This window comes from Rousettus aegyptiacus, unplaced genomic scaffold (assembly GCF_014176215.1).
Source record: "Rousettus aegyptiacus isolate mRouAeg1 unplaced genomic scaffold, mRouAeg1.p scaffold_m13_p_15, whole genome shotgun sequence".
NCBI lineage: Eukaryota > Metazoa > Chordata > Mammalia > Chiroptera > Pteropodidae > Rousettus > Rousettus aegyptiacus.
Window position 1 is genome coordinate 219,368 of NW_023416290.1, and position 119,619 is coordinate 338,986.

The window sequence follows — 119,619 nt, forward strand, 5'->3', positions numbered from 1 at the left end:
ACTCAGGGGGGTAGGCCGTGGTGTCTATGGTCACTACCTTCTCTAACATTTTAAGATTTTTATCATTTAATTCTATCACTTTCCAATTAAAACTCTACTTCAAGCAGAAAAAAAGTGCCACAGAATCCTGCTTTCTCAGGTCGGCACGGTTCGTTCACATAAAACATCTTAAGAAACACCTGTATGACAGCCCGCGGGCACAAAGCAAAGCGCTCACTGATGTCAACGAGCCCCTTCTGCACACTGGTCGCATCACTCCGATGCCCGCCGAGTTTTCACCTGACGTTCTTCAAACTCTCGATAGTCGTGGAGAGCGCGCGCGCACACGCTCACTCTGCGCATCCTTTAAACGGCTCTCCCCTTCGTCACCGTCCCCTCTCCCCCCCCATCCAAACCTCTGCACGTGCTATTTTGCTGTGATACTCGGGAATGAGCCGCTTTCTGGGCGAGGCGACTGTGGAGGGACCGAGGTCCGAGCGGGGCCCCGCCGGGCCTCCTCCCGGCGCCCTTCGGGGGGCGGGGAGCCGCGGGGCGGGGAGCCGGGGGGCGGGGCGGGCGGGCGCGCCCGGGATAAAGGCGGCGCCGCGCGCAGGGGGAGCCGCCGAGCCGAGCCGAGCCGAGCCGAGCAGCACCGCGGACAGCGCCCCGGCCCGGCCGAGCAGCACCGCGGACAGCGCCCCGGCCCCGGCCCGCCCTCGCGCGCACCTGCGCTCGCCCTCGCCGGCACCATGGCCGAGTCCCACCTGCAGTCGCCCCTCATCACAGCGTCGCAGTTTTTCGAGATCTGGCTTCACTTCGACGCCGATGGTGACTATCTTCTCGCTCGCCTGTCGGGGCCCCGTCTGCGCCCTTCCCCCTCCCCGCCCCTGAGCCTCCGGTCCCGCTTCCCTCGGTTCTTTACTTCTTCCTCGGCTCCCCGATCTCACCTCCAGGCTGGCTGCAGAACCATCGACTTGAAAGTTTAGATATTGCTTTTGTTGCCCCCACGCCTTAAACTTCTCTCCAAGAATGGCAACAGTAGAAAGTGGGGGGAAGCATGCATGGGGGACGCTGCTCCCCAACGTTCCTATGGCCGTGATCGGCATCCCTCGCCCCCGTCCCCAAGTGAAGGGGCGCGGACTTGTCGTCTGCGGGCTAATCCTGGTCTGGGCAGGAGAGCCTCTGGGGTGGCCATAAAGACAGCACTCCTGGGGGCTGGGGACAGGGAAGGGACTCGGAGCAGCTGTCTGACACCTGGCGCCTGCTTATCTTTGCAGGAAGTGGGTACCTGGAGGGGAAGGAGCTGCAGAACTTGATCCACGAGCTCCAGCAGGCGCGAAAGAAGGCCGGACTGGTAGGTTCAAGGTGCAAAGGAGGAAAGGGACCTGCGGGCTTGAAATATAGACGTTCTAGTGTTTTCATAAGGGGCCAGCAGGGTCAAGTGGCTTTCAGGGAATGTAAACGCTTATTGACTGAGAAAGAGGAGAAAGAGCCCCTTTCCAGATTGTGTAAGGGGAGAGAGAAGGAGGGAGAGAGAGAGATGGGGGAGCTGGTGGGGAGGGGTGGATGTTCCCTGAAGGGAAGAGCTGCACAGCCTGGAGCCGCAGCTCGGAGGGCAGCTTTAACAGCGCTTCAGAGTGTGGGTGTGCGAGATCTTCAGTAGGTCAGCATCTCTGAGACTCCGTTCTGTTAGGTAATTCTTAACTTATTAACTGCGTGAGAAGTGAGGGGGCAGAAATACATTTCTGCCCCTTGGTGGTCAGAAAGCAGATGTGCAGATTATGGATCTTTTTCTGTTGCTAGTTGTCGTGGTGATGATGTGGTTGGAGAGATGAGAAAATAAAGCATCTCGTCCACCCTCACAGGGCTGGGGGGGGGGTGAGGGGGTGGGGGGTTGGACAACTTGCAACATGATTTGAGGAGCAGCAAAGGTGTTTATTTCTGTTGAGAGGGAGAAATCCAAAAGTTAGAAATGTAAAAAAGTAGAGCAATTTTAAGAATCTATTTTAAAAAAGTAAAGTGACGCTTTGATGGTAAGCAATTAATGGTATTTTGAAAATAAGACATAATTGTAATTTGAGCCACTAGTTAATTAAGCAAATGACGATTCTCACTAATTCTGAATGACTTCCTTTAGTCACTAATTGGCCCATTAAAAGACGTTTTCAGCATAAAATAAAATATACCCAGCTTTGAAACATACACAAGATGATTGCATAAAGTAGAATAGGCTGAGAGTCTTACTGATATGAGATTACATGAGTCTGCATTCAGAAGGCAGTGTTGGACTTGGGCTAGTGAGATGTCAGTGACCTTTACCATTAGAAAGAGAATTTAAGTTACGGACTATACACACATTTTCAGAGGAAAATGTAGGTGTGTCTGAACATCGGCAGGTCACCACCCCAGCATCGAGCATCGAGTTATACACGATTATAACATTACCACATATTCCATATGTATAACTTACTAAGAGAGCTTCGTTTTTGTTCTATCAAAATTGAAAACTGTCTGGTGCACATCTTTGTGCAACGTATTCAAAAGAACCTCAGAGGACTCTAAGATGTGCTGTAACGCACCACAGGACTATCAGTTGCTAAAATCATTGACCAGATTAATTTAAAACGGGATAATGCTCTGGATAGTGTTTCACCCAGTTGTACCATTATATAAACCTGAAGGTATAATTAACTGGGATCAAATGAAATGGTCCACACTCTCCTCCGCTTACATAATATCATGTAAATAATCATGTAATACTATTATTATTACAGTTTTGTGTATCTTTGACTCATAAAACAAAAACAAGTCTCTTCCTTGTTTAAAAATATACATTTAAAATATCTGGTTGGGAAAATCTTGCTTGCTGAAAACATTCAAGTTAAAACCTTGTGGGAGCTTCCAGTAGCTAAATGGTTATATTTTAATTTTTCTAGAAGTGATTTTAATATTGAGATTTATTTTCATCCTTAGAAATTCAAATATTTAAAAATTATACATGTTTTCAGATTTTTGTTTTCTTCCTCTCACTTTAATATTTGTATTTTCATAAATAATGACTTCACATTAGAATTTTAAATATTTTAGAGCTTAATTATTTTTTCCTACTGCCTAGACTCCAATTTCAGAATACTGGAAACTTAAATTATTAGATTATAATCCAATTATACCAAATCTGAGCACAGGCAAAGGATTATATCAAGGTGCTTCATACCTTGATTATTGAGTATTTTTATGTATTATGCATACTGTCTTTGGATAGTTAAAATCTAAATTAAGATCTGCACTCAGAGGTTCATGTACTAGAAAAAGAGCTCTCTTCTGCTACTGGCCCCACTGCAATAAACCTACTTTTACAAATTTCTTCTCTTTTTTTAGAGCATAAATGTTGACCTTATCAACTAGGTTTCCTGGAGTTTCCAGCCTCAGATACCAGAGTTCGTGGCACTAATGGAAACGTTGTTGGGCTTATCATATGAATAATGTGAAATTTCAAAATTTTCACTAAGATTAGCTATAAATGAATAAAACATGAATGGAACGTAACACCCCAACATATAATAGAAAGCTTTAATTTATTATTATTATCATTGTCATTATGTTTTACACTATTTAAAACATAGATTTTGGCAATGTTATCACCCAGAAAGCTCACAAACTACATGTCAGATCTGCTAGTTAAGCCAGTGGTATTATATGGTTTTGAGATTTAACAACGAATGCTTTGTTTTTTTTCTTTAAGTTATGTGTGAAAAAACATAACAACTTATAGTCCCACTATTGCCACTTTCATTTTAAAATCGTTGTTGTAGTAAAATTTAATAAATGCAAGTTGAAATCAATCCATACTAAAAGATTTTTAAAGACTACGTTATAATTAAATGTGATTTAATAATTAAATCTGTTATCTCAGTTCTACCAAGCATATTTACTTTGATTCATAAAAGATGTTATAACACTAGTAGTAATGATATTCACCATCAATATAGCCCTTAAATTATATTAACACTTCTATCCCTAGAGCCAACGTGTGGTAGGTAATACCAATATCTTTTTAGTTATGGCAAAACTTGAAACCTTAATTTACTTTCCCAAGGACATAGAGCAGGCTGTTGGTAAAGACTGACCTGTTTTAAACGGGCTCTGGTTAGTGCCCCAGGACTGTTTTAGATGGGCCGTGCTGGAGACCCAAGAGCACATACTGAGCCTCTGGGATACTAGGTCCACGTTCGGACCACTGGTCTGCAGTTCACAGCTCTCGAGTCTGTCACTATGGGAGGAGATTATATAAGCAGTAGAATAGGTTTGTGGGGGGGGGGGGACCCAAATGAGATGAACGCTTTCACTTTGTCACTCTCGAACATGTCTTACTGTCCTAAAATTCACGGGAGAAAGAACGTTATCTCAGAACAAATGGAAACTGGGAAACGCCGGAAAACTGCTCTGTGTCACTCTCCGAGACAAAGATCATAAGCACATGTAACCAGTGGTCACCAATATTGTCTCTAATGAAAGTACAAATTGGTCAAGTTGTTTTTTTATGTGACAGGCATTTTCTGATATTTCACTTTTTTACTTAGGATACCACTGTTGTGCTAGAAACATTCTTTGCTTACTGAGTGACAACTCATTTTTTTGTTGTTGTTCAGATGAAAAACATATATTTTTACCTTCCATGGTAAGATATATTAGAATAAGGACAATGTTATAAGACAATTAGTGCAGCAATATGAAAGAATTTTTCTTGAAGCAAGCAATATTTAAAGTACCTAAACGGTGATCATTATATTTAAATTCACTAAAGGTTAGGAATCGAATAGTTCCGACTACATTGTAAAGGATAGCATATTCTCAAAAGTAGTAATAGAAGATAAATCATAGTGATTGATTCAGAAATAATCATAACTTTCATTTGAAATCAGGAAACACTGTACATTGGCTATGTCTTTAATTTTCATGAGAATAGTTCATCGGTATGCATAATTCTGAATGGTTCCAATTCCAGTTTTCCTTTGCAAAAAAAACCATCACAAGCATAGCTGGGTTTGGGGTGGGTGTGTGTGTGTGTGTGTGTGTGTGTGTGTGTTACAAAATTTTTACTTGCTTTTACATTATTTTAGGAGTTATCACCTGAGATGAAGACGTTTGTGGACCAGTATGGGCAGAGAGATGATGGAAAAATAGGAATTGTAGAGGTAAGAAACATTTTTCTGACACGGTCTTAATAAGTGCGCTTCACTTTGTGGCTGTGGCCTGCTCGGACGCGGCAAGCGGGGCCCATTCAGAGAGGCTTGCTTTGCTTCAGTAACAGGCTACCTTCTGTTCAGCAATGTCTGAGTCCAACGCTCCTGAGAGGTGAAGGAGATCTAAGAGTCTGCCAAGCCCGGAGGCCAGCCCCAGCCCCTCGGAGCTCACGCCGGTCACTGCCCTCCCCCCACGTCGCCAAACACTGCATGTGCACGGTTCGCAGGCATTTCTCCTCGTTTAGCGCTGTAGACTTTTCTGTTAAAATGTAAAATGAAACTTTAGCAATCCCTGTGACCATGTTATGGCAAAAAGCTGCATCCTGGTGTCCGAATTTGTTGTAAATTGGCAGTGAACCTTCCTTAGTACAAACAGACCTTTCAAAGGTGAGCACATGTGTTGTGATCTGTTACAGGCACAGATTTCCTAACTCTCTAAAAGTTCACAAATGGGTGTTAAATCTTGTTATTATTATTATTTCTTGACTTTTCCTATTGAGGATAGCTCCTGTTGGTCTGTAAATCAAGGAAGCAAAACTTTGATTATATATCAATTCCTCTGCATTCTTGGTTTTCTGAAAAGGCTGTTGCGTACCTTCTAGTTTTCCAAATGCTGGTGTCTTGGCAACTTTTTAAAATCTCTGCCACCTATTTTTATCTTAATTTCTGTTAGAGAAATCGAGTGGATAGCATTCATAAAAATTAATAAGGTCATACTTTAAAATATGCCAAATTGCAAGCATAATTATGTTCTTTATACACAGTGTCCTTAGTGTGCTAGATCGTAAAGCATCCTGGCTGGCGACAACGTTTAGTCGTAATTTACCTTTGATTCCGAGGGCTACCCTGGTTGTCAAATAACTGGTCTTATAGGGTACCTGTGATGTCAATGCGAAATATGCTTATTTTTAAATGGCTACTACAAATAGAGTTAAGGAAGGACAGACTATTATTGTCTTTGCAATTAAGATGTTTCCCTGGAGCACACCCTTTCCTCTATGCCCGTGTGTAACTCGTTACTATATAAAGAGATAAATTTATAGTGATGGGACTTGCAGATTGACAAAGAGGCCAGCTAATCAAGATATGGAATCGTGAAGGATAAGAAGATAACTTTAAAATGAACATAAATGAGACAAGTCCATCTACTCAAAACTAGTTGGAAATTCTGAAATCACTATGATTATAGCTGTGGTTATTTCAGAGTCTGGCATACTATAACTGAGTAGAAAAAAGGCTGTCGTCTTGTAGTTAACATATCGCACCTGAAGGGCTGAGGACGTATTGTGCTTGTCTCAGTGACACTCGGTGTCACAGCAGTGTGACAGGCACGGGTCTGACCTTCGTGGGTTCTGCATGCCTCAAAGGACACGAGGAATGAGGCTGCTTTGAACCGGGGCGTTACTTCATATGACGGTGCCTAATCCGTTATGAAGTATCGTTCGTGGCTGTACTTGAACAAGAGGCTGGGGTCGCCGGTAGACGCCCTGCCCCAGAGCTTTGATGCAAGGAGTTTGCGACAAGGAGCTGCGGTAGGAAGGAAGGCCGTCCGTGTGCGAGAGGCAGGCGTGCAGCTGAGGCGGGGAGACCCGGCGCGGCGGTGGCCGGGGGCACAGCCCGCGTTCGTGTGGCCCTGTGCTTTCCGGCACGGCCTCGCATTGCACCTCGCAGCAACGAAATGAGTCTAGAGACAAAACGAGTCCCTACTTTCGAGTTGGGGAAACCAAGACGTCAACAGAATTTGCCTAAAGTCGTCGAAAAAAAAAAATAAGAAACAAATGGCAGAACGGCCAGAAGCCAGCCAAGTTCCTCTACACCATTCTACCTTTTTCATCATTATAAGTAATTAGTACATTTTCTGCGTTACAAGAAAATATGTTCATGCTTCAGTTGGCTGATTGCTCGTGGCGGGGGTTCAGGGAGCACAGAGTGCAGACAAGTCACGTGGGCAAAGCACTTGCAACGTGGTTCGCGTGGCACTTCCAGATCGGCCGGGGCAGGAAGTCACAGGGAGGGAGCGTGACACCTAGGACCTGATTAGAAGGGTCAGGTATCCGAGGACATGGAACTTTTGCTAGACGGGCCTTGGAAAAGAGTAGCCGAACTTCCTGTTTTGAGAATGAAGAAACCGAAGCCCAGAAAGATTGAATGAAATGTCCTGTTCCCACTAGGAGTGGGGAGAATCCCCGGACCTGACTCCAGCTCTGGCTCCGGCTCCGGCTCCGGCTCGGGAGGGGGGTGGAGGAGCAGCCGGGGAGAAGGAGTCAGTGACCAGAGGACAGGGGGAGAGGCCGCAGGGGGTCCCTCTGAACGTGGACTCTGTCCGGTCCAGGGCAGGCAAGTAGGGTGAAGAGAGAAAGGAGAGGTTCCGGAACTCACGGGCAAAGAAACCAAGGACCCCAGGTGACAGGCAGCGCACGGAGGGAGCGTGGGGCCGGCCTGATCTCAGCACGCCCTCGAGGAGGAGTGGGGTTCATCCTTTCTCTCTCCCAACTTGGCAGATGATGCCGCTTGCTAAGAAATCCTATAAGGAACATGGGACACAAACGCACAAGTCCCGGCCAGCGATGAAGGAACAGGAAGCCCACGTCCTCCAAAATTACTGGTTATCTGGCCCCTGGCATCCGGCAGACAGAGCCCCGGGGTGCACAGGGAGACGGGCTGGATCTGCCTAAATGTTATGCCTCCTTGGCAGGTGACTCAGGGCTCATCCGAATCGAATCCGGGGAAACCAGGCGACGCTCACGCAGCTGTCTGCCCCCCGGTGGGAACGGGCCAAGCTTATTTGACCTTAACTGAAATATGCTGTTCAAAAGGTCAGAAAATATAGTGGTCATTTTCCAAAGTTCTCTCCTGGCATTGCCTGACACTCTCCAACGACCTGCTTTGGCCACCTGGGAACGTGTGAAAAGGGTGCCTTCTTCTGAAATTTTTAATTTCATGTCTTTAAATAGCTTTTAAAATTCACGCAAACATAGTTCAGTAATAAAGAGATTGTTAATATGAAGCCAAAACAGGAGTATTGAAATTCAAAGATAAATTAACAAATACCATGACAGTCAAAATGTTCTAAATTTATTCAGACTAATGGCTCCACTGCAGAGAAGGATGATTAAAAATAATTAAAGAGGAAGATGAATGGCTGAGTAGATAATTGAACTTTCTTCTCTGGTGCTCGCATTAAGCAGAGTCGCTTCCCTGAGCGGATATCAGGCCTGCCAGCCTCCCCCCCCCCACCCCCCGACCTCTGGGGCAGGTGTGGGACCCACACGCCTTCCCATGCACACTCTCTGTCCAGGTCAGTGCATCCAAGGAAAAGATAGATCTCAATGCCGTTTTAACCCCCAAACCGCCACGACCCTCTCGGGAGGCAGGCGTTTCTCTAGCCGTGCCCCATCTCTGTCCACAGTGGGGTTTGAGCACGTGAGTTCAGACACAGTGCATGTAATTTTCCTGGCAGTCGGCTTTTTCACCTCAGAAGTGGGGGAAACGATGGACGGCGGAACCTGATCAGAAACTTTGCTCTGCGCAGATATTTTAAATGGTCGATTAGGAAAGCCATAAGCGACGCAGGGGTTTGGTGGAGGGCGATGGAGGGACAGGGTGTGCGAGCCGGGGGAGCCGGGCCTTCCCCTTTCAGGCGCGCCTCACTGTGAGCTGCGCGAGGCAGCCCGTCCGTCCTCCTGCGAACAGGGGGCACCTGAGCCTCAGCGTCAACGCGATTGTGCCTGCCGAGCAAATAGATAAGCCCTGGGCACATGTGAAATTCGATAATTGGATTCGCTAATATTTTTTTAAGTAAAAATAATTCATTGGAAAATCTACTCCATTCTCCTAGATGCCAAGCCCTTTTCCCAGCTCTCATATATAACTCGTCAAATTCAGGTGATTAAACTCAGCTAGTTTTACACGTGTATGAGAAGACTGTTTGCTTTCCAAATTCCCCACTTGTCAGCGGTGAGAAAAAAAAACATTTCTCCAATCCCCAAAAGAGCAGCTAGTGCTTTGCCAAGACTGGGAAGGGGTCACCTGCACCAGGACTGCCTCGGAGAGTCGGGGAGAGTCAGGGTCAGGTCTCTGTGTCCTCAGGTACCTCGCTCGGTCACTGTTTCTGGTGAAGTAAGAAACACCTTGCACCTTGGGCTTGGCCTCGCCGCTCTATCTCCTGCTTTGAAACTATCTGATAAAAAGAGATCATTTGCAGAGAAGGCCGATGAGAAATAATTAAAGAGGAAGACGAATGGCTGAGCAGATAATAGGACTTTCTTCTCTGGTGCTCGCATTAAGCAGACACTTCCCCGAGCGGACCTCAGGCCTGCCAGCCTCCCTGCAAGGTTCACAGCAGCAGTGACCGAACCCCTAGCGCCCACAGGCATGGTGCGGGGGCGGGGGGGTGGTCTGAGCCACAGCCCGGCGAGCCACAGCAGGGCTGTGGACCTCCTGCAGGCTGCCGCGGAGCGCTGCGCTGTACCAGCCCCAGGAGGCACAGGGGCCCGCCCTGAGCCCCGGGCGGCAGGCTGCCCTGAAGATGAGCCGCAAGGCCTTGCTCACGCATGCTCTGGGGACCGGCACCGGTCCGAGGGCAGTGGGGGGGGGGGCGCTGAGTTGTGGTACGGTCCCCCACGGGGGCTTCGGCTGGACCTACAGTGTGCTCTGACGCTGGGACGACCCTCCAGAGATGTCCTAAGTTTTGATTGAGGGTCTCGGCCTTTATATGTTCCTGTGCGTTAGTCATGGGATGCAGCCTCCTTAGGGATACAGCTCTCTTCAACCCAGGTAACGTCTCAAAGAGACCTGACAGCTGAGGCTACAGCACCACTGCCAACACCTGAAGGGAGCTCGGGGTGGCATGTCACAGTGTCCACCTACGGCTCGGCAAGATTGCCAAAGGAACTGTGTCTCTGCCTGTGCCAACCCTAGATCGAGTCAACGGCCTGCGTTCGCTGGTTCAGTAAAGTTCCGACTGGCGTTCTTGCAGGTCCTGGGCAGAGAGACAGTAACCGAGGCACGGACCTCACTCTCGAGACCGGCACAGACTTGCAGGGCGGTCGGGCAAGCAGGGTTGGGGTTTGCCTCCCCACACTCCGGGGCAGGCCACCATCTCACACACGAGTCCCCGAGGGCTCCTCCCCTGCCCACAGCAAGCTGCCTACCGCCCATTCCCCCGATGTCGCCTGCCCGCCCTCCAGAACGTGTGGGAATTCATAAAACAGCAGGCGGGCAGCCCACAGACTCAGACATCACCAGCGATCTTGGGACAGGCAACGAACTGCATGCTTCTATGGACGGCAGTGACCTAGCAGATCTGGGAGAAAAGCCGCCCTACCTAACACCTGCCAGAAAAGGCCCCTGGACTTCACAGACGTGGTCTGATATGCCACAACTGCAGGGTGGCTGTGCCCAGCTCCGAGATTTGGACGTGGCGTCTCGGAGCACAGGGGGCAGGCCAGCAGGGCTCAGGGCCATCGTGCCGTGAAGCGCAGCAGTGGAAGGCGGCCCCTTCGTGGCCACCGCAGCCACTCCCAGCCCCGGTGGCTGGTGTGTCTCACTGTGACCTTCTGTGTGTCTGTAAGACTCACTTCTAACGCCTACAAAATAGGATGGTGCTGTGTTCAATTTAACACATTTCTCCAACTTTACACTTGGCTGTCGCTACTAGCTTATTGTTTTACTTTTTCTCTTTTTATGTATTCAGTGGATTTTGACAAGTAAAATTTTTTTAAGGAAAAACGTTTTTTTTTGTTCAAAACCACAAACATATTAACATCCAAGTAATATAGAAAACTGCAATGAAGATAGTAAAATCGGTTACTATAATCATGCTAAGTAGGTATTTTTATGAAGTAAAATTACTAACCGATCCATAAGCATTTATGTCAGGCCTGGAACGGACTCTCGGGGACAGACACAGGACAGCCTCTGCCCTCCTGACGTGGGCGGCCCCTGGGGAGGTCCAGCAGATACTTGCGAAGTGTACCTGACCAGTCAAATGCCAGCGTATAAACAAAGAGTTGGTCTGGCTATCTCCTGTTTCCCACATGAATGCTTCTGTTAATACACAACCAATCACTGACTTTTGTCCAAAATAAATAAAATACTTTCTGACTGAGCCATAGTAAACATCCTAATAAGATGTTGGCCCCATCCTCTCATTTCACCCCTACGTGAGGTGCCTCGAAACTAAATGGTTCTAATTTGAGATATTATTCAAAGATCTAAAAACAAGATAAGTTAAAGGACATTTCATACAGGCATAAAGAAGCTGAAATTACTTGCATGTAAGGTAGAACAACCCATTTTATAGTGAATTTTAAATTTTTTAGTGGACTTAAAAGGGTGAAATTCAAAACAAAGTGAGAGGGTGAGTGTGTTGTCTACAGTTTGGTAGAACTGTTGAACTTCTGCCCACCTCAGGGCTGATCCAGACCCTAGGTTCCTGGCCACAGTCCGGTGAGAACGGTCCAGCCGCCCGCGGTTCGGTGCTCACGGGCTTCTAGGGATTGGAGGAGACAGGGTGTGGGGCGCATTCTCCAAGGGCACCACACGGCCATGCCGGCCATCGTCACGCGGCCTGAGCCGGGGCTTGGCGAGGCTCGGGACTGTCTCAGCTCCTCATTCCGGTGATGAGGGCGGAAGGGCCGGGGCAGTCGCCAGGGCCGCAGCTGGTTAGCAGCTGAGCCAGGAATAGAACCGCGCGGCGCCGCGCCGTCGGTCCAGCTCCGGGTCCCCGCGCAGCGGGTAGAGCGTGTCCATCGCAAAGCGGAGCCCGAGCCCTTTTTTCTTAAAAAAAAAAATAAAAAGGAGGGGGAAGTGAGGAGCACTTAAGTTGTGCAGTGAGGTCCGCGCAGTGTCGCCGGGTCACGCGCTGGAGACCGCAGCACAGACTGCGGCTCGGGCTGCAGCGGCGGGGTCCCCCGGCAGACGCGCGGCCTCGGGGGCCCGGCTCCCCGCCACCCCGCAGTGTCCCCCGCCCCGTGGTCTGTCTCCACCTGCCGCCACTGGCCCGAGATTGCTCCTGGTGGCCTTCTGCTGTGCGCTAGGGGCCTCCCTGGGTCCGGGAGACGCGCTGGCCCTTCCCACAGCGTGGGCCGCCTGGGTTCTTCCCCCCACAGGGACGCGTGGCCGCCCGTCCGTTGTGGGCTCCGAGAGGGGCCCCGGGGCGCGGAGCAGCGGCCGGGGTCAGGCCTCGTGCGCAGCGGCCTGCCGCCCAGCAGACAGGTCTCCGGGGACCCGGGTCCCCGGCCGGGCAGGCCGCGCCCGACACCTGCTCTGCGCATTCCCAGGGCGCGGCCAGAACCCGGGCGCGGGGCGGGGCGGGGGCGGGGGACGCCCAGGGCCCGCGCCCCTGACAGCCGCCGCCTCTTTGCAGCTGGCGCACGTGCTGCCCACGGAGGAGAACTTCGTGCTGCTCTTCCGCTGCCAGCAGCTCCGGTCCTGCGAGGAGTTCATGAAGGTACCGGGCCCGCGGGCGCAGGCGACCGGCGGCCGCGGCGTCCCTAACGCGCGCTTTCCCCGCGGGCGCCGGCGGCGCGGCCCGGCGCGTCCCTAACGCGTGCCTTTTCCTCCCACAACCACCGCAGACCTGGCGGAAGTACGACACCGACCACAGCGGCTTCATAGAAACCGAGGAGCTCAAGGTAAGCACAGAACCCGCCCACACGCGTTGATGAGCTTCGCAGCTTTTTAAAACGTCCCGCGAAAGAAACCACCGCCCACCCCGGCCCGAGGCCCCAGACCAAAAGGGACTTTCCTGCCGCTCGACGTTCTGTCCAGCAACGCAAGAAACGAGCATTTTCTGCGGTGCACACGAACGCGGGTGCGCGAGGTGACAGCTACACAGCGGTGGGCGCCGAGCAGGCCGCTGCGTTTCCCCGAAATGGGAGGCTTCATGCCACACAGTAAATGCCTGTAGAAGTAGGTTTCTCTCTCAAGAGACAGGAAGAGAAGCACTTGCAGGACACCGACCGCAAGCCAGCTTCTGACACACAGCACCCTGTCTAATCTCCACGCGGGTTCTGTGAGGCCACTGTCGCCAGTGGGGAGAGGGTGGCGAGCACCCTGACAGCCGCACAGAAGTGCGACGCAGGCCACGCGGTGTAAGCCGACCCCTGGCTGACGGTCCCCGCGAGCCACAGGCGTGACGCGCCCAGCGTGGTCAGACCCCGGAGGAGCTGCAGCCGGGGACGGATCTGGCCCCGCGCGCCTCGCAGGCACCAGGGGGCCGGCGAGGGCGGAGGGCCCGGCAGCGGCCCGCGGGCTGAAGCCCCCCTTCCCCCGGACGACCTTCCTGGCGTTCTTACCTTCACACCTTTGCTCTGGGGGTGACGACCCCTTCCTCTCAGATCTGTTGGGAAGCTTAAGTTAGATGTGGCACATGGAAGATTTTGTGAAATATGAGGCATAATAAAGGATATTATTCATGAACCCAACAACTTCCTAGCCTCTCAGAAACATGGAAGCCTCTTTCTCTCATTTCCTTAAATCAACCCTAAGGCTTCTCAGTCCAGAAGGCCCTATTTTCTTTATCTTCAGGACGTGATGACTAAAAGGGAAATAAATTAATATTTATTGAGCAGCTACTATGTGGCAGGCACAATACTAGCTCTTAACCTGTATTTTAACATCTAGTCCTTAGAGAAATTTGCAGGGCAGGTGTTATTATTCCCATTTATACAGAGAAACCGAATTCCGAGAGACCCGACTGTCCTGCAGGATGACGCGGCTGCCTGGGAGCAGAGCCTGGATGTGGCCGTGGGCGCAGCACGCTATGATGCTGACGCCCCGAGTCGCGCCCCAGGCTCGGAGGCTGCAGCCGGGGGGCGGGGCTGCCTCGCCGGCTCCCAGTGTGAGCTGTGTGTGTGCCACGTTTGGCACACACAGTTTTAGAGATGGGGTCAGGATGAAATTGCTGAAACGTATTCAAGAGCAGCTTCTTGGAAATGTAAACATTTTAAATTTGAACTCACCAGAAACAATGCCTTTAGCAAGCGAGCAGCTCAGCACGGTGGAGCCCACAGGGCGACCGTGAAGCCTGTGAGTTTTTATCCTATCGAATCAAAAATTTCTTTTGAAAATTATATCCAGTTCACAATGAAACCCTTAGCTCATTTCCAATATTGACCTCAAAATACTCTGAAGTCTCCTTCTTTGCTCTAAATTTTATTCTCAGAAAGAGATTCTAAATAGAAGTCCTCCTCTCTGGGGAATTTTGCAGGTAAGTTGGCGTTCCTTTTTAATGGATCTTTCAAGAAAGCTAATTTTAAGATCTATAATAGAGTAAAATATCGCTGGCTCTCAGACACGACTTTGAACCTCGCATCCCAAGGTTTCTCCCGGGCTATTTTTGTGACCACCATTTTTGTCTCTGATGAGGATTTTTAACCCAATTAATCTCTGACAAAAGCCTCCTAAGACTCAAAAATAAAATTCACGCCGGATAGATAACTTTGAATTTTCCATTCTTCAGTTTGGATTGGAAGGGGAATGTTTGAAGTGAAAATAAATTTATCAGACCAAAAATAAATAAATAAATAGGTCTCTTCCTGTGCAAAGCGGGGCGTCACGCCCCAGCAGAGCGGGCACAGGGTGCGGGGGGCGGGTGCACGCCGAGAACCGGACACGCAGTTCCTCCGCGGCGGGCGCACAGGGCGTGCCCCGTTCCTTCGGCCTTGCGAACGCTGTCAGCCAACCGATTTCTGTTCAGAGATTGAAACCCGTTCCTAAACTCCGGCTGTCAGATGACGAATCTCCGTTCCTCGCGCCTCCCACGCTCGCCTCCGTGTCCGCACGACCGCGCGTGTCAGAGCGGGGCCCCCGCGGCGCGGCCGGCGGGCCAGGCGGTCCCTGAGGCGCTGGGACGGCGCCTCGCCGGCTGCCAGCGGACGCGGGCGCGCAGCCTGGGGGGGCCCTGAGCGCCCTGCAGTCCCGAGAGTGTTGGTGACGCTGTCGCCGTCTGGAAACGCACCCACTGGGCTGGCTCGTGGCACAAGCCCTCGCTGAGCGTCCCATGCCCACTGCGCAGCCCAGGGCGCTCGGCGAGGCGCAGCGTCGCACGGAGAGGGCGGAGCGGGCGCGGGGCAAGGCGGCGTCTCCGCTGGAGGATGGAGCGCTCCGGGGGAGCCAAAGCAGTGTTACCGGTGACGTTGATCAGAGTGTTCTCTGTTTTCGCAGAACTTTCTGAAGGACCTGCTGGAAAAAGCGAACAAGGCTGTCGATGACACGAAGCTGGCCGAATACACAGACCTAATGGTAAGGCCGAGCCTGAAAGGGCGGTGGCCCGGCGCGGGGACACGCGCCATGCTCTTGCGGATTCCCGGGCCGCACGGCGCGCGCCCAGGGTCCCCGCCTCTGACCCGTGGCGTGCGCAAGGGTGCCGACGTCCCGGGAGGCTGAGGCCTGCAGGCGTGGGCTTCACGGCTCCGCGCCGGAGCTCTTCTCTTCTGGGGAGCTGTAATTTTTATCTGTCGAAAGATCACTTGTTTTTCTCACAAAGCCAGCGTGATTATATCACTAAATCATATAACTTACGTACGTTATGTTATACATATGTAAATCACGTCACCAAAAACTCATTAATTGTAGAAGCTCTGAATCGATTTTCATCATGACTGAGGAAATCGCAGATTCTGTTAGAATGAAAACTTCTGGTTATCTTACTCATGGAGTGACTGAAAATGGCTATTTCCTCCTTCTTCCTTTTGACCCTGCTGTTTTGGAATATTGGATATTGTCCTGGTGGTTTGCGTGAGGAAACCCAGTGTGCCCTATCTTGCTGGGTGACACTATCAGCGAGGTCTGGCCTAGGATGCTGACGACAGGGCCGGGAAAACGGCTGTGCATGCAGCACTTCACGCTTTAGGAACGACCGTCAAAGCAGTGTACGAAGGCCCAGATACAACAATCTCATGCCCACAAAGTTCATTAATTCCAAGTGGGTCAAGTTTGCTTGTTTTGACTCATTATGGCATTAGGACTATGAAGAAAAAGTCCTTGCCAGATGGATTAAGCCATGAGCCAATACTGTGGAAATATGGTTTTAATTGTTTTTTTCCCTAAATTCAGAAAATGTTTAATTATTCAATCACAACACATATTTATACATACATGCTTTATGGATGGTAAAGTTACAGTGAATTTTTACCTCATGGATTTAAATAAACAACCTCTAAATGTAAGTGGATATTATAAAAATCGTTCTAGAAGACTGATAAAGAGTTAAACGTCTTAATTACCCTGAGAAATGACTCTCTAAAGGATTTGATTATACTTGATGTAACCCGGGCTTACTTTCAGTCTGTCAGCCTACTTAAGTGCGGGAAAGAGAACACTAGAACTTAACTGTTGCCTTATTCGATGTACAGTGACCTTTATTATAAAGTGGGACTAATCTTTGGTTTCAGAACAATTTAAAAAGTTTGTACTGTAAGGAAGTGTCCTCAATACATCCCACTTCTCATGGCACCGGCTCATAATTGTGTCACGGTGGGGAGATTGAAAGGCCGAATAACTTTTGGGAAATGGGCAATAACCTACATTTATCAATTTTCTGTTTTGTGCCAATCTTAAGGGATATCTATTTAAAGTAAAGTTTCTTTCCCAGGTAGCAATGTGAAGCAGCCTTTTTAAAACCACTCAGATGAGAGTTTTCCCCTGTTGGCCTGGCATTTCTGATTAAATGTCATAAACCAGTTCAAAACTAAGAAGCAAATTAATCAAGAACTAATTAAAACTTAAATATACATGTGGGGAAGCATTTCCCTATGGGCACTAAACTGTGAGATCTGGTGTCCGGCATCTTAGTAGACAGGGGTGCAGTATTGGAACTATGGTCAATGAATTATAACACATGCCAGTACCAGACGCGGAACAAATGTGCCTCCCGCGAAAGGCTCTGGGGACAGCGCAAACACGGGGTGCCCTTCTGCCCTGAGACTTCGTTGAGCCGGTGTCCGTCCTGACCTGAGCAACCCCTTGTGTGTGGATACACGTTCGGCTGCTTGTCCACGTATTTGCTGTACACGTGTGATGCATTTAATATGCTTCCCCCGTAACTCATACAGCGGAGCAGCAGTTGCCGCCTTCCGGAAGTGTGAGCGCCTCTCATCGCAGTCCGGGGATGTGAGTGTTGGAGCGTGTACGCCGTGTCTGGGCGTGTGACGTGGATGTGTGTGCAATGGGCAGGGGGGAGCTTTACAGAGTATCTGCACCTGAGGGAAACTAAAACAATTCCAAATTCCTCCAAAATGCTATTCTCCAAGGATTTAGTCACAGTATCTGCCTGTTGCTTCTGTGTGCACCCTCTTATGCTCTAAAAGAGGAAAACAAACTAAATATTTATTTTCATACCATTGTTTGGAGACTCTGGATGTGCTATGTACTGTCGACACCATCTCTCCCACATCCTGATACATATCTACACATATTTGCAAGAAAAATAAATGACAATATTCTAGAAACCGAGCTAATATAACTACTACTCTCTTGGACCATTCTAAACTGTTCTGAGAAACTACGGCAATTACATACACTATAGAATTGAAAATCTGCACTGAAAGTTTAAAAAATGCTAGTTTCTAGAATTTTTCTGTAATCGATAAACTACTTTATTCTAAATTTTCTTCTTTGTGCGATACATCATTCTTCAATGGCTACAATGATGACATTCTGTCTTTCAGCTGAAATTATTTGATTCGAATAATGATGGGAAGCTGGAATTAACTGAGATGGCCAGGTGAGTTTAGGGACTGTGCAAATCTTATAATAAGCTGATTCTTGTAAAAAAAAAATCTAATCTATTAATATAATCTTTTTCTCTCAAAGGTTACTACCAGTGCAGGAGAATTTTCTTCTGAAATTTCAGGTATTTCTCTTTTTCTCTACCATAAATAATATTTTCCTTGAAAAGTTAGAATGTGAGAGAGTTGCTGAGAAAAACACTTGGACGCAGAATAGCAGTGTTTTAACCTTTGCTTCCTTCTCTATTTATTATCTAGGGGGTCAAAATGTGTGGGAAAGAGTTCAATAAAGCTTTCGAGTTATACGATCAGGTAAAAGTTTATTCTTACCTGTAAGTCTTTAGAGGAATTTGGAAAATGCTGACTAGGGAGAAAATCCTCAAATTCAAGGTTCATATTAAAAGAAATATGAGCTATTAAAATTACCCAGCTGATTCATTCATGTCATAAGAAAAGTTATATCCCAAATCGGGCAAATCTGGATTCAAATCCCATGCTCCAACTTACCTGCTGTGAGGCTGTGAACAAGATCTCACACTCCTCTGATCCTCAGTTTCCTCACCTGTAAACAAGAGACAATAACTCTCACTCTGCAGGTGGGGTAAGGATTAACCTGAAAATACCTAGCAGACACCAACCCCCCCACCCCTGCCCGCAGCAGATGGTAACATCCAGTGTGAGTAAAGGCTGTTTGCCAGGTCACTATACCCTCCTTTATTTGTTCTAATTTCTCTACTCCCGGACCAAACCAGACCAGGCCTCTGTAGGCTCTGCCAGCACCCAATGTGACATCGGGTCTGTCATACGGCCTCCCTGAGCCTCCACGTCCTCAGGATAGGAACGCAGTGGTGACCCTTTACTTTGACAGGAGGTGAAGTGAGCATGCAATGAAGTAGTAAATGTGGAAGTACTTCGAAGAGTTCAGAGTACTTAGTAAATGCGAGGAGCTGAATGACAGCCATTCAGATCTACTCTGGAGCTTTGGGGCAGTCAGAAAAGTTGAGGGTCTGACATGAGGGGTTGGAGTACCTGCCCTGGACTCAGGAGGGACATTTTCCGAGGACCTCAGTTACTTGCACGTCATGTCACTGCCCCCCATGCTGGGATGGTGTTGGCTGTACCTGCTTCGCTTCTCCACTCTCAGGACGGCAATGGGTACATAGACGAAAACGAGCTCGATGCTTTGCTGAAGGACCTGTGTGAGAAGAATAAACAGGTAATTAATTAGTCACCACTTCACTGACTCCCTAAGCCGACTTTACAGACCCACCCAGAAGCAACCACACGCCCACTTTTGGAAATCTGCTTTAAATGTTTATTGAGGGACAAAAGCAAATTTCAGTTTTTAACCTGATTTGGCATGGCCTAAATCGGTGAAACTGGGATCAATTGTGATTAGTCATGTTTGTGTAAGAATGTCACCTACCTCTTCTCTTAATGGACTGCCATAATGAGCAGTATCTGTATCACGTTCTGTCACTGGGCAGTGCTTACCTACCCTCCATGCCTAACGGGCCCACAATGCCGTCTGTGTTCTGCACAGGATCTGGACACCAACAATATCCCCACCTACAAGAAGAGCATCATGGCCTTGTCGGATGGCGGGAAGCTGTACCGGACGGATCTGGCTCTCATTCTCTGTGCTGAGGACAACTAGGGCTGGTGGCCACGGCCACACGCTAGCGACACACTGCATCTAAAAAGTAACTGTGTGCTGTAAGGGAGTAGGCTGCATTTCCTTTTACATCTGTACATTTAACTGTGTGTAGATAACTGTCCAGGGCGTGTGGCAGAATCTTTTTGGCTTGTTTCTATACTGTTAGTAATGTACAGTTTTTGTAACCACACGATCAAACAGGAGATTGTCTATCCGTAGACCAATCAACACACCTAATTAAAAACATAACATGACATGACATGACATAACATTAGTCTTGCTTTCACAAACGTAGCTGGACAAGATTTCCCTAAAAATTTCACCAGGATTAATCTAAAATTCCAGTCTCTGATGTGTAAATGTACCTTTTTCACCGGTTCGAACTGACCTGACCCCAAGGAGAGACAGGGCCAGGTGACATGTAAAGCCACCCACGTCTGCAGTGCCATCATGCCAATGGTCAGAGCACGACCCCAACCCACTTTCTAAACTGTTCCCACATGTTGTAGGTTATAATTATTCTAGCAACCTGCTGTTTTATGTTTTATTCTGTGTAATCTCTGATTAAATTATACAGATCAAGTATTGTGGCGTCTGGTTTGCACACTTCCTGGATTTCTTTCTATGTGGAACTGTTCATTCCCACCATGTGTATCTGCTGCCTCCAAAAATATTTTTTTCTAGCTATAACAACTCTATTTTTTACTACATAAGTGAATTTTAATGTAAAATTCATAGCACCCTGATCATCAAATGTTTTATCATCAATAATTTGTGTATGTATTCTGTCAATTCTACATTTCATATTGAGATCAGTACTTAAACTAGTTATTTCTATCAGCAAATAGTTTCAAATGAGTTAAAAATAACATTTGTGAAATGCTAATGTAATCATTTATCCTATTTATCAAGGGAAATTCTCATTCTTTTGACTCCCATCCAAGTCACAGTTCATCTATTTGTAGCTAGACTAGCCCATTAAGGTTACAGCGGTCATGTGACGGTTGGTGATTTCTTGTTTTCTGATCATGAAGCAGAAAGCTATGGGAGATGTATCTGTGTGGGATTTATCAAGTTACCGCCAAAGAGCTAATGGTTCTGAGCCAGTTTGAATGTCTCTATTCTATAAATTCAGCGCCTTCTCAATTCATAGAAATAACAATAAGGAAGTGAGGTAGCTCTTCCCTACAAGAATGATCAGACAAGAGGTACGCCACCGTAAGATCTGTGAAATGCGAGTGCAGACTGGCTTTGCTTCCAGTGTGGGAATGGGAGCGCCGGCCTCAGGCGGACCTCACCTCTGAGAGTAAATAAAGAGGAAAATAACCCTAATCTCTCGTCTTTTTGTTTCCTTCTGGAAAAGTCCGTGGACGGGTAAACCGTGATCAGTCACGTGGAAATGGAGGACACTCGAATTATTCCCGCCTAAGAAACCTGAATAAACGCAACCCTGCTTGCCTCCGTAGTTATCTGTCTCAGCCAGTGAACAGGTGCCTCTAACACTGAAAATGCAAACAAATCTCCAAATATCCAGATGTTTGGAGTGTTTGCCCTAGCGACATTCAAATATTCCTTTATGGAAGGTCTTCTCCAAAGGGACAGGCAGGACGCAGGCTTCACACACCTCCCTGCAGGAGCAGCTGTTGGCTGCCAGGCTGCAGCAGAACCTGCTGCTCGCCCTCTGCCCCCGAGCGAGCGCCGGGCAGGGCACACGCGTGACTCCCCAGGGGCTGGCGGTCGCGGAGCCGGCGGAGTCCCCACGCCTGCTGCGTGACAGGCCAGCCTCCTGGGGCGGAGCGGAGCGTGCGGCCGGAGCCGGGCAGGTGCGCGGACGACCGCGCGGGCAGCGGGGTGCGGGGGTGGGAGGAGTGGGGGGCCGCTAACGCGCCGGCCACAGTGGGACACCGGACGCCCCAGGGAGGAGCCGCGTCCCCTAGGGCGGGCGGTCCTGAGTGCGACGCGAAGGTCGCGAGTTGACAGTCACGGGCTCGCGACCTCCGACCTCCGGGGTCCCGAGGGCGGGTACGGGGACGCTCGCGGACGCGGGACTGTCTGCGGGCCGCCCGGCTGTGTCCGGGAAGCGGCCCCGCTGCGGGGACGGCCCGCGCGCGCGAGGCCGGAGGGACTCCCGCTGCCCGTCCCCGCTCCGGGCCACCTACCCCCGCGACCTGCTGCAACAGCGCGCGGCGCGCGGGGCTCACGAACCGGGGACCCAGACGGCGCGCAGCGCTCCCGGACGCGAGTCGACCAAGGCGGCCCAGCCGAAAGGTGTGGGAGGAGGTGGGACAAGCCCTTCCAGCCGAAAGCGACCTAGGTAGCCACAAGCGACGAAAGCGGCCCGCGGGAACGCCAACCGCGGCGGCGCATCAGAAGGGCCAGGGCCGAAGCGGGGTTGAGCGCCGCGCGCTGGCGAGGACGAGGCACCCTGGGACTCTCGAACCTCGCTCCGCGGCAGCTGAAACAGACTGTTGGGCCAAGTGGCAGTGTCTGCCAAACTTGAAAATGTGTGCCTCGTCACCCGCAACCTCACTTAACGTGGGAAGGTGTATACATCTTCTTCACCCAGAGGAGATAGTGTTCACAGCAGCGGTGTTGGGCATGGCCCCAAACGAGAACCAACCCGAAGTCCACCAATAGCAGAGCTAGACTGTGGTGTAGTCACCGTGGGGTGTTATGTAATGAGGATGCATAAGCAATTGCTATACACTTAGAAAAGCCAGGCGCAGAACAAAGTGTGTTCCACCCAGAGAAACCAAAAGCAGCTTAGTTATAAGTGAAGACACAGGCTTGTTTTAAAGAAAGGGACACAGGGGAGGCTTCTGGATTCCTGGTAGTGCTTCTCAGCAGGGGGGCGGTTCCACAAGTGCATTCATTTTGTGACAGTTGGTCATTTGTATACTTCTACATCAACTCAAAGGTTAAAACGATGATGTGTGAGCAAGGACTTGGGGAACACCGTCTGGAGGAACGAGCCTTAGGGCTCATTCCTACACAAACAGCGAGCGAGTCAAGGCCGGAGGTGGGGCCACCTAGAAGAGCAGAGCCAGCCTCTGCCAGAGCCTGGGCCGGCACGGGCAGGGCCTGGGGCGGAGGAGGCCGGGTGGCCCAGGCGACGCATGTTATGCATTCTGTCCTCAGCCAGAAGACTAGTTTACCTCACGGTGAGAACGTAAGATCTTAGAGGAGAATTAAAGGGACTGAGGTTGAGAATGAATTTATGAAAGTCTAATCAATATTGTTGTCCAAGGGACAAAATAAAGTTGATCAAGAACAACAACAAAAAAATGGGTTTTCTCCCATTGAAGGGCTTTTGCAATAGAACTGTATCTCATAAAGGCCGTATTGTCTCTATGTTTAAATTAGGATCCCAAGAAACTGGTCCAATTGGGCAGGAGACAGGAGCTTGACTGTGTGACGTCGGGCAAGTCTTAGCCTCAACTGCCTCGACTGTACAACAAGGGGCTGAGAACAGTGTCTCCTAAGGCTGTTCCACCTCTAAAATTCTGGCATTTAGTCCCTTAAATTCTGATGCTTTAGTTTCCCACCAGAACAATAAAGGAACAACTGTTACTCCATTCCTGAAACACTTCTGGGAGGTGTTTTCACACGTTGTCAAATGAGTAATATTGTTACAAATAACCCTCATTTTCATTTTCTGAGTGTTAACTCTCCCATTAATGCAGGACTCTTAGCCAAAGTAATGATGCTTAAGGTGAAAGACTGATATAGTTGCAGCCCAAAGGTGGTAGGTACATCATAACACACAGTGACTATCTATCAATAACGTGTTTCTCTTTCAGACAGCCTGAGAAATTTCTTTCTTCAGGAGGAATCTCGATGAACTGATAGCCATGGTCTCTCTTCTCTGGTCCCCTCTCCCACGCCTGCAAGCTCTGCTTATTCACTGTTTGTAATAACATGTAAGAATGAAGCAAATTCTAAGAGATAATTAACAGAACAAAAATGTATGCGAACTCAGACGAATAAAAAAGTTCACACCACCCATTAAAACACCAATAGGTAAAAAGGCAAACAGGACGTTCTCAAGCATAGAAAAGTATTCAGTATCACTAATAATTATGTAAACATGCTTTTGAAGGGGCTATTGTTTTTGCTTAGGAATTTGGTAGTTTGAAAGTGACAATACTGCGTGTGGGTGGGTCTTTGTTGAAATGGCACTATTGCACACAGCCCGGGGTGTTTTAAACCCATGTGGACCTTAGAAATAACAATTTGGAAATGTACATCGAGAGTCTTTAAAAGCTTCATAACCTTTGATTAATAATCTTACCTCCAGGAATATAACATGAGGGAAAAAATTCCAATTTCTAAAAATGGTTTATGTGAAGACATTCTTCATAGGTTTATATGTTATACTGAAAAAAAAAAAATAGCCTAATTCCAAAAATAAAGAATTAAAGTCTGATATATAAACAATGAAATAAATCACATTTATGGGGAAAAAAAGGATCTGACTTATTATGTAATCTCAATTGTTAAAAAAGGTTACAAAAACATTAGGGGAAAAAACGATATTTATAGTTATAAAAATGTGAACACTAAATATTAACTAAAAATAGAGATATAGTTATAGTGGTAAAATTAGTGGAGGGGAAGAATGCACATTAAAAAAAAATAAAAACCAGAAGTGCTGAAGAGGGCAGAGGTGGCCACATGGGAAGAGGCCCTCTGGGCGCGCGCTGCCGTGGTGCTTGGAAAAATCAAAGGCCGAGGACAAATACACCGAAGCGTTCACGGACGCTTTCTTGAGGCAGCTCGCTTTCTGCTTTTGTGTTCTCACGTTGCTTACCGTAACCGTGTCTTAGGGAGACCGGGGAGCCCACCTTTCCTTTATGTATTCTACATTCTACAGTGTCTTTCCTCGCTGCAGCCCCCCGTGAAGCAGATATTATAAAACTGACCTTGATAATGAAGAGAATAAGAAGAGATGAAAAGATCATTTATAGACTATTGGCACTCCCCGCCCCCACACCCCATACCACGAGAGATACTGAGATTTCCAGAAAGATGAGCACAGCCGAGCGGGACGACAGGGTTGGTGTTGAAGGAAGAGACTGGGCACCTGGGCTGTGAGTTGGCGGAAAAGACCGGGTCGGAGGCAGGAGCCGGGACCATGAGGGCCGCCAGTCCAGGCCCAGGGCGTTGCCCGTCGGCGGGCACACCCGGCAGTGGTAAGGTTTCCGCGTGGGGCACACAGTACGTCCACCCAAACAGAACCAGATGCCCTGGCAGACCCGTTCGGAGGCTGTGGGATGGAAGCTGGTCCCCTCTCGGGAGGCTGGACAGTGGGCATGATCAACTTGGTGATTATGAGTGATTCCTATGAAAGTAAAATAGATCTTGAAAATATTCAAAAGAGATCATTTATGTCATTTCCACGGCAACCAAGATGAAGGCCAGAGTGTCTCAGGAGCCTTTTGTCTTCCTGATCAGTCCTTCTATGCTGTCCCACTGCTCCTTGTTGACCTGACGCAAAAAGGAAACATCCATTTAATGCGGTTCTCGTATGCTTTTAAAGATTAGCATCCCAGCTGCTAAGACCACGTCACAGTCACGAAGCGGCATTACCTTCCTCAGAAAGTTGAATTCGCCGGAAATAAACGGCTGCTCTCCACCATCGAATCTGATGACCTGAAACGTGGTAATAAACATTCTGAAACCAATTCCTTCTCAAAAGTTTCTGAACCATCAGCCACTTTTCCATCCTCATTGGATGGAGTAAATATATCCTTGGCACTTTCAACTGAATCCCAAATTTTAAAGACAAAACTGATGATTAAACCTAAACTGATTTCTCTTTAGAATATTCTTTCTACCGTCTCCACAATGACAAATTCTACTCAACCTTAAAGATCATCTTCGGGCATGTCTACCAGAATAACTTTCATTTAATAAAATTAGTTTATCAATGAATCAACTCCATAGGCTAAATATTGTGACATTATTCACAGCTAAATAAGTATTTTAAATCATATTTACATTCAACATTGTCAGGACTGGTTCCCTAGTATGCCGCACTGCACCCTAAATCTACCTCCCCAAAAAGCTCAGCGAAATCCCAGTGCTTACTGCGCCATTGATCCAAGAAGCATAATCGCTACACAGGAAAGCAGCGAGGTTTGCAAGCTCCTCCACAGTGCCCAGCCTCCCGCAGGGGATTCTCTCGATAACTTCTTTCCCAAACATTCCACCCGGGTCAAGACGGCTATTGGCACCCTTAAGAATTAAGAAAATGGTTAGGTTGCATTTTCACATTTTCTTTAATGTAACCCCTTTCCTATTCAAGAAACAAATGTGCATAAAAGGAATGTTACTATGGTGGCCTATTTACACCTTAGGCTTCCTATGCAATGGAGAATTTTGCCAAATTCTTCCACATTAACTTTAGCTCAAAACAAGTCATTTCACCTAATACTGACCTTAAAAAAATTGCTAGAAAGTGTAAGCTTTTAAATGTTAGTTTCATCTATAAAATTGGGATACCCATCTTAGCTACCTCACACAATTGCTGCTGGATGCATCAAATGAGAAAATGGATATGAAAGCATTCTGAAATACGCACAAGCTCAGTGTGTGGGGTGAGGGTACCACTGTCATTTGACTTAGCAGACACAGAAAAATGACTAGAGTAGGAAATATTTAAGAGGAAATTTCTTTTCTTCTCCTTTCTTCTCGAATAAAAAGCAAGGACAAAAACAAGCATGTAGGAATACACATTCAGGTAGATCCCAGAAAGAGGAACACCATAACTGAATCTGACATGGAGGTCTGCCTTCTGCTGAGGGCGAGAGGGAGCAGGTGACGGTGGCTTTGGGCACGCACTGCTCGACACAATGCCTGGACCTTCTGCACCAGGGCCTGCAAATCGCAGGGTGTGGGATGGTCAGCACCCAGGCAGGTGTGAAGCTGTGGGGACAAAAGGTGGCAGCTGGTCTCAATCCAGCCTCTATCAGTGCTCCAATCTCTTTAAAATGGCATGCTTCTTGGGTGTGCGTAATTCATGCCTCTACTGCTAGACTGCAAAGTCCCTGATGGCAGGCACTCTGCCATAAACGCACCTTTCTCAGCACCTCTGCACGCAGTAGGCACTCAATAAATATTTTAAATAAACAGTAAAATGCAGCTGATCTTTCCTAGATGTTGAAGTCCTAGAAAGACGCTTCGGGGACCACACGATTTTTTTCAGAGTCCTTAGCAAAGCGCCACCAGCACTGCCTATCTGTACATATGCCTTTGAGTTATTTTTTCATTCATTTTAGTGACTCTTTATCACTGCGGTGTTAATCATGCAAGGTATTCAACGACGTTTCACTCAGGTGGTTTGTTCTTCCAATTTTCTACCCTTTAAACTCCTAAATAAGTTAATATAGCCGTTTTCAAGTTAGTATTTAATACCCGGCACTACTTACAACCCGAATGCGTCTTTGCATTACTTTCCAGTGTGTTTCTACAACTGGACCAGGCTATCACACTGCAGGGAGGCTTCCAAAGCTACACACCAGTGGGGAGTATGAATTCCTGCTTCCGTGAAAACAAGAAGAAGTGTGAGGCTGAAGTTGTCTGGGGTACTGGGAGGGAGCAGGGAGCCTGTGGACCGTCTGTGCCCCATCTGTAACCATGTTAGTGACAATGACGAGCTGCAGAGGGCATCTGTGAGGATTACTGGTTAGAAGCGAAGTGCGCGCCTCAGGACCGTTAATGAGATGACGTATGCACCGAGTGTTGAAAGTGGAAAGGCAGACGCACATGTCAGAGAAAATGCTGCCTTGAGCAAGGCCAACCTGTATGATAAATTTCTTCGGCATCTCTTAAATTAAATATACATATTTACTTAAAAAGCATGCCGATTAAAGTAAGAATCACTAAAATATAGTAAAAATTAAAAACTCTAAGACAAAAACGGATCCCTAAAGCAAACTAGACAAAATACCAAAATTGATGGCATAAAAGATCCCGAAAGAGGAAGTCGCTGCAGGAGACCAGGGCGGGGGAGGGAGGTGATGGGGGGGGTGGGGTGGGGTGGGGTGCGCAGGGCTGCCATGCTGCCCGCACAGTGGCAAAACCATCCTGCTGTCCCCACGGCTCCAAACGCAGGCACATGACCATCAGAATACACCCACCCCAGGCGGCACTCCTCAGTCACCCAGCGAGGACTAGCGCCCTGAGCCTTACTTTGGTTTTTATGGGCCCTGGTTGAATCACGTTGAATCGCATTCCGTATCTACTCCATTCAGCTGCGAGAGACCTAGAAATTAAAACGAACATCACAGATTCTAAAGTTTAGACTGTATGTTAAAAATGACAGTGACCATGTTTACTATATGCACAGTTACTACACGCCAGAGACCGCGACCCCAGCCGGCAGGTACCATTGTTCCAGACAAGGAAACTGAGCACAGAGGTTAAAGCATCAATCGCTACGGCTAGTGAGTGGCAGAGCTCCAGAACTTGTGTCCTTAGTCACTCGGCTGCACTGTCATTGCCATTTTAGTGTTCTTAATCACTACACTATTTACATTTTAGAATCAAGTCCAATATCAATGCACATCCTCAGAGTGGGCATCACTGCTAGGTATAAAAACACGAGAAGTGTGGCCCCCCCCCCCAAGTGCTCCACGGTCAGTCCTCCCTTTCCAAAGTCCAGGGTGGCTTCGTCCAGCACACTGGGTCACGATGTCTGCGACACCACACACCACACACGCTTCCATTTAGTAGAGGGGGAGGGCACAGATGTAAAATGTTGACCGCACCTATGCTTCGCTAGGCTTTAACACAAGTGTTGACCTGCACTTGAAAGGAAACAGGAATTTGACGAAATCTTGCTAAGCGCCCTGAGACGAACAGCAAACATGGGACCTTGAAGCAACCTGTGTGAAGAGCCTACGTGACAGACAGGCCTAACTTTATTGTCTAAACTTATTTTAGGACTTTACAGTCATACGTATATTTGCGTATGTATATATTTAATTTAACATCAAAAAATAACTTCAGGTAACTTATGCAAATGCAGAAGGTAAGATCATCTGAAAGTAAGAGGAAAAGAACCGAGGATGAGGCAATATAAAGATGCCGGGAACGGAACTGACCCCTGCGTGTACTGCGACATCCCACATAAGTACCGCGACCAAGCCACACCTGAGTCGTTCTTCCCATAAACAAAAATGAGAGAGGGAAGAGGCTGGGTGCAGAGAACCGCAGGGCTGCAGCGGGCCACACGCGCAGCGGCGGGCCCTGCCCCCACCAGAGCCTGGCGAAGGCCGGCGACAAGCAGATTCGGGGAGCGCCGTGCGCTGCAGGGCCCCCGGCCCGTCTGTCCCGTCAGTCCTGTGCGCAGGCGCGACGGAGCACAGAGGTGTGTGCAGAGGGCAGTCGCCCTGCGCTGGCGGGCCCCCCGGGGCTGCGCGATCTTAAGGTAATTAAAGTGAAACGGCGTGGACTTGCTCAGGCACAGGAGCCAGTGGCAGGGGCTGAGGGCCCACGGGGCTCCTGGCCTGTCAGACAGGCAGAGCGTCCGTCTCCCGGGGGACGCAAACTGATCTTTGTGTCCTTCTCCCCCAGACGCGCTGTGGGCCCGCACTCACTTGCTCAGGGCTTCCACGCCCGCTTTGGCAGAGGCGCTGGGCACCACGAAGCCTGACCCGGACTCAGCATAGATGGTGGTGATGGCAAGAAACGCTGCTCCTGGAAGTGGAAACACACAGCGGGTAGCGGCTCCGCGCAGTCCGGTGCGGCTCCTCCCCCGGCCTCAGTGGACTCGACGCCCGGAGCACGCGCGGCGCGAGCACACGGATGCGACCGGCGCCACCAAAAGCGTTTTGCACAGCACAGAAAACCGTCAGCAGAACGAAGTCACCCCACTCCACGGAGCAAGGTATTCACAAAGGGTACATCCAATAAGGGGTTAGTGTCCAGAACACACGAGGAACTGATACAGCTTCGCACCAAAAAAACAAGCAATCCAATTAAAAAATGGGCAGAAGGCCTGCATAGATATTTCTCCAACAAGGACATACGGATGGCCAACAGACATAGGAAAAGATGCTCAACGTCATTAGGGGAGTGCAAATTAAAACCACAGCGAGACGGCGCCTCACACGTCAGAATGGCGCCCATCGATGAGTCAGCGACGACAAGCACTGGCGAGGACATGGAGAGCGATCCCTCGCGCACTGTTGGTGGGGCCGAAGTCGGTGCACCCACTATGGAAAACAGTTTGGAGGTTCCTCGAAAACTAAACACTACCTAGGAACTGCCTAGGACCCAGCAATTCCGCTTCTAGGTATTTATCCAAAGAAAACAAAGACACTTATTGAAAAAGGTATACACACGCTGATGATCACTGCGGCATTGGTTACACCAGCGGAGACGTGGAAGCACCTGCGTGTCCACTGAGGGACGTGAGCGGACGAAGAGGTGGCCCGTACACGATGGAGGGTCACTCAGCCATGAAAAGAAATGAAATCTTGCCTCTGGCAACAGCATAGATGGACCCAGGGGTGTTACGCTAAGGGAAAGAACTCAAACAGAGAGCAACAAACACCGTATGATTTCACTTATATGTGGAATCTTGGAATCTAAGAAACAAAATAAACGAACAAACAGAACAGAAACAGACTCATAGAAAACTGACGGTCGCCAGAGGGAAGGGGGGTCGGGGGAGTCGGGTGAAGCCAGGACGAGATTAAGAAGTTCACATTGGTAGTTACAAAACAGTCACAGGGATGTAGAGGGCACCGGGAACGCAGTCGGTAATGCTGAATAACTACGTACGGTGTTAGGTAGGGACTGGACCAATCGGGGTGATCACCTTGTAAGGTGTATCTCTCGTTTCTAGTGATCTAGGGGTGGATGGAAAAATTCAGTCTGTATCCTATCCACGTCCTTTGTGACCAGACTCTTAAATAAAACTCCATATTAGTCCTTTAGTCTTTCCTCATTGCACGTTCTCTCAGTTCTTTACTAAAAGTAGGTATTCTTTCCATACTATTTACTATCCTAGTGATGGATCTTGCCAGGATATTTCCAACAGCCTTCCTGAAAGGGCTGGCCACGCGTCCGCCGGCCGCCGCGGCTGGAAGAGCAGAGCGGCTGCCTCCGAGGGTCTCCTACATCTCGCACGTGTTCACCGCCGCTATGCCCACCAGCGCCACCTGGAAACGTGCTTTTACCACGTGCCCGACTCTGGCCTCTTTGCCCCGGCCCAGGCCACAGCTCCGGGTCCTCAGTCCACTGCGGCCCCACTCTGAGTGCGCGTCGTCCCCGAGTCCTGCCCAGCCAGCCAGTGGCCGCCCTCCGGCTGCCGGCGCCTGCACCTCTGGCCCGCCTCCCGGGCTCTCTCACCTCGACCTCCTCCCCGGACGCCGGAGGACCCACCTCCCTCCTGATCACAGGCGACCGGGCGCGGTCTTGGACGAACCCCAGCTCCCCCACGTGGACGCACTTCAGGGGTTGTCAGGCCAGAGCACCTCGGCGGTCAAGCCTCAGAGCAGACCCGTGCGCTGAGCTCCACAGCCCAGCGTCCGAGTCCTCAGCCCCGCCAGGGCGCAGCATCAGTATCCGACAGGGCTCCCGGAAGGGCACGGGCTGGCGCCTGGCTTTTAAAAGGCCTTAGTTAATATACTTTTAATGGAACCCATAGAATTTTAATCCAACGTGATGAATAAAAATAGATCAAAGTCTATGTCAGAATGAAAGACAATGAGGAGAAGATGGGAAAGTCAGACAGGAAGCAGGGTCACAGGGCTAGGCAGCGAAGGAATGAGGAGCAGAGGGGGTGGGGGGCAGAGCCGGGGGGAGCGGGGAGAGAAAGTCAGGGGTGGGGCTGGACGACACTCAGAGACCTTGGTCCTCGGGTGGAGGGGGCGGAGGAGCCAGCCCACCTCGGGCTCTCTTTCCGGTCACCCGCCCCTCTGAAAAACCAGAATCAAAAACAAAAGCATCACGCAGAGTCCGCCCCAAGTCACAGCCCTCGTTGCAGGAAGTGACACAGTATGAGGAAATGAGACACTCAGATGACTCCGTTAGAGGAAGGAGAATTTAATGCCAGCGGAGCAGGTGGGGCTCTCGACAGCCTCGAAGCACGGCCTCCCCTTGGTCAGAGTTCCTCCAGCTTATGCACCCTGTGGTGTCCGTGCGGGGGGCCGCGACTCCTTTGCCTGAGGTTTCATGTGCGTCTCGTGACTGGGGACAGGAGGGGGAGCTTCAGGTGGGCGGCTGAAGAGGAGGAATTTCCAGACCACTGGTCTTACGGAACCTGCGACCTTGGCGCCATCAGCACCGTTACCGGATTCTTGCACAGGGAGACGGGACGTGCTCAGCGGATTCCTATCCAAAGCCCGAGCTCTGATTGTAACATAACAGGCAGTTTTTACGCAGTCTTGTTCCTACACGGCTACAGATAAGGAGACTGCTGGATGGCAAACTATGAATTGACAGATGTGAGCTGGGAGGCCTCGAGGTGGGGGAGGCAGCTGTGGGAGAGCACGTGCGTGGGGAGCGCCGGGCAGCCCTGGGGAGAGCGGCTTTGCCCGGCTGGGCGGGTCACTTCCGCAGGCCCTTTCCTCTCCTCTCTCACCCTCTGCGGCTGTGCGAAGGAGGCCTGGGTCTGTGTTTCAGGGAGAGTGAGGACGAGGGTGGACATGCAGCTGGCGCCCGTCCTTCGGCCTGTCCCTACACGCCCTCGCGCGGGCCTCAGAGTTGCCCAGGCTGCCCTGCCCGCTGGCCGCGAGGGACATCCTTCAGCGGACACAAGGGCTGTGCCGCCACGCCCGGCTCGGGATGCCCCCCGTCGCGAGAAACACTGCCCCCCCCCCGTCGCACGCCCCCCACCCCCGCCCGGGCACAGCCCACCGGTTGCAGTGCGCGTGGCGCAGGGCCTGGCGCGCACACACACGAGTCGCGCCTGCCGGATGAGCCAGTGCACACCGCCCCAGGCACGCAGGCGTGCAAACGCACGCACGCACACACAACCCCCTAGTCACAGCGCACAGACGTCTACCTAGAGTCTGTTCATGTCCACACCAAACGTTCTGGTACTTTCCTCTATGTCTGCTGCCCTCTGGTGCCCTTGGCCTCGCTGCAGCCACTGTCCGGACCGCTCGCCAGCTCAGAACCCTGTCGCCTGCCGTGAGGCCTGCTGCCCGTATCCTCCCCGGGGCCCGATCTGTCCCGAACCTCCTGCTGGCCAGAGGAAAGCGAGCAGCCTGGATGGTCCGACCCGTCCAGCCCCACACTTGGCAGGCGTCCCCCCCCCCGCCAGTCCCCGCCTCACGAGACTCCTCGTCTCCTTCAGAACCAATACTGCGTCTCCCACGTCCGGCCAGCTCCCCCGCCCTCCCGCGCTGACCAGGCCTGCGCCCCCGCCGCTCCCCTGAAAGCCCAGCTCGGCCTGACGGTCACCTGGGGGGGCGGGGGGAGGGCTGGTCACGCCTTTCCTGGGCCGCCACACGCAGGCTGGTCAGGGGGGTGTCACTCCTTCCTAGGACAAGGCTGGACACTGTCAGGGCCGCAGGGCTGCGCAGGGGGCCCGCGCACGGCAGGACACACGCACACACCTCTCTGCGCCTCGATCAGCTGCTTCCCGATGGCCAGCGTGACGAAGGCCGTGCCGTTCAGGATGATGTCGGTGATGGTCCTCCACGCGTTGGGAGACAGTCTCTCGGTGGGAGAAATGAAGTTGCCAGCCGCATTGTTAATCACGATCTGCCGGGGGACACGTGGTTACCGTGACTTTGAGGTGAGGAGACACGTTCGCCCTCGTGGGCGCTTCTGCCCCAAGCCCAGGCGCGGTCCGATACGGGACGACGCCAGGAGAGTCAACACATGGCCGCTGTCCTCGAGTCCGTTACAATCTCCTATGTTCTTACCAAATTCTAGTCCCAGCTCTTTTCTCAAAATCAGGGTAGAGTCTATCAAAGAGAACAGAAACAGACGAAGCATGCCTGCCACACGACGACACTTCACATGCCTTTAACCTCGGGGGCATTTCGGCCTAAGCTACTCCGTCAGACTCTGGCCGAGGACCTGGTTCTTCACTGTCGGTGAAGGTCCTACTTAGTCCTACAGCTGGTCTGGTGTTAGGGCCGTCTGACAGCATCGTTAATGTCAAAAGCCCTCCCTGGAGACCCCTGGAAGCCACGGCGTCTTCCAGCGCATGACCCCAACAGCAGCGGAGCGCCCATGCCTGTCGCAAGTCTCGACAGGAGACTGGACTTTCTCGTGGGCCTCGTCCCTAGCACTCTCCACCAACAGAGATGCGGGGTCATCAGGAAACACAGAGAGCGTGGCTCGTTCAGCCCTGACGCAGTCACTACGCCTCCCTGGTCGCGATCTCATTCAACAGAGTGGAATCTGTTCCGCGTGACCGCAAGTGAGATTTTTAAGTGGTGTCCCTGTCTGCTGTGATCTGCTCTCTGCTCTAAGACAGCGCTGGCTGCTCGCGGTGCATGCTGGGAGGGTCCCCCACGCTGAAGTTCCGTTCCCGTGACACTCACGTCAGGATGGCCTGCGACCCTGATCAGCTCCGACACCGTGTTCTGGACCATGTCAGGGTCCCTCACGTCACACTGAATTGCATGGACCTGCAGAGGAATAGACAGGAGGAATCTTATATTTTTCAAACTTCCTAAACCAAAACCATGAGTAGATTTCTTAAGCATATTATGATTCCTAAATTTAAATTAAATGTTTTTAACATACCTTATTTCCAGTTTGAGAAGAAATTTGTTCTGCGGTAGCTTTCAAAACATCAATCTTTCTAGAGATAAACATATAGTACTTTGCATGAGTTTTGAAATGCTGTTGTATCATATTTTTTCTTTTTAATTCTATAAATTAAAAACCAGAGAACCTACAGCTTAAAGAGACATTCTTGAGAAAATACGAGTTATGTATTAAACAAATCAGTTCGCATGAATTCATTTTCAAAAGTTATTCAATTTCTATATCTCTGATACTAATGTGCTAAATTATTTACATTTAAACCAGTTACTTTATATCTACTCATAGATTAAGATTTTTTCCTTAATGACAATCATTTCCATCTGTTCCCCTGCCCACATCTGCTTTGGAAAGATAATACCTTCGTGGTATAATGTAAGCCTTTATCATACTATGTAAAATCTAGGTTGTGTGTAAAACCTATGATAGCAGTTTTTAGACCAAATTTATGGATATAAATGCACTACATGCATTCAGAACCTCATATCCTTGAAAGAAACATAAAAATGAACCGTTGAGTATAAATTATGTAGTGTTATGAAAAATATCTTAACACCCTTAAAAACAATACAATATAAAAACAAACGAAAAAAGGCCTGGCCAATTTCCACGAGTGGAGGCATGTGAAAGCGGTCCCTTTGGCCCCTGGGGAGTAACCTGTCATTCCGGTCGCTGCTCACCTCCAAAAAAGTTTACACTACTCTAAACAGACGGAAGAGTAGATTTTCTGACCAGTGTGAAGCTCTCTCTAGACTTAAGGTGCAGGGCCCAGGACATGCCTCTCCAGTGAGAAATTCCTTTCACAGGGTCTCAGCTGCCACGCCCATCGCCACAACAGCTCCTCTGAGAGGCCCTGCCAGCTTGAAGAGGGAAGGTGGTCCCCGCCTCCCGCCTCCCGGTGCGGAGGGAAGGTGGTCCCTGCCTCCTGGTGCAGACACCCTGCGGGAGCAGCCTCAGCGCACTTCGTCTTAACTCCATCCCCCCGTACAGAAAAAATCCCTGTCGCTGCCTTTTGGAAATGTTTCTATCATCACGTTATAACTGGTTTTTCCAAGGAGATTTATTTAAATAATCGAAAGGATAGTTCATGGAAGACTGAGATGCAAAACGAAACAAGTCTGGCAAACAGTGCTTCGATCTGCAGGCACTGACCTGCTTCACGACTACCTGAGCGCGACTCACCGGCTGGCGATCACACACTGCGCACCCAGGCTGGACAGAAGCGCGGCCATCCCCCTGCCGAGGCCCGTGCCGCCCCCGGTGATGAACGCCACTTTTCCTTGAAAACTGTTAGGCGGTAGCATCGCTTTTTGAAGGGGCGGAAAGAATTTAGACGAAAAAGCCTCAGGGTTTTGATACCTTTTCGTTCCATAACTGAAAAACTGAAAGCGAGGGGCGGGGCGGGGAATTAGTTGAAATTTGCATATATGTATTACCACAAGAGCCGAATTTCAGAAAACTTACTCCTGAACGTAATATTATTCAAATCCTTGGATTAACACATTCTCCGTAAACGTTTAATTTGCATTTAATCCATTATTTTTCTATTGGAATGCTGTGACAGAGTAGAATGGTTAGTCATGGGCTTTGGAGTGAGATAACAGGGCAGAATTTCCTCTCCAGTATGTAACCTTCAGCAATTTATCTGACCTCGCCGTGCCTCAGCTGCTTCTACAAATGAAGACAATAACGGAATCTTACCCATTGGATGTGATCGCACGAGTTCATATATATAACTACAACACTGTTCAGCACATGCTAAGCACTCTATAAATGTTAGCATTGTTATTTATAGGTGTTTTTACTTAAATTTAACTTTAAAAACTAACAAAGCATATTTGTCTTTAAACATGAATATTTTGGATAAAAATCACATTGTCTTTGAGTCACTGGAGAAATCCGTAAAAAGTTCTTTATAAGCTTTATCAGAGCAAATGCCTCTTCCCATGCTGCTTTCTGGATGATAAATTTAGAACAGATAAACTATTTCTGTTATGTTTAAAATGGGAGAGGGTTAAACCATTCTGAAGTAAAATCATTTGCACTGACCTTAGATTTTAGTTTACACTCTCACCATCCTCGTGAAAATCACTGCCATTCTCTTGCATCTATGAAAATGAACTTTAAGTGCTGAGCATAATGACAAATGACAGAGAGCTAATGTTCATTAAAGGTTTACCATTTGTCAAGATTAGATTTCAAACTGACTAATCTTCCCACTCCATGAAATAGGAAGTATTTTTACCCCATAAACAGAAGGGGCCTAGAGAAGTCAGACGTATGGACCAGGCTGCAGAACCGAGAATCACACGTGAAACTGCCTTGTGCACCACCTCCCTCCGTTCCCGGAGCTCCTGCTGACATTAACCACCACCCCGGAGGCGCATGACATTCATCCGAGCACCCTGCAAGACTCAAGACCCAGAACCTATCATGTCCCACTGGGGTATTCCTGCAAGCACGTGGGCCACCATCAGTTGATCCTGGGTACCTAGAAATGCACCCTAAGGGAACAGCTAGAAGCGAGGTCAACGACTTAGGGTGAGGCTGCTCATCGACTGGAAACTGCACACGAAAACACTTATGACAAGATATTAGGTGAAAAAAGAAATATACATGTTCTTAACTGTAAATAAAAACACGTGCTTGGAAAAAACACCGCGAGGAGGGGACACCAGCAAGTGGCAGAGTCTCTGTCTACCACGCGTCCAGGTGCGCTAACCGCACAGCGATGCGAGGCCAATTCTGCCGCCGCCCCATCTTATAGATGGGGAAACCAAAGCACGGAAACGGCAAGTTACTAACTTGAGACAATGAGAAGTAGCATCGACTTGACTCGAATCCAAGCTGTGTCTGACTTCCAAGTCCCCCACCATCCCACAGTTACCATCTCTGGGCAAGGGACTGTGGATCATTATTTGCTTTTTGTTTGGTTGGATTTAGTATTTCCAAAATCTAGTCAATAATTATAATTTGACTTTATAATCAGGAAAAAAGACGTTATTATAAGAAAATTTGAGGATGTATAAAATTGGTGAAAATAACTTTGCAAATCTGGTTTGCTCTGCCGGCTACGTCACTTCCTCTAGCTTCACGCTGACAAAGCACTTTTTTCCTGCACCTTTTGCCAAAGCGTGAAACCCAGACGGCCTGCAGGAAGCTTTCTCCACCTGAATGGTTTTGCTCGAGGCTGCCACCACCTCCAGAACCAGTCCACCCAGGCGATGAACTGGGAAATTTGCACGAGTAGGCTACTAGGTTTGTCATTACCAAGGAATAATGAAAAATGGTGTTCTTAATTTTCCAAAGGCTCCAGGTTTGAACTTTTATTTCGTGTTGGTTTGTATAGGAAATTTGATGTGGTGCTCTGTGAAAGATAAATTACGCAAGATATCTGCATACAAACTTTCTTTATTCATTGATTTAAAAATATTTTTCAATCTCCTTACTGGGAGATAAAATGCTATAAAGGTAAAAATAACCACATTTACTAAAAATTCCTAATAAGTGTCTATCATGTAACAGATGGCAACATAGCACAATCTCATTCACCTGATTTGATGTGATGAATACTGATCACATGACTTCCCTTCCCCACCAGAGAAAAGTGAGCAGAGAGATATGCTGTTTTATTTCACATTACCTTCTGATCACTCATAGCATGTATGCTGTTGAATATTAAATTCGAGCCACCCGTCTGCCTAAAAGCAAGTCGTTCACCATTCGAACCCATGGACATGAGCAGACCTCACAGGATCACGTTATATTCAAACTCCTATTTCTACAAAGGATGCTGAATATACTGAAATTGCATTTTGGCTGTTTTAGTTGGATCCTAAAAAGTAGATACAAAATAGGCTTTTAAAGATTTTCAAATCTTGCTTGTTTTTCTAGCAATAAGTTTTTATTTTTTTTGAACATGGAAATAACCTTTCATATCAAGATTGATTTCTCTGGAGATCTTTAAAATCTCTCAAATTCTTAAAAAAGAGTCTCCTAGTTTTGGCTATACAGATTTCCTTTCACCTTCTGGCCTTTGCTGGGGCTTTCTCTTCAGCCTGAACTACCCACTTATTTTCGAAACCTGGCAGAATCAGCTTTCGAAAACCAGCCTAGGGTCAAAAACTCTGTTGACACTTAGACGGGAGCCTCTGACTCCCTCCTCCCATCAGGTGTCAGCTTCCACAGGGCACTGTGACATCGGGAAGGCAGAAGGCTCACTCCCCACCGTGCTGGGGTTCCTGGCACCAATAGCATTCAGTAAATGCTTGTTTTACTGCATGGAACACTGATTGGCCAGGCTCCAATGCCATCAAGAATGTATGAGAGCAGATGAGAAGAGTCTTGTGCAGACTCTTCCAAATCCAACTCTTTGCCACTTGTTTTGACAAATTAAAATAATTATGTCTGAGGACTTCAAATAACGGCATCTTGAAATTAGTTTACACCCAAGAAAAGAAAATCCAAGTCTATTGATAAAAGTATTAAGAAGGCATCTGCATATATAAAAACAAGACAAAGGGCTTTAAAAGGTAGTCCACACAAAGAAAATATACATAAACATACTTCTAGCTGAATAATCATATTTAAACAAAGGAAGACACCTTTTTTCTATTACCAGATCAGCGAGGTTCAAAGTTTTATAACACGTGATACAATAATTTGCTGACTAAAGTCACTCTTGCGATTCGATTCGATTCGTTGATATGAACTGGGGCAACTTCTTTGGAGACCAGTTTGGCAACATTTATCAAAATGTTAATTATAAATACCCTTTGAGCCAGTAACTCTACATTTGGCAATTTTTTTCCAACAGATACACTCACTCATTTGGTGGGGTGGGAAAAGCTATGTTCAAAGCTGAAAAATTCTATTTACAATCACATGAAAAAGAATAAAATACTTCCTAATAAATTTAATAACAGCAGTGTAAAAACTTGTTAACTGAAAACTATAAAAGAGCATTAAAAATTAAAGACTAAATTAATGGAAAGAGATCCTGTGTTCATGGATTGGAAATCTAATTTTGTTAAGATGGCCAAATTCCCCAAATTGATCTATAGATTCAATTTCTATCAAAATCCCAGCTGCCTTTTTGCAAAACTTGACAAGTTTATCCTTAAATTTATTTTTAGGGGCTCAATATAAGGGGCTCAACATATTATAAATATATAATATGTTCAAAATAGCTCAACATATTCATTAAAGCCTTGTTTGTAAAAGAAAAGGTTAAAACACCTATCTGTATTTCCGAAGGGGGTGTAGCCAATCCATTAGGGCTCATCCACATAACAAACACTGTATTTATTAAGAGAAGCTGGAGTTTACAGCTACATGTAAACACTGCTACATCGACACGCTTACTCAATCACTCAACATATATGTGTTTATACCTACAGTGTGAGGCATTACAGGTTAAGGAAAAACCCTATGTAGGGAAACACATATAAAATGCTCCCATTTGCATATTTTTTTTTTCTTTCCCTAAATGAGGACGTCTTCATACATACATGGATATGTGCACAGGAATTGCTGGAGCGACAAGAAACTTCACAGCAGTAACCTCTACGGAGAGGGACTTACTGCATTGTCACTGCGTGTCCTACTGTACTGCTCGATGTTTGATATGTTCATAAATTATTTTTTCGTTAAAAATAAAAATCAAATCATATATTCAAGCACACAATATGGAAAGGGTATAGAAAAAAACAAAGTTATAGCAAGAAAATAGCATAGGATGAGTGTCCTAAGGACACGTGCCCCGTTTGCAGTGTAAGTATTCTATATTCCACACCTAAGCATGAGCTATGTTTATCAAGACATGATATTATCATATCTATTTTGGGGGAGTTTCTAAGTACCTGTAGGTTTAGGTCAAAATGAATATTTTTTTAGATCAAATTTATCCAGACTCAAAGTCACATAAGTGCTTTGCAAACTGGGCCTTCCTGTCATATAAAAATGTCGGCTTGGTAAAGCCCGGACAATCTTATTTTTCAAAGGATGACAGAAAAATGCAAATCTTTGCATTCCCGAAGCGACTCATACAGTCCGTGCACACATCATGCCTCCACTCCCGCTCGCCACTTAACTCTGCCTTGCTGCTAGAAGGCGCTGTCTGCGCCATGCACACAGTCCTTCAGCACCCAGACCACGTCCGCTGCAGCAGGGGACGTGGTTAGAAGCTGGAGACGTCTGGAAACACGAGGGGCGGCCGGATGGGACAGCCCATGGGTGCTCCACTGCAGAATCAGTCCTGCAGACAAGGTGCTGCCCCGCCCACTGATGCGACAGTCTGTAAACCTAAGAGAACCGAAGAGCCCAGACGACCCAGCCCGCGGCTGCCACAGGCCACGTGCAGCGCCTGCTCTGTGCCCGAGTGGGTGGCCTGGGCACCGGCACACGCTTGACTCAAATGGGGCCCTGCAAAGAGGCCACCGACGTTCTAAGCTTCTGCAGAACACGGATCTCGTTGCCACAGCAACTTGAAGGGATGCTCAGTAAATAAAAAGTTAGCTGGGCTCTGGGCTCCTGTGGCCAGATGAATTACGCAGCTGTTGCCAGTAGCAAGACAGAAATTACATTTTTGAGTAATTACACATCTTATAGCAATGAACCCGAGGCCTTGAAAAAGCAGTTGACCTGTGTTACAGGATGTATTCCGGTTTTTATTACAGTTATGTTGGCAGTCAGATGTGGACGAAACAGATGCTTCGCCAATGCTACACGATAAAGGAGACAAAAGCCAGGGGATAAATTAGGAGGCAGTTTGAAATTTTCAGCTGGGGTCTCCACGCCAGTGTGCCGCCTCCACAGCATCTCCAATCGCTCCTTATCACATTAGCCAAAACTCTTTGTTGAGACAAGAAACAACCCCTGCTCTTGAAAAGGGTTATTCTGATTTGCGATTTTGCTTATACGAAAAAGAAAAAAAAAAAAAAAGCAGTGAACAAACCAGATAAAACCCTTGGCTCCAGGAAGCTTATATACTGGAATTTTAAATTGAGTAAAGAAAGATTTCTTAGGCTTTCCAGAGAGGGAAAATAAAAAAGGGAACAAAGATCCAGCTGGCCTTACACTTCTCCCTGACAATGTTCAGTGTTAAAAGACAACAAACCAATGCTGATTAAGTTCTAAGGAAAAAATGGAATACATCCAAGCACACTATGTCTCTCTGCCCTGCTTTTTACCAGCACAGAAGGCTGGAAGACATTAACCAAATGTCAACCCTAGTTTTTTCAGAGTAGCCATTGTGCGGTCATGCTATTATTATTATTTTTAATAGTATTACCTGAATTCATATTGGCCAATGTCATCATTTTTATAAAAACAGTTAAGTTACTACTATTGTTAGGAGCGAAAGGAAAAGCTTGGCAGTGTGTATCACAGGTATCAAAGAATGAGCTTATGAAAGAATGGTAAATTAAAAAAGAAGTTTCCTAAAATAAGCTTAACCTTACTACATGGGATGAATACTGGTACTTCCTCTTCTATTCCAATTTATTGTTCTTAAACTCATTTTTGTTCTACTAAATTGATTTTAAGGTCCAATCACGGGTTATTATCCCTAGCTTGAAAAAATACATGAGGTTCGATGAATGCAGATACCTTTTTCAACCAAGGGATGCCAAAGAATGCCCGATACCTAACGGGTACTTAATTAGTATGTCCTGATAAAGAACTGACTGGGGGAACTCAGAGCACCTTGAGAGCCGGGTTCCTATTTTTTTAATTCTGGCATCCCCAGGGCCAGGCATAGAGCCAGCTCTGAATAAATGTCTATGTTGAACTGAGGCCTGCTAAATAACCGCACAATTTAATATACCACTTCTTATACAGAAGGTGTGACAAATGAAACATTTATCTTGGTTCTCGCTAAAAAAGTATTCAAATTAGGGATTTTAGCTGTAACAACTTGCATTTGTCCAGAGAAACATGTTTTCTGGTGAAGACTTGTCTTCTCCCGGGAATTCAAACCCCAGCATGCTCCGGCCAGGAAGCAGACGCCCTACAACAGGTACCTCTGCCTTCTAATGTCCCCTCCTCAACATTTTTCTTAAGCAAAGGAATTTCAAAATTGTCAGGGTACGATTTTTAAACGAGTTAATTTTCTCCTTTCTCAAACTGTATTGTAATGGTGTCAGAAGTGCTGGGATACACAGCTTATTATTACAATCGTAATGATTCGTGTTAAAAAACAATCTCTGAAGACTTTTCTACCCCACAGAAATTTTGAAGGAAATGAGAAAGGATTTTAGAACCAATCGGAAAACACAATGACCTGTCACCTAAATCTTTACAGGATGAGGAAATACTCTGAACGAAGCAACAGCACTAGGGGACCCGAGGCCCGGCTCTTGCGCCGTCTTACCCGCCAAAGACCGCGGCCAGGAGCCGAGGACACGCGACACAGCAGCGCCATGGCGGACGGAGCGCGGAGGCTACGCGGTGCGCCGGACGTGGCACCGGAAGTCGCGGCGGGGCACCGGAAGTCGCGGCGGAGCCGGGGGCGCGGCTGGGAGCCGAAGGGGGCGGGGCGGGGGCCGGGCAGACCCGGCGGCCAGGCGCGCGGCCGCTGCGGCCAGGGGGCTGTGCCCGGAAGAGCCTACGTCACCCCGGGTGCACGTGGCAGCTAGGGGGCGCGGCCTGAACCCTACGGTCCTTCTGCCAATCAGACTGGCTGGAGTCGCAAGAATCTGCAAGTGTATTGGAGGCAGTGGTGAGACGTGCCTATACTCCCGAAGAAGAAAACTCCTACAATTTGTTGGGGTCCACCAAATCAGTGAAATTTAGGGATTCTGGGGTCCAAGGCACACTTTTTTGGTGTTCTGTTTAAGAAAGATTTCTCTCTTCATGTTTTCTTTTAAAATGTTTATTTTACTTTCATATTTAGATCTATGATCCATCTGGAGTTGGGTTTTGTTGGGGGTGTGTAAAAGATGTAGGGTCAGTCTTCATTTCTTCTGTACTGTTAACCAGTATCCCCTGGATCATTTGCTGGGTGAAATAAACAAAAATCTATCATTGCTCTGTAGTGTTGCTTTTGAAAAATCAAATTATACATGTACACCTTTTTTAGGTCTTATACGCCGTGTGCTTATTTCCTATACTTCTGACAATAGAACACTGACTTAATAACCATGACTTTATGCTACATTTTGAAATCTGGTGGTGTTCTTCCATATTCCACTTTGTTCTTCAAAATTTCCTTGGCTATTCTCAGTCTATGCATTTCAATATATATTTTAGAATCTGCTTATAACAAATCTGAAAAGAATCTTCTGAAGCATTGCTGAAATTGCATTGACTCACAGATCAATTTTGGGAGAAATGACATCTTGATAATCTGTGAATGTGGTATATTATTTCTGTATTTATTTAGGACTTAATTTCTGTCGATAACGTTTTATAGTTAATGTTTTGTATCACATCTTTTCATAGATTTATTGCCAAGTATTTGATGACTTTTGGTGCTCTTATAATTATCTATTTTATATACATCTTTTATATATTGTTTCCAATGACCTTGTTAAATTCACTTAATTCAAATAGTTTGCAAATAGGATCCTTTAGATCTTTCGATATACACAATCATGTTATTTGTGAATAATCAGTGTGTTCTTCCTTTTTAATCCATGTGCATTGGTTCAAGCAGCCAATACCATCTTGAAAATAAGTGGCAAAAGCAAATATGTTGCTTCATTTCCAATATCGGAAACATTCAATAATTCACCGTAATTATAATGAAAGCTGCAATTTTTTCATTGATGACCTTTATCAGATTAAGGATGTTCCCACTATTCTTACTTTGCTGAGTTTTTACCATGAATGGATGCCGAATTTTATCAAATGCTTTTTCTACGACTACCAGAATAATCACATGATTTCCTCTCTCCTTTTTTTGTTATTCTGGTTTATTACATTATTTTTTCCCTGTCAGTTAACACGCACATTTCCATCTCTGAAGTAAACTCCACTTACTCATGATTATCTTTTTTATATACCACTTGATTCATTTTGCTAATTTTGTGTTTAAGATTTTTGCATCTGCGTTGCTAAGAGAGACTGGTAAACTAGCATTTTAAAGTGACACTTTTTTCTTCATTATTTTGAGAACCGGAACTTACACGATCAGAAGTGTCCTCTAGAGTGTTCACTCTGTAGTGTGCAGGATGTGGAATAGATCCGTGCAGGCCGCGGGTGGAGAAGGATCAGGGGTTACTGGAGCAGGAGAGCCTGCACCAGTGTGGTACAAGCGGAAGTGGAAAGGATTTAGCTCCTGATAGATGAAAGTGTAACATTATGAAACAGAGAGGTTAGGGTAAGTTGATTTGAGCTTGGAGAAGAGTGAGAATAATGAGTTGACCGGGTTGAAATCCATAGCTTCCCCTTAATTATCATCATTGTTAGGAGCCATAGAAAGGAATAATTCCAACTAAAGAAACTGCAAATGCAGGGAATTACATAAGTGGGTAGTGTGCTGATGTATTTAAGTATGAAATCTCCTTACGTTGCTTTGGAGCTAATTTTTAAACTATTTCCATTCACAATCAGAAAAAAGCTGAAGTCTAATATTCGAGAACAATGGGATCCGTACTTCCCAGTCCTTTAATACGGCACACTTCCATACAGACTGCGCTATTCCCGTCCTAGCCACCAGGTGGCTACCAGAAGCCACGTGGCTATCTGTCTTACCCGCTTCCTACGCAGGCGCGGTCCGGGGAACGCACACGTCACGGAGCCCGCCGGATCACGGGGGCTGCTGCCACGCAAGTCTGTCAGCTGCGGTTGCGCGGTCGCACGTCGCTCCGACGCTGAGGACGGGACCCATGTGGAAGCTGCTCCCCGCCGCGGGCCCCGCCCGAGGTGAGACAGATAGGTTTGTGTGCGGGAACCGATTTCCCAGAGACAGATGCCTGGGCAGAGGGTTTGGGCAGCGCTGCTTCCGGCTCGGCCCCGCCCCTGCCGCCGCGTTCCGGCACCGCCTCGTCCCCGCTTCGCTCGTCGACTGCGGGACGCTGCGTCGTGCGCGGGAAGCGGAGCGTCGTGCGCGTCGGATGCGGCGCGGAGCGGGCATTGGGCCCGGGGGCGTCAGACACGCCGGGCGGGGCGGTAGAACGAGCCCCGGGTGTGGGGGCGGGGCGTAGGCCCGGGGGCGGGGCCTTGGGCTCGGGGCGGGGCGAACGTGCCCTAGTCGTGGGGGCGGGGCGTAGGCTCGGGGGCGGGGCCTTAGGCTTGGGCGGGGCGAACGTGCCCCAGTCGTGGGGGCGGGGCGAAGGCCCGGGGGCGGGGCGTGGGCGCGGCCCCGCCCCGCCCGCTGCGCGAGGTGGCCTTGGCTCCTGCGACAGCGGCCACTGCGAGGTGGCGGCCCTTGAGCGAGTGGCCGACGTCGGCTGTGACGCCTGCGTGTCCAGCTTTGAGGAGACACAGTGCGTTACGGCGGTGACGGCGGTCGCCTGTTCCCTACAGAAGCTGAGGAAACTCGGGTGAAGGGGTTGGCTGACTGGGACTTCGCCACGCAGTCCCGCGCGACGCGCGTTTCGGCAGCGGGGTCCAGTGTGCCCGGGCCGAGCTTGGCGAGCCCGCAGCCTGCGCCCTGTGCCCAGTCTGGTCCCCGGTCCCACCCCGCGCAGGTGCCGCCTCTGACGCCGGGCGCGAGCCCCACAGGACACGTGGCCGAGCTGTTGGTGCGTGGTCCGGGGCGTTTTCTCCCGTTGCGTACGGTATTTGTAGTGGCTGCAGCTTTGCGGCGCGTTCTGCCCTCTGCTAGGGCCAGTGCGCGTAGTTGTCATCATTCTCTTGGCAGATTTTTACATCTTATTTCCGTTTATCCCGATCAACGCAGGGGTTAGGGGCGACAGTCACCGCCCCCTTCCCGAACCCACGCAACTTAAGTCGCGCTGGTCTTCCACAGGTCATCAGCGCACAGTGCGAAACCGCGTCGTTCAAGGGTCAACCGCGTTTGGATTTCGTTTGGTAATGCATTAAATTTAGAAGTTAACTTGGCTGACCGGTCACACTTCAAGCTCTACCATTTTTCTAAGAATTGGTTTATTCTTAGAAAAATGGTAGAGCTTTCCATCTATTTAATCTTTTGCGGCCTTCAGTGAGGCTTTACCGGAAAAATAAGTTTGATTTATAGAGTTGACCATTAATATTTAAATAGCAAAATAAAACTATTTTACGTAAATATTTGCCTTATCTGTTTTATATGTGTCTGCATGTATATATGCATATACACACACGTGGTTTTATCTATTTTTTTTTCATTTCTCTTAGAACCATACAGACTTTTGACTGGTGTTGAGTATGTTGTTGGAAGGAAAAACTGTGGCATCCTAATTGAAAATGATCAGTCAATTAGCCGAAATCATGCTGTGTTAACTGCTAACTTTTCTGTAACCAATCTGGTATGTTACTAATTTTATTTCACCAGCTTAAGTAAGGGAGTTGAAATCATAAAAGATTACCTTGGTGCATATGTAAGAATTTGTAGGATTTTTCATAAAACTGTTAATTTTTTTTTTTTTTTAATTTACAAACGTTAAATACCTACATTTGGGCAGTGGTACCCGTGGTATTTGCCTATTTTAATAATTGGAGTTTCTGTTCCAGTATTTTACTGTTTGTTCTAATTTAGAAATTCAGAGGAAGAAGAACATATTTATTTACTTAAACATTTATTGAGTGCCTACTGTGTGTCAGTCTCTGTACCAAGTCTGGAACTAGAGCAGTGAACAGATTGTCAGGTCTGCTTTAGAGTTTGTATAGCTCTGTGAACACAGGTATTTCCTGTTTAAGACGGGTTTTCGTATCGGGAATTGGTTTTATTAGGGTAAACAGCTGTTGCTTATTCCCTACAGCTCTTTGAATGGATTTGAGTTTGTTTTGATTGGTTGGTTGGTTTGATTACAACGTTGGGTAATAAAAGTAATACAAATACATCAAAATAGCTGTGCTCATGATAATACTGGTAGTAATAAGGAAGAAAAACCATTATTTTTACTAAATACTACATATCAGCAAATGCTGGATCTGTTCAGTGATGTTTAGGTATTGTGTCTATTCTTAAAGGTATAGGAAAACATTTTTGAATACTTACTGAGTGGTAAAACACTTTAAATTGTTGACTGTTTTCAGAGTCAAATAGATGAAATTCCTGTATTGACAATAAAAGATAATTCTAAGTATGGAACCTTTGTTAATGAAGAAAAAATGCAAAATGGCCTTTCCCGTACTTTGAAGCCAGGGGATAGAATTGCATTTGGAGTGTATGAAAGTAAATTCAGGTAAGAATTTTTAAAATTGATATTAAAAATGGACAGCTTTATTTTGCACTAATCAAATTCTAAAGAACACAGAAGTCTAACTTAGTTCCTACTTAGCTCAGTGGTGAACTTTGTACCACACATGGTCCATGCGTCTTTGTGAGTGATAGGTAATAACCAGGATAAGAGTTTGAGTAAAGTTCCATTGTGTCTTTGAACTACATTTGTTTGATTTCACATAGATGAGAGTGTAATATTCACTCTGCAACTCCAGATTTAGGAAGCAATGACTTCATTATTTTAATAATGAAATTTAATAATACATAAAAATTAAAATCACATCATGTGATGTGAGCTTCAAGTTTAAAGTTCTGTAGGTTGCCATCTTTCTAACTGATGTTAAAACTTTGTGTAACTCATTTTTATTTACAGAGTAGAGTATGAGCCCTTGGTTGCATGCTCTTCTTGTTTGGATGTCTCTGGGAAGATCACTTTAAACCAAGCTATATTGAACCTTGGAGGACTTACTGTAAACAATTGGACAGAAGAATGCACTCACCTTGTCATGAAATCAGTTAAAGTTACCATTAAAGTAGGTCGAATGCCTTGTTGTTATGTTAAAATAAGTTCTGTGAATTTAAACTTATTCACTTCCCATACACAGTCATTTTTAAAGTCATTTACTTTAAACTTATCAGAATTGTAGATTTACATATGCCAGCACCATGCCTTTGTGTACCAATTAGGTGGAAATAGCTTTTAAAAAACATGTTTATTATGTGCAGTAAGCAGAAACACATGAAATTCTATGCCAGATTTTGAGTTAGCATTTTAAAAAATGACTTATGTTATCTCTTCCCCAAGAAGTCTGTACAGTGTGTAGTTTGTGTTTTTATTCTAAGAGCGAAGCAACGAGAGATCAGCTGCCGGTCTTCAGAGTTCGCATCACATGTGTCCTGTCAAGTCTTCGTTCTCCTGTCTCCGTCATCCCGTCTCAATGTGCTTTTAGTTTTTATTTGGTTCCAGGCCCTAATCACAAATACTTTTTTGAGGCCTTGTAGTTTAATATTATGCTAATGTATCTTTACAATCTGGAGATTTGTGGATTGTGTGCCTTTAGAAGATGCTGACTATTCAGAAGTAATGCATATTTTGGTATGTTTTCAGATTTTGCCTCTTTGTCAGATTTGGTTATATCCAAAGCTAATTGAAGAAAGACATTGGGAAGTGATTCATCTCCTTTTAAACAAGTCGGTCATGTATACATAGGATTGTTTTAGGTTAACATCTATAGCAAAAAGCAAGAAACACTCAGATTCTTTTATTGGATAGAAAAATCCTTTACTATCTAATATAATTGATTAAATTAGAATGTGTATTATAGCTATTGAGGTATCATAGAGAAGGGCTTGCCGCTCAGATTGAACCTCAATTCAAATTTGTATTTTGGTGGGGTCATCTGACCAAGGATCTTTTCATCTCTGCAAGTTTATGAAATTGATTTAAAAATTCAGTTGAGTACTAATTTATGCTGGCACACTCAGAGGTAATAGATTCATAATCAAAGTGCCCACTTATTAGTTTACAGTGGGGATGCACCCTTACAGCTGGTTGTATTTTCTAATCTTTCTCAAATTTCATGACTCTATTTTATTTATAGCTTAATTCACTTGCTAGTTGAAGCCCCCTTCCCCATCTGTATATACTTATTGTGAGCTTTTACCCAATCCCAAATAGTGATCTACTTTCTTGAACAGACTTTATTCCCCTGTCACAATCTGGTGGAAAGACAGGCTAAAAAGGTCTTTTCTCTCATGTTTGTCTCTTGATACTGTCTTCTTTAGGACAGATGTTACATTGCCTCAGTCCTAAGATACACTTTTAACATTTTAATATCTTAAAAATTGGAATACATTTTGAAATGGAAATATATTTTATGTTATGTTGTTCTACTCTCCCAGAGCAGTTTTTAAATTAATATTGTAATTGGTAGGTTCTAATAAGTGAATGAGATTATAAAGGGATTTGCATACTAAACTAAGCAACGACAATACTGACTTCTATTTTATAGATCATGGCTTTTTTATAAATTTAGAGAGATGAGAAGAAAAGGGATAAAAGGGATAGGACAGCCCCTTTATAGTTTATAACTAAAAACATTTTTTAAAATATGCTAGCATGAGGACATGTATTCACACATAGGTTTTCTTCTTATTAGACAATATGTGCGCTCATTTGTGGACGCCCAGTTGTAAAGCCAGAATATTTTACTGAATTTCTTAAAGCAGTTCAGTCCAAGGAACAGCTTCCACAAATTGAAAGGTATGTTGTGTGTTTTAAGTATAATAAAATATGATATACAAAGTGATAGCACTGATTTTCTTTTTTTTTTTTTTTTTTTAGGTGAGGCAACCCTTGGTTGACCTCACAGATTGCAAGGACCTTGTCAGCTTACAATCCCTTATTTTTTTTTTTATTTTTGCACCTACAGCACCTGGTCTTCCTAGGTAGTCTCCCATCCAAGTACTAACCAGTCCTGACCCTGCTTAGCTTCTGAGATCAGATAGGATCGGGCTCGTTCAGGGTGGCCTGGCTGTAGACTAGCACTAACTTTCAAGTTAATTCCCTTTTCAATGATTGTTTCAGTATCTGATGTTATAGTTCAATTTTATTAGTGAAGTTTTTTGTTAGCATGTGAAGAAAGGATCCCCAGATTCTTCATTGGTTGTTTCTTGGTATAACAAATGTTGCATATGTGCTGGTGCTGGGTACAGTCCACTGTTGTCTGTGGCAGGATTAAGAATTGACAGTGTGAATAACATAGAGCCGTAGATAATTTTAAAATCATATTTTAGTGTTGTTGGAAAGCAGTAAGAATCTTACATCTTTTTAGTCATGTGTGTGTGTGAATATATATTTTTGTCTGCAGTGTCGTTACAGCACCATGTAGAGTAATTCATAATCTAACCATTTGTATACACGTGAAATGTTAGTTGCCTTTTATACTAAAAGGAGTGTCAGTTATGGGAGAATTCTTGTTAAAAGGAAGAAAGGATGAAAGATGTTTGAAGAGATATTCAAGACTTCTCCTATTTATAAATTAGGATTTTCTAGCACTCTTTTCTTATTGTAGATTTAACGTTACTAGTTAAATTAGTTTCTACTAGTCTCTGTGTATCTTTGTAAGTAGCATGAATAGAATTTTAAAGTCAGTTACCTAGAAACCAGAGTGACGCAGTGGATTGCATTCCATCCTGCTAGGTCTATCCTGCTTGCAGATGACTCGCTCATTTGAAGTTGTGGGTTCTAGGAGTCACTATTTTGCAGTCGAGTTAGAACATCCTTTTCAGTATTTTGTTGGCTGTTCTGGGTCTTTTGCCTCTGTAGAAATTTCAGGATCTGTCAGTATCCACAAAATAACTTGCTGGTAGTTTTATTTGGATTGCGTTGAATTTACATATCAATTTGGGAAGACCTGACGGTGTGACAATATTGAGTCCTCCATTATCCATGAACATTAGTAATTTTTACTGGAAGGCAGAGGTGAACTGAAATGCTGGTAACTTAGGAATGGCTGTAGCGAAAGATCCGTTTATGTAGAAAGTTGAAACTATAGACTGAGAGGCTTGAGAATTAACAGTCGATTTCACCTTTCTATTTTCTTCTTTTCCCTCATTCCCATGGATGAATAAGATGTTTTAAACTTCTCTTGGAAATTTTATTCGAATTGACAGAATAAGGAAAGTGTTAATTTTCTCAGCTTTTCCAAAGAGATGTCTAATAAAACTCTTAAACTTATAGTAGTAGTTCACAGAATTGGAATATGAACATTAATACATATTTGTTCCTAAGCAAACACAAGATGCTAATAGAATTTGATCTTTATGGATGATATTTCTCTCAACCTCTATAATTCACATAGCTTGTTTGAGTCATATACATTAATTAGATCTTATTATGATTGAGTAGCCTTGGATTATTTATTTTCAGAAAATTAAGAACATTTCTGCTGTTCTATATGACACCTGTCACCATATTTCATATTTCTAAAAAAGACATTTGGATACTTTTTGTCATTTGTCCTGATAAAAACTTACTCTTAAAAAATAATCTAATGTTGTTATGGAAATTAAGCCTTTCTAATATCTAGGTAGCCACTTCATTTACACATACAGAATAGTGTATATTTGGAATACACTGTAATTTTTTTCCACAGTTTTTACCCCCCTATTGATGAGCCAGCTATTGGAAGTAATAATATTGACCTGTCAGGACGACAGGAGAGGAAACAGATCTTCAAAGGGAAAACATTTGTATTTCTGGATGCCAGACAGGTAATGTTATCAGCTAAATTTTCCTAAGGAAAACATTATCAACTAGGACAAATTATTACTGGTACTAATGGTTATCAGTGCATCTTCTTTTTGAGATCTTGTGTAAAAGTGCGAAGTGGGATATAAAACTGCCCAGGCACCAGGACTTGCCCGTTGTTGGTGGACATGATTATCTTTGTCCTTAATATTTGCTACCTGGCTTGTTAGTTAATTTTATATAAATACGTAAGGGGAGGGGGCAGAAAACTTGGGTTTCAGTTCTTAATTGCTCAGTAAGTAGGCAGTTGTTGACCGTCTGTGTGTGCTGAAACGGGAGTTCCAGGGCCTTCTGGCAGAGGGCACGTCACGCCGGCCCCGGCAGGCAGAGGGGCCACCGGGCCGCAGAGGGGCCTGCGAGCCGGGCGTTCCTCAGCCCGCAAGCTCAGGTCGTGCTCTCCAGAAGCAGGACCAGTGCCACTTCCCTGTGCTCTTACGTCCAGGTGACTCTCGTAGACTACGCTCCAGCAAATAACTGTGGCTTTTTCCTTTTTACCCGATTTAGCATAAGAAGTTAAGTTCGGCAGTCGTTTTCGGAGGGGGGGATGCCAGGTTGGTAACGGAGGACAGCGGAGAAGATGACAGCTTCTTCTTGGCGCCTGGGACCTGTGTGGTTGACATCGGCGGCGCAGGGCCAGGGTCCCAGACCACGGCTTCTGATGCTCGGCGGGACCGCGCCCACGCCATCCTGGGGCTGCTGCACAGGTGCAGGCTTGTGCCCCACGGGACACAGGTGCCAGGGGGCGGTTCGAATGTTTCTTGTCGCACTGGGTGCAACAGGAGAAGGCATAGCTGATCATTACTATTAAAGGCGTTTTGTGACTAGCACTTGAAAACGTCTTGTGACTGAGTATGCTAGAAATAGAATATCTTTGTCCGTGATAGTTTTATCTCAGTATTTTCTGCCTTTTCTTATTACTTCCATAGAATTTGCAGAATTCTCCTCTCTAACAAAGCAGTTCGTTAGTTTTTTTGTAGACTAAGTAGCAGCTGAGAAAGTTAAAACTCATGTAAATTATTTTCCGAAATTGCCTAGAGCAGAAATGTGTTTGTCCCTTGATGATTAATACCCATTAAAAATGCATATAAAATTTTTTATTCCTCTTATATAGACTATTACGGGAAAGTAGGAAAAACATGCCTGATATCCTAGAATATTGTTTGTAGTGGGGAGGGAGAGTTTGAAAGAGCTAAATCAAGGGTTTTTCTTAGACTTTTTATTAGTATTAATAATCTTAGCACTGTTGAAGCCAAATGTATTGTCAAAACATTGGGCTTGACAGTCTGTTGACTAAATATTTATTCACCTAGCATAAAGTAGTTAGGGCTGAGGGTACCTGTATGCTTAAAAAGCCTGTCGTTATCGCCTTGCAATATTCAATTTTCCTGTCCCAAGAGTCCTTCTAACAATGGACATTCCTTTTTTTCTTTTATGGGTTTGCTGAAGGAAAAAGTAAAATTTCAGTTACTCATACCATAAACATTTCACTTAATGGAGATGCATTTACTGCTGTGAAAAAGAATATACTTTTTTTTTTTTTAACTAATTTTTACTAGTATTTTGATATTTTGTTTTTTAACTTTGTTTGAATCTATCTGGAAATGAACTTTTTGACTTTATCCTATCCCATTGATCAGTATATCTGTCCTTGCCCACACTGTTAGCCACACTGTCTTAATTTCTATAACTTTAGTTACGATCTCATATCTAATAGGACAAATCTCTTTGTCTTGCTCTTCTTCAGAAGCACCCTGGCTCTTCCTGGCTCTTCCTTTTTTCATGCACATTTTAGAATCATTTCAAAAACCTTGTTGGGACTTTGATTAGAAATTCCATTGAATTCACAAATCAGTTTAGGGAGAATTAACAAATTTTATAATTTTTCTTTAGAGATCTTAAATACCATTTATTAGATTTATTCCTAGCACTACTTGTTCTCTGGTAGATATTATATCTATGGTAGGTATAACATAAATATATGATATTGTCTCTTTAATTGTATCTTCTAGTTGTTTACCGTTGATGTGTAGAACTTTAGTCGACATTGAGGTACTGTTCTTATATCCTGCCACCTCGCTAGACTCCTCTTTTATTTCTAATCATCTATCTGTAGTCTTTTTTTTTTTTTTTGTAAAATCATGTCATCTGTAAATAATAACATTTCTATCCTGTTTTTAACTCTCATGCCTCTGGTACCTCCCTCTCTCTCCATTTTGTCCCCACTGGGGCCTCCGGAGCAGTGCTGACGGGAGTGGGGGTATTAGCCACATGTGCGTCGCTGTCGACTTGGCAGGGAGTGTTTCCACTGTTTCCCAGCTGAGACGATGTACTGTTGTGTGGCTCCATTATTACATATGCATTTAAAGTGTTTTACTTTATATAGCCAGTCTTTGTAACTAATTTTCATAGTATATTTACAGTTTTAGAAACATCAGTAGGATAATAAAATACCGATTTTAAATTGCCTGAATTATAAGTAGGTAAATGTGATCACTTGGTTATAATACTTTAAAAAAAAAATTTATTTTAGTGTAATACTGTTAGAATTGTACCTATAGTTGAATCTAAGTTAAGGCAAACAATATATACAAAAAACCAAATGTTAAGTAAGCACCTGAAAAAGACCTTTTAAACTACTGCAACCATTTCAGGTGTCTTACAGTAAGTGTTAAAAGTGTTAAAATTTGAGGTATTGTATCTATGTAACATTATTAAATTGTATTACATTATTTTTGTTTTATAAAATCAGTTATTATCCACATTATAGAACAACAGAAGATAGGTCCACCATAAGATTTCTTTAATATGATTTCTTAGCACATGTCAATTTCATAAAGTGATCTGATTTTCTAAACTTGAAATCATAACGCAGGTAGAGATAAAACTTACATATAGTTTTTTGTATTTTTCTCTCTCCTCCCACTTCTCCCTGCTGCTTCTTACTTTTAAGTTTTAAAATAAATGTAGATTTGCTTATAAAAATGTATTTTGTTGCTTATCTGGATATTGTGAACATTAGAGAATTTTAGATCTGGAAGGACTTGTATCCTTTATTCTAGCATTTACGTTACAGTTGAAGTAACTGAGTTAGTAGAACATGGTGGATCTGCCCATTTAAGGCTGCTCTGGCGAATGAGCTAGCACACCATGCGTTTGAAATTCTCTCTGTACTATAAAGCGGCTGTGCTATGTGGGGGAAAAAGAGTCAACTCGACATCATATTAATAAATGTTAATTGGAAGATATTATCATACTTAAACTATTCTGTTTTTACAGGCAGGGTCTTAGACCTATTCCTGAGGCAGAAATCGGATTGGCAGTTGTTTTCATGACTACAGAGAACTACTGTGATCCTCGAGGCCAACGCAGTTCAGGTAATTACAGCATTATTTTATTCTTTAGTAGCTTTCTTCTCTAAATTGATGATAAGCTATACGTGCACATTACTACATACTTGCCAGGGGTGACCATTTTCACTGTCTTTTAAAACGCACCTTTCCCATTCAGCCATTTATTCATCTGACAAATATTTGTGGCAGCTGCATACCAGATACTATTTTAAGTGCCGAAGATACAGTGGTGAATAAAGTAAACAAGTTGCCTGTTATTGTAAACTTTATATTCTAAAGGTCAGGATTCAGATGGTTAACAAGCAAGCAAGCAGACGCCAGTCAGTCCTGGCTGGGGCAAGTACAAAGAGGTGCTGTGGAGTGAGTGGAGAGGGCTTGTCCAAATAACTTATTTTGCTGGAATTGTGATATAATGAATATTTCCCCAAAATCCATGACTAACATTCCCAGAATTCATCCTGAGAGTCGGAAACTAAAGACCAGCTTTTCGGCCTCTCTTAGAGACAGAACTACTCCATTATGGATACTAAAGAGAGAAGCCCCACAGCCTTTAGAGAGAGCATGCACTGTAGATATTTTTTTTGTTGACAGTGGATTTGTGTTCTGGTACAGAAAAAAACAGAGGAACCGATCAGTAATTTCAGACTTAAACAACGCAACAAAACAAAACCATATGACAACAAACAGAATCATTGTATCTGTGCGAGTAGCTCCCCTTGTCCCAGCTCCTTTATGGGACACCTGTCTTCTGTTTCTCTTTTAGAAAACTAGTTCTCAACTAGATAGATGCCTCAGAAACATTTTTAATGCAAATTCACATTCTCTGTCATTGAGAACATTCCGGGGTGCAACAAGGCATCTTGGTTTGTTCGGATTGATTTTAAGCTCGTGTTTATTATACAAATGCTAAGAACCACTGGGTCAGAAGATCTAGGGAAGAACCGAGCTTGAGGGGAGGTTTCCATGTACACCGAGGGGACACTCTGACCATGAACTTTGGTCCTTTCTTGTTCTCACAAGACCTGAAGTTTTTCCTCTGTAGCGTCTGCTCACGAGGCCTGATGCCGTCCCTTCTCACAGCCACAGCCCTGTTTAGACCCTCCATGTCTGCTCTGGAAGGCCGTCTTGTTGCCCCCAGCACAGGCCCTGCCTCCGTAGTCATCGCTACAGTTAATACTTTGCTTCACCACTAGTAGCCTTTAGAACTCCCTAGCTGTCGTTGTCATTGGCGCAGGTCACCAAGCCCTCTTCTAGACTGATGAGCACTCAGCGGTTTAGCAGCAGCCTTCCCCTGGCACCCTCATCTCAAAAACGCACCTCCCCGAGAGTGCACGCGCTGTAATACTTGCCGTTCCCACACTCCTGTGCCTTGCTCGTCACAGTCTCGTTCCTGCAACGCCAACACTGCCGGTCCGACTCTGCCGCGTCCCACAGACGCCCGTCTGCTTCGTAACGTTTTCTAAGTGGTTTTTTTCTCCCGTAGCTCTCCTCTAAGTCAGAACTAGTTATTCTGTTTTGTGCTCCCCAGTAACTGTTTTTTTGGCATTCCAGTTAGAGTTTCTTCCTACTTTGGAATGTAACTAGTAGTTACTGTGCCTCTTTCAGCCACTAGATTGTAAGCGCTTGTTAATTTTGGGTTCCCCACAGCAGCAAGCACAGGCCTTGTTTGTAGTTTATATTTGCTTGATCGATCAAAGTTACACAAGATCGTCTTTTTCAGTGGAGAGCAACCAAATTTGATCAGCCACTGTTGGAAATGTGTTTTTGGCTGAAAGGGTCATAGAGATGCTCTGCTCTGTTTTTATTAGAAGGTGTGCTGTCTCAAGGCTGAGCAAAGTTGAGGTCTCATAGGTAGTCCACGGCAAAGCCGGTCCTAAAATGTAGGTGTCCTGACTGCTAAGCCCGTACCTTCCCCTGCTGCGTTATTTCACGTGGAAACAAGGTCATGCGGAATTGGGAGAAACTCCATTAGAATGAGTAGTACGACTTCTTGCACAAAGTCTTAGGTAGGTCTGTGTGGGCTCTAGTCGTACGCACAGTTTTAGAGCACAGCCAGTGTCAGGGGGACAGGGAGGATGCGTGTCTCCTCCCCTGCCCTGCCCCCTCCTTTCTTTCCTCCTCGTGGTCCATATTCATTCATTCATTTATTCAGTAAGTGTTTATTGAATGTTCGTTATACACCTATAATTATGGAGTCCAGAGGCGAGCAGGTCGGAGCAGACACATCCCTTGCATGCCCAGCACGGCGGGCGTCGCGAATAACCCCATCGTCAGCAGACACTGGCTGTTCTTGGTCGTTAGGTCCCATGTATGATTGTTCTTTCGGTGGTCGGATAAGCAGCTTTAGTTGTTATTTTTGTCAAAATTCTGTGCAAGCTAAAATGAATTTTAGGGACAGGTGTGTCTAAGGAGACGCCAGTGAGCTCCTAAGGCGGTCAGGGAAGGAGAGTGGCAGAGTCATTGGGAAGCAGCAGCGAACACTTGTTAAACACACCCATGTTACGAGGGCCTAACAGTGATGAGTCAGCGTGGGTGCTCAGCAGATGTCAGCTTTTAAAAACGATCTGTCAGTTTAATTTCTTTTACTTATTTATGTCCACCGTACACCAGACATTGCAGAGATGAGCAAGACTCCGTCCCTGGCCCACGTGTCCCAGGGACAGTCACATGTGAACAGGTGCGAGGCGTGAGGACAGTGGTGACGGCTCACGCTGGCACAGTGCTCACTCGTTATGTTCCAAGCATTTTCTGAGTGCGCTCCATTTCCCTGTTCATTTTGTCCTCAAAACAATTTGTGAGGGAAGAATTGTGCTGATCCCGTTTGGTGGGTGAGGATTGGTGAGGTGGCGTGGTCGCGCAGCTCGTGCGTGTGCATGAGTGTGAGCGGCTGCCGCGGGGTGTCGTGGGGGCCGGGACGGAGCGCCCCCTCAGCTGCTCCGCGTGAAGTGGTGAGGGGGTCGTGCCTTCCCATAGCAGCCAAGACGTTTACGTCTAAACCCATTTATGCATTTTTTCAAATAGCGTGTTCCTCCTAAAAAGAAAACATGTTGATTTTGATTTGTATAGACAGTAGGGTAGATATACTTTCTGTAGGAAAGAAATGTATTTTTTTTTGTCTACTGAAAGCATAATTTGAAATAGAATTTCAGTTGATTATTTTTATTTTGGTTGGTAATACTTTACTGCGAAGTATTTGATGTAGCTGTAAAATGACTGGGTTTAGACAGGCTCGTCGCAGATGCTGACAGGCGGCTTACAGGCATTTCGGTAAAGAGTGGCTGGCTCCGCTGGCCGGGGACAGCCGCGTGCCATCTTCCCTAGCCAGTCCCTTCAGCATACCAGTCTGACGAGGTGAGCGACCAGAGGTCAGTCTTGTGAGTAGCAGTCATGTTCCTTCTTCCTCTTGTGTGACTTACAGGATCAAAGGCGGCGACTGCAGGGCCCAGCCTTTCCCAAGGCTTGTCAGTCGAAGAAAAACTAACGCCAGGTGCGCCAGCGAACAAGATGATGTGCGCAGCCCACACGGAGTCAGAGCAAGCAGACACGCGGTGAGGCCTCGCCGACGACAAGCTCGTTCTCCTGTCTGTGGTTACTCTGCGCGTTTATCCGGGCGTCTCCTGGGGGATGAAGCGTGGGAGGCAGAGGTGCTGGGGCAGACAACGTGTTAGCGCAGGGATCAGCAAGCTTTCTCTAAGGACCAGAGAGTAAATATATTTGGCTCTTTGAGCCCTTGAGCTCTGTCACAGCCGTGGAACTCTGGTCATTGTGCCGCGATGACAGCCCCGTCTTAAGATTTAAGTTTTTTTTTGTTATTGTTCCTTGCGAATGTACACAGAAGACCATAAAGAATTATACTGCTTTATTTGTGACCGGTGAAATAAGTTTGACAACTATGCATTATAGAACTATGTGTGCATACATGTGTTTAAAATATGTTTCTGCCAGTCTAGGGTTGAGTTGTGTTGCAGAGATCATCTGCCTGGAATATAACCACATAAGTTCATTGACAGTGATCTAAAATGCCCCATTGTATATGATACTGGTCAATAGGAAGTTATTTTTCTGATTTTTATTTTTTTAATTTTTTGCATGGAAATAATTAAAAAATCTTAAAGTAAAATTACCTAGGATTATCACCCTGTTTAATTTGTTATGGGGTACTAAGTCGACATTCCGTGCACGTCCGGTAATTTTTTCATGGTGTGGTAGGCCTGTTGTGTACTGCGGGGTGAAGAGGAGACAGGGACCGTTGGTCCTCGGAGCATGGTGGCTCAGGAGCTACTTCTCAGGAGAGTAAAATATATTCGCTGAATTATCGTCTCAGAATAATTATGTTCTCAGGCTGTATTATGTCAGTACTACTTAGAGGACTTTGTTTCTAGGTAAAAATCGCTGTAAACTTGATTACCTTGCATTCTTTTATTTTGCTACAGTGCGGATTTGAGTGAAAGGCCACAAGAAATGAAAATCTCCAGAGTGGAACAAAAATTCAGAATGCTTTCTCAAGAAACATCCACTGTGAAGGAACCCCCCAAAATGAATTCTGATAACAGCACTGTCACATCAGGGACTGTGGCGAGGATGAACCTCGCGGCCTGCCAGCTGTCCCCCACCGAGCCCCGGGGGGGCAGCAGGAGGGCTCAGGCTTCCCGGCAGCCGCAGCCCAACTCCATCAGGAACTACTTCCAGCCGACCGCCAAGAAAAGGTGCGCTTGTTAGGTACACCTCTCTGTGCCTCCGAGAAAGGCCAGGACTTGTTTTGCAATCGTGGAGTGGCGTATAGTCTCTGGAAAGCTGGGGCCCTTGGGGCCCTTGACCTGGTCTCCTCTCCCGCACCAAGGCCCCGGACGGACCCCGCTTCCTCCTCTCTTCCGCACCTGGCGTCGGTGGGGCCGCTGGCCTGCTTCCCTCTGCCACCCCCAGGCCCCTCGCCCGCTCCTCGGTGGTCTCTCCCGCCGCCAGGAGGAAGGACGGGCTCCGCCTGCTGCCCTCTCGGTCTCTAGATCTCCGTGGGGGGGCCCTGCCTCGCTGCTTGGAGCCTGCCCTGCGCGTCTCCCTCTCGCTGCTGCCTTCCTCTTGCCGTCGCTGGTGCACTTCTCCGGGACGGAGATGGCCGTGAGCGGGCTGCGCCCGTTTCTCTAGGCTCTTCCTAAACTGGCAGTACTTGATCCCGATGATCCTCAAAAGCCACTGCCGACACATGGCCCAGGCAGGCGGCCTTCTGGCGGCACGCAGCTCCTGCGCCCGTCTCCTCGAGTCTCCTCGGCTGTCGTGGCAGTGGCCTGTTCCAGCTCTTTCCCTCTCTGACTTGCCCTTTGCCCCTTTTTTTTGAGGACTTTTTTCCTCCTGCTACTGCATTTTATACCTTGAGGACTCTACCTTCAGGATTTCAGGATGTTATTACAGATGAGCAATGCATTTGGCCCTAATTTATCCTTTAAGCTTCACTTCTATTTTTCCACAGTAATATCCTGCTGTTTTCCCAAATGACAGGCCGGATCTTCTTCGCTGTGAATGAATGTGCTTTTTTCGTTCGGGGTTTAATTTGTCAGAATCTTTGACTCTTCCTCCTCTGCCTCCCCAAACCAGTAGTGTTGATTCTTACTTTCAGTGTCTAATAAATTCCTCCCTTTCCATCTGTGCCACCAGCTTTCTGGTTCAAACTCTGACCGCCTAAATTATTACAAAAACGTCTTGATCAGGCTGCCCAGTACCCTGACGTTAGGTAGACTTAGTAAAATGTCGCCTCGAGTATCCCATTCAGTGTGAATCCAGGGAATTCCTGGAGAGTAGGGACCTGAGTTTTAATGTCCTCTATAGGCCTTAGTACAATTTAATGAATATGGTGTTCAGTGCTTGCGGAACGAACAATACAGAATTGTCTAGAAAGCTCTGGGTCACATATCGCTGGCAGTGTGTAGTCTGTAGTGTATTCCGGATTTAACGTCTGTGACTTATTATCTTGAATCCAGCTCTCATTGACCCATCGTGTTTTATTCCCACATTGTAAAGTAAGCTCCTGTTTCCTGGCAACAAGTTGTAGTTGTATATTTTTCTACCTTTTCTCATTGATTTATCACTACAGCCACTTCAGCAGAGAAGATGGATATCTCCATATTGTTTTGGCCATAAGGTCAATCAGTCCTCTCCAAACAGTAGAGTATATATGAATTATCCACTGTTTTCAGATGTCTGTTTTTTTATTTCTAGTAATATTGTTAATAAAATCAAGAATATTGTGAATTAAATGAGGGAGGATGTAAATACTGCCAAGCTATTAAATTACGTAGCTGTTTACTTGTCTATTTTTTTTTCCTCTTCTTTTTAAATCTAAGGGAAAGGGATGAAGAAAATCAAGAAATCTCATCTAAATCAGCAAGAATAGAAACGTCTTGTTCTCTTTTAGAAGAAACACAACCCGCTACACCCTCAATATGGAGAAATAACGAGCAGCCTCTACCTCACAATGAGCCTGTGGGGAGGAAAACAGGTCACCTGTTTACGGATGTAGACCTCAAACCCACTGTGAAAAACTCTGCCAATAAATCTCTTTCTGCAGAAAAACTCCAGTCAGAAAAAAGGACCATCGATGATTTAGCCATAGAAAATGAAGTATTGGAACAGTTATTCAAGGACACAAAACCAGAGCTAGAAATCGAAATGAAAGTTCAAAAACAAGAGGAAGATGGCAACATTAGGAAAAGGCCACGATTGGATATAGAAACAAATGGCTCCTTTAGCGATGAAAGAATATCAGAATGCAACAAAATATCTGTAAGTAACATTTTTTAATGAAAAGTGTTCCAAATAGAAACTTAAAGTGTTAAAAATACTTCAGATATTTGTATTGATAGTGCGAGCACCCCTTATGTTTCCCTTGAGGAAAAAAAAATTAATATCTTCAACATATTTTTAAGTATAAGAATTCATTGGTTGGTAAGATGAATCGCTCAAAATACAATGATTCTTTGACAGTATATAATAAATGACAATAAATAAAACTGTTATTCACGATCACTTTAATAGATTTCCTGGCTGTACTATTAATTGCATCATGCATTTGGCTATGGATCTCATTCTAGGAGGTGCCTTAAAAGAGTAAACAAGCAAAGAGAGATGAAGAAAAGTAGTGAAACAAAATACTAAGTAAACTTTTAGGGTAATATCACTAGGAATTTTTTATTCCATTTTGATCTTTAATGTTCTATCCTGTTTTCATGAATAGTGATTATTTGTCTTGCCCACTTTGGTCTAAGACAACTGTTCTAGCACTGCCTACTTTATGCATTAGTAAGTTGCCTACTCTCCGTAGACGAGTTTGCTCATTAGGTGGGAGCACAAATTTCATGAAATCAAGATTTCCCATTCTGATCCCCCACAGAGATCTGTTAGCTCTGTCGCCCACCCCCGTGACGGGGCGTCAGCACCCCGCCCGCGGTGCGGGGACTGATGGCAGTCCTGTGGCCCCGAGGGACCTCGCCTTCCACAGCCACGGTTCACGTCCTGGCGACGACGTCAGGGAGTGGAATTGTTTTGTTTTGTTTTATGGTTCTGTAGCATAATTCGTCTTTGTCTTTAGTTTACTATTTGTGACCTTCCGAGTAAAGACAGTGCAAAATAAATACGTCGTACAGACTCGGAGAGTGAACACCAACGTACGGCACCCTTCCGGATGTTTTAAATGTTACACCACTGTTCTAGCGCTAATTTTTTTTAGTGCAAATCTTGTTACAAAAGTATACTGTAAACGTATACTATTTTGAGGTAGTTGATTCATCAGCAGTTAAAGGAAATTACAGAAGGAGCCCGGGTGCCGCTCACCCCGTCGGCCCCACGGAACGTTCTGCATAGCCGCAGTGCGATGTCGCAGCCGGGAAGCGCGCGGCCCCGGGGCAGCCCTACGCAGGCCGCCGCGCGTGCTCAGTTTTCATTTCTGCCATTTCAAGAATTCGTCTGAAAAGTCCTTTTTGTTCATGGATTAAAGTAATTACGTTAGTATTTCAAGCTACAGGGGTGATTATCAGAAAAAGATATTTCTTATCATTTAAAAGATTGTGCACTTTTAAGAAGGCAAACGATGCGGTGCTTCTCGTCGACATTGGATTCCTTAGCCGTAATTCAGAAAGGCAGTTTCTAAAATACGTTGATAGTAGAGTTGCTGTTTTTCTGTTTTGGGATTTAAATGCAGAGTCTCGTGTGCCTGTAAGGTTTTTCTGTGAGCCGGCCCAGAACGCGGTTGGCAGGGCGCCCCTGCCGGGCGTTTGTCCTCGCGCATGGCCGCGGTGCCTGGACCAGGGCCCTGCTCTCCACTTCCCGTCTCCGTGAAACGCGAGCGTGACGTGGCGTTCCCATCAGCGTTCTTCTTAGCAGCCCGCTGTCTACGCTGTATCTCCGCGTCACCTCTGAACTAAGGTTTCCTGCTCTCGTATGCCTGTTTCCTGCTCTCGTATGCCTCCCGCATCTTCCAGAGCCCAGGGCCGCAGCCGCCACCGCCTGCACACCGTCCTTCCGTGTGCAGCAGCCCTGCAGTGACGGTGACGCACGCTGTCCGCCTGCGGCAGATTAGGAGGCTGACAGTGGGAGGTGTTCAGCAACGTTCCAGGGTCGCTTAGCTTGGTCTCGACCGCGGGGACAAAAGCACGGTCCACCCCCGTGGGACGGTTCCCAGGCTTACAGTCCCAGGGCCGGGGCGGGTTGTCATGGGATTTTCTGAGCTAGGAAACAAGCTTGCGGAAGAGTTCGAGCAGGTTTGAGGGAGCAGGGCAGGGTGGGGAAGTGCAGGGAGTGACCTGTTCTGACATCGATGGCGTGAGCGCGTGCGAGGAAGGGCACGTGGTCGGCTCAGAAGCCAAGTTTTCGTGTGACGTTCGTTCTCGAGTCCCTACGCAAGCACAAAGCACATTCTTTTTCTGCATTTTCTTTCCTACTTTCATACTGAAATTAGTTTTTCTGATTTTTATTACAGAATCATTGACAATTTGAGATAAAACAGTAGAACAATATGCCCCTTTATCGTATCCGAAGGGACTGCAGTGTTAATGGGAAGTATTAGGAAGCCACGTATGTGAAACGTGTTTGTGTGGACGTGCCACGGTGAAGGGCGGTCTGGTCACAAACAAGGTGGTCTCCAGCGTATCGCAGATGAACATCGTAATTAAAATGACTTTCTTTTTTCTTGAATTAAGGGTGATTTAAAATTCAATTCTAAACATAAACCCCTTAACACTTTGTTTTTAACTGTAAAAGTAGTACATAATGTAGACATGTGGGAAAAAATACCTTTTTGTTATTTTTGTTGATACTCCTACTGTCCGCAGATAACTATAGTTAATATTTTAGTATTTACTTTTTAAAATCATGCAAACTTGGGATTCACTGTTAAGGCAATTTTATAGCCACTTTTTTCACTTTGCTCATTTCCGATACTAAGTATTCCTTAAGTAAAGAACGTAAACGGATTGCTCCCAGTCCTTGGCGCTCATAACTAACTCATGCTACAATGTGTTTTCTCCATACATTTCTATTCCCATCATATAGTTTCTCTAGGAAAATACTTGAAAGTCAAATCACTGGGTCTGGAGAGTGAGTATTAAGGTTTTCGGAAAGGGTATCATTTTATAACTTATGAACAATATATATATATATATATATATATTTTTTTTTTTTAGCAAGAAAATGTAATTGAGAAGAAATGTGAGCTCAAGAAAGAATTACTGTGGTCAACTAAAGAAGAACCATCTGTGAGGAAATTTTTATTTCATTTAACTTTTATAAAGATTTGACTTATAGACCATTACGTCATCAGTTTCAGATAGATCATTTTATAACCTTGATGTAGCAAAAAGGGTATGGAGAAATGCCCAAGTGTGATTCCCTGCCCTCTACTCCGTAGATCAGTGACCTTGAGCAAGCAAGTCATCGTCACATTTATGAACCTCAGGTCCTTCATTTACAAAATCAGATTGACACTTTTTTAGCAGGGTCGTCGTTTATGTCAAGCAGAATAATAGATGTAGAAAATGTCTAAACTCTAAAACACAGTACAAAACTATTAGGCCATTGTTATTTTATTGGAGTTTCTGATTATAGTCTGTCACTATCAGACGAACCTTTTCTTTTGACTTTTCCCTTTTTTCTTCCCTCCCTGACTCTTTATTTTGGTCCTGGCAGCGCCTTCCATATGAACATATAGTAAAGCAGTTTGAAAGACTCGATGGTGAGCCTTGAGCCGCTGTAGCAGTGTTGGGTGTGACCAGTTAGAAGTAAATGACATAAAGACTCCCATTCAGCCGCAGAAAGGGATCTTTAGGCTGACTTAATAACCATTAATCTGGAATAAAGTGGCTTTCAGTTAATGAGGTGTTGTGTCCAGAATTACCGACTTTCCTAAGATGTCGGAAATAATAAAAAATGTAAATTACTGAAAATCCAAGAAAGTTTAAATATAGGAGATGAGAAAACTTAAATAAGACTGGAGTGTATGTGTATGATTTTAATGAAAAGAAGTAGACAGTACTGAGATTTCTTGCCAAGAAAATATATGTAAAAAGGTGAATTGTTTACCGAGATGATATTTATTAAAATAGACTAATACATTAAAAAACTATAAGGTTTATAGCCTTCTAACACACATTGGTATGATGTACACGTTTCCGAAGTTAAGGGAGTACTTGAATAAGTAGCTTTCTGGTTTCAGAGTATCTGAACTTTTTTCTGTAGACCTCTTAATGACTAATACTTTCCTTTTCCTTGTTATCTCTCCTTTTCCTCCCTCCATCTTGACCCCACTCAAGAGCAGCGATGCGCTCCAGGAGGGTGGCGAGCAGCCGCCGGCGGGGGTGTTGCTGACTGAGTTCCGGTCGCTGGTGGTCGGCGACTCCACGTCCAGGAGCGCAGCCGGTGGAAGGGGCGGCTCCGGGCAGACAAAGAATTTCAAGAAGTTCAGAAAGGTGTGTGCGCCCTTAATCACGATGTAACAGAAGGGCAGCATCTGGAGCAATGTTGTTGCTAAGTGGTGAGAAAAGCAGGTCACGTTGAAAACTGGGGGTTTCTTCTGCTTAAAACATTAAGAAGGTGCTCTGGGACGGACGTGAACTGACAGTGAGTGAGTGTATGGGACACCGAGGATGAAACACACTTCGTGGAGGCCGCACTCTTTAAAACGTGTCACCTGGTTCCTGGTTTGCCCACCTTACGCCATAGGCCTTCGGCTGCATGAATAGGGCCCTCTCATTGCTGATACTGATGTGCGAACAGGTTTGTCGAAAATAACAGCACATTCAGTAATGAGCACCAGGAATGTCATTGTCACATGTGTGTGGATATAAAACAGTATAAATACATGCACTGAGTGTAATGCACCAGGCTCGCTATTGCACGTGTGTGGAGGCGAACAGCACAGTTACGTGCACTGAGTGTTGCCGTTGGAGCCGAGTCCGAGTCCCTCCTCTCCTAGAACCTGCTTGTCAGCGCGGTTAAAGAATGTTTCTGACTCAGCCTTGTTCTTTTGTTCTCTGTTCTGGGATATTTGCTGCTTGCTCGCTTATACCTACTATTGACTCCCAGCTTTTGCTTATGCATTCGATGAGGATATAGAATTTTTTCAAAAGTGATTTCTGTGAAGACTGCTTTTCTCTAGAACATAATCGGTATGGTTCTCATTGTGACCATAGGTGGCGTAGCTTTTTCTCTCTGATTCTCGTGAGCTACTATTAACGTTCCTCAGTTAAATAAGTTTTCTGCTTACTATGACAATCTCTGAAGGGTTCTAAACTCCTTTTAATGGGAGGAACATGGGAATATCTCCACTGACATGGCACCCACCTACTCTTTCCCGCCCTGCAGCTGAGGCTCATGAATAGCACAGGAGCATTCTTATTACATGGTCACTTCATGTTCAGCTTTGTATCACAAAAGAGCATCGTTAATTCCAAATTCAAAAGACATACCACATTTTCATTCCTGAAGTTACCAAAGGAAAAGCGAAGCCCTCCCCCGTGTGGCGTGGAGGCGTTTGAGGTAGCACAGACTTCTGGAAAGTAGTTCGGAAAACTATACCGTCCTCAAAAATATTAATATCCTTGACCAAGGAGTATTTTTGAGAGTATAAAAGAAATTCGACCCAAAATTTGTCGGGAAAGATGTTTAATCGTATTGTCTCTAGTGAAAGGGTTTGTCTCAGTTTTTCTCTATGTACCCAAATCAATGACATGGCTGTATTTGTACTTTTAAAATACTGCTTACTGATGAAAAGTAATTTAACATTCCCTTTCCACTTTGTATATTGAAATTTTAAAAGTGCATCCTGTAAATATTAAGGACTTATTACTTACTCTCTAAGTATGATATTACCAGCATGTTTGATATGCATTTTCACATTTTTTAGCACTTCTTTATTTTAAACACTTAAAGTATAACCTCTTGCTAGGGATATATAAATTGGAAAGTTTCGAATACTTAAATGTCCTTGAGTACTAGAAAGGACCTAAGTTTTGAAATCTTTAGGGCACAGTATAATACTTTAAATTATAATGTGCGTGTGTCACCTTGAGTTGCTTTAATTGGTAGATGATGAGCTAAGGTCATTTTTGAATAAAACCTCATTAAAATTTTAAATTTTCTTAGTACACGAATCCCAGTTACATATCTAAATCTGGGTGTAGCGCTAGCCAAAAAACAGGGCAAAAACGTATGGATCTAACCCAGTTTCTGCTCTCTCTCACTCACGTTCATTTATGGGCTATAAATCTTTGGCACTTGCCTTTTATATGAGTTACATTCTTTGCTTCTTTAAAGCTTTAAAAAAACGATTGTCATAGGTTCTGATGCATGTCACCTCACCACTCATATTATTTAACAGGTCACGTTTCCTGGGACTGGGAGGCTCCCCCAGATCATCGGAGGGTCAGACCTCGTAGCGCACCACGCTCGGAAGAACACGGAGTTGGAAGACTGGCTCAGGCAGGAGCTGGAGGTTAGTGGGCATGAGGCCTGGGAACTTCTTTGATTTTGGCCCCTTATGGTTTCCTTAGAGTAAATTCTTTTTAAAACCAAAGTTAAGTGACCTGAGGTCATTCAGGAAAATTCCTGAGTTACAGAGTGTTAAGATTGATTTGCACCTTTCTATAATACTTCTTTAAGGGACTCAAACAAACGAGTTAAGTTTACATCCTAATGTAAAAGGGATAAATGTGCGTGTGTAACCCTCCAAAATTTAAAAGAAAACTAAAAGATAGCAATTAAAAGGATGGCCATACAGTCATGTGGAGGGTATTACAAATATATCAGTTAATATAGTGGAAAGGACTGGGCTTCCTAAACCTGAGAATTGTCTTTCAACAGTTCTAAGAATTTCTCTTTTCTTGAATATTACCTTTTTTCAATTTTCTCTAATATCTTTTTCTTTTTTTTTTTAATTTAAAAATCACTGTTTTCTGTAGCAGCTACTGCATTTTACATAACCACCAACAGTGCAAAAGGGTTTCAGTTTCTCCATTTCCTCTGAAATACTTGTTTTCTGTTGTTTCGATAGTACACATCTAATGGGTGTGAGTTAGTATCTCATTTGATTTGCATTTTCCTAATGATTAATGATGTTGCGCATCTTCTTATATGCGTGTTGGCCATTCACATGTCTTCTTTGGAGAAGCGTCTATTCAAGTCCTTTGCCCAGCTCTAATCAGAGTGTCGGCTCGTAAGAGTCTGCAGTCTGGGTAGCAGCTCCTCACCCCACAGGTGACTTGCAGATGTGTTCCCGCCTTCTCGCGGCTGCCCTTTCACTCTGTCGATTGTATATTTCGGTGTACAGACGTTTTACGTTTTTATATAATTCAACTTACCTGTTTTTCTTTTGTTGCCTGTGTTTTGGTGTTGTATGGTCCAAGAAGTCATTGCCACATCTAATGTCAGAAAGCTTTTCCCCTGTGTTTTCTTTTAAGAGTTTTATAGTTTTGGCTCTTACATTAGATCCTTCGTCCACTTCGAGGTAATTTTTATATGTGGTTTTAGGATAGGTCTAATGTCATTCCCTGCGGTTACAGTTTTACACTTTGGCTCCGTGACCTGCGATCATGCCGTCGTTAAGGCGGGCGGGGTGAGGGTGTTAAAGTCAGCTACGCTGCCGACAGCTGCTCGCCGAGGGAGACTTGCCTCCATTCCTCCTTCCGGGGGCAGTCGTTGCCGAGCTATCTCCTTTTTCCCCAGAGAATCTTTCTAAGTTTTAAGAAGGTAAGTGAAGTTGTTAGTATTAATTATTGAGTGGTAATTTTTGTACTACTTAGTTTAGGTTCTTAAACTTTTTATTACGAAAAGTTTTCAAATACACAGCAAGTTAGAACAAACCCCCAAGACCACAGGTTCAGGCGAACCTCAGCACTTGGCGCCTCTCGCTCCATCTGTTCCCTGCCCCAGCCTTTCTTCTTTCTGGAGTGCTGATAGGCAAATGCCAGCCATCTCACTCATATGTCTACACTTAATGCAAACGAGCGGGTTTCTGATCAAATATGTATGATGTCACAGCGTTATAGTAGGATGCTTGTATAATCAATTCGAGTGCAGACACCATTGTGAAACTTTTCTGTTTCATCTTTTAAAACGTTTTTATGTTCGCTGGGTCCTCTGTGTTTAAGCTGCAGCTGCCCTCTTAGCAGTTTCCTTCACCCTTCATTATTTCTCCTGCATTCGTCGCGATTTTCTTAAGCTCTTGCACTGTGTCAGAAATCCAGATCTCGGCTGTGTCCGTTCTGTCACCAGCTACGTGGCCTTGGGCCAGTAACTTCTTTAGCCTCCGTTTTGCTGTGCAGAATTGGAACAGAATAATACTTGTGTTTCACAGACTTCTTGAGAAGATTAAATGAGATTCTACTTATGAAGCATTCGTATCAGTGGAGACAGTCAGCGCTAGCCTTTTCTAATTTATTTAATTCTTAAGTGGTGTTATCATAGTTCTCAGTTTGTTTCCTTTTCATTGTGGTTTTTGTGTAACTTATTTTGCTGCTTTCATGTTCTTATTAACTTGCTTGCTCTTCGTTCTTGGGTTATTGTTGCTTAGAGACTAGGTTCTTGCTCATTTTACTCTGTTCTCTCTTTCCCCCTCTGGTGTGTGGAGTGGCTTTGCTGTTTTCTTTGGTCTTGTAGCTGTTTAAAATGAAAACATTCCCTTTGCTGTGTGAAGCACTGTGTGCCATCTTATGCAGGGATTACAGTCTAAAGCCAGTTGGTGAGGCAAAAAATTGAATGTAGTCTAAATGACTCCTGTCCCTCAGCTCGTGAAGAACAGAATGACCCCGTGCCTCCGTACCGCCAGTGTGGCCGCGTGCTCCGTCAGGCCGGCTGCGCGTCTTGCGGAGTCTCGACGGCCTGGGACCCCGGGGGGAGCACAGGGAGGGCTCCGCGGGAGCCGCGTGCTGCGTCCTGGGGTGGGAGCGACGTGCGAGCCCCAGCAGGGAACAGCCTGGCAGTTTGGGGTGTTCGCGATGTGTCAGGGACGTCGCTCTTCGTCAGGCCCGGCGGTGGCTGTCAGGCCCGGCGGTGGCTGTCAGGCCCCCGACTCGCCTGCCCCCAGCGGTGGTCCTCGCTTTTCCCCACTGCGGGGCGGAAGCCTCTGGCCCGGTCGGCTCTGCAGCGCCTTCTCCTGGGCGGGGCAGCGTCGGGAGTCCTCCGCGTCGCCTTTCGGTCCCTGGCACGGCCAGCTCCAGCCGGCGCCAGGTCTGCGGCGCGGAGTCCTGCTGCTCTTGCCTGACTGTGGCCATTGGGGCTGCTTCGTTCTTGGACCGGGAAGTCCGCGACGGTGCAGCCGCTGACTTTTGTGTTTGTTTTGTCAGGATCAGGAGCAGGCGTCCGTGTTCCCCGTCGTCTGTTCCCCCGAAGCTCCCCTGCGCGCTGGGGCCGCCCGGGCCGCAGGGCTGGCCGCCCACCCCGCGGCGCCAACCCGCAGCCCCCGGCGCGCTCGGCATCCTCAGTTCCTCCTGCACCTCCTCTCTCCTGCTGCTGCAGGCCACTCTTAGTTTTCATCATCACTGACTTATTCCCAGAGTTTTCTTGAATTTGGTATTTTTTCATTCTGTGCATTAAACATAATAATTCTTTGAACTCTGTCCAACCTGATTTGAATTTTGAAAGATTGTGAGATGTAGTTCTCCCAAACTCTAGAAAAAATACCAGTAATTTGAAGATTTCTGTTTCTTGATACTGTTTTACGTACTGTTTTTACTAAGGTATGTAAAATGAAGCTGATTTTTCCTGACTGTCTTATAACTTCAGAATTAGCTTCCCCTCCCAGGAGGCTTTGAGAACATTCAGGATGGTGGGAACGTCAGCAGCATGTCTGACGGCTGCTCTGTGAGAAGCACACGGCCTCCGTTTCACCTGGGGAGCTGATCAGGTCGCAGGTGGGGCGTGTGTCGCCCTCCGCTCGGGCGTCAGTGGTGTGACTCAGAATGCCGAGGGTACGTTTAGTGAAAGGGTTCTGCTGGCAAAATGTTTAAAAACTCAGCAGGCTAGCCGTGTGTACGTTGGTCGCCTTTGAGAGGAGATTGGCTGGGGAAAACCGTTTGATTAGAGGGCGGTGCAGTAATCGTGGTGTGTGCGACGATGGAGAGGGTCGTCGACTGGGCAAGAACTCTGAACCTGGTGACCTGGGTATGGACATCTCAGAGGCGGCTGACCACCCAGTGTAGCCGTTCACTAACCGCGTGTGCATCGTTGAGCAAATGTTTGAAATTATGTTGATTTTACAGGTGCAAAATCAACAAGCAAAAGAAGAGTCTCTCGCCGATGACCTCTTTAGGTAAAGTCTGATTTCAGCTTTCTCATGGATCTTAAAGCGATGTATATAAAATTCAGTTTTATTCATAGAAATGAAATATTTTTCTTCTGTCCTTAGAAATAGACACTTGGTCCCTTCACCTAAAGGGTGTTTGGTTTTTCACCTGTGTATTTCTTTTTACTCCTTGAGCACTTCCTCCTCGGGCTCACCAGACGTAGCTTCGTGGGTGGGCTCAGTGGACCGTACCACAGGATACAGAAAGTCTGCACCAGGCATTCAGGCAGAGAAGCTTCTTGAGCTGGGGGAATTTGGCTGATAAATTTGTGAGATTTTCAGCTTTTAGTAGAATTAGCACTGAATGGTTTCGAATTAAGACAAGTAAGATATCAGACTATTTGTTTAGTTTCAATTGGCACATGCACAAAAACAAAAGGCTGGATTAGGGTTTCAAAGCAGGTTCTTGTGGGAGGTTTAGTGAAGTTAAAATGAGAAATTATAATTTAATTCTGATTTAACTGTCAGCATTCTTACAGGCCCAACAAGCCTTATAATAATTAGTTCTCAAATATTGTAAAATATTCTATTATAGGTTGATAGGGGACGATAACATTTTCCCAAACTTAAAGGCAAAATAAAGAAGGTATTATATTTTTAGTCTGTTTTGCAGTAAATTTGGTTCTTTAATTTTATCATTGGCAGTATGATTGGTCAAAATGTTGACAGTGCTGATTTTTCATTTGATTTTAGCCAAAAGGCCAAGAAGCAATGCTTTTTCATAAGTAGTTAGATGAGGACATCTGGTTGCCCAGCTACATTTGTTTAATTGCTATAGGAGAAAATTTTATAAAGTAATTATATTTTAGGTACATTGTGCTTTTTTGTGCAAATGGTATACATTAATTGGGACGGTGGGGGTGGGTCAGGGTGGTGGGGAATGACTATTTGAAGCCACACTGGAAGAAGTATAGACACATATTTTTAAACTATTGTTTTTGTTTATTATTTTAATGCTTTTGTAGGATTCTTTTTGTTGATATTTTACCAGTCATCAAAGCAACATCAAAAGGATAAGTGAAAGTAAAAACGTCAGTGCTTAATATCTGATTCTAAGGACAACCTTGGGATTCTCATTTTGTTGGCTAAAGTGTGACTGTGTATTTTGAAAAGTGAAAGGAATGCTATCATTTCTCTAGATATCATTTAACCCTATTTCTTTCTTTGCAGATACAATCCTAATATAAAAAGGAGAAGATAATTGAGAATTTCATTAAGAAGCCATGGGAAAATATTTTCTATCAAGCATTAACTTCCTTTTTTCTCTGGGATACATGCATATAGTATACAGAGTGAATTTAAGTTACAATATGCTATGGCCCAAATTTGTTAAATAAAATACACAAAACTCCATTTCTTTTGTGCGTGACAAGTGATGTGGTTTGTTCTGTTTTCAGTCTTAGTCATCTCATCTCTTACGGTAATTTTTTTTTTTCATTTTTAAATTCGGTTTTTATTTATTGAGTAGTTAGTAGTCACAGTTCAAAATTCTGAAAGTATAAAAGGGTAAAGAATTAAAAAGTCTCCCTTCCAACACTGTCGTAGCTATGTTTTTCCTCTCCTCAGAAAAAATTCATGATGTTCATTTCTTACGAGTCTTTCCAGAGATTTTTAATGCCTATTCAATAATTTTCTACAAAAATGATAGTATATAACATATACAGTGTCGTGCACTTTGCCGCTGGCCCCTGAATAGATCGGAAGACCATAGACAGATCAACAGAATTTTTAAAATTTTTTCTTTTCCATTATGCAGTAGTCTTCTCTGAGCTGAAGTGACACTGAATGAAATGGATTTCAGTGGTGAAGATGTCACCACACGTTCTGGTGCTGGCACCTGGAGACACTGTGGAAGACTTCCTGGAGCTTGCGGGGTCACCTCACGAGAGCAGAGGGACCCGTTTGGTCGTCTTACTGAGAGGGGCATACCTGTTTTGAGCTTCTTACAGACCTAGGTTTTGTATCTGAAGTAGAAACAGTAAGATTGTCTTCTTTCTACCTTACAGGGAGATTGTAACAAAAGGAATGCATTTTTTTAAATTTTGTTACATACAAACAACTTTGGCCATACATTAGAATTATGGTAAAGTTTTTCTGATCATTCTAAGGACCGGTGCGTTGTGTCCGAGGAAGCAGAATGGGCTTTCGATACTGACCGAAAGCTTCCTGGGCTCTGCCTCCCAAACGAGCTCGCCTTTTAGGTTGTTAGAGATAGCACAGTATGAAGAATTATCCATAAATTAACTTGTGCCATTGCTAGATCTTCATGGAAAATGAAGCGTGGTAAGCATTTTGCAATACATATAAGAACCTTAAGATCTCTGTTATCGGCTCTCAGATATACAAAACTGTATTGTTAATAATAGTCACCACGCTGTAAATTACAACCCCAGAACTCATTTAAACTTATAACTGAACATTTGTACCTCTTGATCACCTTGACCCACTTCCCCACCCCCTGCTTCAGGCAGCCACCAGCCTGTCACAGTTTCTAAAAGTTTCTTTTTTTGAGATTCCACGTATAAGCGAGGTCATACAATACTTGCCTTTGTCTAACTTATTTCACTTAACATAATACTTTCTAAGTCCATCCATGTTGTCACAAATAGCAGGATTTCCTTCTTTTTACGGCTGCATAGTATTCCAGTGTGTACATACACTACATTTTTTAAGTGTCTCCATCTGTCGATGGTCGCCCAGGCTGTTTTATGTTTCGGCTGCTGTAAATAACACTGCAGTGTACCATGGCGGTGCATACATCTCTGAGACAGTGACTTCGTTTCCTTCAGGTAAATAGCCAGAAGGGAACTGCCGGATCACACGGTAGTTGCTTTTTGAGGAATCTCCATGCTGCTCTCCATGGTTGCTGTACCAGGTGACTTCCTTGCGGACGGTGCGCGAGGGTTCCCTATTCTCCATGTCCTCACCAACACTCCTCTTCTTGGCGACATCCATTCCAACAGGTGTGAGGTAATAAACACCTCGTGTGCTTTTGATTGCATCGTCCTGACGGCCAGTGGTATTGACCACCTTTTCATGTACTCATCAGTCATTTGCATGTCTTTGGACAAATGTCTGTTTAGTTCCTCTGCATTTTTTAATTGGATTCTTTGGTTTTTGCTATTGAGTTGTATGAGTTCTTCATAATTTTGGATATTAACCCCCTCATCAGGTATGTGAGTTACAAACATTTTCTTCCATAGTCTAGGTTGCTTTTTCATTTTGTTAATGGTTTCTTTTGATGTGCAGAAGCTTTTTAGTTTGATGTAGTTCCACTTATTTTTCTTTAATTGCCTTTGTTGTCGAATCCAAAAAAATGGTTCTCAAGGCCAGTGGCAGGGAGTTACTGCCTGTTTTCTTCTAGGAGTTTTATGGTTTCAGGTCTTATGTTCAAGTTTTTGATTCATTTCGAGTTTGATTTTTGTATAGGATGTAAGATACTCGGCCAGTTTCATTCTTTTGCATGTGGCTCTTCAGTTTTCTCACCATCGTTTATTGAAGAAACTGTCCTTTCCCCTTTGTATATTCATGAGTCCTTCGTCAAAAATTAATTGACCATAAACGCCTGGCTTTATTCCTGGCTCTGTATTTTGTTTGATCTATGTGTCTTTTAATGCCAGTAGCATGCTGTTTTGATTAACACAGCTTTGTAATATACTTTGAAATCAGAAAGTGTGCTGCCTCCAGCTTTGTTTTTTTTTTTTTCTTAGACTAATTTGGCTATTTGGAGTTTTTTGTGGTTCCATACAGATTTTAGGATTGTTCTACTTTTGTGAAAAATGCCATTGGGATTTTGATAAGGATCGCATTGAATCAGTACATTGCTTTTAGTACTGTGAAAATTTAACAATATTAACTCTCTAATCTGTGAGCTTAGAGTAGCTTTCCATTTGTGTCTTCTTCAGTTTCTTTCATCAGCATCTTACAGTGTTCAGTGTACAAATCTTTTTACCAACTGGGTTGAATTTATTTCTAAGTATTTTCTTTTTTATGCTGTTGTAAATGGGATTATTTTTCTGGTAGTTCATTATTAGTGTATGGAGATGCAAGTGATTTTTGTATATTTTGCATCCTGCAACTTTACGGAATTTTTCTATTACTTCTAATAGCTTACTGGTGGAGTCTGTAGGGTTTTCTATTTATAATATCCCGTCATCTGTAAATAGAGACCATTTTACTTCTTCCTGTGTGATTTGAAGGCTTTTATTCTTTTTCTTGCCTGATTGCTCTAGCTAGGACTTCCAGTACTTTATTGAGTAGCATGTTATTTCAATGTCTATATATATGTATCAGAAAAGATACTCAGTATAATTTCAGTCTTAAATTTATTAAAACTTGTAACCTAACATATGATCTGTCCTGGAGAATGATCACATGTGCATGAGAAGAATGTGTGTTCTGCTGCTGTTGGGTGGTGTTCTGTAACTGTCCGTTAAGTCTGTTCGTACTAATGGCTCCGTTAAGCCTCACGATTCCTCATTGACTTTGTCTATCCGTTGCTAAAAGCGGGGTTTCCAAGTGTTCCCTACTATTATCGTGTTGCCGTCAATTTCTTCATTCAAGTCTTAACGTCCGGTCTATATATTTAGGTGTTCCTGGTTGGTTGCATATTACGTTCCTCTCGTTGGATTGATCCAAAATAGTGTATAATGACCTTCTTTGTCTCTTGTTGTACTTTTCGAAGTCTGTTTTGTCTGATGTAAGTATAGCTACTCCTGCTTTCTTTTAATTTCCCTCTCCATGGAATACCCTTTCAGTCTGTGTGTCCTTAAACCTAAGGTGAGTCTCCAGTGTGTGGCAAATATTTGGGTCTCGTTGGTTTATCCGTTCATCCACTCTGTGTCTTTTTTTATGGACAAATTTAGTCCACTTACATTTAAAGTAAGTATTGGTAGGTGTAAACCAGCTTGAGGGAGTGGCGTCGTGTCGGAGATGGACCTTGCTGTTTGGCCAGGCCCTGGCTCTTGGCTCTCTCTCAGACTTTCATGACTGTCCAACCGCCGTCTTTGCACGTAGTGGGTCCCGTAGGTGAGAGTGTGCCAGGCTCTGCGGATGTCCTAAAGGGGAGGACCTCAGTCAGTACCGAGGTGAAGACTGACTTTCCAGAAGCTGGGCCCTCACGCGGCAGCTCCTTAAGTATTGAGGCAGATCCTTCACGGAACTGTGAGTGGGCACTATTGTCTGCTTCCTCTGCACTGAGCCAATTAAGAACTTTTTTCCCCCGCTACAACTCAGATATGCTAATAGGCCTCTTTCAGGGAAAGACATGAGCTGGGCATTTCTGTCTCTGCCTCTACACCGAACCTTAGGATAGCTGGCTAAAAACTTGTGGGTCTTGCGGACACCAGCCTCATTGGCTTTCAGAACTAGTTGTCTTGGGGAGGACCATCCCTCAGGAGGAAGTCTTAAAAGCTGGGGTGCTAGATGTTGGGTTCTAACCCTTCGCTCCTCCAAAGGGAGTTGGGAGTTCCTTCCTGTCTATGTCACTGTACCAGAGGTGTGCTTAATGGCAAGAGTGCGTCTCAGCCTTTCCTACACCTTCTACGTAGGTTTTTCTCTCACTCACACGATACGTAGGAGTCGCTCGGCTAGCTTCCGGATTTCTTTCGGAGGGACTTGTTCTGCGTATAGCTGTAGATTGTGTGCATTGGAGGAGGTGAATTTAGGAGCCTCCTGTATTGCCATTGTGGACCAGAAATTCGCTTCATATATCTTGAAACTCGATAATGAGGGGCATATGTGTTTAAGATTAGGTGTATCTTCTGGATTTACTAATCCTTTTGTTATGAAATACCTATCTCTAGTAATACTTCATCTTGAAGCCTCCTTTCTTAACATTTCATTTTCTGTCGTTTTTTTAAAATGACCTATTGTTATCTACATTTTTATGATTCCCTTGTAAACACCCTATTGTTGAAGCTTGTTTTTTATTCGTTATGGCAGTATTTGCATTTAAATGGGTAATGCTTAATCCATTTACATGCTTTTTTAGTATTCCATTTCATTGCCTCTGTTGGCTTTATAGCTACACCTTTAAAACTTTTTTAGTAGTTGATAAAAGGATATATAGTCTTACTGCAGTCCAAGTAAATAACATACCACTTCCTGTATAATGCGGACATCTTATAAATGTGTTTTCCAGTTTATCATTATTTATGCTATAATTATATATTTTACTTCTACATGTCCTAAATCTTAGTTTTTTAATGTTTTAAATTGTTTCTGGTTAAACATTATTATTTTTCTTTCAACAGTCAATTGGATTTTAAATTTAAGGAATTAGAAAAATAATTGTCATTAGCCCTGGCACTCTTTCCTTCATGTAGACGTATGTTTCATCATATTATGTATCTTTGATGTGAGAATTTCCTTTAACATTTCTTGTACTTCAGGTCTCCTGTCATTAGTTTTTCTTAGCTTTCATTAAATTTAAAGGCTATTTTCACTGGACACAGTTTTAGTTTGAGAGCTTTTTTTACTTTAAGGACTTTAAAGAAACATTGTTCCATTGTCGTCTGATACATTTTTTTGGTCAGTTATTCTTATTTTAGTTCCGTTATTTTTTTTCCCCGTGCTTAAAATTTCTCATCTTTGTTTCTCAGCAGTTTGACTGTGGAGTGCATAGATGTGGTTTCCTTTTTTATCTATCCTGTTTGCAGTTTGAGTTTCTTGGATATGTACTTCAAAATCAAATTTGGAAAATCCTTTTTATTTCTCCGTATGTATTTTTCTGCTGCAGTCTCTCTTCTTTTTATGGGTTCCAGTTACACGTGTTTTTACTTCATGTCATTCAGTTAGGTTATTATTTTTAATCCTTTTACCCCTGTACTTCAGTTTGGATAGTTTGTCACCTTGTCCTCAAGTTAATTGCTCTTTACTCTGGCAAGGGCCTGCATGTTTCTACACTTACCTAGTGAATTTTTTGTCTAAGAATGTATTTTTCAGCTGTAGAGTGTTCATTAGTTTACCTTTCTTCAGTCAGCACCTATTCACTCACTGTTAATCTTTTCCTTTAATATTTTGAGCGTATTTATAACCTTTGCAATCTTTAAAAGTTTGTCTGCTGTTTCTAACATCTGTGTCTACTCTGGATCTGTTTTAACTTTTTTTCCTCCTGGTTATGTCGCATTTTCTTCACACCTAATAATCTTTTTATTTTATGTTGGCGATCATGGATGCTGTGATTTCGCAGTGTGGATTTGGCTGTCTTCTGATTGTCAGTTTTGTGCTGGCAGATCGGCTCAATCCTGTCGATGCTTAGTGTGAGGCTAACGTGGGTTTAGAGTAGACACATTCCCAAGGCCTGACCTTTGAGGGTCTTAGTTACACGTCTGGGTGTTTGGCAAGGTCTTGCTACTCTGGGCGGAGCTCTGATGTCTTCCACACTGTACAGCTGCGCAATGTCCATTCAGCCTCTTCTTACAGCTACTGGTCTCTGCCAGGCCTTTTGGGCTGTCAGATTTAAGGAAATCACAATGCAGATTTCTGGAGCTGCTTCTCAGGGCAGCTCCGTCCTCTCCTGGCGCCCTGCTCATCGGACTCTGGCAGGACCGTGAGCTGTGATGTTTTCCACCTGGACACCCCGCTTCCGGTGTTTGGAAAGTGGCCTCAGGCAGGAAGTCAGGATGACTGTAGACCTCACTTCTCGTTTCTTCTCTTTATCAGTTCAGGGCTTCTGTCCATTGTGTGAAAACACTGCTTTATGTCCACCCCCCCCCATACTTGATTACAGTAAAGGGTAAGTTCAATCCCCATTACTCTACCATAACTGAAACTAGTAGGCTTGCCTCTTAATTTTAAATTTAAAGGTTATTTTTAGTTGTTCTTATGGTTTATCAGTTACTTTTGTGGCTTGCTGCCTCCCCCAGGACGCCATTTTTCTTGACTAGCCTGGCAGTGGGTAGGGGAACACTCCAAGCCAGCAGATCTGTTTAATCCTTACTCCACATACTCTTCACCAGGCGAGGTTTAGCAGTCCTGGTCCCCCTTTGCACCCCTAGGAATTTGCAGGGTAGTTTTTTAAGACTGATGTGGTCTGATCAAAGTGGCTTATGCAATTAGCAGCCCTGTAAGCAAATTCAGTTTTTTAAACGACCTTTAAATTCAGTCTAGCTTTGTTTCATTCTGGGTGTCTCAGTGTTCCAGACTTCAATGCTTTTTATTTAGTAGGATTTATTTAGAATTTTCCACCATTTTCCATTGACTACATAATGTTTTCAAATACCTTTCAGTCTGATTTTTTAAATCAACTAGTATTTGAGTCCATGGAAACATATTACATGATGAAACTTAATGAGGTTTTCAAAAAAGTCAAGTTGAATTAAGTTCACATACTCAGACTGCCTAAAACACTTAGAGGTGGCTTAATCTTATTTTGATTGCATTACTTTGAAAATCCTGAAGAGATTCTTCTGCCTTTTAAACATTCTTTCAAGAGCTCAGACTTCTGAAAGACGGAGAGATGCCCACGCCGCGGTCTGACATGTCCGCTGTGCAGTGCTTTCTCCCTCTGTGACTAGTCGGTTGACACTGAAGAGTAAGGAATGATTTAGAGTTTGGGGACAAATATTAACCAATTTAGGAGTACAAGAGCATAGGAAAATGCTTTAATATTATATGCAACACAGGACAGCTAGGTTTGAGAGGTAATTGAGGCATGGGAAGGTTACCGAAGATGAAATTTTTCACCAGTTTATTTAGGGTCTCAATGAAGCTATATTTTCCTTGAATTTTTTTTTTTTTTTTTTTTTTTTTTGGTGAATAATCTCATTACATAAATACTATTGGATGGGTAGGAGCAAACTGTTGAGACACAGGGGATATCAACAGTTCTGTCCTTCCCTAGCCTGGAAACCATCTTTATAATGATGTCATTTTCAGTTTAAAGGTGACATTAAGAAAAAACATCCAGTCCAGCTAATTCAGAGATCAAAAGAACAGGCAAGCAAAGGGTGCTCAGTGCAGTGTAGTCAGAGGGTGTTATACCATTTCCAGTAGGTGTGAAATTAACCTGAAAAAAGTTAACATTATAATAAACTAAAACTGAATCATATCATTTCTAAAATCGTTTAACTTAACCAGACATGACAGTTATCAAGAATATAAGAATTGATCAGTATATCTGAAACAGCTAGTTGTAGAGACAAGTATATTCTAAACAATTCCATTTTAAGGTGAATTATGATCCTGTAAACATAACACTGCAAAAAGCTGGACAGAAAAATATGTACCCTTTAGTCCATTTTTTAATACAAAGAAAAATAGAATTAGATGTTCAAAAACACATTCCAGATGAAATTCTACCGAGAGCGAGTAAGCAAGCAAGAGAATGAGAAAATCAGTTTGCCATGGAGAACTTCAGGAAAGTTGTCTACCTAAAAGTTCTGAGGATTTGTATGAAAATAGAGATATTAAGTATATCTAAATAAGTATAAGTCAAGATAGATCATACAGTTCAATAAATAACCGTAGAATGAGATGCTATGTCATCTATGACAAATTTCCAACTAATCTTGGGAATAGAAATGTTTTAACCTGATTTTCAGTATTAATCTTTAGTAATTCTGGCAATATCCAAATAGTATTACAATAGTAGAAGTACTTATGCCCCCAAACCTTAGTTTCAGTGACAGAAATTAACTCAGTATTCACAAAGAGATGGGTAATTCCAGTCACATTTATTGATTGGCAAGTAATATGAAGTGTTATGCTAATTAAGTAGAGAATAAATCTCCAGAAAATATCTTGACAAGCTCCTGGCTATCTGTTTGCCAATGTTATTGGACCATTTTTAAATTATTAGAAGCTAAGAATATGAAGTATCTGTCAAGTTTTCAACAATAAAAAAATATTTTTAAAAGATCATATTTGGTAATAAGTTAGAGTTATACAATTGGTCATTTCAGAATAAATAAAACCTGAGTTAAATGCCTTCTCTCCCCGCCCCACTTCCAGCGTAACCCGTCGCATCCCATTTTCTTTTAGGCCAGTGTGTCTCCTACTTAAGCAGCACCACCTCTTCCTTGACAATCTCGTTAAGATGTGGTTTCTGATTCCGCAAGTCTGTGGTGGGGTCTGAGAGTCTACACCTCTAACAACTACAGATGAAGCCGAGGCTGGTCTTTGGCCCGCCCTTCGAGAAGCAAGGTGACCCAGTGCGTAGTAGGGACAATTTCTGGCCTAATGACTGTGCGGTTTTATAGGTTTAGGCTGTAATACTTTGGAATCAATCATAACAAATAACCAAAAATGATCACAAAAAGTACCTCTTGGAAGAAAAGAATGTTTTAGTTAAGTGAGGGCATAAAGTATACCAAATCGGCAGTGTTTCCATCTGGCAGACAGCAACACCTTTGCTACATTACAGTATAAATCAGAACACCAAGTCTGTAACTTTAAAAAACAATCAGTATAGCTTGAAGCTCTCTTCCCGTTAATTCAAGTCCAGAAAATTCAATCCAGTACACTGCAGAAACACTATTAAAAATCTTTAATGGTGAACTGTCCATGTAAATGACTTGTAAAGCTGCTTTAAGCTACCCCATCTCCTCTTTCAACAAATAAATGCTTTTTTTTCTGTCTTGTAGCTAAACAGCGTGTAACACCCAGTGCCCCTCCCTTTAAAAATCGAACGAAATTGTCACCGACTAAAGGACCCAATGCAAAAAGGTGTGCTTCTTGAACACACTCGTAGGTATATGGGTCTATTTCCACAGGGTTCCCCTTACACGTGATTGGCTGGCTTGAGTCATGGCCCAGGTAACAGCCCTGCTCCTTCAGAAAAGACAGGTTGGGATGAGAACCTATCAGCACTGCTGCTGCAGACAGTTTAAATATTTTCTTCAATCCAGAGACGCTCTGAAGAATGCATTTCATGTCCGACTTAAAGGAAAGCACATGGTGCTCAGGAAAACTGGTGTAATCAGATAAAAGATTTGAGTCTGCAGAGTAGGACTGAGTGCACATCATGTGATACACTTTATGGTATTCGGGATAAAGCTTTTTGGGAAGCTGTTTGAAAATTAAACTCGGATCCGTCACTCGTCTGCGAAATGCGTGAATCACGGGGATGTTGCTGTTGTAAGCACACAGCACGGCGTCAGCTGCAGTCAGCCCAGAACCCACAATCAACACTGGGTCCACTCTGCCGCGCAACTTGCCTCTGCTCACAGCCGCTCCGAACTCGGGCATCGAATGAAACACGAAAGGGAAGTCTTCGCCTTCGATCTGCAGGTGTGCAGGAGAGTCCAGCGTTCCGGTCGCCAGGGCGACGTTCTCAGCAAAGAGGCAGAACGGAGCGTGGGAACCATCTGCCACCCGCTGGTAGCCCCGGATCTCCCAGTTTCTCTTGGTGAACTTTGACTTCTCGATCTGCAGACACTGTGCCGCGATGTCTCTGTCCGGACCGTCGCTGCCGTCTGGATCTCTGCAGAGTCTCGACACAGAGGTAATGTGCATATTCTCCCTGAAATTCTTCTGAAGACCCATGGCTTTCACATAGTGTTTATAGTAGCGAGCCACCTCCTCCGGCAGAACCCGGTCCGCTTTGAGGTTCCTGGCCGAGGGAAAGGGAAGACACCTGTGAGGACGGGTTTCTGCCGCTCCATCCAGGAAGCGGCTACAGCTTTTTAATTCCCCTGAACTGTCTGAGCTGGAAATGATCCTAACAGTTTACGAAGAAAGTAAATTTTTCTCTTTAGTTAAGAAGGGGAAGCCCCATGAGGGTCGAGACTGTATTTAATGCATCTTTGTTTCTCTGATGTCTTACATAGTAGCTGTTCGGATTAGCTGCCTCTTATTTCGTAAGCTTTTATTAAATAAAGGTATTTAAATATGGATATATGAAAATTAAACGATTTTATAGTCTCACAAATATAATTATCTATAACTATACATACAGGCAAAATTATTTAGGTCAGAATTGTTGCGTTATTACAGGTCTAACTACCATACATACACTTCTTAAAGATACTGTGTACCTCTCGACAGTTTTTAGTAAGTTGCTTAATAGTATTAAGAGTCTTAATACTATGCCAAGGGGAACTAAAGTTAATACTTAACAAAAGATTCCTTTTCATGTATTCTATACACAATATCCCCAATTTAGAAAGAGGAACTCTTCTGCTACATAAAGCTTTCCTTTCTTACCCACGTCTCAAAGGGATGACTGTTGAGCAACTTCACTTGCTTATGAAATCAAGAACTTGTCCAACTTGCCTGATTTTGTAACTTTACATTTCAAGCCCATATAAAATACCTTTTTTAAAAACCCAAAAGGAATATTGGAGAGATTAAATCTCAATCTACCCACTGGTCTAAATTTGCTCTCCTTAAATCTTCTCCAGGGAAACTGCTGTGGATTAACACGGTTTGTTAACATGGTTTCTGTGCGGCAGGAAGTCACGGTCTGGATGTTGCAGCCTGGTCCTGACGAACGTTACGTAACCTGCTGCTGCCACTTACCGTTTCTATGTGCAGCCAAGTTAGCGTAGCTTCTCTGGTAGTGATTCCTATCTAGTTTGACGTTTACTATCCTTGAAAATGACAGGGCTCTTCAGACTTCTCTTTTAAAACTTTGAGTTCTCCCAAAGTAGATAAACATATTCTTCCAAGCTGAAATTCTTCTGTTACTCCTACTTTCTCATTCTATATTTACCTCTATACCCAAGGGGCGAATCACATCACAGATTATTCCATCATTCTCGATTAGTAATCATGCACACTCTTCTACTCTGAAAGTCGAGCACTTTAGCTATGTGTATGAGATCCACACACGTGAAGTTCTCTGTCCACTCAAAACATAGGTGAATGTGGAGAGGACATGTGGGTGGCTGAGAAAGTAACGCAACAGAGTGGTTTAACAGGACGGAGTGAACCCGTCATCAGAAGCACAGAGGAACCCGGTCCCCGCACAAGCCCTCACTCACCTCTGTGCTCCACTTACAACGTCTCTAAGTGGGGACTGGCTTGGTCACTGCTGCAGAGAGGCTTTTTATTGGGCAGACATGCTCATTTGTTATTCATGTAGGACAGGATCACAAATATTTTGAAATCTGCTGACATTCTTCCCATGGCACACCAAAGAATTTTAATAGTTTGATCTTTACCTTCGTTTACTAGACATCCAGTCTTTAAATTTAAGTCCAGGTAGCTCCATCCAATTCCCAAAGCTGATTGTCAACATGGAGCCTTCCATATTCTATTTGAATACAAAATGTACAATAAAAAAAACACTTAAGCAGTGAACATGGATTCTTTTTTGAACGGAACCTAACTCATTTAGAAGAGTCTGGATAAGTACAGCTCAAAAGCCTAAATGGTTGTGTAAATTACCTCTCAAAAGTTCATCCCAGTAAACTTTCAAATGTTACTTTCATCATTTAGTGTTTCTATACTTCTTTCATATGGTTATACATTTATAAAACAAATTTACGTTACCCAATACCTACACGATGTTGATAGCTTTGCCTGTAATCAACATAAGATGTAGAATTTCACGTTAAAGAAACAAATAGATATTTTCACTTTTTAAACAAAAGGAAAAATGTTCATTAATTTCCATACTGTGGATGCCTTCCCATATTAACATTAATAGGTTTTTTAATGGCGGCAGAAGTGCCCCCCCACCCCCATCGATTATAATGGTCAAGTCCAAGCGGGTCTGGCTACAGCGCGCATCTCCTAGAACTGGGCAAAGCACCGGGCGGCTGGCGGAGATACACTCCCCGCTTCAGAGAGCTGCCTTCGCGGACGCGAGCCCTTCCAGCTTCCATGTCCTGCTCGCGTCTGCGCCGCTCAGCACAAAGGGTAGCCAAGGGCCAGCAGCACCTGTCCCAGTGACAGGTGATCTCGTTCAACCAGCTGTTTCTCTCTTAACTCTTGCCCTGTTTCTGTACAGCCCAGCACTGCGAACAGGACTTATTGTTACTGGCCAGCATTTTAAGAACACTTACTATGTGCTAGGCCTTACGGAGCCTATTATTCATGACAGTGCATAGACCACAGGCGGAGGACGCAGCGAGCTGCCACTGCTTTGAGGCAGGCTGGGCCTGATCCTAGGATTGGGGCTAAGATGAAAAGCTGGGATCATCAGAAGGGGGGCTGTTAAGAATCTGTTACGTTTCAGAAGTTAACTGGAGCCACAAGCATCTCATCTGGAAGCGTGAGGACCCACATTAGTGTCATTCTATGCTAAGGAAATGGCAGGACCTGAATGATAAAGCTGCTTAGTTTTAGGCAGTTGAGTTTGAAAGCACCTGTGGACTACCGGAAGGAATGCGTCCAAGTGGCTCCAAGACAGGCAATCTGGGCCAGAGACTCCGGTTTTGGAACCAAGGAGCATTCACGTGCAAGTCACTGAAGTGCGAGTTAACCCAGGGACAAGAGAAAGTTAAAGACCTTGGCTTGGGACAGAGCAGAGTACAGAAGCACAGTTTTTAAGAACGCGAGTCCACAGGGTAACTGAGAATGACCGAACAGGGAGCAAAACGAAGAGACGAAGGATCTAAGAGTGGCGGTCGACAGCGTCACGTGTTGCAGAGGTCAGGAAAGATAAAATTTGAGACTCTGTCAAACTGAGCAAAAAGGAAGTTACTGATCTTCAAAAAGAGAAGTTCCAGGGGAAAAACAGTGACAGAGCAGGAGTGAGGGGACCGAAGAGGAGGCGGCAAAGGCACGGAAAGAAGGTTGTAGGGAACTATTTCAAGATGCCGGCTATGAAACGAAAGGGGACAGATCAGCTGGCACAGAAGAATTTTTTAATGGTAGAAAATAATTTGAGCGTGTTTACAGACTGATGAATATAAGCTGGCGGAGAAACTGAAGGTACAAGAAGAGCAACGTCCTCGAGAAGATGGGCATCCAGAACGCGGCTGGAAGGTCGGCCTTGGGAGTGATGCCTCTTCCGCTAGAACACGGGATAAGGAACGAAGACGGAGCATAAATGCGGATGAAATGTGTAGGTTTAAGTACGAAATCACGGAAATCCAACCCTGATTGATGCCCTTTTCTCTGAGGTCCTTAGGCCTAAGATGAGGTCATGAGGGCATGGCCCTCAGGACTGGCTCAGTGGCTTGAGAAGAGGCAGAGAGGAAGCAGCTCTCTGGAAGTCAGGGAAAGGGCGCTCAGGGCGAACCCGCAGGCCGCAGCCGGCCCGGAGCTCACGGCCTCCGCCCTGCGCCGAGCGCGCGCCTGCATGTCCAGCCCCGCGCGGGCGGACGCGGCTTGCTTTCATGGCATGTTTTTCACTGAAGACCTTGAAAATGTTGGAAAATAGTGGATATGACTATGAAACACTGTGTGAGAGTCTATCATCTCTGAAGTGAATAAATTAAAAACTTTTTAATATGCAAAGTATTCTTGAAATATTTTCTATATAATTCTCATAAAATAGTATAGAGAAATGCTTAGTCTCAGACTATCAGTTGTCAAATTTGACCTAACTTCTAGTAATTAAACGGGATTAAAATTTCCTGGTAAAAATTCAGGAATATCACGTATTATCTCAATATTTAAGAATCAGATGGTGCCATCGAGATGCCCTGTAGTAAGTCACCCATGCTGAAACGCTGCAAAGAACAGACTCACGTGCCAAGCTCCGCCAGGTGGGCCTTTCCCAAGGACCAGGTGAGGGATGTAATGATGGCGCTCTAATTTCCAGTGCAGCACAGAGGGGTAGTCGTACCCGAAGTCAGCATCGGGATGAAGCAGCGTGTCGAAAAGCACTGCGACGGGATTGGACGACCGGCCCTCAAGGCCCTCAGACAGGTATTCTAAGTCCTGAATGAAATTTTAAACAGAAAGGAAAAAAAAAAAAGGCATAGTTTGGGGGGAAAGAAACAACACTAAAAAGCAGCTATCACAACTTAAGTGAAGGCCCTCACACTGACCCAGCCTTTCCCGAGTGCTGGAGAACACTGATGTTCCCTGAGACCGTAATAGAGTCTTCAGTCAAACAAATCTAATTGGATCCTTTAACTGCAAAACTTGAAGATGCCTTGAGGATGCCTTAATATGTCTACAGTGACGCTGAAGTTGTAAAAGCAGCACTTCCCAAACTTACATTAGCACAGAGCACCTAGTAAACTTTTATCGGGAAATCAGTTGGGAATTCTGCTTCTATCGATTCAGGAAAATACATTTACTAGTATTTACTAATATATTTACTAATCTGAAAAATGATAGTCTCATTTAGAAGAGGATATTCAACTAGGAAACAGTGCTCATATAAGTAGAAAATTAATCTTGTTTCAGAATAAAAAAAAAATTGAAAGGATTGACATGTAAGAAATAATACCTGATCAACAATGGAAAGATGTCTTGCTTCTTCTAATTTACTGTGTAAGATTGTATTAGGATGTATTGCTTCTGATGATAAATATGGTCTGTAGCCTGATAACATGTAAGAAAGGCAGATCCCTGAGGGTCCATTTCCTATTTAAAAAAAAGAAGGGTGTCATGTATCTCAATCCGATTCCTGGGCTTTTCTCCCTCACCAATTCTTAACTTCTCTAAACTCTTAAAACCAAGTATTCACAAGATTCTGACTTGTGTCTTCACTCCCATGTTCTTACGGGAGCCTCATGTCCTCAGAACTTCAGCTCTGTGCTACTGGCTCCCAAAGTTAGACTCCCTAGGTTGACCTCTTCCCCAAAAATACATCCCACGTGTCCACATGCTACTTCTCCACTCCACCTGGAAGACCACTAGTAACATAATCAAGGCGTTCATGAGCAATTCATGAGTCCCGTTGAGGTGTCTTCTCCTTTTAAACACCATCCCTTCTTGACTTATGGCAACATGATCTTCAGCATGTTGCCTGCTGTATTCCAGTGCTCTCCATGTTCCGATCTCAACCATCGGTCTAGCCCTATCTCCGATTACTACCTTTCTATGTTTGATATGTTTTAACTAAAATCAAACTGGACTTTGTGTTGAACTCTGGTGAACTGCTTCCATTTCTGTGGTCCCTTTAGTCTGGGTTGCCACTTCTTTATTATCCACATCCATCAAAAAGTTAATTCAACTGGGACAACTGCTAGTCATAGGAGAAAAATCCTCTTCCTTGCCTAACATCTTGACCCAGATAAGCTCACAGATGTAAATATGAGAAGTAAAACCATAAAGACTATTAGGAAAGTAGGTAATACTTCTACTTAAATTGCTGGAGTGGGAAGCCTTTAAGCATGACACAAAAGTCAAAAGACAAGGAAAATAAATCATTTGCCTTTTTAAAAATGATAAACAAATGACAAATAGTGGGAGTTAAGATCTGAGGCAAAGAGCTGATTTCCTTGAATCAAAAAGACTAAAGAACAGACAGATCAATGGAACAGAACAGAAAGCCCAGAGACAGATTCTCACAAATGTAGTCAACTTATTTTCGACGAAGGAGAAAAGGGGAGCCTGTGGAGTCAGTCTCTTCGACAAATGGTACTGAAGCAAGTGCACACACACGTGCAAAATGTGAAGCCAGACAATGACCTTACATCTTTTACAAAAGTTATAACAGAGCACAGACCTAACTAAACATAAGAAACAAAATTATCAAACTTCTAGAAGACAACATAGGAGAAAAATCTAGGTGACCTTTGGTTTGGTAGTGAGTTTTTAGATATAGCACCAAAAGCAGGATCCATGAAAGAAAAAACTTGATAAGCAGGACTTTGGAAAGTTTATTAAGAGAATGTTAAGAGAATGAAGAGAAGTCGCAGACTGGGAGAAAATATTTGCAAAACATGTATTTGATAACATACTCGTTTCTAACATATACAAAGAACTCTTAAATCTCAACCATAAGAAGACACCCAATCAAAAGCAGGCAAAAGATCTGAACACACCTCAAAGACACACAGATGGCAAATATGCACATGAAAAGATGCTCAGCATCATATGTCATTACAGAACTGCAAAATGAGGTAACACTGCACACCAGCAGAACGGCTAAAACCCACAACAATACCAAGTGCTGACGAGGCTGTGGAGCAACAGGAACTCTCGTTAACTGCTGGGAATGCACGGTGATACAGCCACTTTGGAAGACTGGTAGTTTTCTTAAAAAGCTAAACATTGTCTTATATGATTCAGCAATCACACTCCTAGGTATTTACCCAAAGGAGCTGAAAATTTAGTGAACATACAGAAACCTGCACATTGTTTATAGCATCTGTACTCATAACTCAAAAACTGGAAGCAAACAAGATGTCAATAAGTGACTAACCTGTGAAACACCCATATAATAGAAAACCAATGCATATGTTGAGGATATTAGCTCGTTACGTATGCTCGGGCTGGCAGTGCCGCCCATCAGCCAGCTGGGGCAAACAGGACGAGGAGACTGGGAGACTGAGGCGGGCAGGTAAAATGAAGGTAGTTCTTCCTTCCAGATTTCCTAGCCCCGAGCTAAAAGCAGCGGTTCCTGGTTGGAAGGTAGCCAGGATGGAACATAAGGGTGGCTAGAAGCTGGACCATGGGACACGAGTATGGCCTCCGAGACATCCAGGAGGAGGACGAGGGCAAAAGGTGTCGTCTCTAGCCTCTTCCCTAGAGGTGACTCCAGTGTAGGACTACCTTGCTTCCTTCCTTCCTTTCCTTCTTTCACCGACTCTCCCACATGCCAGGGAGAGGGGAGGACTTCTCTCTCCTTTGCACTTACTGTGAAACAGACTCTCAAAGAAACCGCGGAGGCTGTATGCCATCAAGGTACGTTCCGTCCCTTATTTCTTTCCTCAGGCTGGCTTCACACTACAGTACTTGCCAACCTTGTGTGAGTTTGACTATCAGATGGAAGATACACATGGCAGGTAAACACATGCACTAACACAATCGAAAGCTTTTACAATTCTAAAGAAATCAGGTTTTATTAAGAGCTTAGTTTTTAATTTCTTATATGCCTACCTGTTGAGGTGGTACAACGGATAAATCACAGAAATGTTGTGGTTAAGGAAATTCTAAACATCACTGCAGAGCACTGTGATGTTCGTCACCGAGCCCTGGTCACGGAACTGCACTGCACTGGACGGCTGTCCTGCGGTAAGGCCTCACCCAACGAGGCACCCAGAATGCCCTGTGTGAGGAGGGCGCCAGCAACACTGGTTGTCGTCATCACCGCGACGCTGTCATATGCAACTGATCGATAGCCGGTATTTTAAAATAACGTAGTATCAGTTCTTTAATCAAAGGGTGTTTCATTTTAACTAGGACCTAATATCAGATAAACCAATTTGTCTCTCCAAAGATTTGATTATTGGTTGCTTTAACGTATCGAACCTAACAATACCTCTTCAATACAATCCTAAGAACTTGAGTTACGTAACTGTACATTTATAGAAGTAGTAAGGACCATAACAAATTTAAGAGGTAAAATGCAGTAACTTACCTATTATTACCACAGGTAAAGTCACTGATGAATCTTCAAGTAAGGAAGTCTCTTCGACTAATGGCATCGCTTTAACTTTTCGCCCCAAATTATCACCAAAATATTGCACGAAGGAATTAAAAATCTCTCCTTCGGTTTCAGTGTCACTATAGTTTCTTTTAAAAACCAAACAAACATGGAACAAAAACATAAGAGATATCTAGTCAGTTTAGCCTTTAAAGAAAAATCTCTTTACTCAGATTTTATTTAGGCCATAATATAGTCAATAGTTCATATGCAGAGCAAAGAAAATCCTTCTGATTAATGCTTTCAAATTAATAGCTTAGCTACATGTCAACCTAGACCACTCTGAAATCTTAAATAGCTGCTAATGTCTCAAGTGCTTCATAGGCAAGTTCTGTGTAAGACAAATTCTAAAGACGAAGCTATCTTTAATAACCAAAACTGTAGTACTGTATTAGAGATTTTTATAATTCTCTGAGATCTCCAAGGAATAGGTAGTTTCTCTTTTTTCCTTTTCTCTCAATAAAAAAGGGAGTGCATTAAAGCCTGTATATTTAGAAAAAAAGTCACATATTTTAAGGAAAAGTTACCGTACTTATAACATGCATTTTGGTAAAAGGAGTGAGGTTCATACATTTATTAATTCCCAAAGAGATGCTGAAACGTGGAAAGACCCTAACACTGGTTCCCAATCTCCCTTCTTCCCCAACCACCTCTCTAGGAATTAGTTTTAGCATTCTGACCGCTCCTGCAATAATGGACAATGTTAAACACCCTTTTACGTGCTCACGGGCTATATCTTCTTTGGAGATATAGTCAAATCCTCTGCCACTTTCAAATTAGGCTGTCTTTCTATTGTTGAGCTTTAAAAATTCTTTATATATTCTGGATTCACGTCCCTTTTCAGATACATGATGGCAAATATTTTCTCCCATCCTGTGGGCTGCCCTTTCACTTCACAAAAGTTTTAAATTATGATCAAGTCCAATTAATTTTCTTCTTTTGTTGCTGTGCTTTTGTTGTCATGCCTAAGAAACTACTGCCTAATCCCAAGTCACGAAAATTTACTCCAGTGTTTTCTTCCATAAGTTTAATGGTTCTGGTTCTTACTTTCGGCATCTCATCTACTGCGTTAGTTCTCTGGTGTGAGGCGGGAGCCCCACGGCACTGTTTTGCCTGTGCACGCCCATCTGTCCTGGCACCACTGGCTGAGGAGGCTGCTATTTCTCCTTTGTCTTGGGATCCCATGGAAAACCAAGTGACCATGAATTACGTAAAGATTTATTTTGGTCATTCAATTCCCTTCCACTCATTCTGTTTACCTTTATGTTAGCATCACAGTGTTAATTTGTTTCTTTGTAATAAATTCTGAACCGTGGAAGTGAGGATCCTCCAACTCTGTTCTTTCTCGAGACTGTCTTGGCTATTCTGGGTTCTGTGCAATTCCCTACGCTTTTCTGAAAAAAAGACTGCTAGCATTTTGACTGGATTGCACTGACTTTGTAGATCAATTTAAGAAATCTGCTGTCTTAAGAATATTATGATTTTCAGTCCATACACATGGGATTCCTTTTCACTTATTTAGGCCTTTAATTACTCTCTCAATGTTTTGTAGTTTTAAGCATACAAGTCTCACATTTTTTTTTATATATATATTTTTCAATTACATTCAACAGTCAATATTATAGTTTTGCGTTTCTTCTGTTAAAATTATTCCTATTTCAGTCTTTTTGATGCTAGTATAAATGGAATTGTTCTGTCGATGTCATTTCCAGATTATGCATTCTTAATGCATAAAATACGATTGATTTTTGCATGCTCATCTTGTACTGTGCCGTATTGCTGAATTCATTTATTACATCTAGTAGGTGTTTTTGTGTGTGTGGACCTCAAACAGCTTAACTCTAGTCTATCCCAAGACTCAAGTGGAATAGGTAGAACCAAAGTTTCAGCTTATCTAAATTCTCTGTATCATACAGGCAATGTGTTTTGATTTTCTACTAGTCACTGGTATAAGTTATGTGTAATAATCTGTATATAACCTATAGTACTGCTATAAGCTTGCATGGTATTTGATAAATTTAATACTGCTTTAACACAAATATGAAAAACTGAATCAAGAGAAACAAACGAAAAACAAAAATATGGTTCACTGGTTTTACATCAGGCAACAATGAAACACAGGCCTACTAGTAAATATTCTTTCTAAAAAATTCAGAGACTAAGTTATAAATTTAGTATTGTTATACACGTTTTACAGCATATGCATACTAAATCACAGGCCCATGAACAGTGTAAATTTCCACTTTAGATATCCAATTTGATGAGTTCTTCTATTTTAAAAAGTATTTGAGTAAAAAAATCTACTTTATTTGGGACGCTGATTGATTGGGAAATATATATAATTACATTTTAGGAAATACTTTACATATATGAAAAGACAGTTATCCTACTGTTAAGCATCAAGTTAAAAAACCCTGAAATTTAAGATGATTTTAGAGGCTTTCCATCTTTCCCTTTGAAACATTATATTCCAAAGTCTCAAAATAAATTTAAAAAGATGGCACAAGCATAACACATAGATAATAAAAAGACTTTCCCAGATCTGGCCACGCGTCTTCCAAAGACCAAACTGAAATGCAGTGCTTACTATCTGACTTTGTGTAGTCTCCGGAAGTGTGACCTTAGGAAGGAGGTTCTGAAGTCCCAGAGGAAGCCAGCCACACTGCGCATCTTCCAGAACAGGAAGTGTGGGGCCTTCTCCCTCGGGAAGCTAGTGGGCAACTGCCTCACAATACTATCCCTTCAGATATTAGACAAGATCTGAAATGTAGATGTTGTCACAACCGGTTTAAAATGTGTTCCTAATGCCATGTGCTCAAAAGAGAAGTATTAGTAAATTATAAACTTCTTTCTAAAGGGCCTGTTTTAAATATCAAATGTTTTATTAAAAAACGTTTAAACATAGCTGTTTTCACAATGAAAACATGGTTTATTAATCCCAATCTTTATCTTTTGGCTAGCAGGCTTGTTTTCTTTTATCCCCCAAGATGAAAATATAGCAAGTCCTTTGATTTCTGCCCCTCCTCCAAACCTCTGTACAATGAGGTGAGCATATGGTACTCACCACCTGAATGGCTATGAATCTCTGGCTGTGTTCCTACGAGTTCAGCTGTACCCAAGGTGTCAAAAGGCTGTTATTTTCTCAGAAGCTTCAGTTTAACGAGTTTGCACTAGCAAGGCCTGTTTTCTAAAACCCTCCAAAGTGTATCTGATGCTGGCCAACCTACTGTCTGTCAAACAGCTAACATGCAAATTTGCCCAGAACTTAAAATCCAGCAGTTTATTACATAAAACCATTTTACGAAATATCCAGAATTTAGAGCTGCCCATGGAACCGAGAGGCTGGGCAGGCCTGGCCCGCGGTTCTCTACCCCGGCAGGGGTTCTGAACCTTCCCTATGCCTGGCACCCTTTCTGCGATTCGGTGAAGCCTCCGGACGTCTTCTTTAATATTACTAAACGCATAAAGGAAACCAATATATTAAAACAGTTTACATGGTAAACTTGTGACGTGTTTTACAGGCACGCCTCCAGGTGTTGCGGGTTCGGTTCCAGACGCCGCGATAAAGCGGGTCAGCACCTTTCCCTGGCGGAGGCTCCTGGCCCGGTCCTGGTGTGGAAGAGCTGCCGCAGCTCTGTGACAAACAGTACTGTGATTTGTTGCTTCTACGCGTAATTGAAGAAATTAGATTTTGGTTAAGTTTCGTGAAAACAGTGCTGTATCTTTCTTTACATCCGAGTTCGTGGGCCACTTCGATTCTACGCACGGACTCCAACTGCAGAGGTCGCGGTGAGCGCGTCGCAGCTGACGAGGCCGGGGTTACCGGCCACGACCCGAGCCTGCGGCACGCCCGCCGCGCCCGCGCCGCAGCCGCCCCCGCGCCCGCGCGCGCCCCGCGTCACGGGGGTGCGGCCGCGCCGCGCCGGCCCGATCCAGCCGCGAACCCGGCCCCGGCGGCCAGCGAGCCGGCGCCCGGGCCCCCCGCTCCCCGTCCCCCGCCCCCGCCCCCGTCCCCGTCCCCGCCCCGGGAGCCGAGGTCGCCGCGGTTCTCGAAGACGCCAGCCCGGACGGGGCGCCCCGCGACCCTGCGCCCGAGCTGGGCCCCGGGGCGAGCGGGCGCCGGGGAGGGGAGAGGAGCCGCCGCCCGGCCCAGGCCCCGCGCGCGCGCCCCGCCCGGCCCCGGCGGCGGAGTCACCTGAAGTGCGCGGGCAGCGAGCAGCGGCAGCACCACACCGGCATGGAGCGCGGCCGCGCCTTCCGCGGCGGGGCCGGCCCGCGGGGTCGGGGGTCGGGGGTCGGGGTCGGGGTCGGGGGTCGCGGCGCCCGGAAGCCGCGGCCGAGCGACGGGCCGGGCCGAGCCGGGCCGGGGCGCTCGGGGCGCCGCTTCCGCCCCTGGCGCGCGGGCCGACGCGGGGACGCGGGGACGCGGGGACGCCGCGGTGGGCGGGGCGCGCCGCCCGCAGGTGCGAGGCCGGCGATTGGCGGCGCGGGCGGCGGGGGCGGTGCGGCCGCGGACGGGCCTCGCGGCGCCGCGGGAGCCAGGTGCGCAGCCCGGGGGCTCCGGAGCGGCCGGCCGGGCCGGGCCGCGGCGCCGCGGAGCGAGGCCGGGAGCGGGGCCGGGGAGCGGGGCCGGGAAGCGGGCGCCGCGGCCCGGCGGCCTCGGGATCACGCAGAGGGACAGCGCGCGGCCACGTGTGTGCCGCCTGCAGTGCTCCGGGTGTCCCTTTGAATCGCGGACAGTTTGACACGTTCGTGCCACTTGGCTGTCGTTTCGGCAAGAGAGGCATGAACTCACCTCCGTCAGCGTCCGGAGCATCCTCCTAGACGACCGGAGTCCTGGGAGCCGCAGCGCTTCCGGCCGGACGGGGGCCCGGGGTGGCGCGTGGGACTGCCCGGGACGGCCGCGTTGTCACCTCGCCCTTCGGTGTTTTCAGACGGCAGAGTGGGCGTGGACTCGCCGTCCTCGGCTGCACGCCGCCAGTGGGCCAGCATTCAACTACATGGAAGGGAGGAGCGTTTGCCACCCCAAAATATGCCTCTTTGGGATATAGACTATTTTAGGCTGGTTAATTTTAAGAAACCACAGACAGGGAGCAAATCCGAAAAGCAAAGAGAAGTTAACTTTGTAGAGAACGCTTGCATCTGTAAGCGACAGGCCCATCTCTAAGGGTGTCTCGGTCACTGTGCTGGGCCGGCCTGCCTTGGCACGGGGAAGGCGGAGAAGGCCCGAACTTAAATCTGTGTGACAACAGTTCCCCTGTTACTGTGCCTTTCCTGGCAGCCTCCTATAACGATGTCCACCCCCAACGTTTTGTCGTTAGTCGAAGGTGCTATTTAAGGGGATGGCTTCTACCATTTGGAGAGTTACTCAGTGTTCCTGGGTCTTTCCTATGTATGCAGGAGGTACACCTGTTACTAAACTGTCATTGTTTTTTCTCCTGCTAATCTGTCTCATGTCAGTTTGAGTATTTGTCTAGCCAGGAGAACTTTAAGGGTAAAGGAAGATTTTTTTTCCCCAACTTTTACCACTCATTTCCGTCTCACTGCCTGTACAGTCAGTTCATAGGCTCTATTTGCATTACTACAAGATAAGAGGAAAAAAGGAAAGTAGGGAACAGTAGTCAGGGACAAAAAATGTGAGAAGAAAGATAAGTCATACAATATTGATCGAGGTTTTCAACATCATAGAAGTTCTGGAAAGTAAGAACAGAGAAAAATGGTTGGGTGAAACTTACAAGAAAAAAAATTCAGAACTGAAGGGAGATGTGAGTGTGCAAATGTGTAAGACCTACTGAGTACTGAGCAGGAAAAGGAAAAGTCTACATGTAGGTATTTCATGAAATTTAAGGCTAGCAAGAATAAAGAGACAATTCTGAAGGCTTCCAGGAGCAAACACAGGTCTTCCATAAAGGAGTGAGAATAGGCTGGCTTCTTGTCAAGAGGACTGGATGTTAGGAGACAAGCAATGCCGTCGGATTCCACGGGAAAATGACTTTGAAGTTGAAATCCTATACCAAGCACAACCATCCGTGAAGTACAGGGATGGAATGAAAAAGGAAATTAAACATACACTGAGAAAGCTATCTCCAAATACTCTTTTTCAGGGTGTTACTTGAGCACGCGGGCTGGCAAAACAAGGGAGTTATCTAAGAAACTAGAGCAGGTTGGCTTTACGAACAATCGAACCCATTCAGCAAAGCAGTGAAGGTAAGTCCCAGAATGATAACTGTGCAGCAGGCCTGAGAGCCACCCATTTGGACCAAAAGGAGACTGCAGGGCTGCAAGAAAACATCCTGGGACTAAACAAGTCCCTGGGTGCGACCGTATCCTGAAAACGTGGGAAGAGCCTATTTATTATATTGATACCATAAAAGTAGACAATGCAAGACAAGTACAAAGGCTGTTGGAAGTCCTGTGGGGTGGGGGCACGTGACAAAAATACTCAGAAAACAGGTTTAGTCACAGAATGCAGCTTTCCTGGGCAGAGAACGGTGTTTATGTAAATCTGTAGGTACTGATTTCCAAGTTTACATCCACTTGCAGATAGAGCAGGAATCCCTTGTCCCTGTTCGCGAAACCGATTATAAGCGTTAACCATGATGATGTGGAGGAGCAAGGCTGACAGGGAGGCTGCGGCATGCAGCATGCTGACCTGACAGTGAAGCGATACGGCCCGTGGGTGGAACCAGCAGGCGTGGAAGCGCATTCGTACTCGGGAAAAACTCGCAGTGGTGATGACACGTTACAGAATCTGCCTGCTTCATGGAGCTGCTGCCTGACGTTTGCTTCCTCCCACTAGAGGAACCAGTGAGATAGGGTTTTTTCTTTTGTTCACTGATGAAGCTCAAGTGTCTGAAACAGTGCCTGTACATGGTTAGCACTCAAATATTTGTTGAATTTCAGCGGCCTCTCAACATGTAGCTCATTTTCCCCACAAAAGAGAAGTGTTCAGCCATGCTATGCAATATGTATTTGGACTATGCTAGATTATACGTGGCTTAAAGGCTCCTTGAGGTTATAAATCTCCCCGCGCAAATGTCTTGTCTTCCAAGGCACCGCTTGGCTATCTGGGCAGGGAATCAGAAGATCCTGGCTTCAGTCTTGCCTTATCTGTTAAGTAGGTACACAATGTTGGGCAAGGTACCTTCACCCCCAAAGGCTCACTTACATAATCTACAAGAGAAGGTTGCTATAAATGAATTCCGAATTCTCTTCCTCTATTGTCACACGAAGTTACCTGTCACGAGATGGAAACATAGTGTTAATTTTGTGTTCTTTTCTATTTTCATATGAAAGCAGTTAAAGCATGCAGCTGTCTGCATATTCTGAGTTGAATCTAGTAGAGTGGGTAAAGTTATCCTCTTTGGAATCGAATCATCTTTATTTTAATCCTCGCTGAACTGCTCTTTACCTACCTGTATGTGAAGTTAATTAACATCTCTCAGCTTCAGTTCCCTCTTCTGTAAAATGAATATTGTACTAATTTCAGAAGGCATTATTATATGTACTGCGAAATTAAATTAGTGCATGTAAAAACATTTAATGTAGTGCATGGTTCATGATAAGGGCTCGACAATTGTTGGCTATTAACTTTTTCATGAAATATTACTCTTAGTGATAGTTTCTATTGCATAGGTTTGCAGAAATAAATGAAGACCAACCGGATCAGAAAAGCAAAGGCTGTTTATTCTGTGCTTGCTATAGAGATGGAGTCAAACACCGTCGTTTGCATTTGGGCAGGAACTGAAAGGCAGGCTGACCGTGGGAAAGCTTTTAGTGGAAAAAAGAGAAGTCTTCGGTGTGCCCCATTGGAGGCTGCTGGCAAGTGGAAGCTACAGGCTGGGGAAGTAGAGTGAGGCACCTGGCTAGGGGTGCGTTTTTGGCCTTCTGCGGTTGTTACCAAGTTGGAGGCGGGGAAGCTGTCAAATCCTGGATATCCGAGGCTGACTGTCACAGAGGTTATTGTTTAGCATCCCGGATTGTCACTGGAGAGAGCAATCTGGCCGCCTGCAAGTTGGATGAAACCTGGCTTCCTGGAAGCTTTTTTGCAGGGAAAGGGCCTGGGTCTCCTGGGTAGGCTGCTGCAGGCTGTGCATCGAAGTCCTGTGTTTACATGTAGTCTGGCATGGTCTGTTTGTGTATTCAGCCTCTCAGGTTCATAAGAAAACAGTAAAATTTTAATTTCTTTCATGGAATTAGGCTCCGAGTCAGCCGAACCGAGGCCAGTCCACCCCAGGCGTGGGCCTCCTGTGCACAGCCTGGCCCGCGTCCAGGTAGACCAGTGACCATGTGGCAAGTGGGCGTTGCGTTCCAGGGTGGGCCGGGTGACCTCGTGCTCCTTCCCCCGTGGTGGGACTGTCGCTTTCAGCTCAGCTCCTGGGAAACAAGGAAGTTTCTGCTCTGTGAAAACTGTAGCCCAGGATTGTTTTTTGCGGAGGGGGGGGAAGGGGTCGTTTTGGCAGGCCTTTTTTATTCATTTATCTATCTATCTATTTATTTTTTGCATCTACAGCACCTGGTCTTCCTAGGTGGTCTCCCATCCAAGCACTAACCAGTCTGGACCCTGCTTAGCTTCTGAGATCAGACGGGATCGGGCTTGTTCAGGGTGGCCTGGCTGTAGACCTTGACAGGACTTTTGTTGATTGAGAAAAAAATCAAAAATTTTCACAATGTGCTTTATTTGAAATATTAGCTATTTCCGTATATTCAAAAATTAGATTTTTTTAATTAAACGTTTAAGCTTTGTTAAGTACCAGAGATATGAGAATCAGTATCTTGCTTTCCTCACGGAATGCACAGGTCAGTGCATGGACACGTGCGGATGGCGTGTCCAATGTCATCGCAGCCTCTGAGCCCACCGGGACTGGGCTGCCTCTGCCATCCCTGCCAGTGGGGACACCGCCAGTCCCGTCTACCTTAGACTGTGACTGGGGTGAAAATGCGTCTGCAAGCTAAGCACGTCTTCTGCTGAGGTGGCGCAGCTTGTGATCTGCCTGAACTGCGTCCGTCCCTGGGGCAGGGGCGGGGTGGGGGGCGCTCGCTGAAGGGGGGGTCCCGGGCTGCACCCCGCACCTGCCCTGTGGAGTGTCGGGGATTGAGCCGGAGCTGCGCTTGGCAGCGGGGGTTCTCAGCATGTTGACTCGAGAGCTTCCCTTTATTCGGGTGTTCCACACAGTTATCAGGCAGCGGGGGCCCCGTAACCTGCCCCGGGTCCTCGGCGTGTGGGGGCGACAGGCCCCTCCAGTTGCCTCTAAATCTCATTCTCTTTTTACCACTTCACGTTGTTTCTTACACGGAAGGATGAAGTGGACGAGAAGTAGCACTTTTCTCAGTGGGAGACACTGACTCTGTGAGAAACCTCACGTGAGTGACCGACCGCCCCGAGCCGGGCAGGGCAGACCGCGGGCGGTGGCAGGGTCCCCGCACGGCTGGGCCTGGCCCCTCGACTGCTGCCTGCTCCTCCAGTCTCCCTCCAGAGGGGCCCCCGTCCCCCACGACCAAACAGCCGTTCAGACGGTGGAGGACTCGCACGTGGCTGACTTTTCTGAGAGTTCACGTCCGTAGCTGAGCTCTCGGGCCATCACGGTCCCCACACTGTGTCCCTCAGCGCCCTCCGACGCGCGGGGCTCCACGGGGCATTTCAAAGTTCCAGGGCGGAGCACAGTGTCGCCTGTGCCAAGCCCCAGCTCGAGGGGGTTCACAGTTCCGTCTTCGGACGTGCTGCACCCCGTTCTGCTCCGTGACATCTTCATGAAACGATTTCAGCTGCTGCTGCGACGGAACGCAGTGACCCACGCGGACCCGGGAACGCAGGCGGCGTGCAGCCTGGTCCACGGTCCCAGTGCCCAGCCGGCCGCACGTCCCTCCCGCCAGGGACAGCGGTCCTTTCGGGGCAAAGTGATCATAGTGCTTTTAATTGATGGGCGTTGTTTTTCCAAACAGCTACTCTGTTGAAAGGACACACATATTGATCACATTGCTCGGACTTGACTTAACTGAACCCCGAGACGTTCCTTTGGCCGGGGGCGCTGTGAAAACCCCTGAGAAATAGTGCGGAGGAGCCACGGAGTCTGGGAATTTCTGCGTTGGTCGACAGAGAAAACAATGTGATTGAAACTTTAAACCCAATGAAACAAATGTGTTCATAGAGAAGCCACTCATTTCCTCAGCGTCAGAAGGCAGCGGTCGCTACGCCGCGGGCCCAGACGCCCTGGGCCTTCCTGGACATGACAGGACGCGTGGGGCCCGGCGTCGGCCTGCGGCAGCTGCCCTTCCTGACCCAGGACTGTCTTCGCGACACCCCTGCGTCTGCCCCAAGACGTTCTGACCTCTGGAACTGCCCCTTCCTGAGACTGCGAGCCTCGGGGGGACGTGGAAAGGTAAAGGCCGTCCACCTCCGCGCTCGCTGCCGGCTTGTCACCTGTCACTCAACACACGGATTATTCAGCAAATGATCATTGTTACATTTCGGCCTCTTCTGGGACTTTCACTTCATTATTTTTCAAGAAACGAAAGTAGAAACCAGAAAAGACTTGGTTTCGTTTGTACAGTCTGCTCTTGCATGGTGACAGGCGGCCGTGCGTGGGACAGGGGGGTGTGGGCTGCCCTCCTGGCCTCTCCTGTGAAACGGGCATGGCGTCCGCAGAGGGGTGCTGACCGGGCCTGCTGTGCGTGAGGCAGGTGGCACGGGGCTGGGCGCCTCCAGAACGGCCGGGAAGCACGGCTCCCCCGCAGGGAGCGTCCAGGGCCTGTCGTCAGAGCCGCCCGCGCCTCGGTCCTCGCGCTCAGGCCACGCTGCAGCCGCGGTCCCCCTCCTGCGTTCCCGGTTTCGGTTTCAGTCGACCGCAGCTTGAACACATCAAATGGAAAACCCCAGAAATAAACAATTCTCAAGTTTTAAATTCCACGCCCTTCTGAGTATTGTGGTGAAATCCTGCTCCGTCTTACCCAGGACGTGACTCACCGCTCTGCCCAGCGACTCCACGCAGCGCGCTCGGCCTGCCCGGCTCGGAGCGGCCAGCTCGGTGACCGGGGGGACTGTCTCGCTGTCGCAGTGCTGTGCTCGTCACCCGTGCTGCGCTTCATGGGGCCCCAAGGCCAGGCTCGTGACTGTCATTACAGCGTGCTGTCGTAACTGTTCTGTTGCTATTGTTGCTGACCTCTAGCTCTGCCCAGTTTATAGGTCGAGCTGTATCACAGGCGTGTACTTATAGGAGAAACATGCTGGGTCTGGGGGCCAGTGCTGCCTGCGGTTTCGGGCACCTGCTGGGGGTCTGGGAACGTGTTCCTGCCGATCAGGGGCGGCGTGTCTGCATTTATGACACCGGGACGCGGAGCCCACGTGACGTCTCCGGCTTCGAGACGGCCGCTCTGTCTGCTCCCCCTTCTCAGGTGAATGGTTTTGTCTGCGAGTCGCTCTGCTTCCTCCTGCTGCGTGGGGAGGGGCTTCGATGACGGCACTTGGCCCTGTGCCGAGGGAGGGGGCCGCGCGCTCGCCGTTGCACTCTGGATGCCCACCCTGCCGTGCGTGCTGCGAGGACCGGCCCGCTCTGCGCGCTGGGCGCCGCTGAGCTGGTCTGTGGCTTTGCTCACAGTCACCTGTCCCTCCTCTCTTGCTTTTCTCTATCCAGAAGTTACACCTCCTTTTAACCGTGCCGCGGAGGCGGTGGCGGTGCAGTGGCGAGCATAGCTGTGCCTGTTCCGATCACCCCGTCTTTCAGGGGCCCCCAGCCTGCAGCTCCTTCGCAGCTGTAGTCTGGATGCTCGCTGGGCGCGTGGAGCATCCTGCCACCTGAGGCACGTTTTTAGCTCCAGTTCTGGCCGTGATGACCTGCAAGTCGCTCCCTGTGAGACTTGGCTGTGCAAATCCAGGACTGCTGCCTGGCGCCACCCCCACCGCCCGCCACTCCTGTCCTCGTCGCACTGGGCCTTGCAGTAGTAAATTCTCAGCAAAGTCTTGCTGAATACTTTGGGTTGATTGCAAAAGATTCAGTATGTTACGTACTTGGAGACGCACAGATAAAGGGGAAAGATAAAATGTCAGCTAGCGTCCTGAACGAATTCTGTTCATCTGTTGAATGGGTGGAGTTTCCCCCAAACTGGTTTTGTTAGGGTGCGTCTTGCTAAAACTAACTGAAAGCCCCTCTTCTGCATCCTCGGCACGTGTCCGTCTGAAGGAGGAGATGAGAGGTGGCGGACGCCCTGGGCGAGAAGCCGCAACCCAGTCAGGGCGAGGGTCAGCGAGACAGCGGGGGACGTGCAGCGTGCGCCCGGGGTTGCAGCGTGTGGGGCAGAGCCTCGCGCCCTGCGGCCCTCGTAGTTCACGTGGCCCGCACGCTGGCCGTGCGGCGTGGGCGTGGTCTCATTCCCGGCGGAGGTGGGGACATGAGGCAGGGTTTCGGAGACCTGCCTCCAGTTTAGAGCGCCACGTTAGGCCGAATAACAGCCCCCCGAAGACGTCACGTCCTCATCCCCAGACCCTGTGACTGTCTCACTGCCACAGGGACTTTACAGGTGCGATTAAGTTTAGGATCTTGAGATGGGGAAGTGATCCTGGACAGTACTGTTGTTCAAAACCCGGTAAATGTTTACTGTCTTCTAAAACTTTCATCTATTGTCTTTTTTTTTAACAGCTTGTGTCCAAGTTCAGTCCCTTTGGCCGTAAGTGGCGGTTAGAAGATGGAGGTCTCCCTTGTTTCAAGGGGCGCGAGCGTCACCAGAGCAGAGGGGTGCAGAGGGGGGCGTGGGGCCGGTCGCTGTGCTCACGCCCCGGAGGTGCCTCTGAGACGCTGGGCTGGCACGTCCGGGGCCTGGCGTCCCAGTCTGCTGGTCTGCGCCGTCTCTGACCTCCCTCCCTCTCTCCCTCCCCCCTCCGTCCCTCCCTCTCTCCTCCCTAGCCAGCTGCTCCTCCCCTCCTGTCAGCACCCTAAGGATCAGCTCAGGAGCATTGCAGGGTGAAGAGCGTGTGCCACACGCACCCCTCACTGAAAGCTCCAGCACTCGCTGACGGGGTCGGGGTGCCTCAGGCGGAGCACCGTGGGCTTGCCCGAGCGGGGCAGAGGTACCCCTCCCACCCTTGGGGTGCTCCTGGCTTGCTGTTTGCTGGAGGTTACCTGGCCACTGTTGGAATCTCTCCCCAGGCTCCAATTCTGCCGAGATGAATAGGTTCCGATACTTCTAAGAGTGTGACACCATAAAAGGTATTTTCAGATTTTCTTATGTTTAGGAAAATTGAGCATTTAAAATTAAGATTGGTAAAAATTGCCAGTTTTTATTACTGAGGATGCAAAAAAGAATTTATCTCCAAAATTTAACTTAATTTATATCTTAATTTTTTAAACGCTTGCACATCTGTCGTCTTATTTCATCCTTTGTACAAATTCATGAGCATTATCTTTCAGATGAGTGTTAAGGGGCCAGGAGTGACTCTCGGGGAAGCGTCCCCAGCTTCTCCTCTCCGTAGGCACCAGGGAGCCACGAATGGGGGCCTCCCTGGTGTCCCTGTGATTTGTCCCTCACTTGGAATGGCCTGAGGAAGGTCTTACAGCAGACCCCGGGCTGGGTTAGACGTCTCTGCCCCTTCCTGTGCCACAGCTGTCATCAGAGATGCAGGTGTGGCGTGGGAAGCACACTGGAGGGACGGGAGACGGGGCCTCCGGGGCCAGGTTGGGAGGCCGGCGCAGGCAGGGTGCGCGGGCAGGCATCTGGCGCGGGAGAGGGACGCACGGTCGCAGGCACCTCCAGGAGAGAGGGGGGAGAAGGTTCCCGGGGGCGCGGGGCCGTCCCCACAGGGAGGGGAGGCGGTCCCCACAAGGGTCGGGGATTTGCGAGCCGCCCCCCCCCCCAAACCACGCATCAACGTGCCACTCCGGGGGCCGGTGCTAAGGGGCAGCCCGCCTCGTCCCCCAGGAACTGGGGAGCCAGCTGCTCCCGGCTCACCTCAAACAAGGCCTTGTGTTAAATGTAATTAAACTATAAAATTTTTTGCCACTATCGGATACTTACTGAGCGTCTGTCATTTGCTGAATCCCCCTGGACAGCAGGGATAGGCTGACCGCAGTACAGGAAAACGATGCCTGCCCTGGCGAAGCTCACGGCCGAGAGGAAACAGTGATTCAATTACAGGCGCCTCTAAAGGTGGTACAGACTTCTGTCGGCCACTGGTAGGATGTCATTTGTTTTCATGGCATCGTGTCGTGAAACCATTTCTTTAATGGATTGCTGGACACTAGGGAGACATGCCAGGTCACTGCATTTCCTGATGCTGGTCCGATGGCTTCAGGAAAGGAAATGACGTGACTGAGACACGACTTGTGCTGTGTGAGTTCACGCCGACTTGGTGTGATCAGTGCAAAGCGCTATTAGAATACCTCTGTGTAACTGTAATTGAATGTGTTTTTTATCACTAAAAAATACAATTTTTTTCTTACGACGACTGTAACCCCTGTTCATTTATTTGATTTGGGAAATACAGATAAGGAAATGGAAGAAGCAGCACCTTTAACCCCGTCCCCCAGAGGCGGCCTTGGTGTGGCCTTTAGCCTCTGCCAAACGGCATCGTACCAAACGTCCCATGTGTAGCTCGCTTCTTCCACGTAGCAGTAGTTAATGTCCTTTGAGATCAATATTTATCTAAAACACAAAATGGTGGCGATCCTCAAACTCTAGCTTTCATTACCATGAAACTCATGAAACTTAACCTGTCAGGCCGCTCGCACACTCTGGAACAGGCTGCACACGTGTTCTCATAGTCTCGTGTTTTTGTAAAATTTGAGAAGTAAGATACTTTAATTTTTTTTCCTGAAGAGAGCTCTCCCAAACTTTATAAGCTTTAGGTCACGCGAAGTCTGGATGTTTCCCTGGCAGTGAGTCCTTTGCTTTCCTGTTTCTATTCGTTAACAGAGACTTTTGACTCTGACGTATGGGCCGCAAGGTCCTGGGCCCCGGGGCTGCCGTGAGCAGGACTGCAGGGGAGTCGAGATTTCTTGGAGCTTTGGCTGCGGCAGGGGGGCGGACGGCAAACGTCAGGAGCAAGTGGGTCACCTGGTGCGCTGGCCGGTGGTGCACGCCGTGGACACGAGGCGTTTGGCGAAGGGCGGAGCAGGCTCGTCCTCAGAGAGGAGAGGACATCTGTGCTAGGACAGAGCCATTGCTTCAAGGTCATTCGCACACCCTTTTAGCGAGTTCTTCATAATGACACACGACTTTCCAAATGACATAATTCTTTAGGCAGCATTTGTATACATCCTGAAATTCTTTGCCTGCTCAAAGGTCTGTTTTACAGTTGGTTAATACGATGAATAACACCACGTTATGAAGTTTTACCTTGAACCAGGATTAAATGCATAGAGGCCACAACTGGTTGAAGATTTTGTTTTAAACGCAGTTTTGCTTGCTAACAACTTAATGGTCATATTAACATGAAATTAACAGATTTTAAATGGAAATTAGAGAAACAAATGTCTGGATTTCTTGACCCTTTCACAATGATTTACAAGAAATTCTGTAACCTCGACTTTAAAAATACGTAATAGAAGACTCTTTTAGCAAGCTCAGCCCTCAGGCGCAGGCGGTGGAGTCTGGTACTTGTCACAGCTGCAGAGGCCCAGCTTTGAATGACCCGGGGCTCCCAAGTTCAAAGGTCGTGGGTGTACATCTTGAAAACCAAACAAACTCATCAACATAATACAGTTTCTACTAAACCTAAAAATTGGTGGCACTTTTAAATCAGCCTATTTTTAAAAGATATATTTATGCATCGTTTACATATAAAATTCCTGGAACGATACAGCAAATTGTTAACAACACTTATTTTTGTGCTCATCTGTACCTTTTCACTTTTTCAGTTTCGTGTACATATTGCTCGAACAAAGAGGTAGTTTTTGCATTTTCCATATTGAACCTCTTCTTCCTACGCAATCGCAGATACAATCCTCACGCCTGAGCTTGGTCGACAGTGTCAGGGCGAAGTCTTTCTCCTCGCTTCCTGGGGACGCCCCTGGGCAGCTGTCCCCTTCCATCCCTCGCCAGTCTGTCCTCGGGACGCGTGACTCCAGTTCTCTCGCCCTGCGTGGCCTTGGGGACACGGGGCCGTCCGTCGCCTCTCGTTCCACGGACAGGCCCGGCCTCTGTCGATGGTGTGTGTCTTCCCGTCCACACCTCCGAGCAGAGCATCCATGTCCTCTCGGCTCAGCCCACGCTGCGTCTTCTTAGAACAGCCCAGGGCAGCCGTTTTCTCTTCCTTCCTGGTGGTGAATTCTTGTTCAATGCTGCGCGTCCTGGTCTGCAATGGCAGAAATCCGAGGCCACCGCAGAGAGCAGGGGACGCCAGGGCCCTAAGGACCTGCGCCCGATGCCGCGGCTCTGGGCGGCCAGGGACGCAGACCCAGCTGCAGGGCGCTCGCCAAGCCCAGCGCCGGGGGTGTGAAGTCCAGCTGAGCCGCAGTCTCGTGACACTCTAGGTGTATTTGGGGAAGCGAGGGATCATGACCGAGCGTGTGTCGTTGAGCTTACGTAATCCCTCCAGTTCCTCGTGGGGTAGGATTTACTGTGTGACAGCTCACCGTCAGGCCGGGCGATGCACGAGGGTTGTCAGGCCGGGCGATGCACGAGGGTTGTCGACGGGTTTTTTTTTTTTTTTTTTTTTTTTTTAATGCACTGGGGATTTTCACAGAAATTTCTACTTTACTGAAAACCTTTTTCCTCATTTTCCTTTTTCTGCCCATTATATATATTTCATATATATATGTGAGTTCCTCTCTTCTGTAGTCTGCACAGAAACATGTTTGTTGCTCCACGTTTGAGAGCAAGTTCAAAGAGATGCCGAAGTGCAAAGGTCACAGCCGATGGACTCAGGGGGCATCAGCGAGGTGGAAACCAGTGACGGTGTCACTGCCGCTGCTATTAAACTCTGGCGAGAGAGGGCGACGCGGGTTCAGGCTCCACTGGGAGCTGCTGGAGGTGATGGCCGAGGGGCTGGGCCGGGCTCCCCTGCCTTGTCACCTTTCTTCCTGTGCTGCTGCTCGTTAACGCCCCGTTAATGAACTCCTTCAGGTCACAAGTGCGCGTGCCCAAATTACAGCTACGGAGCGAAATTTCCTATAAAGATACACATAGACGCACATCCAAAATATTTAATCACATATTTTTAAAAATTTCAGTGGCAAACCAACTCCGGCAGAGAAAGGGTTATCACAACATAAAAGAAACTATAAGGAAACCAGGCTCTAGACAAGTCCAAGCCATTTTACAGAATGGCACATGATTGTAAATCTCCACTAAGTTCTACTGAGATTTCTCACAGCAACTGAATGACTTCATTGTCAAAGCTGCAACATAACAGAGAGAAACAAAACATGAGGAATCACATTAATGAAACACAATTTTGGGAAATATTTACTCTCAATATAATATTGTGGACTATCCCTCCAAGAGGCATTCTGATGGAAATTCTTCTCATCATACTTTAGGTCTTTATTAACCGACCCCCCCCCCCAAAAAAAAAAAAAAAGTTCTGTTATTTCCCTTTGGGGAGAAAATCTGCTATATTAATTGTATAAAAGTTTTTCCACCCCCTATCTTACATGGAAAAATGTCCTCCTTTGTCTTTGGAAGTAGAAAGAACCTGGTTATTTTCGCAAACATTTAAGATTATCTTCAGAGAAAGGGAGTACAATAAATAGAATCACATTCTTGAGCCATGGTTCAAGAAAACCATTTGGCCTTGCAACTATTCCCTTGTTTTAAGTAAGAACCTTTGATTTATTACTTGTAACGCGTAGAAGTAAGTTGTCAGAGTTTCACTTCGAATATGAGTTATTACACACTTTGATGTACTGACATAATACTGACATTCATAAGTAAGACTAATTGGAAATGATTAGCTCTGTGAATAGGCATGTAGAAATTGTTTCTTCTTTTTCCCTGTTGAGGTCATGAGCCAGAGTTTGCTTATCTGTAAAAATCACACTGTGTTTTCTGTGTCATGGCATAAAAAGAATGTTCCAGACGCAGCAGGTTGGGTTAGCCCTCACGCCCCTGTTAGGGGAGCACAGCTCTCCGCATCCTTCCTGAAGGAGGCGTCATTCCCCAGGAGGAGAAGCCAGTCGTGGAGAGCGTTGCCAGGCCTCCCCCTGCCACCAGCCGGGGCCTTTCCCCCCGGGGGGGCTTCTTCCCGCTTTCCAGTATGTCTCCTCTCGATGCCGCTCAGGCACCTGCCGACCTCTGGGCCCTTCTCCGCACAGCCCCCAGCTGAGGGCGCTCGGAGCAGCCTGTGCAGGTGGCGCGGCCTCCCCTCTGCCCAGGCCCCCGAAGGGCCGTGCGTTGGCCGAGCTCCTGTCCCCCGCACCCAGCACCCAGCTCCCCGTCCTGGCGTCGGCAGAGCCTGGGCACGTCCTTGCAGACACACTTTTTTTTTTTACTGTGCCACATTTGAAACTTTTTTTACTTCTAAAAACACATATCTGAAGTGTGGCCGCTTAGGCACGTGGAGTGTGCAGTGAGGTTAACTGTGCTCGCGTTGCTGTGTGGCAGGTCTCTGGAGCTGGTCCTTCTTGCAAAACTGGGACCCCGTCCGCTCCCCTGCCCGCGCCTGGCACTGCCTCCCTGCCTGTCTCCGTGACCTTGGCTGCTCCAGGTCAATCTCACGTGAGTGGAAACAACAATATTTGCTCCTTTTGCGACCGGCTTTAACTCAGCGTAGTGTCCTCAAGCTTTATCCTTGTGTTTGGCTGTTTCCGCCTCGTGGCTGTTGCAGACACAGCTGACGAGCGTGGTTGCGTGAATATCTGAGATCCTGCCTTACGTTCTGTGGCACACACGCCCAGACCTGGGATTGCTGGGCCGCGTGGTAGTTCTGTCTTTGGGTTTTCGAGGAGCAGCCGCCGCCCTGTTCCCCGTTCCTAGCGACCTGCAGGGTGCCAGGTTTCCCGCCTCCTCCCTGGGGCTCGCATTGTCTTTTTCTGATAGTGGCTCTGCTCCTCATGGATTTGTGTAGTGAGCATGGGCTTTTACAGACACGTTAAGGCTTATTTTTACAGTCAGGTCTGCATCGTGCGCCAGGCGCCGTGCTGAGCGCTCTGCGTGCTCACGCTCCCACTCTGACCAGCCGTCCTGCGGCCTCGGTGGTCTTACCTCACGTCACACGTGCGGGACCTGAGAATCGGCCTCGGGTGGTTTCGCTCAGAACAGAGCGCTGCGACCCGGGAAGCCGGGCTCCCCGACCAGCCCTGACACCGCAGCTCACTTCTCACCCCCGAGCTGCCCCCCGCCTGCCCGTGCTCTGCCCGTTCCAGCCCCCGCCCCTGCCCCAGAGGCAGCGAGGGCCGGCCGCCCCTGGGTGCAGGGTGCAGGGTGCGTGTGGGAGGCGGAGCGGGGAGGGCTTTGCGTTTCGCACACACGTTTGCTTGGTTAGCACTGTGAGCCGAATAGTGCAGTGGAGGAAAGCTGAGTGTGGACTTCTTACAGACACAGAGCTTTGCAAACTTGAAGGTTTTGTTTGTTGGTTGGTTTGTTCGCTCGTTCCTGGTGAATGTACTCCCCAGATGTGCAGGCATTTCAGAGAGAGGAATTCCAGTCCCATCGAGGGCTCGGCTGACTCAGTGAGGGGGGCAGCGTGGCCTGCAGGGCGCACCGACTGGTCACCTGCACAGAGGGGCTGAGCACGGGCTGGTAGGACAGACGCCCGGCGCGGGGCGGCCACGCTCCCCACGCGGGGGAGGGGCTCGCCGCTGCCCCCCTCGCTGCCTCATCCCCCACCTGCTGCACAGCCGCCCTGCCCGTCCTAAAGGCAGCGGGTCAGGAACTGGTTATAGATGTGGTTTTCCTCACGTAGTGACGAACTCTGAGCATGTTGGCATTGAAGATGACCCTATGCCCAGGTAAACTGGGCCATGTGAAGACGCTGGTGACTGTTGGGAAATTCCCGGGACTGGAAATCTAGCCCAGTCTTCATTTCGCCACAGAAAGCATCAGGGAAACAGGGAACTAACGTTACATCGTATACGCCTTACATTTGAGAAACACTTTAATTCTCACCTCCAACTGTCTAGACTGAAATAGATTGGGCCATAGTACTGCACTGTTTCAAATTTATAGCACCAATTAGCAACAACTTCTTTAGGTAAGCGAGTATAAATCTCCCAGTAGACTTACATGAGAGGCTCTAAAAACGACTGTCGGTATTTTAAATATTCTTCGAGTGCTGCCAATGCTGCAGGAACAAAGCAGCTGATTCTCTGTAGCCGGGTGTGGCGGCTCCCGCAGCTCGGAGTCGCTGAGGCCGGTGCAGTTAGGCAGGCAATGTGCTCTGTGTCCCCAGCCGTCAGTGCAAATCGTCAGGCCAGAAGCAACGAGCCATGTTACCTCCGCGTTTGTAAATTGTGTAGCTCTAGAATGGCTGAGTGTTGACACGAAACCACCGAGTGTATCAAGCGCTGCTCACGACATGCCACATCCCCTGGACTCACCTCTGTGGAAATGACACCCGGATCCGCCATCTGTTCTTACGAACGCTCTTTTGCTCATCTTGCTCCCTTTTTCTCTTCTTTGTGATTTATTCTTTTTCTTTCATACTCTATTAATAGTCCAATGTTTCTCAATCAAGTTTCTGAGTGAAATCACACTGTACTTCCTTTTTTAAGGAAAATGGCTCATGGCAAGTAAGACTGCAGCGTAAGAAAACAAGACGAGAGGCATAGCCTCTCCCAGTGGTTAGCACCTTATTCCTGCTGCTGAGCCTCGGTTCCGAGGTTTTACGGCTCATTCGCCAGGGAAGCCGTGTGGCTCTCGGGCCCTGCAAAGCACCTCACGGTGCAGCAGCAGGTTCTGCTGGCTATTTCAGTGATGAGATATGAGTTAAATCTAAAATGGAAAGTGTGTTGCAAAGAAGGTGACAATTTTTTAGAGTAACTGACTTTCACGTGAATATTTTAATGTGAGTTTCAGTACAATTTTTATAAGTGAATTCCAGTTAAAAAGTTGTTCCTACAAGATAAAATTGACGCTCTTGGCATTTCTGGTTTGCAAATGTCGGAACGGACGCTGAGTGAGGTTCAGGGACATGCTCAAGGTCATTTGGTTCTTAGTAACTAAATGGGGTTTGGATCCACGTTGTCATATTCCGACGTCTTTGACCCAATATTGCGCCGCTATCAATGCTGCACCGTATCACTGTTACCGTCACTGAAATAGTTCATCGTACGTACGTCTCAGTGCGTTGATGGACATCACTTAATTCTCCGTCAATGGTGGACATTTTCTTTGTTGTTTTTGCTCTTACAAATAAAGACACGGCTGACACTGTCACGTATCTTCTCGTTTCTGTTACATTTTGTCCTTTGGATGAATTTCTCGATATGTAAGTACTGAACAAAGAACGACTTTTTCAAAAAATTTAACAAGAAATCATTTGCATAGTGCATCAATGGGTGCTAGTTGAAAAGTCCTGGGCGGCCTGGCGAGGTCCGTGCGTTGTGTGTCTTGTTATTCTGAGCGGCGCGTTTTCCCGGCGGTCCTGCCGTCGAGAGCCCTGAGGGAGTGACAGTGCCCGAGCTGAAGGACCCCCCACGCCCCCCGCCCAGGGGCCAGGGCCGCGCTCCGTGTGACGCGGGGGTCGAGCTCGTGGCGCGCGTGCCCGTTCCTGGGAGCCCTGGTGACGGAGTTCCTCGGGGGTTCCTGCGTCTTCGGCACTCGGCCGTGAAGCGCCCTCTCTGGAAACCGTTTCCACGGCTCTCCCTGCCCCCGACCGCGGGGACGCCTCCGCTCGCTCCCGCTCACGACGGCCGCTCGCAGAGCCCACCGTGCCGTTGGAGGAGCGGACGCTCCAAAGCGGATCACATTTTTGGGTTTAAATACCCCGAGATAGTAAAACAGGGCGACAGGCAGCGATGGCCTCGGGCAGTGGGCAGCGCGTTGGGGGCCCCAGCTCCCGTGTCAGGAGCTGATGGGGCAGAGACCCGGGCGTCGGAGTGGCGCGCGTGCCCGGGGCAGCAGAGGCCGGCGGGCGGGGCGGCGGGGCGGGCGGCGGGGCGGGCGGCGGGGCGGGCACGGGGCCGGCCGGGAGTGTGCGGGGGCCGCGGGGCTGCGGCGCGGGATGCTCTGCTGTGGCGTGAGGGGCGGTGCCGCCGGGCCAGTGCCCAGCCTCGCCTGCTGTGCCGGCCCGGCCGGGCGGACGTCCAGCCGCGGCCCCGGGCCCCTCGCCGCCCTCAGGGGAGCAGGAGTGGCCTCACTTCCTGGCTGCCGTCAGAGGACTGGAGGGCAGGGGACGGAGGGCTGCGTGCTGGTCCTTGTCCCTGGTCAGGGTCTGGAGCAGGGTCGTAGGTCCCTTGCAGACGAAGAAGCTGGGACGTGCTGTTCTCTTTGGGACTCAGCAAGATGTGGGGCCCTGCGCCCCTCACGCCGAGCTGAGTGCAGATGCGGGGTGTCCTCCAGTGTGGGAATGGGCGGAGTGGCTGGGGCAGAGAGGACTTGGCGCCAGTCTGCTTCTGCGAGCTCCATGTCACACTGAGTCCCCTCAATGACAGGGGCAGGGAGGGCATGAGTGTCCCCTGGGTGCTCCTTGGCCCACAGAGGCTGAGCCTGGAAAATAGGTGAGAAGAAGGAGAGGCTTTAGCTGTCACCGGCTGCGCGCTGCGCGAACACAGCAGCTGGCGTTTCTAATGTAAATGCGCGGGGCAGGAAAGGGGAATTCAGATGGCGCGCGCAGGACGAGGTGCTTCTTTCTGATTACTCCAGAAAGCTGAAGACCACACCGGACGAGCCTGGCAGCCTGGGAAATCCCCCGGTGCTTGCTGCTGCGCTTGGCTGCTGGGGGCGAGGCGAGGGCGGGGGGGGGGGGGCACGCAGGGCCACGTGCTGCCCACTGAGGGTTAGGACGGCCGCCAATTGCACAACCAAAGGAAAGTGAAAAGCGAGCCACGCCGCCTCCTGCTCTGACAGAGGCAGACGTCCGTCATCGCCAGCGAGACGAGGCAGGGAGGCCGCCGGGCCAGGGAGGAGGGCCGGGCGCGAGTGGGCCCTGGGCTCTGCTGCTTCCTGGGGCCTCGGATAAACTCATCGGGTCACTTGGAGTGAGCTGGTTCCCTCGGCCCAAAGAGAAGGGCGACAGCACCACCGCCAGCAACAATGCCGCAGGGTTTGTCACAGTACAGGAGATAAGATTAGCGAAACTGATTCATTACCATTCCAGTAAAAGTGAGGAGACTCCAGTGGTCTGGGAGCTGCCCACCCTTACCCCGAAAGTGGAAACAGTTCCCCAAGTCTTCCAGGCACGCCCGCACCCCGACCTCCTCACCCCCCTTTGCGCCTTGTGGAGCTGTCGCCCCCGCCATCGTCCAGCCTGTGCAGGCCGCGGAGGCGGCCAGAGCGGGGCCGAGGCGAGGACAGGAGGGCCTGCAGCGCTCGGCCACACTCCGGTGGTCCTCAGCAGCTGCCGTGTGTGGCTGCCACGCCCTGCAGCCCCGCACCCTGGAGAGGGACTCCTCAGGGTCCAATTTAAGTGGGCCACATTCGTGTGTGACTGGTGGAGACTCACGTGACCAGACACATCCCTGAGATGAGTCACAGCCACCGTGAGACCTGAGGGAACGAGGAGGCTCGGCTGTCTGGTGTGTCCCCCACGGGTCCCGAGAGCACCCCAGCCTGCAATGGGACGGTGGATGAGTCCCGATCGCGAAGCAAGACCTGGCCCCTGCGGCACGCATGGGCCCTGAAAGGGCCCGGGGCCTCGCTCCCTCCGGGCCGGGCGGGCTGCCGGGGTCAGGAGAGAGACCTTGCCGGAAGCTGCTGCTTGCTTTTTGCAGGAATCTCGGGGTGCAGAGGTTTGGAATGAAGCAGAATGAACTCAGTGCCACTTAACAAATGGACAGACTGCAGATTACATCAGCATTTGTCCTGTGGTGATGATCCCGGTGGTTTTTGTAGGAAAATATCAATGAACTCTAAGTTAGCTAATTAATATCTGGGAGAAGATGATATGTGTTCGCAGTCATCCCTCTGGAGCTGGTGCCCCTCAGCTGCCTCGGGCTCGCCAGGCCAGACGCGCTGTCTCGGCAGGCCTCGGGATCCCTTCCTTCCTTCTTCCCTGAGTCACAGTGCGTTCGAGTATCTGCGACCGTGGCCGTGTGGGAATCCACGCGCGTGTCTGATCGGAGTGTTTCCAAAAGGGACGTAAAAGATGAGGGAGGAAACGGCGCAGTCAGACCACGTCCGGGTGCTGTGGACTCGGCCGGCCCCCCACCAGGGCTCGCCGGCCAGCAGCCCCCGGGGTCTGCCGTCGGGGCGGCCCGCACCCGGTCGGCCACACACTGGGCCGCGGCCGGGCCCCGAACCCCTCTGCCACAGATGCACGCGGCTGGGAATCACTTCTGGTCTCGGACGGGCACTCGGCCCATGGGCTGCACAGGCCGGCTTCTCGCAGTGGACGTTCGCGGCCGTGCACTGGCCCCCTCCCCCGCTGGGGCGCCGGTCCCAGTGGCCCTGTCTTTTCTGCGGCGTCTCCTCCCGACGTGTGCTCAGCGTCGCTGGCGGTTTCTAGGGTGAACTGCCGCCTTCCTGGCCGGGGAAAGGGCACGTCGCGAGATATCCAGACCCCGATGCTGTGGGCGATGCTGTGGGGACTGTCCTTGGGGACCGTGCCAGGCTGCGAGCACGCACACCTGCTGTTCCTTCTCCCGCGGCCGCCGGACTGGGGGAGTCCGCAGCGTTTTCCGGCGAAAAACTTCTGCAATCTCAAAAGATAGGCTGGCTTTTGGCAGAGACTGTGGTCACGCTGTGTCTCTCAGAAGGAGACTTTCCTTTAAGGGGTGCCCTGGTCACCACAGTCTGCGTTGCCTCGATTTTAACACACTACATAGATCATTTCTGAAGTTCTAGGATATTTAAAGAAACACTTTTGAGTAGCTGTCATTGAATCGAAGGATAATTATGTCAAAACTTGAGTTTGCTGGAAGCAAACATACAAAAGGTTTTCTCTGAGTCCCTGAAAACAGTCTTGATTTATGAGGCTCTGAAATTCCTCCATCCAGATCAGACATGCCACATGAATCACCAAAAACTCATTGGACTGACAGTTAATGGGAAACAAATCACAGCAGTGAAACGATTTTCAAAACAGCGTAGCAACAGTATAGAAATGGTACAGAAAATGGCTTAGTTCTTATTCTATTTCAATCAGAGGGAAATTTTGTTCACAGTAGCCAAGATATAGAAACAATCTAAGTGTCCGTCAAAGGATGACTAGATAAAGGGTAAGCGGTATATGCATTCAAAATGGAATGTTCCTCAGCCATAAAAAAGGGTGTTTTATCATTGGCAGCAACACAGATGAAAATCGAGGACATTGTGCTAAGCGATATAAGATAGACACAGAGAGACAAACACCGCGTGGTATCACTCATGTGACATCTTTAAAAAAAGTCAAATTCATGGAAACGGAGCAGTGGTCACTAGGGGCTGGGAATTCGGAGAGCTGGGCATTTAAAGGGCACGGACTTTCAGCTTTAAGGCGAGTACAGTCTGAGGGTCCAGGGCAGAGCAAGGTGACCGGCTGGCAGCCCTGGACTGTCTTACTGAGGTTGCTAAGGGAGTAGAGCTTAACTGTTCACACCAGAAAAAAAAAAAAAAAAAAAGAAGAAGAAGAAGAAGAGGATAAACGTGAATAAAACAGAATGAGGGTGTGCCCTGCTGTGTGAGACGCAGGTCCCCCGTGGTACGTGAGGTCGCGGTGTGTGAGGTCCCAGCTCGGACGGGCGCACAGCGTCCACGGGGCAGATAGAACTTCTGATTGGAGCAGCGTGCGAAAACAAACCCTATTCCACCCGCTCCATGTGTCCCTTCCGAGCGGCGGTGGCGCTGGCCTCGCGGGGCACTCCCCGGGTGCTCCACACGTCGGTAAGGAGCCGTGTGTTTGAAACACAGAGGGAGGCTTCACAGCGACACAGCAGACTTGCCACTTGTCTTCGAGAAGAGCCATCGGAAATTCCAGAAAGCAGAGGCATGGCGCCTTGCACGTTTCTTTCCGTTCACACAGTTACGTTGCTGTGATTGGTACCTGACCGAAAGTCTGACATCCTCCCGGAGACAATCCGGACCTGTTGTCTGCCCCTGCTTGTTTGAAAATGTCATTAGCAGAGCCAGTTAGTCCTGTCAACAGGAAAGTTCTCCAATCAGCTGCTCAGTCTTGACCAGAGGAAAGTACAGGTCCTGCCCCAGCCCTGGGTCAGCTGCTCCGTGCCAGCTCAGAACACCAGGGTGTGTGGTTAGCGTGTGGTTTGGGGCTGGAAATAGACGGGAAGGAGAGAGGGTTTTCCGGGGTGGGAAACTGCTTTGGTTAGAGGAGGATCTTACTGTGTGAAGAGTAATTGTCAAAATATTTCCTTAGGAACCTATGTCTCCCTGAGCTGGGACACGGGGCACTGCCCTCGTTTCCTTCCTGGAGCTTCGGCTCAGTCTCGGTCCTCCTGCTTGGCTTGGAAAAGCCACACTCCTTTAATGGCTGCCAAGCTGGCTGCTACAGTTCAAGGGCACTTGCCTCTCGCGTGGTCGAGGTGCAGGGTGACTTGGTCTTCCTTTTGCAGCAGTGCTGAATTAGTAAGGCTGTGTTGAGCCACCGCCCACCACCCACGGCCATGCAAAGCATTCAAAAGAGAACTAGAAAAAAAAATCGAGCTTTTCAAAATTCATCTTTTTTTTTTCCACTGGAAATCAACGCCCTCTTCTTATGTAGATTTTTTTCCTACGGAGACTAAATTGTTACAAATGACATCATTCCATTTTTTAAATTACTTGATGTAGTTCCAGAATCATGACTAACTTAAAAATTTCAACTTACTTAAAGATACATCAGAAGTAGGTATTGTAGGAGAAGTGGGCTTCCGGTGCTTCCGGGTACCATCCCTTGGGCGGTCACCATCCAGTCTCTACAGCCCAGGCTGCCCGAAACGCGTCCCCGCCAGGGGTCCTCCCACAGGCCCCAGACAGAAGGCAGCGTGCCCTGCAGCCCCTCCGTAGACCCAGCCAGCCCCTGCTCTGTTGCCAGGGGGGTCCTGTTTGTTCAGGGCCAGGAAGGCCCTCAGAGAGGATGCCCCCAGCCTGGGGAGCTCGGAGCTTTGTGCTGGTCAGCGGCCTGACAAATGCCCTGGCCAGGAGTCGAATGAGAGACAAGAGGGACAACGTTTAAGGATGAATAGTTTCTGGGTTATTTTGAGGATCATATTTCAAATATTTCGTAGATCTATTGTTTATTGCACAGTAACTTCTAGTTTTAAAGATATATTTTCTCCAATCTCTTTAAGAGTACTATTTATACTAATTTTAAGGTTGTCTTCTGTTGAATCTTTAATTTTCTAAGTTTTTTTTCCCCCAAATTGAATGTGAGGATTCTTTATACAGTTGCTCTCCTTAAATCTTGAGATTTTTGTGGGCTTGGTGCCTTGTGCCTAGATTTCATAAGCAGAGCCCGAGCAATGCATCTTGTTTCTGTGTAAAGAGAGGAGACATGTCCCTTTTAATATTTTAATGTGCTCATTGCGGGGGTGGGGGGTGGGGGGCGCGGGAAGTGCTTATATTAAAATATACATTTTAGATGGAAAAACAAGCCATCGCTTTAAAAACTGACCTATAAAGAGAGATCATTTTGGTTAAAATTATGGGTTATGTTTTCTTTTATAATAAATAGTATGTAAGCACTTTAAAAGTTTCAGTTATGTTCATGAGTTACTATGTGAATGGTAAACAGTGATGATCAGCTGGGCTTTATCATTGAAGGGAGGAAGCCTGTGGCATTTTGCAGATTTTGTCCTTGGCCCAGCACCATTCAACATTCTAATTGGTAACCAGAATGAAATTGCAAACTGCAACTTTGTGAACAATGAGCTGGGGGATTCCAGATTTAGGAAGGAAACAATATTGAAGGACTGGAACTAGGGACGAAGTTAGAAAAATTAATTTAAGAGAAATGAAGACAAAACATTATATATAGGCATAGAAACCCAAATCAACTGGGTATAAAAAGGAGAAATAA

General features: G+C 46.5%; 4 protein-coding genes, 1 long non-coding RNA gene and 3 pseudogenes across 13 annotated transcripts; 3 read left to right on the forward strand and 5 right to left on the reverse strand.

Moving 5' to 3' along the window:
• Positions 1 to 691: 691 nt before the first annotated feature.
• CALB1 (calbindin 1) lies at positions 692 to 19,731 on the forward strand. Its single transcript, XM_016138580.2, has 11 exons — positions 692 to 807; positions 1,257 to 1,333; positions 5,100 to 5,174; positions 12,592 to 12,675; positions 12,803 to 12,859; positions 15,393 to 15,470; positions 17,897 to 17,952; positions 18,042 to 18,081; positions 18,215 to 18,268; positions 19,101 to 19,172; positions 19,500 to 19,731. The coding sequence occupies exons 1-11, from the start codon at positions 729 to 731 to the stop codon at positions 19,611 to 19,613; spliced, it is 786 nt and encodes a 261-aa protein (XP_015994066.1). The 5' UTR covers positions 692 to 728; the 3' UTR covers positions 19,614 to 19,731.
• Positions 19,732 to 24,556: 4,825 nt separating this feature from the next.
• Positions 24,557 to 42,828, reverse strand: DECR1 (2,4-dienoyl-CoA reductase 1). The gene is made up of 10 exons (XM_016138572.2): positions 42,724 to 42,828; positions 35,535 to 35,734; positions 34,332 to 34,389; positions 34,127 to 34,213; positions 33,188 to 33,335; positions 29,216 to 29,315; positions 27,807 to 27,879; positions 25,704 to 25,850; positions 25,203 to 25,265; positions 24,557 to 25,100 (listed from the first exon to the last, which is right to left on the reverse strand). The coding sequence occupies exons 1-10, from the start codon at positions 42,772 to 42,774 to the stop codon at positions 25,041 to 25,043; spliced, it is 987 nt and encodes a 328-aa protein (XP_015994058.1). The 5' UTR covers positions 42,775 to 42,828; the 3' UTR covers positions 24,557 to 25,040.
• Positions 42,829 to 43,208: 380 nt separating this feature from the next.
• On the reverse strand, positions 43,209 to 45,170 carry LOC118611964. The gene is made up of 3 exons (XR_004954553.1): positions 45,048 to 45,170; positions 44,480 to 44,631; positions 43,209 to 43,349 (listed from the first exon to the last, which is right to left on the reverse strand). It is a non-coding gene; the product is annotated as an uncharacterized LOC118611964 (long non-coding RNA).
• NBN (nibrin) lies at positions 45,102 to 73,513 on the forward strand. Of its 6 annotated transcripts, XM_016138623.2 has the most exons (17): positions 45,123 to 45,218; positions 46,267 to 46,328; positions 46,632 to 46,762; positions 47,493 to 47,641; positions 48,053 to 48,212; positions 49,839 to 49,942; positions 51,837 to 51,954; positions 52,496 to 52,695; positions 55,268 to 55,365; positions 58,760 to 58,889; positions 59,775 to 60,047; positions 61,677 to 62,115; positions 65,010 to 65,081; positions 66,135 to 66,290; positions 68,201 to 68,314; positions 72,078 to 72,127; positions 73,331 to 73,513. In XM_016138623.2, the coding sequence occupies exons 4-17, from the start codon at positions 47,568 to 47,570 to the stop codon at positions 73,359 to 73,361; spliced, it is 2,019 nt and encodes a 672-aa protein (XP_015994109.2). In that variant the 5' UTR covers positions 45,123 to 45,218; positions 46,267 to 46,328; positions 46,632 to 46,762; positions 47,493 to 47,567; the 3' UTR covers positions 73,362 to 73,513. The 6 variants fall into 6 exon arrangements, 5 of the variants coding, with proteins under 5 accessions (XP_015994080.2, XP_015994103.2, XP_015994088.2 ...); XR_004954552.1 differs by lacking the exon at positions 46,267 to 46,328 and having other exon boundaries at positions 45,102 to 45,218; positions 69,381 to 72,127; XM_016138594.2 differs by lacking the exon at positions 46,267 to 46,328 and having other exon boundaries at positions 45,102 to 45,218.
• On the reverse strand, positions 50,103 to 50,221 carry LOC118612223 (annotated as a pseudogene).
• Positions 73,514 to 80,889: 7,376 nt separating the features above from the next.
• On the reverse strand, positions 80,890 to 96,486 carry OSGIN2 (oxidative stress induced growth inhibitor family member 2). 4 transcript variants are annotated; one of them, XM_016138665.2, is made up of 6 exons: positions 96,397 to 96,486; positions 91,536 to 91,690; positions 88,455 to 88,591; positions 87,746 to 87,937; positions 85,267 to 85,358; positions 80,890 to 83,714 (listed from the first exon to the last, which is right to left on the reverse strand). In XM_016138665.2, exons 2-6 carry the CDS (start codon positions 91,600 to 91,602, stop codon positions 82,691 to 82,693), a joined length of 1,512 nt encoding a protein of 503 aa, XP_015994151.1. In that variant the 5' UTR covers positions 91,603 to 91,690; positions 96,397 to 96,486; the 3' UTR covers positions 80,890 to 82,690. The 4 variants fall into 4 exon arrangements, with proteins under 4 accessions (XP_015994151.1, XP_015994126.1, XP_015994141.1 ...); XM_016138640.2 differs by lacking the exon at positions 96,397 to 96,486 and adding an exon at positions 95,797 to 95,937; XM_016138655.2 differs by lacking the exon at positions 96,397 to 96,486 and adding an exon at positions 95,096 to 95,435.
• On the forward strand, positions 96,371 to 108,564 carry LOC118612039 (annotated as a pseudogene).
• LOC118612300 lies at positions 100,105 to 100,223 on the reverse strand (annotated as a pseudogene).
• Positions 108,565 to 119,619: the final 11,055 nt, after the last annotated feature.

Bases quoted from the DNA above. Each gene is read 5' to 3' on its own strand.
- CALB1 (XM_016138580.2), top strand. From the start codon at position 729: ATGGCCGAGTCCCACCTGCAGTCGCCCCTCATCACAGCGTCGCAGTTT. The intron at 1,334-5,099 runs GTAGGTTCAAGG...ACATTATTTTAG, and splicing joins CGCGAAAGAAGGCCGGACTG to GAGTTATCACCTGAGATGAA. The intron at 15,471-17,896 runs GTAAGGCCGAGC...TCTGTCTTTCAG, and splicing joins CCGAATACACAGACCTAATG to CTGAAATTATTTGATTCGAA.
- DECR1 (XM_016138572.2), bottom strand. From the start codon at position 42,774: ATGGCGCTGCTGTGTCGCGTGTCCTCGGCTCCTGGCCGCGGTCTTTGG. The intron at 27,880-29,215 runs GTGAGTGCGGGC...TTTAATTTCTAG, and splicing joins GGCGTGGAAGCCCTGAGCAA to GTCTCTCGCAGCTGAATGGA. The intron at 25,851-27,806 runs GTAAGGCTCAGG...TTAATTCTTAAG, and splicing joins CAGGGCCCATAAAAACCAAA to GGTGCCAATAGCCGTCTTGA.
- NBN (XM_016138594.2), top strand. From the start codon at position 45,182: ATGTGGAAGCTGCTCCCCGCCGCGGGCCCCGCCCGAG. The intron at 51,955-52,495 runs GTAATGTTATCA...TACCCGATTTAG, and splicing joins TATTTCTGGATGCCAGACAG to CATAAGAAGTTAAGTTCGGC. The intron at 55,366-58,759 runs GTAATTACAGCA...TGTGACTTACAG, and splicing joins TCGAGGCCAACGCAGTTCAG to GATCAAAGGCGGCGACTGCA.
- OSGIN2 (XM_016138640.2), bottom strand. From the start codon at position 95,840: ATGCCGGTGTGGTGCTGCCGCTGCTCGCTGCCCGCGCACTTCAG. The intron at 85,359-87,745 runs GTGAGTCTGTTC...GTATTCAAATAG, and splicing joins CACCTGGCGGAGCTTGGCAC to AATATGGAAGGCTCCATGTT. The intron at 83,715-85,266 runs GTAAAGATCAAA...TCCCTCGGCCAG, and splicing joins TGGATGTCTAGTAAACGAAG to GAACCTCAAAGCGGACCGGG.